Genomic DNA, 118,138 nt, shown 5'->3' with positions numbered 1-118,138 from the left:
ATGGTAAGGTGTGAATCCTAGGCTTTGTCTTCTTAGTCTTCTAGTGAGCATGTGTTTTTTTTTTTTTATTTTGCGTTCCTGGGGTTTGAACTTAGAGCCTACACCTTGAGCCACACCACCAGCCCTTTTTGTGTGATGGGGTTTTTTTTGAAATTACGGTCTCATGAACCATTTGCTTAGGCTGGCTTCGAACCATGATTCTCCTGATCTTTGCCTCCTGAGTAGCTAGGATTATAGGCATGAGCTACTTACTGCTGCCCCATGAGCTTGTGATCTTTGATAGTGACCTTCCTAAGTGCTTCTATATTTTCCCTCTTAGTTGGCAAAAGATAGCTATAGTCAGTTGGGGATTTCCCTTCCCCCAAGTCAGTTAGGCTCTGATTAACTAGTTGAATTCTGGTTAACTAGTTTCTTCTGAGAATGGGGCTTATTAAGAAGTAGAATGTTCTGACATATTTCAAAATTATTTATTTTCTCTTCCCCCTGCCAGGAGCATGAAGGGATTTTTCTGTAATATTCAGTATGAGACCCTGGTCAAGTTCACGAAGTTAACACTAAGAAAAATTTGAGTTCCTCTTGTATCCCAGTGTCTGGTGGCCCCAGGAATTTTTAATGTCTCAGACTTGTTCTGACTGTGCCTCCAGGAGTTCATCAATCACAGTTCAGGTTTTTTTGCCCTCACACTGGTTCCCTTGGAGGTGACTGCTCATAGGTTTTTGCTCATGGGTTTCTGCTCATTCCTTATGATTCTCTGTACTTGCCTGTCTTTTTCCTCAATTTTGAAGGCAGCAGTTTGCACTAAGACCTCACTTCTCTGATTGAGCTAAGAAGAGTTGCTGATTTTTTTTTTCAGATTGTTCAGCTTTTACTTGTTGGTAGGATGGAGTGGCAACTTCCAAGTTTCTTAAATGCCAGTCTGGAAACCAGATATTATGGTGTAATTTTTAAAAGAAAAAAGTTTAACCATTTCAGTACCTCTTGTAGCTTCCTACACACAAACAAGAAACATGTTTATTAAAAAAAATATTTATTAATTTTTACACCTGCTGGGTAGCACAAGACTATTAACACTATAACTCACTGAATGTACAATAAATGTTCACATTTAAATAACAGGATAGGGTCAACATTTTCAACCAATGGGTCAGCTTTAGCATCTCATCAAGTGCTTTTTAGCTCTAGATATCTTAAGAGTTTTTTGGAAGGATAATTCCAGGTCAAAAAATAATTCAAGAACATCAAAAAAAGTTTTTCCAGAAGAACAGGAATTTTACATGATGAACTGTTCATTTCTCTGGGCACAAATCAAACAATAAAAATGTAAAATCTGTATCCAACCTACTCCAAAATATTCACACTGCACTGAATGAATTCTCCAAAGTCAATGTGTCTTGGAAGAGGCCACAATATAAACATTGGCTACACATGTGTTTCCCAGTTGGGTTTTCAGAGGGATTACAATCTGCCATCTCTTCAAATACAAGTCCTTTAGAAGAACTATTCCCTTTGATGAGTGTGCACAATACCTATCTAAAAGTGATGGTGTTTGGCTGCATTGCCACCTGCATCTCTGGTTGATGATATAAGTTATTGTCTTTATTTATTCCACATAAGGACCAGGAAAAAAGAAGGAAAAAACTTGGAAGGGAAAGAGACAAAAAGGTCTTTCAACAATATTTTCCTATGTGTATTTTAAAACTTAAAATAACTGACATAACATGAACATTCTATTCATTGATAGTTTTTGATTTTAATCAATAAGGAATTCCTGAGAAGAGGAGAGATTTCTTGCTAGCCCAAATTAAAAAGAACCCAACAGAGTCAATTTAAGTTACAAAAACTAAAACTGGACCTTTGGAAGAGTTTTGTCTTTCTAATTAGACACTGGTTATTTACAGTCATTACACTGTGAAACTTTGGGATCCAGAATCTACATTTTATGACTCAGGATTAGTATTTTTGGTGGAAAATGCCAGTGTTACCTCTTTATCACCAGCAATAGAATTCATTTAATGTTTTCACACCTTTTTATTTTTATTTATTTATTTAATTTTTTTGATAGAGTCTTGCCGTGTAGCCCAGGCTGGCCTCCAAGTCACAATCCTCCTGCCTCAGCCTCTCAAGCATTGGGATTATAGACATGTGCCCCACATCCAGGTAGTTTTTTTGGAGACAACTTTCTCAAGTCACTTAGTGTCCCAAATTTCAGAGACAACTATATCAATGAGGTCTCACAAATAAAAATGCAAGATCTACATATTAATAAAATTATCTCAAAAGAACTATTTACTTTTCAGAAAGGTATCTTTATCATAAAGAAACCACTCCTTAATTCATAGAATCACTTTTTACTCAGAAAAGTAAATAAATTAGTTAACTTCATTCATTGTAATAATTATTCTATAAATGTAGGTCATAAAAAGCTATAAAATACACAGTGACTTTTGAAATGTTTTATGGGAATGTTTGGAATGCACAGTAAAAAGAAAGGAAATATTTTCCCTGCCAAATTCACAACAAACAAGATTCCCAAATAGGAACACATAGAAGACAAACTATCCTCATGGTGAATAATTTTTTCTCTCCCAAATACCAGCATAATATCCATAAGGATCAGATTCCTTCCAGATCCCTTATGTTACCCTAACATATCACAAGTGGCCCCACATACTTGCTTTTCCCCTACGTGGGAAGTTGGTCATCTTAGAAAAAGGTCCGGATAAGTTAAAATATATTGAAAGTTAAAAGTGTTTAGAAATAAGAAAGGGCACTTTTCCACCCAACTTTAAAGAATGTTCATTTTAGGACAGCATTGAAAGTACTAAAATACACTGAGTTCTGTGAGCAAGAGTTAAATGTAGGGGCTGGAGGTGGAACTCAGTAACAGAGCAGTTCCCTAGCATGCATGAAGCCCAGCTCAGCTCCATAAAAAATAACAAACAAACAAACAACAAAAGAGTTAAGAACAAGGAACTCAGTTTCTACCAGTGAATGGTAAATGGATCCTGTGAGGCAGCACAGGCTTTCAGTAATTTCTATCTGTCTGTCTGTCTCTTTCTCTCTTTAGTAATTTTTCTTGGTACCAGTACAACTACAACCAGAGACTGGGAAGCAAAGCTTCATGTAGGGGTTTAAATTCTGTGACATCAAGCAGCTTTTGTCTTTCAGGGAGTTCTACTCTTATGGAGTAACAAAGTAAGAGCTATCAGAACGTGAGGTTCTGCCTAATCTACCAATGGCCAGCATCTGTGGACAGTACTACCAACCAGCCGGCAACAATTTTCCAAAATAAAGTAAGGAAAAAGAAAAACGATGGTGGTACACGCCTATAGTCCCACTTAGGGAGACTGCAGCAGGAGGATCCCGTGATCCCAGGAGTCGGCAACCAGCCTGGGCAACACAGTGAATTCCACACTCCCTCCCCATCCCCCAAAAAAATAATAGAAAAGAAAAGATCAACAATATGAAAAATTTAGATGACAGTTTTCCTTTCAGAACACTGTCAAATTTTTGTCTCATCATTTTTATTTTTTCATCTAATAAATTCCCTTTGTTAAATTACTGAAAACTTGAACACACGACATAGAGCAGTTCTGACCTAATCCACACCCATGAAGTGCTCCTTCTGATGCCATGACTTGGATTCAGAAGCCCAGTGACCATGGACTTGGCACATCCTGTCTCCACCTTTGGTATGAACATAACGTGCCACTTAATATTTCCACAAAGGGAAAGTAAGGCTTATCAGTGTGTTTAAAAAAAAAAAACAAAAAAAAAACCTCAAGAGCAAGTCAAAGTTTCTCCATCTTGAAATGTACTTTCCCTGAAAGACCTCCATTCTGTAGCAGAACCCCAAGGGTTTGAAGAGTCAATTTGGTAAAGGCGACCTTGGCAAAATCACCCCGGCATATGTGTGTGTCAAACTGTAGTTTCCAAACTCTTGAGTGAATAATAAATCTTAAAAAAGAAGTCTGGGTGTCAGAAGCTTCGGATGTATGAATGAGAAAAGACGTGATGTGAGTGCTGGAGTAGCTCCCGGAGGACACCCTACGGCTTAGTGATATGCACTTCACTGCTTCCATTCCCGTTGGTGGTGGTTGTGATGATGTATTGTGTGGTCTGCTGTTGGCTGGTGGCCTGGGCATCCAGGGAGTCACTGTGTGTGGATGGCTGAACCTGGACTGCACCAGAAAGGCCAGCAGTTTGCTTTTCCTCCAATTCTGTCTGACTTTCTGATAACACGTAATGACCCTAGAGCAGTAAGAAAAGGATCTTTAAAATCTGGGGCCTAAAATGGAAAGCTACTGCAGCAGGGAATATGCAAAGAAATGTTATAAGGTAAGGTCTGGGGATGTAGCTCAGTGGTAGAGTGCTTGCTTAGCATGCACAGGGCTCTAGGTTCCATCCCCACCACTGCAAAAAAATAAAATAAAAATCTGTAACAAGGGCAATACAATAGCCCAGCAGTACAGGTGTGGGCAAGGTGACTTACCGGAGTAACTGCCTTCACTTGGCCAGAAGTGACAGGCGTTGCCACACCACTGTCTGTGATCACAAACTGACCTGGGGGAAGTGTCATCATTTGTATCTCAGATGCTGAAAACAGGAAATATACAAGGTTCAGTGGTCTGAGATTGTAATGTAAGTTCTAGAAACAAATGCTCCTCTATTTATATGATAGGGTTACAACCCAAAAACCCATCATAAGTTGAAAATGCAGTAAATGGAAAATGCATTTAGCTGAGCTGGCGATGTAACTCAGCAGGAGAGCGTTTGCCTGGAGGGTGTAAGGCCCTCGGGTCGATCCCAGCAGTACAAGAGAATGTGTTTAGAACACCTAACATGCCAAACGCCACAGCTCAGCCTCACACACCTTAAACATGCTCAGAACACTTAAATTAGCCTACAGTTGTGCAAAATCATAAACACAATAAAATCCTATTTTGTAATAAAGTATTGCATGGCTCATGGAAATTCGTGAATACTGTACTGAAAGTGAATACAGCTGGGCACCATGGCCTGCACATGCAGTCCCAGCTACTCAGGAGGCTGAGGCAGGAGACTCTCTTGAGCCAGAAGTTTGAGACCAGCCTGGGCAACACAGTGAGAGCCCATCTCAAAAGCAAAAAACAAAAAAATCAGACTGGATTTATGGATATGATTTTGTACCATCATAAAGTTAAAAATCCTAAATTGAACATCCTACATCAAGCTGGGCATGGTGGTGCACATCTGTAATCCCAGCACTCAGGAGGTGGAGGCAGGAGGATCACAAGTTCAAGGCCAGCCTGGGCTACATAGTGAGTTTGAGGCAAGGACCAGCTTAAAAAAAAAAAAAACCCACCTTGGATAACACCAGGACACCAGCTCACTATTTTGAAAACTATTAAATAAAGGTCAGGATTTAAAGCATTTATCCTTTTCCTGTATCTCAAGAAGTCTGGTAGTTATGGTAAAAAAATTCATAGAATTTTTCTAGTTAATTAATAAACACAAATAATAGACTAATCAAGTAATGGAGCTAAGGAATAAACATCACTAGTTCCTAAAATCACAAAAAAAGAGCCAATCAAACATATGCCTCCTGATGGAAGTATACACACCAGCGGTAAAGTAGCTTGTGGAAAAAGACTGAACCTGACCCTGATTCAATCCTCTAGATCAAATTGCCAGACTGCAGAAATTAAAAAAGACAGAAGAAAGTATGTTAAATGACATCATGAGGATACTACCAGCAAAATCTTGAATGAGAGAAGCTACAGGACAAATGACCTGGTTTCTTCAACACAGAAATAGAAACTTATGAGCCAGAGAGAGTGAACACATATTAAAAGAAATTAAAAAGAGATAGCAATGGGCTAGGCATGATGGGTTATGCCTGTAATCCCAGCTACTTGGAGGCTGAGATAGGAGGACTGAGGTTTGAACCAGCCTGGCAAAAACTTATTGAAATGTTGTCTCAACAAATAAGCCACCATGGTGGTACACACCTGTGGTTCCAGCTACTTGGGAGGTAGAAGTAGGAGGATCACTGTCTGAGAACAGCCTGGACAAAAACTGTGAGACCCCATCTGAAAAATAACTAAAGCAAAAAGGGCTGAGGGCATGGTTCAAGTGTAGAATGCTTGCCTAGCAAGTGTGAGGCCCTGAGTTCAAATTCCAGTACCAGCCAGGCACAGGTGCCTCACACCTATAACTCTAGCTACTTGGGAAGCTGAGATTCAGAGGATGGAGGCTGAAGGTCAGCCCAGGCAAACAGTTCACAAGACCCCATCTTCAATATAACCAGAGCAAAATGGGCTGGTTCAAGCATTAGAGCACCTGCTTTGCAAGCTTAAAGCCCTGAGTTCAAACCCCAGTCCTACTGGTGGGGGCAGGGGGAGGGGGCCACATTGCAATATATGGCCCTTATTTGAACCCAAGTGAACAAACCAACTATTTGAAAACATATCTTAGACAATCACAGAAATACGAATACTGACTGGATATTTGGAGTGTTATTTGAGAGTACTGGAGGATTACTGTCATTTAGTTTTACATATGATAATGTTGTGTTGTGATAATATTTTATTTTTTTGAAAATGGTCTTTGGGACTGGGTATATAGCTCCTTGGTGGAACACAAACTTAGCCTATGCATGGCCCTGGGTTTGATCCCTAACATCAAAAGGAAAAAAGTCTTTTTTTTAAAACAGATATATACGATAATATTTATGGTGAAATGTTATAATGGAGTATCATCCAGTTGGAGGATGGTAGAGAATGATGGGGTGGGGATGAGACAAGGTTGACTTCCAGCATCCAGCTGTTGAAGCTGGATGCTGGGTATGCGAGTTCTCTTTACTATTCTCTCTGCTGCTGCATAATTTTGGAATTTTTTTCCTAATAAAAAAATTTCAGTTCTAGAATCTCTTCTTCATATTAGAACACTAGCTCATACTATTATTATAATAGGTATCTTCATCATTCCCTTTTCTTTCACAGGAATTAAACTGAGTATTAATGTCAGTATATTTGCCAGTATTTTATATGTACTGGAATTTTATTAGTATTTACTAGGAGTAAGAAAGTCAGTCTTTCCTTGTCTAGAAAGTAGACTCAGCCCTTGTAACCACCAATATTGAAGTGAACAGATCAGAACAAATCTCCTAATGGAAGGAGAAAGATCAACACTCCTTCCCCCTTCTTGGCCCACAGTCCTCATACTTGCTACACCTGAGGTCTAATCCTTACCTCTATTCCAGGCCTTTCTCCATCTGCAAAGATGAATGCTCAGACTTCCCAGACTATATCCAAGGCTGTCAGCCCAACCAATATGCCTACCTACTCTGACAGTGACTGCTTCCATAGCACTAATCTCAAGGTTTTGAGATCACTCTTCATATATCTATCTCCTTCACAGATGATGGTCTTTCAGAGCTAAAGACTATCTTATCAGGAGAGGCAGCACAGTGGGGTGTTTTAGAGTGTAAGCTTTAGAGCCAGACTGCCTGGGTTCCAATCCTCTGTTGACTATCTGTGTCTCTTAGACCATTACTATGTCTAAACTACCTTATCTATAAAGTGCAAATTACAGTTATAATTATCTCATAGATTATTGTGAATACTGAATGTGATGTATGTAATTTAGAATCATTCCTGGTACATACTGAGAAATTATTATTATTATTATTGTGTGATATCACTGATAATAATGTGACTATTAATTCTTGCATACCCTGGGTCAAGTACAGTGATTGACACGTGGGCATTTAATAATAATCACGGATGGGAGGGATGAACCATTACCATCCACCTGTCCTCTATCCGTCTATTCTATGTAATCACCTCCTGTGTTTCCCCCAGCAATATACCTAATGTCTCTGAAATGTCATATTCAGATTGGCTCTCTGAGATCAAAACAGTGCTGTCAATTTTTGTCAGGAAACTCATTGAAATACATGCACCATAGAGTATCAAAAATGGCCAACTGGTACTTACTCCAAAAATCTGTTATAAAGCTGATGAAATTAAGACACATGGCTGAATATTCCCCACCCATAACCCATCCAGCACTGACCCCCTTTTTTTTTTTTTTTTTTACTCACAATAGCCCCGGAAAGAATTCCAGGCATTGGGGAGGTATGTGTGTTGCACAGAAGTGTTCTGCTGCTGCGGTGGCTGTGGCTGCTGTGGCTGCTGCAGAGCCTGCCCTTGGGTGGAAGAACCACCTTGGATGTGGGAGGGGCTGAGGCCCTGCTGTGCAGACTGGGCAGAGGGGCTCAGTGGCTGCCCAGCTACCTAGGGAGAAAGAGAATGCATGGCAAGGACATTATGAAATTCCAATAGATTTAAGACTCACAAATAACTGGAGAAAAATAAAGCAGAGTAATGCGAATTATGAGAGCAAAAATATCCCTGCTAAAGTAATAAGAATAGAGTTAATGAAAAGCAACAGGAACTCTGAAATTCTAATTTGTTTTTAAAGCATTATCTGCAAGAGTATCCAAACAATTTCAATAAAGTTGCTAGAAAGAAAAATGTATGAAAGTATAGTTGCTTACATTATGTAAGATTTAAAAAAATGAGGGATGAAATTACTTGCCTGTCACAAAGCTAACTTGGGACACAAGTGGAAACCGAACCCCAGAATCCAGTATAGAAGCTTCCTCCTGTAGTCAGCCATTCAAGCTCTCTATAATCCAGTTCTTCACTAACTTTCCAACCATCACTGTTTGTTCCTAAACAAAATAACTCACAGTTTCCTATAAATCACAATTTTCCATTTCTGTGTCTTTACTCACAATGTGAACTTATTTAGAGACTACTACCAGTCTCCAATGATCATGTCAAAACTGTACCTCTACTCAAAGACTGAATTCAAAGACCAAAATGACCTTGTTTCCCTGCTAAACATAATCTCTTTCTCCTCTGAACTCAAATACTTACCTATATATCCCAGTAACAGACCCAATCATACAAACACAGCAATACACAATACACAATAAAACCCACAAAGTCATTATTCCAAGTCCTAGAAGCACTTTAGCAATTGCATTTAGAGGCGGAAGAAAGACTGGTGTTGTTCCTAGAACATTGTATCACAAGGCTCCACAGAAGCTACTAGCTTAATGCAAGCATAGAGACAAAGGTAGGACTCATTAATTAAGGTCCAAAAATAACACCATTATCTCAATAGTTGAGGATAACGCTTTTGCTGCTATTAACTTTTATGGTCTCTGAGGCCCAGTTAACCTGGCATAGTCCACGGAGATGTGTACCTGGGATGATGACGGGGCTGTGGTGGTGGGCTCCGTGACCTGAATGTGCTGCACTTGGATGGCATGCTGTGTGTAGGTCTGAGGGTCATGCAGCTGGCCAACGTCCACAGTAGACTGCTGAGACTGGTGCGGGGAAGTGGCCTGGAGAGAGAAAAACACAGGCCCCAAACCAAATGTATATCGATTGAGGTTAAACGAAATACTTCCAAGAAAGAGTTCACTTAAAAGCAATGTCCCTTGGGATTGCAAGTTTGAGGCCAGGCTGAGCTACAAAGTAAGACTCTGTCTCTAAACAAAATAAAACAAACAAAAAAATGGGGAAATAAAGACAGAGTAAAGAATATTTAATGACAGCAATTTTTAATTTTTACAAGTTTAAAACTGTATTGATTATAATTTTTTGTGGTACTGGGATTTGAACTCAGTGCCTACATCTTGATCCACTCCACCAGTCTTTTTTTGTGATGGGTTTTCTGGAGATAGGGTCTTGTGAACTATTTGCCTGGGCTGGCTCTGAACCATGATCCACCTGATCTCTAACTCCTGAGTAGCTAGGATTACAGGCACGAGCTACCAGCACCCAGTTTGATTATAATTTTGATTTCTTTCTTTTTTTCTACTTTGGTATACTGGGATTTGAACTCAGGGGCCCACACTTGCTAGGCAAGCACTCTACCACTTGAGTCACTCTACCAGCTTGATTATACTTTTGAAACCAAATGATTTCAAAGCACTAAACTTGTTCATTCGTGTACTTCTTCACAACATAATTAAATGAAACCGTAGTTCTGGGAGGACTCCTCTTAGCTCTCTAATCAATTAGAATGAGCTACTCCTTATCTGGTAGGAGGAACATAGTTATATCTCCATACAAAAAAGGAACGGATATTCAGAGATTGAATCAACATTATCTTTACAACTTCTCACTAACAAAAGTCATTTGATGACCATGTAGGGATTTACCGGACTGGCTCATTATCAAGTAGTCAGCCAGGATGCTGAAGGACAAGGATTCAGAAGAGCCCCAAACAGAGGTGCTACTAGAACTGCCACAGCACAGGATGGCTGTGTAGGCTAGAGCCTAAAATCTCCTGACTATAACAGGCAGAAATTCACAGGCTGCCGAATCCAGAGCCCTCAGCAGCCTGGAGAGAGCGACCGGACTCTGTTTGACTAACGCCCAAGGCTCAGCACTTCCATGCAGAGGCACTTATGTGGAGCCCGGCGGCTCCAGCTCTGAGACCTGCGTGCTTTCGTTGACTCCAGTCACCATCTTGGCTGATGGGAGCACGACATTCATACAGGTAAAGAGAAATAAATGTCCCACTGTACCGGGGCCACTTGCACCACTTGAAGCTGTATATGCTGAGGCTGTTGGAGACCAGATGCAGACTGAGACACAGGTATATACTGAATCCTCTGGTAGTCCCCCTGTGGCGTCCGATAATCTGTTGTTAAGGTCTGGGACAGTTCTGTCATTGCTTGAGTTAGCAGGTCTGTTGTCTAGAAAAATCACACAAAACATTAGTTAGTGGCACCACTGTTTGGAGCTATTTCAGTGCTCTTAAATCTTATTAAAATTTACTTTGCCACACTGGCAGATTATGGAACTAAATTGGCTCTGAGTCTCTGCCCTGTAGGTTGTAGTAACATTGCAGTAAAGGAGCAGCACTGACGATCTCTGCTGTGACAGAGAGCTTTGGAAACCATCAACGAGGGGACTCAGTCCTAAGCAATGCCTTATGTAGCAAACTGAAGGAGAGGAGGTTCTATCTACAGTCAACCAAATAGCAAGCTAGTAGACATGACTTTGGTGTTTAAAGATGTGATGGACACTGAAGTGATGAGATGTTTTTCCTAGTCACACACTTACCACCACAGTCTCTCCAGTAGCACTATCCGTCGTTAAGACAGCTGAGGTGGCACTGATCACAGCTGTTGTCAGGGGCGTGTGGATGGTGTTGGGGAGCTGTGCATATTCAGGATGCTTCTTTCGAATGTGTTGGACCATCTTGGTCTGAAAAATCAAGGAAACACCAAGAACAATTACTATGGTTGAGGAGGAAGAGTGCAAGTTTAAGGTCAGTCTTCACTACATAGCAAAACCTTGTCTCAAAAGTAGTGGGTAAATATTTGGTTAAGAATAAAATATATACCTACCCTCAAGAAAAAAAATGAAAACAAAACAAAAGACAGAATAACTACTAGAATTAGTTACTCTCCATCTTTCTCACAGGCAAGTCTTCCAAAGGGTCAAGAAGGTTTTTTCGTGCCTTTAGAAAGTAAAATATCAACTGGCACAGTGTTGTGTACCCATAGTTCCAGCTACTCTGAGAGGCTGAGGCAGGAGGATCACTTGAGTTCAGGAGTGTACAGTTAGCCTGAGCAACATAGTGAAGCCCTGTCTCTTTAATTAATTAGTTAATTCATTAAAATAAAATTAAAAATCAGAGCAACACCAACTCTATGCCTGTACCTCCAAAAGCAACACAAGAGTATCAAAACAGCAAAAAAAAAAAAAAAAAAAAAACCCTCCAAAACAAAAAAAAAACCAGAAAACATCAGTAAAATAAAAACTCACATGACCCTAAACCACCAGGCAAGATTCATAAATCTCACAGTAACTCCCCTAGCCCACAAATGTCTTCAGCAATCAGTGACAATCAGTCCCCAGCAAAAATGACCTCTTTTCAAGAACTATGCAGTGTGGAGCTTATAAACTATGTGCATAGAATATTCAAGTGTGGCCGGCAGCAGTCTCAGGCTAGTAGATGGAGCTGATTCTGAGTCCTCAATATTCCCTTTCAATTCTTTGCTTGGTCCCTGCTTTTGAAGACTAGGATAAAGTCTCTTTCAGTTCCTTAATTCAGAAGCAGCCGCAGGCCATCTGGATGAGAAGCCCCCTCCTGTTAAAGCATTCCTCATGCAGAGGTTTTAATGTCAGATTTGGTCTAAAGCCAGTGACATACCTTGCTGCTGTACTGCTTGGAGCAGTGCGGGCAGCAGACAGGAGGGGTGGCGATGGTGCCAGTCAACTGGGTGTGGGTGCTTAGCATGGGGTCTGGCTCTCCAGGGCCAGCAGGACGAAGTTTCCGAATACTCGGTGGGAGCTCAGCTCCTGGGTGGTTCTTCAGAATATGGGCTTTACGCTTGCTGGCACTTTTATAAACCTGCAAGTTCAAACACTTGTCTGTGAAAGCCATATACAGTTCTGTTTTCTTGCTTACAGCAAACTAACATTTCATTCTAAGGAAATAAGAAAAAGTATTGCTATAAGCCCAAAATAAAATATATTAACTAGTAGGGTATGGTGGTGCATGCCTGTAATCCAAGCACTTAGGAGCCAGAGGCAGGAGGATCAAGAGTTTGAGGCCAGCCTGAGTTATAAAGTGAGTACAAGGCCAGCCTGGGCTATATAACAAGATCATATCTCAAAAAACTAAAGGCTGAAGATGTGGCTCAGTGGTAGAGCATGTGCCTAGCAGGTGAGAGGCCCTGGGTTCACTCCCCAGCACTGAAAAAAAAAAGATTATGTATATGCAAATATATGCACATGTATATGTTTTTAATAGACCTATTGAAGGATAATATGGATATAACAAATTAAAATAAAATAAGGACATAATGCAGATATATTCTAGGCAACTTCCTTGAATTTTCTGTGTATATCTAAGATAGTAACTATAAAAACACCCTTTACCCAAAAGTTTAAAAGGTAGCCATACAGACCCAGAAAGAAAATTGTTTTTAAGGCTAGTTTATCCTTTATTCTGTCTGTAAGAGCTTCCTTATAACATATGTAACTGACTACTAGAAGCCAAAGGATCATCCAGGTAACAAGTTCAATACCAACTAGCACCTTCACTGGGAACACTAGGTTTAAAATACATTTTTTACTTTTAAGCTGGCTTAATAGCTATATTATATACATAGACAATATTACAAAGAAACAACATACAAAATGGTATCTGTCTTTTTCACAGCTATACAAAAATGAACAATGGAATAGTACAAGTGGAGTACTCCACCACAAAATGTTTTCACATCCTACTCAATCTTCTAGAAACCCCAAATCTACCACATATTTTACAAGATGACGAATGATCTCATTTAAGAATTTAGGAATTTAAGATGAATTCATAGTCTAGGCTCCTGAAAATAAGCCTCTTCTTTTGTAATAAAAGTCACAGATGGAAGGATAATAAGAAAACAAAATCAACAGATTCTCTGGGAAAAAAATTGGTTTAAAATGAGACTGAATTTCTAGCCCTTTCTTATCTGAATGGAAAAGTACCGAGAGGCAAGGAACCATCTGCTGAGAGCAAGTGCAAGATCCTGGTACTAATCACCTGGCTCCAAGCAAGACTCCCACTGTGGCTCACCACAATGGATACTTCGCCTTTACCTTATCACAATACTGACAGAAGTAATCACGGTTGGGTTTTATGATGGGTAGGGTTAACTCCGGCACCTCTTCTATCTTCATGTCTGGATGCCTCTTTGATAAGTGATTTACCTAAAGTAAAAATAAATAAATAAATAAATAAATAAATGTGAAAAAGAGACCCCTATATAGACAGAAACAAAACAAATGCACACTAGAAGCAGAAATTCTCTGAAGCAAGGGCCAAAAACTGTAAGGCATGTTCCCAGAACTGAAATCATCACACATCGGACACCAAAGTGTCAATGGTCATTGTTAACAGGAATTAAATGATTCATTCCACAAATATCTGAAGGTGAGCTGGGTCACCTGGATCCCATTAAAGGTCTCTGGCTGACAGAAGCACTACTGGAAAAAGGAAAGTGACACTAACACAGATTTCTTTGGTGAATTCTCCTATGCAAACCTGGCTTTCATTATTTAGTGCCCTAGCTTTACTGAGAACATTGAATGAGACACAAAGAAAGGTTCTGAATTTTAAATATTGTTCTGTCTTTCTAACTCTTGGCAGAAATTTATTCTGCAACTCTGAAGAGGTCAAAATAAGTTGACAGGGCTGGAGGCATAGTTCAAGTGGTAGGGCGCCTGCGTAGGAATCTCAAAGCTCTGAGTTCAAACTCCAGTACAGGAAAAACAAAAAAAAATGTTGAGACCAGCAAACTGTAAACTGGCTGGCCATCCTGATGTTTCCACTAACCTTAATCTGGGACCACATACACTATGCTTTAATGGAAAGCTTCCTCCTACTGCTGTTTCCTAACTGGAAACAGAGAGGTATTCACAAGGAACAGTCAGGAAGGAGGCAAAGATTCTCCCCACAACCACCAAAAAAGAAGTATATTCAAAGTATATTCAGGAACATAAAAAGAGGGGAAATAAAATAGGACAAGATCAAAGACATTACTAACAAAACTAGTAATGAAAAGTAGTAGCAGTCTAGGGGTGTAGGTCAGTGGTAGAACATGTGCTTAGCACATGCAAGGCCCTGGATTTGATCCTGGCACTTCAAGTAAAAAAAGTAGTAGAAAGAGATCTGTCACAAGGTCACCCAAAAAGTGATACAGGAGAGAAAAGGACATGGAAAGGAGAGAACTCCAAATTGGGGACTGTTTGCCTATTTCTTCTAGCTATTGACTACACGTACTGACAAATACAATGTAGTGCAGAATGCAGTACCAAAGCCATCATCAGCAGAAAGGAGGCAGGTTGGAACCAGGAACCTAACACTGACCAGCATGCCTCGGCGCCGGAAGCCCATCATGCACAGGCGGCACTTGAACGTGAAGCTGTCGTAGTCTGTGGACGTGATGCGAGGTTTGAAGGTCTTGGAGCGGCTGATTCGGTCAGCCTTCTTGGCCTCCCTCTCAGGATTATGCATCCTTTGCATGTGTTCCCGTAGTTTGTCTTTTCGCTATTTGGAGAGAAGTTTTGAAAATAGGACAGGGGTGAAGGTAGGAAAATTTTAATTAAAGGGATAAATTTAAAAATCAATATAAATTAGCAGTCATCAGTACCCACTGTTCTGAGCTACTGGAGTGCTGGGACATACAGACAGGTCAAAAGAATGACACATATTGGTGACACATATTCATTTTTGAATATGGATTTTTGAGGAGAAAGACTTTGCATTTATAGAGAGGAAATCCAAAGGGTACATAAAATGTTTGGTATTAAGAACTATACTACAAAATGATAATAAATAAGTAATACTAGATTTACAAAGCTGTAAGTATACTCAGTTCTCATGCATGTTAACAAACAAGATATTTTTTTAAATATCAAATGATCTTAAGAATCTATCATCTTATGGATTTTGAATTCTCACCTTAAGGATTTAGAAGGTCAAGTAAGCAGTTGCACTGTCTACTGTAGATGGAACATGCAGCAGTGGGCGCAGGACCAATTTCCCTCCCTTCCAAGCTGGGGTCTTGCTATGTTGCCTAGGCTGACCCCCAAACTCCTGAGCTCCAGTGGTCCTCACACCTCAGCCTCCCAAGTTACTGGGCATATGCCACTGTGCCTCACTTCAGTCTTACTTTGATGATCTAGTGATCCATGCTGGCATGAGTCCATAGGCAGAAAATTAGGAACTCATCCTCAATAAAAACAAACTCAAAACCCCCACCAATTCCCTTGTCCAGTGGGGTTCTCTGCTCTTGGAAGTAGGATCAAACTATTATTAGTTTTATAAAGATATTTGTTTGTTTATTTATTTATTGGCAGTACTCAGGGGCTGAACTCAGGGCTTCATGTTTGCCAGGCAGATGCTCTACCACTTGAGCCACACCTCCTGTCCAGATATTGAATCTTCCTACAAGACTTCGTTTCCCATCTTTTAGTACAGGTACTTTGTTTAACCACTGCAGTGGTCAGCACATGCCCCTTGTTCTTTTTTATTTTATCATTTTTACATTTACTCACACGTCAGCACGTGCTCCTTGAGTGCCTACCAAGCATCAGGAACCAAGCCAAATTCCAGTGAGAAGCACCCCCACCCACTTGCCTGCTCTGTCTTCCTGTTGCACGATCCTCATTCCTGGAAGACTCAAGAGCACCTGTTGAATAAATGTGCTGACTGCTGCAGTGGTTAAACAGAATACCTGTACCAAAAAATGGGAAGAACCAGTCTTGTAGGAAGATTCAAAATCTTGGGCTGGAGGTGTGGCTCAAGTGGCAGAGAACCTGCCTGGCAAGCATTAAGTTCTGAGTTCACCCCCCAGTACTGTCAAGAAATAAATAATAAATAACATCTAGCCTCCCAAGCTATAGATCTCAACTCCTCACCCTCCACCCTTCACTCTTTCATCTGCACAATGGTCCTGTGAGCTCTCTCTCAGAGGTCAGTCCTTAATATGGACCCTCTTACTCTTGCCTATAACCTCTGCTTCAGTGTAGACCCAGCTCCAAAAGGCCCTGGGATCCCTTCACTGTAAATCTGATTACTCACACCTTCCACCTCTCACCATCTCATCTTCTGAACGTGGTATTGCATTAGGCCCTGATGCTCTCTCTCTTTGAATGTCCTCACCCTCCCTCATTCCTCATCCTTTCCCTTCCTTTCTCCAGCTGGCAACACTTCCCTATCCTTAAGTGAACTTGAAATTGTCACTTGAGCTGGTGGAGCTCAGTGGGAGAACACTTGCCTAGCATGTGAGCGACCCTGGGTTCAATTCTTAGCCAAAACAAAAAACAAAGTCATCTTATCTATGAAGTCTCCCCTGTATCCCAAATCAGAGTTGATTGCTCTTATAGCACTCCATCCTTCTCTCTTACTGATTAGTGTCAATAATTTTTTTTGAGACAGGGTGTCACTATGTAGTCCAGACTGGCCTTGAACTTTTCAATCCTCCTGCCTCAGCCTCCTGAGTGCTGGGATTACAAGCAAGTGCCACCACACCCAGGGCAATAGTATTTTCTTAGTGTCTATTTTCCAACTGAAGTGTGAGCTCCCTAAAGTCAAAAGGTCTTATCGGAACTCACAGGAGAAGCATCTAACTCAAACACCAAGAAATGCCTGATGAAGTGATTCCAGTCAGATGAAATGATAATGGTCTGAAACTTTCTTTCAGAAAAAGGAGAACAAGTAGAGAGACAATGCCCCACAATGAAGTATATCCAGGAAACTCTGTTACCCAGAGAACACAGTGGAAGAAGGAGCCTGAGAGATGCTGAGGAGTCAGATCCTGCAGTGTCTTTTGGGTGATAAGAACTGTGGGATCAGCCAGGCGCTGGTGGCTCACACCTGTAATCCTAGCTACTCAGGAGGCAGATATCAGGAGGATCATGGTTCAAAGGCAGCTGGGGGAAATAGTTCATGAGACCCTGTCTTAAAAATACCTAACACAAAAAAGGGCTGGTGGAGTGGCTCAAGGTGTAAGCCCTGAGTCCAAACCTCAGTACAACAACAACAAAAACCAAAACAAGACAAAAAAAAAAAAAAAAATCCCTGTGGCATCTATCTGCATAGAGAGCTAGTACAGGGTTTTCAGAAGGACCATGACATTGGATTTGTTCTCTAGAACTCTAGACCAGTTATAGTCTAGACACACACACACACACACACACACACACACACACACAAGGTATGTGGTCATCAACTTAATCAAGAAAACTACACTTAGTTTGTTTGGTTTTTTTTTGAGGGGGGCGGTTTGAATTCAGGCCTTTACCCTTGCGAACCAGGCACTCTACTACTTGAGCCATGCCTGCAGTCCATTTTGTTCTGATTATTTTGGAGATGGGGATCTCATGAACTATTTGCCTTGGCTGGCCTTGAACCACAATCCTCCCAATCTCAGCCTCCCAAGTAGCTACAGGCATGAGCTACTAGAGCCTGACATAAACTACATTTAAATGGAATTCCACTCATTGTTCCAAGTTAGAATCAGCCAAAAGAGAAACAGAAGATAGAAGCAAAGCAGCCACCATGTTGTTCTGCCATGCCGTGCCATGCCTGGAGAGAGCAGCAGGTTAGGAAAGTGCCAGTGGATCCTCACCAATCCTCCCTCCCTCCCATTCAACTACCAGCTCTCTTCCTTACTGCCAGTTTTGCTGGCCAACTCCAAGCCCTTCACCAGATGCAGACTCATGGACTTCCACAGACAACGCCAGCTCTCCTTTGTGGGCCCACCCTGCAGTTGGAGGAGTCTGGGTTCCCAGATTCCCAGGCAAGTTCCCATTTGTCTAACCAGACCAATGCTTCAGAGGGTATGGTATGACTTTTTTGATTCCCCAAATTCTCCTTTCAGATCCTTACTTCTTCAACTTCTCCTATGATTAAATTTTTACTCCTACTAGAAAATAGGATATTACTTATCCTATAATAGTAGTTTTGTTTCTCTGATTACATCCTGTTTACTATATTTGGTTAAATTAAAGGAGAAAATGGAAGCAGAAAGGTGTTTTGTTTTCTTTTTAAATATTCCTAGGTGTTAAAATGATATCAAGCATAAAATAGATAATCAATGAATGGAATGGATGGATAGTCACATTGTTACCATCACAAGACAGCAATTATTTTATATAAAAACTGAGGGTGGAGCTTAACGGTAGAGCCTGTGCTTAGCATGCACAAAGCACTGGGTTCAATCCTCAGCACCAAAATTCATTAGTTAACTAAATAATTAATTAAGAAATGGGGCCTGGGAGTGTGACTCAAGTGGTAGAGCATCTGCCTAGCAAGTATAAGATGCCATGTACAAACTGCAGTTCTACCAAAAGAGAGAGAGAGAGAGAGAGAGAGAGAGAGAGGGAGAGATGGGAAAAAGCCAGACCCACTTCTACTTTTCACACTGGAGGTCTCTACAGTTTTAAATCATAATCCTATATACTATATGCTCCTATATACTACAAGCCATCATGACTATAATCTATAACACATAAATCACAAAACTTAAGCTTTGAAAATTACTTTGTTTCTTAATGTCCACTTCTGATTCTCTTCCAGTTTCTATGACAGTGTGACCCTATAATCATATGCAGTTGTATCTCTTAATGACATTTTTGCATAATCACCTGATTTCCCAAGGATGCATGATTGTTTTCACCTTTATTTATGTAACTCTTATTTCTTGAGTTTCCTGCAGGCTTATCCTTGACTTCTTTTCAATTCCAGGCAGGTTATTGATATATATTTTTTTTTCTGTTTTTTTTTTGGTTTGATATGTAGCCCAGGCTGGCCTCAAACTTGTGATCTTCCTGCCTCAGCTTTCAGTGTGCTGGGATTACAGGTGTGCACCATCACACTCAGTTACTTCTTATTTTTTATTTTAATCCTTAAAGTCATCAACATCCTCCGCTAAGTGCTCTCATCATTCTTCACGTTTCCCATCCCTGTGAGATGAGCGTGCTGCTACCTACAGGGCTCACTCACAGGTCTTTACACTTAATAAGTGCTCAGAAAACATCTCTTGGTAGAATGGTAAGTAAATGCATTGGTCTGCTAGGAATTCCTCAACTGCAATTTAGTTGTACTCGTTATTATACATTTGGATTCTTTTTGGACATGCACTAATAATCTATTTGTTTGGAGATTTGAATTCATGCTTTCTGAAAAATGAAGCAAAATTCACCCATAACTTTAAGGGGAAGGCAAATATAAGGTCCACAGGGCCTCTCAATCCAGTCTGTCATAAGTGGGTGATAAATCGAGGAAAGGAACAGGCGTTTATCCTTAGCTTAACTTAACCCGGTGGCCCTGAGACCCAACTCAGGTTGCACATTGACTACATACCTTAAACTGCTTCCCACAGGTAGAACACAGGAAGTCTTTGCGGTCTGAATGCCGAAGCATGTGGAGTCGCAGCTTGTCAGGGCGACAGAAGGCCTTGTCACACTCTGTGCACTGGTAGATCTTTTCTGAGTGGAAACTACGCACGTGCTTCTTCACCTGGCAGTAAAGGGCAGTAAAGATCAGGAGAAACTCAGGCCCTCGGCAGCAAAGGAAAGGATCAAGGCAGCTATGAAGGCTAGAGGGAGCCAACGCACTACCACGGATTTTCATCATCCTGGCCATGTCATCCAATCAGAGGTGGTAACTGGCCACAGTAACACATAACGTCACAAAGAAACAAAACAAGTAGGAGAAAGCCCCACAAACCTGACCTCCCAGAGGGAATGGAGAAAAGAGTGTTTGCCTGCTCTAGGCCCTGGAGATTTGGTGCCCATTTTTCCTTTTCTGATTTTTTTTTTGAGACTAAAAGCAGTGTTGTTTGGGATTTAATGAATCTTGCTAAAAATTATCTGTAGGAAGACAAATTTCCCGACTTTTTTTTTCTGCCTTCAACATGTATAGAAGCAATTTTGCCCCTTGCCCCTTTTATATCTTCCTATAAAAGTCTGAGGCTGGGCATGTAGATCAAATGTAGCCTAGCAAGCATGAGCCCTGGGTTCAATCCCAGCACTAAGGGAAAACATCATGAGAAATTAAAGACATGAATTAAATGACATAGGAAATATTACCCATTTATGATCACAATACAACACTGGTGTCATTTTCCCTTAATTGAGATGTATTTCCTTTACATTTAGATAACTTGAATAAAAGAATATTGCTTCACCCTGTGTTCAATTCCTAGCACCAAACAAACAAAAATTTCTGAACTCTTTTAGCCATAAATATTAAATGAAAAAGAGCTGTGGAGGCTGGGAGCATAGCAGTGTGTGCCTAACATGTGTAAGGCTTGAGTTTGATCCCCAACACTGAAAAAAAAAAAAAAAAAGCTATGGATGGAGGCAAAGTAGTGAGTAACATCAAACTATTCCTTATAAGGCATTTTGCTTTATTATTTTTGCATTTTCTTCTACCACTAAATTCTGCCTTAGCAACCTTTCTAATTGTGCAAAGTGAGAAAATTCCCAAGACTCTCAACACTAGCAAAACTATTATTAAATCCTATTCTCCTTTTGCTTTGGTAATTGTTTTAAAGAGTATTTTTATAAGATATTGAGATTTAATTATTCACTGACCAGCATATAAAAATACTATCATTGAAGTCCAAATGATATCATGGATATTCTGGAATTTACCTTTACTCCTTTTGCTCCAACAAGAGAGGCAGTTGGTGCTTAATGCAAAAATATATTATATACCAACTTTCTCTTTGGGCAATACTGGGGTTTGAACTCAGGGCCTCACACTTGCTAGGAAGGTGCTTTACCACTTGAGCCACTCCACCAGCCCAGCTTTCTCATTTCCTCCCAAAATGTGTGACTTTAGCAAGCCAGGAAACCAGAACGATGTTTCCAGCCCAGGAAATGGAACTATGTCTTCTATAGACCCTATATATTTTATGAGTAATGGATATTGACAAGGATTAAAAAAGAATTTAAAAACTGTAACTCATCTTGGTGTTTATTACTTGAAATAGAACTTAAAAAGTTAAACGCCAATGTCCAATCTGGACAACTAAGGGTCTAATGATCTGCCAAAAGTTGACAGATTGAAAAACTTCTGTAAAGTTGTTCCAAAGAAGAGATGAAAATGCAGGTGGCAGTCAGTCTCAATTTTCCAAAAACTGAAGTTTCCTTTACCAAAAGAAGGAAAGAGACAGGAATCCGGGTAGCAGACACTCACCTGGATAAAATCTGGGAATCGTTTCTTACAAGTTGGGCAGGTGAAGTAGCCATCATTGATATGAATGGCCACATGATCTTTCAACAAATCAAGGCGGTCAAAGGATTCGGGGCAAAAAATGCAAGAGTAAGTCTTCTGGTCCGAGTGGAGCTTCATGTGACTCTCCAGGGAGGCGCTGCTGATGAAGCCCTTGTTACAGAGGTCACAGGTCAGAGGGCAGTTCCCCTCCCGCCCATGGAAGCGCAAGTGTTGGTCCAGTTTGTCCTTCTCACGGAAAGCCTTCCCACACTGCAAACATTTAAAGGGCCGGAAGGACTTCCGAATAAACAGATGCTGAAGAGCTGCATTCTGCAAGACATACACAAATACGATTGTGCTGTGAGGAAACAGAGAGCACAGTGGGTGACACGTCTGCAGGGAGCAAGAAGGTGATACCTGCCACAGGAGTCCCCACAGATGCCAAATGCGAAGACACACAGGGGAAAGAAGGTTTTTCTGATGAAAATGCTGAAAATGAAGTCACTCCCAAAGTTCATCTTGAAAAGACAATTTGTCTGTTTCGTTTTTTGTTTGTACATGTGTGTTTTCTTTTAAAAAAGGGTTAAGTAATATTCAAAAGTGTTCCCAATAGAAGACTTGTAGGCTAGTGAGGTGGCTCAAGTGATAGAGTACTGGTCTAGTATGTGCTGTAGTAAGGCCCTGGGTTCAATCCCCAGTACCGTAAAAAAAAAAGAAAAAAGAAAGACTTGCATAAGAAACAAATCCCAGAGTGGAACAGGATAAAACTTGGAGATTCAGAAGAAAAATTTGGAGTAAGTCACACATGTGTGAATGAGGTTGGATATGACAGCCAAATGCTACTTCTGGAAGTCTTTGATAAAAAGAATTTGAAGCTTGATTAAAACATTTAAAATAAGACAATAAAAGAACTGAAGGGCAGTAAGTCCTTGCCAGGAGGGGAGATAGAGAGGAAATACGTACAGGATTTCTTTGGAGGTAAGGAAAATGTTATGAAATAGTATAAGTTTTATGCTTTGTAAAATAGAGATCTCAATTTAAGAAAAAGAACTAAAAGGGAAATGAAGAAGAACTCAGATTTTTATGAATGTGTTTGGTCACGAGACATGACACACAAGTACACATCATAAGCAGGAGAGATGCACTTCATCACTTCCTACTGAGAAAACGTGTCGGACAGTTCCTTAGGTAGCCAGTTAGTTTTAATTAAAAAGCCATGCCAATGTTAAGTTTATTACTGGGCTTCCTGTCTACAAATGCCAATTTTGCTCTTTTTTTTTTTTTCCTGTCACAGATTGCACTTCTGTGCTGATGAGCTGCCTTTTACGTTCATGCAATTGTTACTGGAATTCAAATGAGAAAGGATGGGTGCTGGGGCAAAGCTGGAAATGCAACTTTGTGCTGCACTGAGTGCAGCTCCCAGAACAATCTTTGACACAGAATACAGAATTAGTATTTAGCTGTGCTATAATGAAGAGTCATCTATAAATTCCTCAAAACATGGAAGGGAAGCCCTAGATAGCTTTCAGGGGACAAAAATCTCTCAAAAAATGTTCCTGTGACTGGGTGTGCCTGTAACTGGAAGATTTATGGGATCCAAATGCATCATTTGTGGAATGAAGAAAATATGGTGAACAACACTTTAGCTCTAAATTACTTATCGGAAGCAACTTTGAAATTAAAGTTAATGTGAAACAATCATTTTGAGAGAAAGCAAAATATTTTTGATTTACTGAAATTTCTGAACATAGTTCATTTCGTATAACAGAAAATTGCCTTCTTGAAGCTTCTCTACTAGGGCTAAGGAGGGAGATTTTTAAGATGCTACGTATTCATTTATCTGCAATAGCAATTCTGTTGTCTTCCTAAGCTGACTGGACTGCTGGGTGGGGTGGAGGGGTGAGGGAGAATCATATTTTATTCTCTTTTGTGTTTAGATTCCTTAATAAATTGCTTATCTAATAGAAAGTGTCCAATAATAGTTTAAATTAATAAAATATATTTCAAATGAAACTCTAAAAATGAGTTAGAAGTTCTATAGTTTCTACAAAGATCTTTAAGAATAGATCATTTTCAAGTCACCAAACAGAGCTTGCTTTCACTTCCTCACACTACTTAGTGGCCATCTAATCTTTTCACTTTATCTGGACACATATTTATTTTACATAAAGGCTCTTACTATTTTTGTCCACTTTCAAAGCCTTACGGAAAGAAGCCAGATAAACAGATGCTATTCTAAGGTTCAGCAAAGATTCAAGATTTAGAGTATGTCTGCTATGTAAGAATCACTTCCTTTTTCCAACTTCTGTCAAGTTTCCAAGGACAGACTCAAGTACAACAGCTAATGATGGTCCCACTGAGGATTCCATTTCTCCTGGGTGCCAAATCCAGAACTCAGCTTTGTTTTGGCCCCTTACGCTAATGAGTCTTCTGTCATTTCTGATTAGCATGAGTACCTTTAGCCACTTGATTTGAATTGAGCAGTCACTTTAGGTCTGTTGACAACGCTTATCTTCTCTTTCTACGGAACCCTGAATATTGTCTGAGTGCTCAAGAACTAGCCTGAATTTACTTCTCTGAGCTAATGATACTCATATAACAAGGTGGTAAAAGTTCTGGGAATGTTCTGCCACTTCCAAGCCAGTTCTGCTCTAAGTCATTTCTATAGTGTAGAGTAATACCTAGTCCATATTCTAGAAGAAATCATGACAAATGGGGGGCACACATTGGCATCATGGGCCTTCTGATCCCTGAGCTCCAGTCAGTCAATTACTCCTTACTGTATGTTACATCAGCTTCTCTAAGGATGTGAAAATAGTATCATTTCTAAATTCTGAGACATAACATTGTAATGAATTGTGACAAGATTCTTTGTTTCTAAAGTTTGATATTAATAGCTAAAGGAATCTACATTATTGATCAATTTCCATATCATTTTGATCCTGAGACTAAAAGGAAATCAAATAATCATGCCTGTTTGTTGGTTTTGGGTTGTATTTTTTCAAACAGCTTTTCTTCAGTCTATTTTCAGCCTAGTTTTCAAAGTCTTTGGTGGGCTAGCCCTGTCCAAGATACTTCACTCTCCACTACCCTTTACCTGGCACTCTGACTAGTGTCAAACTAGTGTTTACGCTGTCCTATAACCACACCACCACATCTCTGTGTCTGGGCCTCTGATCCTATGGCTATACTCCTCTGGAATGGTCCACCTGCCTCCTCCATCTTTCTTTGGCCATTCACTCTTCCAAGTTCCTAGAGTAACTTTACATTTAACATATAACTGCAAATGACCTTAGTAGCATTGACTCTTTATTAGACTACAAGCTCCTAGAGACAGAGCTCAAGGGAAAGTTCTGTTGGGTACTCAGACAATGATAAATACATGGTTAGAACTCACTACCATTTCAAAGTCATTCAAATTGTTTTAGAGCTGGAAGTGACCTTGGAGATCACTTAGTCCTACCTTCCATTTAGTACGGGAGGAATGTGCAGCCCACAATTTACTCATTTATCTATTTGCAAATAAATTATCATTATTCATTCATTTGCATATACTGTAGCAACCAAATTGTAGTTTCCACAAGGATTTAGTAAATATAGGTTGCAGAGAAGAGCAGGTCAGGCAAACACTTAAATGACATTCTGTTATGTGAAACACAGGAAACAAACCTACCTGCAGCTCCAACTGAGCAGGCAGCATTAGAGGAGAGAAAAATAGTTACATTACCAATTGGATTGGAAGACTTCCCTTCAGACGGTCATTACCATTCTGGATAAAAAAGATGAAAGAAAAATACATAGCCCTACTTTTTAGAATGTATGTGAGGAAAACCAAGATAGCTCAAGCAAGACTAACCTCCAAAAGTCACATACATGTGGCTTTTCCTTTGACACAAGGAACCTTGTACTGAAATCAGTGTCTTCTTCAAGAATACAAATACATGAATAGCTAGTCTACGCTTCTACATCCACAGCTTCACTACATGTGTGAGCTTTAGTTTCTTCCTTCAAAAAAAATTAAATCTAGCAAGCATTTCTCTGGACTCATTAAAATATCAGAATAGACAAAGCTGAAAAGATAGTAGCTGGGCAAGAAGAAAAAGGGCAAATTGCAAAATAAAGTAGAATCATGGATGGAAAGATATTAATTCACAGCTTTTTGCTTTTCTGGCTTAGATTTAGGTATTTTTACATAACCTTGAAAGAATATAGATTGAGCGGAAAGTTATATGTGTTTCAATTGCAGGACCCTCATACAGGCTACTGAGATCTGTTACAGTCCCTGGAAGCTGCCAAGTAGCTATGAATGCTTAAATGTATTTTTACAAGAAGGCATGGACTACACTATCTTTCAAGGTCCCTTCTAGCCAATAGGCAAATAAGAAGACCAAAAGAAGTTGACCCAATCTCTCTTGCCCATAGCAAAACTCCTTTGCAGTAGCCCCTATGCAGCGAACCATCCTGAATACAGTCTGACTTATCATCTTTAAACAACAAAACAAAGAAGACCAAAAGAAACATAAACTAAAACAATTGTCCCTCTAGAAACTATAAAGCCTATGAAGTTATACGAAAAATCTCTTTCATCTATAAGTACCAATTAAAGTCTTTTTATGCCCAATTGCCACAAACATGGGCTTTATAACTAGTTTTTGTCAACACTGACATCATGAAAAAAAACCATCATTTTCCACATACAACCCCTACAATTCTTAACTCAGACTCCAATGCTGCCTGTGAAATAATAAGAGAAGTGCACATCTGAATAAGAAGGCATAGAAGCCCTGAAGTTGTGTGGTCCAAAGCCAAGACACAGGTCGCACAAGTGAGACATTGACCAGCTCCTGAACATACAGCTTGACCTGCCATATGAAGGTGGACACAGGTTCCTTTGCATTGATGAGGAGTAACACTTGCCAGTCCCCCCTTGGAGATTATAGATAACTAAGTTTAGTTAACAACTAACTGGAGAGCTATGATTAGACACAGATGAGCCTACCTTAATAAATAATTAGGGCTGGGGGTATGGCTCAATGGTACAGCACTTGCTTAGCATGCATGAGGCCTTGGGTTCAATTCTGACTACCTCAAGTATATGTACACACATATATAAATAAGTGTAGCTCAGTGGCAATGTGCTTGCATAGCATGTGCAAGGCCCTAGGTTGAATCCACAGCATCAAAATAAATAAATATATTTATTTCTCTATTGCTAATCTGTAAACTGAGGGACATGGAGAATGATCCTATTTCAACTGTACAAGTCCAGGACCTGCAAAAATCCAGGCTTCTGTGTGGTATTACTACACTAACTGAATGTATGACAGCCAGAGCAGTCTGTCATAGGACAGAGACATTGAGAAATTGTTAATACTTTTTTTGCATGTGATAAGGACAGATACAAGATTTCAAAGCAGATGGTAAACAGGCTGGAACACAAAGCACTGCAAAACCTGGTGGAGGGGTGGGGGCAGGTGAGCAGCTGGGCAGAGGAAAACACCGTTCCCACTTACTCTGATGCGTTTGGCTCTGCGCATGTCATCAGCTGTCAGAGTGCTCTGGGCGGGCACCACACTCTCTTCGTGCTGCGGCTGCAGGTGTAGGGTGTGAGCTTCTGGTTCGTGCTCCAGAGAAACTGGGGTTTCCTGTGGCAGCTGAGGGATTGGCATAGAGGTCTGTTCTGGCTGATGCAGCCCGTTCAGGGTAGCTGTTTCGGCCTCATCAAACTGCTCCTTTGTGAGAAAATGCAGCAAGTCCTGAGATTGTGATAACCAGGAATTACTTCCCCTACCTAGACAGAGATCAGCGGTAGAGGACTATCGGCTCAGGTTTAGAATTGTTGCTTATTTTATTTATCTATTGATTTTAAGAGAGAGGGTCTTGTTATGTTGCCCAGGCTGGCCCCAAACTCCTGGGCTCAAGCTATCCTCCTGCCTCAGCCTCCCAAGTAGCTAGGACTAAGGAATGTGCCACCATGCCCACCTACGGCTCGTCTTTAAATGACTAGCATTAGGATGCTGAGAAAAAATATTCTCCTCTGGGAAAGTTAATCAGATAAACATGAACAGGACAATCTGTAAGATATTCCTGACCACCAAACCAGGAGCAGATTCATACCTACGACCCTTATGAAATAGCAATAATTTTAATGGTTTAAATTATTTAAACAAAGTCCCCCTCTAATATCTTTGGTCAATTTCAAATCTTTAGGGCAGAAAGGCTAGGTTTTTGCTGTAAGTAACACTTGAAAATACATTCTTTTTGTCCTTCACCCTGTCACACTTTAATTAACAGCAAAACTTTGGGATGACAGGATGGCAAACATCTGACAGATATTTGTATTTCTTCCTAGTCAGTATTCTGGCAAGTCCTCTACATGAGTGTCCCATCCCCCAGTACCTGTGTCCCATCATCACTCTTTTCCCCATTTTCGCTGGTTATTTCCAAACGGATAAATTTTGGAGGACGCCCTGGCCGTCGACCTGGGCCAAATCGCCTCTTGCCTCGTCCCCTTCCTCTGCCTCTTGTTCTGGGGACAAGAGATTGGGTTACAAATGGTCAAAATTACATCATACTCCATAACAATATTTCCCTAAATGGCCCTTACTAACTCCAGATTTTGAGGTCCTCTCACCTTACTACTTTCCCAATTCTTTCCTCTAATGGAAACAGTTATTTTTGCTAATGTATACTTTCTAAATTTCTCACCTTTGCCTTCTCTACTGCCTAAAGAGGGATCTTAAAATTATTCTTAAAAAGAGCTATAAAAATACAAAGCACTGACAACACTTTGGTTTTACAAAGAGGTGAGAAATGCAGACTGGACAGAATTCACTAAGCCTGTGGTGTGTTCCTAGGGCTGATGTTAGACTAGATTCCATTCTTTCTCTTTTCCCCTGCCTTGGCTCATATTCCTTTCAAGAAATGTGGCTAAATTCAAAGATCCTTTTTGTTTTACCATAGCCTTTATTAAAAGAGACTCCAAAGGGCTGGGGTATAGCTCAGGGGTGGATCACGTGCTTCGCATGCTAGAGGGATTGATTCCTGGCACCAATGATGTGTGTATGTGTGTGTGTGTGTGTGTGTGTGTGTGTGTGTGTGTGTGAGAGAGAGAGAGAGAGAGAGAGAGAGAGAGAGAGAGAGAGAGACAGGAAGAGACTAATTCCAAAAGAACATCATTAAAACATCTTAAAATCTTTTAGAAGGTGTGATGGTTAATTTTGATTGGCAACTTGACTGACTGGGTGTGTCTGTGAGGGTGCTTCCAGAGAGTATTAACTTGGAGGAAGACCCATCCTGAGTGTAGGCAGCATGGTGCCGTAGGCAGCATGGTGCCATAGGCTGGGGGCCTGGATGGAAAAAAAAGGAAAAGTCTGTTAGTGCAGGAGTTTTCTCTCTGTTTCCTGACCCCAGGAAGCTGCTCTGCTCCACTACACCCTCCCTCCCATGATGGACTGAAACCAGGAATAAAATAAATCCTTCCTCTTTTAAAGTGTTTTCTTGAGTATTTTGTCACAGCAGTGAGAAAGCTGACTAATATAATGTGTGTGCTGAGAGTGTATAATATCAATCTGATTTTGTTTTGTTCTTCCACACAGCTAATTAATAATATTTTTTCCAGGAATATTTATTTTGTTGTTGTTTTTGTAACAGGATCTCACTATGTTGCCTAGGCTGGTCCAAATTCTGTAGCTCAAGGCACCCTCCTGACTCTGTCTCCCAAGTACCTGGGACTATTAAGTACCCTCCACCATATCTGGCTTCCAGGAACTTTTACAAGATTCTTTATTATGAAAATTTCTGAACAAAGGCAAATGCAGAGAACAGCATAATAAGCCCAATGCACCAGACCCAAATTTAAACCTTATCAATTCATGGCCAATCTTACCCCATCTATATCCTCATTACCTCCCCATTCATATACCATTAAATCCCAGACATTCTTTTATCTGTGAATATCTCAGTAGATATCTCAAGATGATAGGGACTCTATCTATGTATGTGTATAAATACCATAAGACCATTATTATACTTAAAGCCCTGACAGCTGCTCAGTGTTGTTATATGTACTCAAAATTCAAACTTTCTGTTACGGTTTGAATATGAAGTGTCCCCCTCAAAGAGCTCATATATTGAAAGGTTGGTCTCCAGCTGGTGTGTCCTTTGGGCTGTATTTTGTCCCAGGCCCCTCTCTGTTCCTCCCCTGCTTCCTGTCTACCATAAGGTAAGTACCCTCCACTACATGCTCCAACCACCATGATGTTCTGCCTTGCCATAGGCTCAGAAGGCAAAGCCAAGTTCTGTGCACTGAAATTTCCGAAACTGAGCTAAAATAAATCTTTCCTCCTTGTAAGCTGTCAGACATTCTGTCACAGCCATGAGAAAGTATTTAAAAACCAAAAGTTATAATATAAAAATATTATAATATAGCCATGAACAGAGTTTCAGGCATACCTAGGAGTGAACAAACTTAAATCTCATTGTGTGCACATTGAGACATTTAATACCATATCATTCTTTTTTTTTTTTTTGCAGAACTAGGACTTGAACTCAGGGCCTTAAACTTGCTAGACAGGTGCTTTATCACTTTAGCCACACTGCAAACCCCTGTATCATCCTTAATAAAACCCTACTATCCTGACTCCATACATTGCCACTGACACTTCGTTCCCTCTAGTACCCAGCCTCTTTCCTTCTTAAACCACCAATGAATAACTTCCACTGTCACTCATAGGAATCACCCTATTTGTTCTGATTCTCCACCCACCACCACATGCACACTACTGCTTCTTTACTTGCACTGTGTTCATTGCACTTGGTGAGAGCACAACACCATGTAATTCAATTCCTTGCCTACTCTGTACTGGTGTCTTTGCAGCTGGATTATGCAGGAGGACAACACACAGCCTTGCTGTAGTCTCACTTTCATTTCATGATCATGAAGCTCAAGTGGGCATTTGGTATTGAAGGCAATCGTATGGCATCTCTCCTTCTTTCCCAAATGTGGTTTCATACCATCTCCTATCTTTCTGAACCCTATCGAGGTGGCCAACTCTACGCCTGTCCCACTGTTACCACACTATTCCAAACAGTCCTCATTCTTCACTTGAACTGTTCCAATAGCTTCCACCTGAACTCTGTCTTTACTCTTACTCCAATATAAGCTAACCTGTTGTTTTCCTTTCTATCCAGAGTGATATTTAAAAAAATAACTGACATCACAATACCCTCATCAGAACCCTCTAAGGAGTTCCCATCACACTTAGAATAAAATATAAATTTCTTACCATCACTTGTAAGTCCCTACCTAATCTGGCCCCTGCCTACCACCCTATACAATACTCCCCTCAGCTGTCTTTTTTCTTATATAATGGAATTAACCATAAACTTTGGTCTAATAAAAGAATCATTCTGCTGGAAAAAGTTTAAGAATCAGAGATGTTATCTAGAGGGCTCCTATTTCAGAATCTATGGTGAAGGGAGATTTAAGGTGAAGGGATTTCCCACTGCTTAGAATGGGATAAATAAATAGTAAATAAAGGGGTGGAGACAGATAAAACATTTCCCTCAATAACCTGATTACTTGTCTGAAAACGCACATACACACACACACACACACACACACACACACACACAGAGGGAAAGAAACATTCATTAGTTTGTGGATGCATAGATCTGATTCCAAACCTTTAAGAACCAAATTCATGAGCACTTCCCTCTCCTACATACCTGCTAAACACATCCAGTTTCTCATCATGAGAATTGAGGTGCTGTTGCAACTGCTCTGAGCTTATGAACCGGCGGTTACATTCATAGCAAGGCCAATTCTTCTCTTGCTCTCGAAGAACTATAGTCACAGGAGAGAGACCAAAATGGCTAATGATCAACAGGCACCAAAAAAATATAGTTGCCCACTAATTATCTCACGGTAGTCGTATCTGCTATTTGCATTACTTTCTTGTTATAAAATCAAAGACTAAAATTTGGCAGAAAGGTGGTTTTTAGGATCTTATTTTCCAATTATTCATAGAAGACATCAAAGGAACAACACTCTCACATCACCCTCTCTCTCATCCCTCAATACACACATGCGCGCACACACGCACAGAGAGAAAAAGAGAGAGAGACCTCACCACACTGGAAAGACAGAAAGTGCTGCAAAGATCAGGATTCAGATAACTTGATTCAGATCCAAGTTTCATAATTAAGGGTATATTTTATCACAAACACAATGTCCAATATAATCACTTTAATTAAAATGTTCAGAAGTAACTCCTAAGGCTGAATATATGCATATCCTATGACCCAGCAAATCCTCCCCTAGATGTACACTCAGCCAAAATGAGTCCAGATGTTTAACTAAAAGACACTATAAGAATGGTCCCAGCTGTACTCTTCAAAATAGACCCAAACAGCAAACAATCCTGTTTGCATAAGATAAAGAAGCTGTCTGGCTTTTGTGCCTGGTACCTAAGAAGTAACCTCTCAATACCTGGAATTTCCTCAGTAACAGGCAGGGCTTTGTTGTTCATGGTGGGTCTATGCTCTGCTGAATTTATTGTGATGAGATGTTTGTGGGGCAGGTTGCTGGCGCTTGTGAACCAGGCAATACATCAGCCCCACTCATAGAGGGGAAATGGGAGCTAGAGGTTGAGCTGAATCACATGGCCAACAATTAACCAGTCATGGCTATGTAATGAAGTCTCCATTAAAAACTCCAGACAGCAAAGCCCATGTGAGCTTCTACGGTTGGTAAAGACACATCAGCCAGGAGGATAACAATGTTCTGAGAACACAGATGCTTCATTTAAGGACCTTCCCCAGACTTCATCCTATGCCTCTTCATTTGGTTAGTGCTGATGTGTATCCTTTATAATAAAACCTGTAAGCATTAAATAAAGCTTTTCCTGAGTTTTGTAAATTCTAGTGAATTATCAAACCTGAGGGGGTACTTGGAGCTCCTTAAATTGGTGCTAGTTGGTCACAAGTGTGAGTGACTTAACAACCACAGAGCTTACAGCTAGTGTCTGAAATGAGGGAAGTCTTGTGGAAACTCTTAACCTGTGAAATCTGACCTAATTTGGGGTAATTACATCATAATTACATTATACAACCAAACTACAGTAAAACAGATAAATAAATCCTATACATTCATACAATAGAATTACAAACAGCAGTAAGAATGAACAAATTACAATCATCTACAATGTGGATGAATCTCAAAAATACAATGTCGAGCAAAAGAAGCCAAGAACAAAAAGTGTACAAATCAAGTGTTCATTAACAAGCAACTCATGTGTGTTACTAGAAGTCAGGAGCATATTTACACATGGGAATTTACACAGGTGTGTTCATTGTGAAAATTCATTAAGCTGTATACTTAGTGATTTGTGCACCTTTTTGTATATACATTGTACTTCAACGACATTTACATTAAAAACAAAGTCAATGCCTGCCTTGCTCTGTCCTCAGGAACGATTAAGTCCAGATAGGATCATCCTCTGACACTAAGGTTCTAATTCGCTATTCAAAGGTTTTCATTATATTAAATACTATTTTCCTGCACCCATGAAAGAAATGTAAATATGTCACTCTAATTTGATGCTAAAATTAGATGGAGATTCATAGCTCTGAGAAACCTACTAGAGGAGCTTCTAAAATATATTAAGATGGAAAAATTAGAGGTTGCATAAAGATGTAATATACACAAGTTAGAATCCACGGAAAAAGGTACAATATAAAAAAGTGCGACCACCTTTCCTTTCTTCCTCAGAAATGTCATGAATTTTCTGGTTCACGAACTCAGCATAGGACGCAGCATACCACACCTACAAGAACCAAGGACATCATCAAGACCTAAGGACATCACCAGACGCGCTTCGCATGCTTAAATTATTTCTCCTGCTCACATGAAACAATTCATTTAAAAAGAAGATCACACTGGAGAAACCCCCCACATACACACACCAATTCCCATCTGGCAGATCATCCATCAGGAAGTTCAGTTGTCAATACACACTGCCTGTTTCTCTCTTCCTTTTTAAAAAAATTGTTTTTGTTATTGGAACAACTTCACAAGAATTGTATTTATAGTCTATGTAAATAAAACAGCCTCTGCTGATTTTTTATCTATATTTAAACACAGGTTTTGATACAGTGTAGGTTTTGATAGTGTAATCACTACAGAAGCTGCCACCAAATAACTCACTCTAGGATCTCCAATGGGACTGTGAAATACTCCCACACGCCCCTGGGGCTCCTCTTCCGTCCTCCCCCACTGGCTGCTTCTGCTCACTCTCCTGGGTCTCCTCATTCTCTACCTAATTTCTAAATATTGGTATTCCTCAAAGCTTGACCAAGTCCTGGGCCTTCTTATTTCTCTCTCCATTGTCATTTCCAACCAACTCTATGCTAATGACACCCGAACGAGTAGCTCAGCTCCATACCCTCCTCTGTTCCCTCTAAGTACATTCTACTACTTAGGTGATACTTGGGATGGCTCATCAATAGCTCAAACTTAACATGCCCAGGTAGAATACTCAGTGCTTCCCAACTTCTACCTGTCTTCTACATCTCAAATTTTAAATGTCCTACCTTCCATCCTGGTGCTCAGTCCTGAAACCTAAAAGATGTCTTTGATTTCTGTTTGCTTCTTTAATCCTAAACAAGGACTGTCCTCAGATGGGACACATTGTCTGTTCAGTGCTTCAGCCACCCAGATGCATGCCAACACCACCTCTTGCCTGGCCTTCCAACTCACTTCCCCACTTCCTTGCAATCCCCACAGGAATGGAGTAATCTTTTGTGTGTGTGTGGTTTGAACTCAGAGTTTCATGCTAGCAAAGCACATGCTCCACCCCTTGAAACATACCTCCAGTCCCTTTTCTCTGGTTATGTTGGAGATGGGGTCTCCTGAACTATTTGCACAGGCTGGCCTCAAACCATGATCCTCCTGCTCTCAGCCTCCCAGGTAGTTAGGATTACAGGAGTGAATCACTGGCACCTGGCTTCAGAGTGCTCTTCTTAAAACACGATCAGATTTTGTTGGGCTAGAAATGGCTCCTCAATTCATAATACATCTGAAATGCTCAGTGGTGATCCCCGAAGGGTTCTATGATCTCCCCTACCTCAATAAGAAACTTCAGCCCTTGTCACTTTATCCACTGTTGGTCCACGAGGGCCTGCTCTCAGCTCCAGGACTTTCCTACCCGAAGCGGTCACCTTGCTGTTTTACCCCCAGGAATGTGAGGTTCCTTTGCTCTTCCAGTCACCCTCTGCAGGGTTGGCTGCTTTTCATTCCACAGTCCTCAGCCTATCACTGCTCCAGCAAGGCCTTCCCTAGGCAGAACACTAACCTGGCCCCTTTCCTGTTACTTCCTCTTTTGGCGCCATGGCAAAGTCCTATTTGATATTATTTGCTTATTTACATCTATCTGTTCACTTCCCCTCTAGAATAAAAGCTCCCTAACACAGGGAAGCAGTCTGATATTTTCCCTAGTGTCTGAAACACAGTTGGAGTTCAATATGTTAATCTCTAAATGAACTAATCATATATAATTTTAGAATGTTAAATATATGAGAATATTTATATAGGGTGACTTCATTCTTAACTGTGGAATAATATTCTGTAGAGTTAAATAAATTCCATAATTTATTTAACTATGCCCAGTACAACTGTAGTTGTGTTATTTTAGATGGTTTATCATTTTGCTGTTACAAATTCTATCCTAATCCATCAATTCCGAGATGTATATTTTTTCTTTATCTTTTTGCGGTACTGGGATTTGAACTTGGGGCCTCACACTTGCTAACCAGGTACTCTTCCACTGAGCCATGTTCCCAGCCCCTTATTTTTTTGTATTTTAACATCTCAGAAATCTGAGCATAGCTGGCTGTGGTGGTGCATGCCTGTAATCCTGAGTGGCAGTGTTAGAGAAGCTGAGGCTGGAGGATCTGGAGTTCAAGGCCAGCTGGGCTCTACAGCAAAAACCCTGTCTCAAAAAAAAAAAAAAGATAAGTTAAATTTTATCTGAGAGAAAGAGAGAGCATGCAAAAGAGAGAAGGAGAGAAGAGAAGGAGGAGGAGAAAGAGAAAAAGGAAAGGTGTCCCCCCACTTGGGATACAGACCCTGTGACGAAGTGCTCACTACCTGCTCACCAACTTTAGTTAGGATGCCACTGACTTGTTGACACTTGCTCAGCAATGCCGATGAAGGCCAAAACCCCTGCCATTTCTCTCAGAATCAACAATAGATAATTCAAAGCAGTACAAGGGTAGTGAGCACCCTACAGGACCTGTCATCAAGGCATCAGAATTGTCACAGAAACTTCCTACAGATTTGATCAAGAAACACTTTACTTCCAAGGCCAGGTGATGCAATTCAGGAAAACTACCCAGATGAATTTCAGCACATGGAAAAGCACAGTGTCCACACTTGTAGAAAGACTCTCAGTGATGTGGGGAAACATCCAAGCACATCCCAGCCTAGAGGCAAGAGTAGAATGCTTATTTTTAAAATATTGCAGGAGCCCAGTGTGGTGGCACACACCTGTAATCCTAGCACCTGGGAGGCTGAGGCAGTAGTAAGTTCAAGGCCAGCCTGAGCTATGTAGAGAGACCCTATTTCAAATTAAAAAAAAAAAAAAAAAAAGCAGGGCTGGAATGTTGCTCTTGTGGCAGAGCATATGCTTAGCATTCTTAAGGCCCTGGGTTTAATCCCCAGCACCTTCCCTACCAAAAATATATGTACGGAGGCATCATCAATACTTGGGTTTTTTGTTTGTTTTTTGTTGTTGTTGTTGTTTATTTTATTTATTTATTTTTTTGAAAGAGAGGATCACACTAGATAACTCAGTCTGGTCTAGAACTCACAATTCTCCTGCCTCAACCTCCCAAGCGCTGGGATTACAGTTGTGCACCACCATGTCCAGCTTCATCAACACCGCTGATGGGACAAAAGACAACAGCAAACAGAAAAGCAGGCCTCTCTGATGGAGTAGAACAGTGATGCGGGAGGGGCTACACTGAACACAATACAGTTTACACCTTCGCCAACTGATTTTGTCTACGTATGCCATTTTATGCTTGCACAAGTGTGGCGTGATTTTTAAATTATTTCTAGTCAAATCTAAAACAGCTGCTTCAATAAGTATAAAATAACCCTTTTCATTTAAAAAAAACACTATAAGACAGATTACATGGTAATATTTTTTTCCTAATGGTGTATAAAATAATGGTGCATCTTAATGTTGTTGGTGTCTTGGGATCAGGAAAATGTGGCATTACCAAATTCCAACCTATGTACTTCCATCTTTGTTGATAATTATTTCCTCAGACTAACCTACAAGGATTTGGTTTACTTGGCCAAGAATAGTTTTGCTGCATGTATCCAGAGATAATTTTACAAATTAAGGCAATTCTGTAGTTGACATCCCTGATTTTTTTTAAACCTTCACATTTATTGTATCCATTTATTTTTGCTAATTTAAATTAACTAACATAGTAATGCTGTTTTAAGGGATTTTTTTGTTTGTTTCCAATGCTGGGATTCAACCCACAGCCTCACACGTACTAGAAACACTCAACTGCTGAGCTTATATCTCCAGGCCTTCAAGCATTCTAAAAATTATTAGCATAAAGAACTTACTTAAGCATTTCTTTACTATTTGTTTCCTCCAAATAAAGTCTATTCCTGGCATTTGTTAATTTGTCTGTCTGAGTGCAGTGAAGCTGGAGGTATAAAACTTTCTCAGTTTGTAGGCCTCTGGCCTGTGTTACAAATATTCCCCTCAATCTATTGCTTCCTTTTTATCTGTTGCTTTGGTTGGTTGTTATACTGAACTATTACATTCTTATGTAATTTTTCTGTCCATCTTTACCTCTACAGTACTATCTACTGGTTTAAAAGAGAGAAGTGGGCTGGAGGTAGAGCCCAGCAGTTCCATCCCACATGCCCAGCGCTATAAAAAGAAGAGAGAAAATCTCTGTACGGTTAAGAAGTATTCACTTCAGTTTTTTCTTATTAAAAAATGGACCTAGCTAGGTGTGGTGACACACACCTGTAAGCACAGCACTGAGGAGGCTAAGGCAGGAGGATTGAGAGTTTGAGGCCAGTCTGAGCTACACAGGGAGACCCTGTCTCTAGGAGTGTAAGTGGTAAGACCTTAGGGCCCCACACCCCCACAAAAGTATTCAGCTAGATGATGTAAAATATATTCTTTAATATACTTTCTTCAGTTTAATGAATTATCTAGCTGATCATTTCAAAGACATAGGATGTTTTTTGGGTTTTTTTTTTTTTTTTTTTGTAGTTTTTACACGAAACCCCAGACTTTGTTCTCCCCAGGAGAAGAGGGACCAGCTTCTAACTTCCATCACACAGACTGTACAGTCAGGGCTCATGTACTGATAGTGTCACTTCTCACCTGTTTTTCAATTGTTATCAGGAAGCTAAAAAGTAGTTTGATTTCCTCTCTTAACCATGTTCCTAATATAAGCTTTGGGGGAGGGGGGAAGAAAAGAAAAGGAAAAGGAAGCCGGGTATGGTGGCATAGGCCTGGAATCCAGATCTTGGCTGGAGGTGTAGCCTACTGGTAGATCATTTACCTCTCATGTACAAAGCCCTGGGTTTGATCCCCACCACTAGGAAAAAAAATTTAAAAAGGAATTTTCACTTAGAAGCATGATAGAATTTTTATTATGTTATTAAGAGTTAATATTTAGACAAATTCTAACAGTTATCCCCTGAAAATATATTACTGAAGTCAGAAGTCAGCACATAGAATTCCCTGAATAAAATGAAATATTTAGATAAAAGAAAGGGAATCTTGCCCATACATCTGAATTTCATTTTACAAAATCTCCCATTTCACAACTAATTCTTCTTTAGTACATATAAGTGATGTCAAGTGATACCATCATTAATCACCCCATCACAAATACAGTCTGTTCCCCAAAACCATTACTTCCAAATCCCTGGGCCTTCCTATAAGCCCTTGATGGCACAAAAGCACTTTGGGTGAGCACTTTTCATTCTTTGTATTCACTAGATTATTGAAAGTGTGCAATACGTAGTACAGTTAGCGGTCCATATCCATGGGTTCCACCAACCGCCAACTGAAAATATTCATGGAAAAAACCCCAGCATCTGTACTGGACACATAAGACTTTCTTCCTTGTCATTATTCTCTAAACAATTCAGTGTAACAACTATTTACAAAGCTTTCTATTGTGGCAAGTATTATAAATAATCTAGAGATGATATGCATAGATTCCGTGCAAATATCATACCGTTTTATATAAAGGATTTGAGCATCCATTTTGGTATCTGGTGTGTGTGTGTGTGTGTGTGTAACTCATCCCCTGAGGGAATATTCAGTAAATAAGTAAATTGTCAGGAAAAGACCATTTTGTAGTGGGGGGGGCGGGGGGAAACCTAAGAAAAGCCCTAAGCAATCACTTGTGAACAGATGGCACTGTGGATCCAGCACTGTACCTTTAGTTCCTGCTTGGGCTCCACGTTCTTTATGGTTGTATAATACACATGGTGGCCATATTGGTAAGCCACTAGGTTCTGTTCCAGGTGGTTCTGGGCTGGACGCACAAACATCATCCAATTACAAAGGGACTCATCAGACAATTCAAACCACAGGTCTTCATGCAAATCCCTGTCTTTTCTATCCCCTTTATCAAGAGAAACCTGCAACCAAAGAGAAGGTAGAATGCCTCAGCAAGATAAACAACAAACAAAAATTTCAGAGTGATACATATTAACCTATAAAATATGCAGCCTGAGCCTTCCCTTTGTGTCCAGAAATTGTGATTTGCCAAATGCAAAGGAAAAGAATATTTCCTAAAACCTCACCAACAGGAGAATCATCTAGAAAAATCTAAAAGTTCACAGTCTAACTGCACAGTTTTAATTAACACTACATAAAGCTAACACAACAACAACAACAAAAATGCTATAAATAATTAGGCAAGAAGAAGGAATAAAAGGAATACAAATAGGTAAAGAAACTGTCAAAATATCCCTATTTGCAGACGACATGATCCTATACCTTAAAGACCCAAAAAACTCTACTCAGAAGCTTCTAGACATCATCAATAGCTATAGCAAGGTAGCAGGATATAAAATCAACATAGAAAAATCATTAGCATTTCTATACACTAACAATGAGCAAACGGAAAAAGAATGTATGAAAACAATTCCATTTACAATAGCCTCAAACAAAATCAAATACCTAGGTGTAAACCTAACAAAAGATGTGAAAGACCTCTACAAGGAAAACTATACACTTCTGAAGAAAGAGATTGAGGAAGACTATAGAAAGTGGAGAGATCTCCCATGCTCATGGATTGGTAGAATCAACATAGCAAAAATGTCTATACTCCCAAAAGTAATCTACATGTTTAATGCAATTCCCATCAAAATTCCAATGACATTCATTAAAGAGATTGAAAAATCTACTGTTAAATTTATATGGAAACACAAGAGGCCACGAATAGCCAAGGCAATACTCAGTCAAAAGAACAATGCAGGAGGTATCACAATACCTGACTTCAAACTATATTACAAAGCAATAACAATAAAAACAGCATGGTACTGGCACAAAAACAGACAGGAAGACCAGTGGAACAGAATAGAGGACCCAGATATGAAGCCACACAACTATAAGCAACTTGTCTTTGACAAAGGAGCTAAAAATATACGATGGAGAAATAGCAGCCTCTTCAACAAAAACTGCTGGGAAAACTGGTTAGCAGTCTGCAAAAAACTGAAACTAGATCCATGTATATCACCCTATACCAAGATTAACTCAAAATGGATCAAGGATCTTAATATCAGACCCCAAACTCTTAAGTTGATACAAGAAAGAGTAGGAAATACTCTGGAGTTAGTAGGTATAGGTAAGAACTTTCTCAATGAAACCCCAGCAGCACAACAGCTAAGAGATAGCATAGATAAATGGGACCTCATAAAACTAAAAAGCTTCTGTTCATCAAAAGAAATGGTCTCTAAACTGAAGAGAACACCCACAGAGTGGGAGAAAATATTTGCCAATTATACATCAGACAAAGGACTGATAACCAGAATATACAGGGAACTTAAAAAACTAAATTCTCCCAAAACTAATGAACCAATAAAGAAATGGGCATGTGAACTAAACAGAACTTTCTCAAAAGAAGAAATTCAAATGGCCAGAAAACACATGAAAAAATGCTCACCATCTCTAGCAATAAAGGAAATACAAATTAAAACCACGCTAAGATTCCACCTCACCCCTGTTAGAATAGCCATCATCAGCAACACCACCAACAACAGGTGTTGGCGAGGATGCGGGGAAAAAGGAACCCTCTTACACTGTTGGTGGGGATGTAGACTAGTACAACCACTCTGGAAAAAAATTTGGAGGCTACTTAAAAAGCTGGACATCGATCTACCATTTGATCCAGCAATACCACTCTTGGGGATATACCCAAAAGACTGTTACTCCAGAGGCACCTGCACATCCATGTTTATTGCGGCACTATTCACAATAGCCAAGTTATGGAAACAGCCAAGATGTCCCACCACTGACGAATGGATTAAGAAAATGTGGTATCTATACACAATGGAATTTTATGCAGCCATGAAGAAGAACGAAATGTTATCATTCGCTGGTAAATGGATGGAATTGGAGAACATCATTCTGAGTGAGGTTAGCCTGGCTCAAAAAACCAAAAATCGTATGTTCTCCCTCATATGTGGACATTAGATCAAGGGCAAACACAACAAGGGGATTGGACTATGAGCACATGATAAAAGCGAGAGCACACAAGGGAGGGGTGAGGATAGGTAAGACACCTAAAAAACTAGCTAGCATTTGTTGCCCTTAACACAGAGAAACTAAAGCAGATACTTTAAAGCAACTGAGGCCAATAGGAAAAGGGGAACAGGTACTAGAGAAAAGGTTAGATCAAAAAGAATTAACCTAGAAGGTAACACCCACGCACAGGAAATCAATGTGAGTCAATGCCCTGTATAGCTATCCTTATCTCAACCAGCAAAAACCCTTGTTCCTTCCTATTATTGCTTATACTCTCTCTACAACAAAATTAGAAATAAGGGCAAAATAGTTTCTGCTGGGTATTGAGGGGGGGGAGAGGGAGGGGGCGGAGTGGGTGGTAAGGGAGGGGGTGGGGGCAGTTGGGAGAAATGAACCAATACTTGTATGCACATATGAATAATAAAAGAAAAATGAAAGAAAAAAAAATTTAAAAATAAATGTTATTAAAATAGAAAAAAAATGCTATAAATAAGCCAGAAAATGCAAGCATCAGAAAATGATAATCTCCAGTTATCATAAATTGCCTCCTTTGGAAATTCAACCATATTCACTCATAAAAGGCAGCCCAGAGATAGGTATTCATTTCTCCTCATAAAGTAAAATTCTTGCTTGGAGCTCTTGAGCACTCATCAAAGAAAACCTTCCCATGAGAGCAGGTAATTTCTCAAAAAACTACATCCAAGACATTCAAACCCTCCCACTGTCCCTTCTCAGCCCTCCAGAGTAGCTATTCAAAAAGGAGACAGCAATGGGGCTGGCTAGAAGCAAAAGCATCACATGGGAAGAATGAAGGTCACAATAAATATACTTCAACATAAAGGGAAATACTCTTGAACCAGAAAAGTTCAAGAGGACAGGTATGTTTCAAAATTGAAAAATGGTTTCTTGCAAACATTACTGCACACAGCAGATTACATATATCTACATGATTCTCTTTGTATCCCAACGTTGTATTAAAAATAAAAAGAAAATGACTGTTACGGGTTGGATCTTGGGTCCTCTCCCCCGCTCCAAATTCATGTGGAAGCCCTACAACATCCCAGTACCTCAGAATACAACTGCATTTGGAGATAGGCCTTTAAATGGCTGATTGAGTTAATATGACATCATTAGGGAGGGCTCTAATCCATTATGACTGGTCCATATAAGATGAGACAAGAACACAGACGCACACAAACACCAAGGGAAGACCCTGTGAGGACACAGTGAGGAGGTGGCTATCTGCTAGCCGAGCAGAGAGACCTCAGAAGAAACCCACCCTGCCAAAACCTTGATCTTGGACTTCCAGCCTCTAGAGTTGTGAGAAAATAAATTTCCATTGTTTAAGCCTCCCAGTCTGTGGCATTTTATTATGGCAGCTCTAGCAAAGTACCACAGCCCCCAAGAGCTACACGTCTCAGAACTACTCGTATATTGCCTTAAGTGGCTGGAATTACCATCTCTATTTTATTAAGGGTAGAGAACAAGTTTCCAATTAAAACAAATTAAGCATAAGAAGAAAAATACAAACACACCTACTACCATGCATGGAAACAAAAGGCTCAGTAGAAAAACGAGTGCCCTGAAAAGCTTTAACAGAAGGAAATGAGGAGCAAGCATAGATTACCTTGAGATGAATGTAACAGTCTTTCAGCTCAGACCCCCTGACCAGGGGTCCCTCCACAGGGCCAAACTGAGTGCGTTTGGGAATGCGCCTTTTGGAGAACACTCCTCCAAGGAACCTGTCTATGTAGAGGACCAGGGGGAGACTTGCTCTCGCCCGAGTGAGCACAGGCCGGTTGGGGATGGGATGCAAGGGGCCATGCTTTGGGCACACTGAAGAATGTGCGTTATTACACTCTTCACACCCTACAAGAGAAAGAAAGTCTTGAAGAAGTCAAATTCTTTCACATGACTTGATCTCAGAGAAAAGGGTCTGATCTGAAATTTTTCCCATGTCTAAGCTCTCAGGCCAAAAGTCAATTAACTCCTACAAAGGTGTTACCCGTTCCACAGTAAGACGTTAGTTTTCATAAACTAGTAAAACGCTGCAATTTTTCTCTAAAATCAGGCAGAATTTGCTTCTCCCTGCCAAAAATAATACACAGGCTATGACTTGTATTTCTCTAGTAGATAGTAATTTGAATAGCGGGCACTAAATTTACAAATCAATTATAAGAGAAAGTTTATTAGACTAAGTGTTGCAAAATCTGATGAGGCAAAATTATTGAAATAAAGCTGCTAGGAAAAAAATAATCCTGACAATGTTGTTGAATCAATTTCCTCAAAGGGAGATAGAGAAGTCTCACTATGAGGGCATGTCTAACTCAGACAAAGGGCTGTACGATTTGAGATTACGAGGCTGTCTGATAAGCAAAAATGATTGTGAATTCAGCATCCCCTCCTACATTCCCCTGGACAGCCTGGTTAGCCCAGCCCTGACAGGACATGCTTTTCAGCTCACTGTAGAACTCAGTTTGCCCTAAGCCAGGTACTTTTCCTCTCCCCTTTCCCAGTAGCACCCATCTGTAAGTTAACTGCCCAGATGAGAAACTCGTGGTACAAAAAGGGAAAGCAACATGGTCACAAAACAGGGAAAGTGACAGGGTCACAGAGTTCCTTCTCATCATGCTTTACCTCCGCCGGCCATGTGGTGACCTGGTTTAGATATTTTCAATCTCTACAGTTCTCAAATAATGGAGAGTGACTTTGTATTAATACTTACAAGATAAAGTCGCCCTCTGTGCATTTGATGTGGGAGTTGCCTTGAAAACTTATGAATTCAAGGAAAAATGAAACAAGGAAGTTCTCTGTTGGATGGGGATTAGGAACAGGGCTGAATGCTGGCCCCATGCAGACAGGTTTATAGGCACCACACAGAAGGCCTGGGAGAAAAAGCACAAGGCCACATGGCTCTGACCAGCAAGGTCACTCAAGTGAATGAGGTCACACTTTGGCACATGAGCATGAAAATCCAAAGAAAGAAACCATGATTCAGAAGGTGGGAGCTGAAGCCACACAGGGAGGAGACAGGGACAGTAAGTGTCATGCTGACGCCACAGTAGAGGGGCCAGGCCTGATCTGGACTCCAGATGCTCAATGCACTAGCTGAACCTGCTAAGACTGTAGCATGCACCAAATGTATTAGTCAGCGTGAAACATCAGTGCCTGGCCATGGTAAGCATTTTTAAAGGATCTATCAAAAGATAAAGCAGCAAAGAAAACTCATTAGAGCTGAAAGGGCTAAATAGTGCAGGACCGGACCAATGTGCTATGGTGGTTAGGTATCAAAGAGACCCAGGCATGAATGTCTGAACCCCCAATTTTCTTCATCAGTAAAATTGAAAAGCAAACACAAGTGTCAGGGAAGACTGAGCAGGATGAAACACATGGGCACACTGCACAGTGTATACAGTCTTGGATGGTCTCCGTGTGTGAACTATGTTCACACTCACACACACTCACAACAAAGCTTCCTCCCAGTCCAGTGCCTGTACTTACACAAATCATGAGGGTCAAAGGGCCGGGGTGGGTCTGGCTCCCAGTCATCCAGATCTGTATCTTCACCATCTTCCTCTTCCTCTTCTTCAGTATCCTCATCCTCTTCCTCATCCTCTTCCTCTTTTGCCTCCAGTCTGGCAATTGGGTTCTGCAGAGTTGCCAAGGGGTCAGAACCATCCACACTCTCAATGGAGGGCAGCACCTGGTTAGGCACAGTTAATGAGGCCTGGACCGAAGTTTAAGGCACAAAGTGAGCAGATCACTGTTTTTAGTCAGCTGGGACTCACACACACACACACAGGGGACACAGTTGTGGTGACATACATTCTTCACATCAGCTCCCTGAAAAGATGGCTTCTACCTGTTAGGCAGAGTCTGACTTCATTTTGGATGTCTGATGCTCTTAGATTTTTAAGCTCAGCCCTCCCTCCTCCTCTCTGACCATATCTGGCAGGCTGAAAAGAAAGCTTGGGTCACTTTCCTTGGAACCAGCAGCAAGTTCAAACTCAACAAGGCCTTACACTGTGAACACCTGACTGCACACCTGACCCCAGTGCAGCCTAGGCTCCTCTTCTTGCTTCCACAAGCCACTTCACATCTGCTGGGAGAGGCCTCCCTGCCTCCCTAGGAACTTCCAGTACCCAGGCACATAGAGGCAACACCACCCCCTGGGGTGGGGGGCCTCAGTCTTCACAACTGAACTAAACCTGAGTTGAGGTCCTTCCTGCCCTTTCAGAGTAGATTTGGCCTCTCTTCAAAATCACTTTGCTTGTCTTTTTTTAAGAGACAGGGTCTCACTCTGTTGTCCAGGATGACCTCAAAATCCTTGGCTCAAGTGATCCTCCTACCTCAGCCTCTGGAGTAGCTGAGACTATAGGCACCCACTCCCCATTCCCCCTACCCGCCCCCAAACACTTCTTTTTTCTTTTATTGCTATGGCAGGCCTCAGCATATGCTAGGCAGGCAAGTACCATTCTGCTGAGCTGCATCCCCAACCCCTACCTCACTTTTAAAACCAAAGCATGCTACATGTGGTTGGTAAATTTTATGGCTAATAGCTCTCATTTCAAAAGCTTCAGAGAGCCTGAGGTTTTTGGGAAAGAAAGAGGTACCTGTTGGTTTCCTCATGGTGAAGTCAGTCTGGCAAATAAACTGAGGTCTGGGTGACATATAATGTTACCTTACCAAATACACAGACCAAAAGTAAATGGCACCTTACAAAATTCTCCTGCCTCCACAGTGACTGTTATGGAGTTCTACTACCCAAGATTCTTTTTATCCCATCTCTTCTCTCCTGTCCCAAAGCCCATAGGACGTACTCAAGCCACGTACCCTTCCCAGTCAATAAATCAAGCAAGTGTTTAAATGTGTCTACTCCCCTTTTCATTACCTTCCCTCTGTTTTCCTCTGCTAGAATGTTCCTCTCCCACCAGAGTTCACATAGCTGAACTTCTGGCTCCCTGTCTTCATTTATTCCACAGTGATTCCATGTTCATATGAGTACAGTGTCGGAATGCATTCACATCTGTGACAGCCACTGTCCTACTGGGAACTCAACTTGAACTTGCAGATAACTAAAATCACTGAGTCCTTTCTCCCCGCATAGGGAGGGCATTGTTAAACCATCTTCCCCCTCCTCAGGACTTAAATAGCCAATTTTTACTTAAATGAGGAATTTTGCATGTATCTCCAGCAAATTTATTTTATTACTTTTATCTGTTCTTTCAGACTGCCAAGATCTTTTTGAGTCTTGATTCTTTCATCTCACACATGAGCCGCCCCTCCTAGCTTTGTATCCATCTATTTTGTTCACAGCACGCATTTTCCCAAGAGTCTATCTTATGCCTCTCCAAATGCACCTCAGAGAATAGACCATAGCTTTGGAGTCAGATCAATTTACACTAAAATCCTGGCCCCACAACTTAGCGAGTTACTAAACTTCTCCGACCCTAAGGTTCTTCATCTGTGAAATGGACACATGAATACATACCATGCAGCACTCAGTGTTTGATATTAATAACATATTATTTCCATGGTAAGTTCTCTCTCTCTCTTTGCACAGAAACTTGTACAGATTAGGCAAGGGCTGTATCACTAAGCTGTATCCTCAGGCTGGCCTTGAATTCACTAGGTGGACCAAGCTGGCCTCAAACTTGTGATCCTTCTGCCTTTGCCTCCTATGTGCTGGGATTACAAGTGTACACCACCATACCTGGTGCTTAGTATTATTAGCTCTTTAAGAAGCAAGGTGACATCACATACTTTTACAATTTTGAAAGGCATGTTAAGCATGTAGTAGATGTCCCACAAAGATGAGTTTGTTGAAATATACTTGGCCCTTCTGGAAATGACGTCATTCTCTTCAGATATCTAGAAGGACTCTGCTGCTATTCCCAGAAACATCCTTTCTCTGTTATGCATCTAAATGCAAAAATGTTTTTTTCTTTTGAGACAGGGTCTCGCTATGTAGCCCAGGCTGTCCTTGAACTTGAGATCCTTCTGGCTCAGCCTCCCCAATGGGGGGAGCACAGGAGTATACCTGTGTACCACCATGCCCAGCTTCTTTAATTCTATAAAGAAAATGTTGAGTGCATTTATGCGGTCTGAAATGTTGCAATAGTTGAAGACCACAGCCAACATTTGAAACATTCAGACTACAAAAAGCACATCAAATCAGCTACCTCGAGTAGCATGCACAGGTCTTGTTTTCCTTCCCTTCCCTTCTTTCCCAGTGTTAAGGATTGAACTCAGGGCCTTATGCATGTTAGTCAAGCACTCTATACCTGAGGTATAAAATCCTTGGTTTTTTGAGACAAGAGTCTCACTGCATAGCACAGGCTGTATTGAACTTGAGATCCTCCTGTCTCCACCTCCTGATTGCTGGGATTACAGGCACTCACTACCATTCTTGGTATCTATATTTGTTGATTTGAATTTAAAACATTTTTTATTAAGAGATAGGGTCTCACTATGTTGCCTAGGCAGGCCTGGAACTTCTGAACTACACAAACAGCTTGTGTGCACATGGTTTTTATTATATGTATGTATGTGTATGTATGTTTGTTTCTCTGGTACTGGGAAAGCACTTAGGCAAGTGCTCTACCACTAAGCTACACCCCCAGTCTTTTTAAAAAAATTAGTTTGAGAGCTTGTTTGGAGGTTCCAGCAGGGAAATGAGGCTACTCATATACTGTTCACCAAAGAACAGTCTTCCTCTATCAGGGATTGGTCGTCCTCTTTGACCAAGCATGCACCTTCAGGAGGGACACACATGAAGCAGTAAGGGAGGAGGGCAACACCAGCTTAGCCAGTCAGATCAGTCAAACCAAACCTGGCAATCAATGGGTGAAAAATTCACAGCCAGATCACCCTCACATCCAAAAAATTTTATTTTGAGAAAAGGCCTCCCTAAGTTGCCCAGCCTGGTCTTGAACTTGCAATCCTCCTGCTTCCACCTCCTGAGTAGGAATAGTTGAAACTGCAGCTATGAACCACCACACTCAGCATACACATGTTTTAACATACATCATTCAACCCAGACTTTTGTATGACATTCTATCTTTGTAACTCAGGACCTTTCAGGAAGTTTTCTGTGGGAGGATAGAATTCTAGCAGGTGCTCTGCCTCAGCACCTACTGAGGACAAGAGTGGAACAGGGAGCTCCAAGGCAGTGCAGCCTTTTGGCCTCCTCACCACATCCTGCAGGAAAGCAACTTCATTCCCACTCACCATCTCAGAGCAGTTGAGTATAGTGCCCTGAATTCTAAGCCACTGAAATCAGATGCCTGCATCAGTGATGAATGCTATCACATGGTGAACAACCAAAACACACATGCACCTCTGAGCCTCAGAAATTCTTTGTCTCTGTGCAGAGCCAACCTGAAAGAATGAGTTCAGCCATTCAGAGTTATCCTAGGAAAGCTGTGATGATGCTTTTTTTTTTTTTCCCCTCAACAAATGCTGTTAGAAGGACTCTGTTTCAGCAAGGTTGTGGCTGGCTTCTCGCCACTGCTGGGAAAGCAGACATCAAAACAGTACCAACCTTCACCTCCCCCATGCTGGAAGGCTGGAAGGCTCCCAAAAGACTAGCAAAGGACAGACTTGAACACTTCTGCCTTATCATTAAGGACTGATGCTAAAACAAAGATAAGCATCTAGCAGAATTACAAACACTACTATTGGAAAGGACTTGAAAGGGTGGATGTTGATCATTTCTAGGTAAGACAACACAGACCTGAACACAGAGTAGGACCCATTGCAACTCAGTTTGTTCAAACTCATCTGACATTTACTGGGCATTAGGCATACATTCAGATTTCTCTGAGGCCAGGTGTTACCACGCAGCTCTAAGTGGCAGAGATGAAATCCAAATTCTGCCTCTGCCCAGCTTTTCCACTGTGTCACAAAGGCCCCTGTGGAATTCAGTCTGTTCTAGGAAGGGCCACAGAAAGGTAAACAGCTCCCCTACCTCCCACTCCCCGCACCTGAATACCAGGGCAACAAGGTGACACACACGATCCTAAGGTAACAGGCCGGCAGTGGGTGGGAACGCAATGTAAGCATACTGAACTCAGAGGAAAAGAAGAAAGAAACGAGACTATTTTAGTCCTGTTCACTCTGTCATGTACAATCAAACAGTAAAGGAAAAATGAATTTGTTCAGCTTATGGTATACTTTCTCCTTCCCACTTACTGCTACTCTCGTTATTTCTGGAACTACACAATGCACTTCAGGATACAATTTATTTGAGAGGTGAAATACAAAACGCCACTGGAAAACAGCACACATGACAGATGCCTCTTGGTTCCTACTGAGACCAATTATCAGTGGCGTATTTTCTTCTCAGTGTGTGGGGAGGCACACATGTTCATTTCAGAAACAAACAGGAGACAGGCTTCTGAGCCCACGGGTGCCTTTCTTCAAGACAAGGAAATGTACACAGAAACAGGCTTCAAACACACCCTGCCAGTACTAAAGACAACTGAAAAAAAAAAAAAAAACCCTTTAGCTAAGGCAAAAAGGGAGAGAAAAGAAAGAAGATTGAGAGAAAGAAAGAAAAGATAGAAAAAACAGAAGGGGGAGGGAGAGAGAACGAAAAAGGGAGGGAGGAAATAAAAGAAATAAATAGAAAAAGGGAAAATGCAACCATTATGTGTGTTAAAGCCTTGCCCCAACTTTCTATCCAGAATTTATCTAGGTCATAGAATAAACCACTGAGGTGTCATAGTCAAAAATAAAAGCTATGCAGCTGAAAGGAAGATGCAATAAAGGAATATGCTGGGGCACCGGTGTAGCTCAGTGGTAGAGCATGCATTTAGTGTGCTGGAGGCCATGAGTTCAGTCCCTAAGAGCAAAAAAAAGAAAAAGGAAGGAAGGAGACAGAAGAAAGATGTGAAGCCTACAATCTTATAATGCCAGGATTTGTGAACCTATCTGAGTACAACTTTCCTTTTATACAAGACATGAAAGAAGCAGATCGCTGGTGGAGACTGAAGATGAAGGGCTCTTTGAGGTGCAAATGGCAACAAAACCATTAATTAAAAATATAGCTTAATATTAAACAACACAATACCATTTCTCCTATCAGATTGGCAAAATTTGAAAAGAACACAAACCCACTGTGGCAAGGGTGTGGAAATGGGCATTCTCATATATTATTGGGAGGGATATAAATTTTTTCAGTATCCAAAAAGCAATTTAGAAAGCATTATCAAAATAGTTTTCCTAAGCAGGGTGTGGTGGTGTCAGCACTCAGAAGGCTGAGCAGCAGGATCTAGAGTTCCAGGCCAGCCTAGCTTTACTAGCAAGACCCTGTCTCCAAAGAAATGTTTTCCCATTCACAGGAACAAATGTCAAACATATATCAAATAGAACAATGTAACAAACCCCATGTACTTACCATTAAGCCTAGACAATTATCAAACGGCCAATCTTAATTCAACCAATCTCTCACCTTCTTTCTCTCACACTGGATTATTTTGAACCAAAATCTATGCGGTATACATTTTCCTCTGTAAATATTTAAGTATATATCTCTAAACAAAAACGATTTTTATACTTTATTGTCATTCCTAAAACTTAGCTATTCCTTAATATTATCAAATATCCAGTTAGTGTTACAACCTTCCCAATTGTCTCATTGGATTTGTTCAAATCAGGATCAAAACAAGGTCCAAATACTGCATTGGACCTATATGTCCCTAATATCTCCTCTAATCTGTTAGCCCCCCACACACCTCTTCTTTTCCTTTATTATTTATTTGAGAGAAAAAAAAATCAGGGACTAGGGATGTAGCTAATGGTACTTCGCATGTAAGAGGCCCTGAGTTTGATACCAGCACCAAAAAATAATAAGAACAACAACAAAATCATAAGCCACTTATTGTAGAGTTTCCCACAGGCTAGATCTTGCAGTTGCATTCCTGTGTATCTTTTACCTCGTTCCATTTGTCCACCATGCTTCCTACAAGCTGGCAACTGAATCTACAGACTTGGTCAGATTCATGATTACCTGAGACGTGGTGCAATGCACCGGAAGTAAACACCACCAGAAAACACATGCTCAGGATAGTCACGAGGTTAAGTTGCTACCATTCCACTCTAGCCACTACAAAGTCCTTCATCAGCTTTTTCCTGGGGTTTTAGATCCATATTTTATTACAGGATGCAAATGGTACTATAGTTATTAGCTGGAATGCTTATATAAAGAAATTTTCCTCATCGAATAATTGATGAGGTACTCCCTGGGTACCTCCAGGAGGAAAAGCTGGATTCTTTCCCTTCATTAACCAGTTTTCAGAACAATATGGGGTCCTTAGCATCCTGAAAAAGTGACCACTGAGTTATTTTTTTCAATACCAGCATGAACGTGTGGATCTTAAATATACTTAAGTACTATAATCCATTTTCTTTGTTTGGCAATACTGAACTTTGAACTCAGGGCCTTGTGCTTGCTTGGCAGGCGCTCTGTCACTTGGGCCACATCCTCAGCCCTTTTTGCTTTAGTTATTTTTTGAACAGAGTCTTGTGTTTTTGCCCAGGCTGGCCTTGAATTGTGATCCTTCCAATCTCCACTTCCCAAGTAGCTGGGATTATAGATATGAGCCACTGTGCCTGGCTAAATATTACCCTTTTGATGGGTCAAACTGTCCCACATTGGCCCCTTTAAGTTACATCTTGAGTTCCTTCCACAGGGCCCCAGCACTTTTTAACTGCTTTCCTGCATGTTGAGCAGACAAGCTCTAAGTTCATCTTATCCATCCCCTGCTCCAATGCTATAATTAATCAGCCACTTCTCCAAGGAGCCCTGACTCCTTTTACTGTACGACTACATTTGCAGACCACATGGTGGAGAGAGGGAACTCTCAGTGCTACTGCACCACTCATTGTGCCTAAACCTCAGCCAAGGCCAGAACTAGAAAACCGTTTTGTTGTTTCTTTGTGGTACTAGGGTTCAAACCCTCACATATGCTGGTCAAACATTCAATCCCAGACTGAAAACATGTTTTAAGAGAAAATATACTGTGAATTCATACTGCTTTCCCAATTCCAATTTAGAATTCTGGATTTTTATTTAATGTTTGATTCACCTATATATTTTTTCACTTTCACACAAAAACTTGGTCTTAAATAACTTAAAATGCAAATACCTTTTGGTTCTATCTTTTCTTAGGGAATTTATCCTAAGGAAATAGTCTGATATAATATCCATGACAGTGTACTTTACAGTAGTAAAAAACCAACAAAATCCCAGAGAGAGAAATAACCTACATATAAAACAGTAGATGGAAACATAAATAATAACACATCCTCTAATAGCTATACATATCTAACAATAATCATTGCTTACTTGATGGAATCAATAAATGTTCACAAAAAAACCAAAGATTATTAAAATATAATAATAATTTTCATTCAAGTTCACAGACTCCACCATGCTATTGTTCACCAATGGCCAGGGATAAACTGACCACAAATACAACAAAGGCTCCTCCTCAGAACCCTCTTTACCTGTCACAGATGGCATTAACACATTGCTGTTCAGTTCCCAAATTGCAAAATGAAAGAATATAAGTCATCCACTAAAAAATAAAAAAGCATAAAGTGCTTCCCAATGCAAATTTAATGGGACTCAGTTGTATGCATCAGTAACAGTCCGAGTGACTAGCTGACATGAGTTCACATGCCCTTTCAGAAAGACAAACAAGATCAAGTTCTGTACCCTCTTTATCACTTCATCACACTTTCACAGAACTTTGAAGAAGTCCTGCAAAGTCTCACAAGATATATTAGAAATGAGGGTAAAGGGAAAGTAAGGTTTCCAAGGAAACCAAGAACCATCTCGGATTTTCAGAAGCCCATCAAATTTATATATAACTTAACCAGGATTTTTTTTCAATATTTAAAAAAAGAATAAGTATGAAAATATTTCCAAATTTAAGGACAAAAAAACTTTTAAAACTCACTAACTCATGATTATTCTTTGAAACTTAGACCAATATCCTGCTTGTATGCTTTTTGGGGTTTTTGGTGTGTTTTGAGACAAGGTCTCACTCTGTTGCCCAGGCTGCTCTCAGCCAGATGGCTCAAAGGAGCCTTAGGAGTCTATGCTTATTTGTAAATTTCTCTGACAAACCACTTTCTTTTATCAGCATATTTCAACATGTACTGATTGTAGAGTGTTAGTATTTCGTTATGTTTTGCTCCATTTCCATTAGAGTTGCTGAAGAATGTTCTTGGTACATAAGAAGCAAACATTCAGAGATGGGATAGGCAGAGGGCAGAGGGACACTCCAGGGCACCATGACCGTCACAGTACTCTCCCTGGAGACAAAGGGAAAAAGGCTGTTGGTTACCTGCTGAGCTGTAGCATCCTGTTGGACATAGGCTACCTGGCCTGGGTCTGTGAACAGAGTCTAGACAAAAAAAAGGAAAAAGAAAAAAATATTGACATCACTAGATCTTTAGACAGCTTGCCTACACAGAAAAAGATTATCCTACTGCTAAGCACCAGTTCTTGGGAGATTATCTCACATTATAGCTAGCAATCCTTCATTAATAAAGAAGATACAGATAGTAATCTTACACTTGGCTAAAGCCTATCATTAAGATGGCTCCAAAGAGATTGTCTAAGCTCGCCATCGCAAATGGCTAACATATGTCAGTATTTTACTCTTAAGCAAAACCTCCCAAGGCTGAATGTGACAGCTAGTTAAAAAGGCATGTCATGAAAACATAAAAGCCATGCCATGAACAAGAGCACATATGCTCACACCGAATGTCATGCACAAGGAGAGTGTTGTACATACACATAAGGGTTACAACTCTTTCAAATGTAAACATGTGCTTACTTACAGAAGAGAAGTAGAAGGAAAATGAATTGAACTTAATGTCTCCTGGGTTCTTTTTCAGATAAAGCCAACAGTCATAATTTTTAAGAAACCTATCATTGCAAACACAGTAAGTGGGGTCAAAACACAGCAAAGATAACTAAAGAAGGAAACTCTCAAAACTATTACAGCCAAGGCACCATAGGTAACATCTCCAGGCCAGAAAAACAGTCTCTTTTCCAAAGTTTTAAGACTTCAATAAACCAATGGGAATAAGAACTTTGGTTAAGCTTTGATTCCAGGAGAATGTAAAGTACAATTTTAGGCAGTACCAGAATTCTTAGATTTGACATTAAAAATGAACAAATGTCAGAAATTCAGGAACATCATAAAAAAAAAATGTCATATGGACTAGGGTGTGACTCAAGTGGTAGAACCCCTGCTGCCTGCCTAGCAAGTGCAAGTCTCCAAGTTCAAACCCTACTACCACCAAAAAGAAAAGAGAGAATGTCATAATAAATTGAAAAGTTGGACACACACATTCTTTACATAAACTGTCTGATCATATTTCAATACAGGCAGTGCCTAAAATTAGGCCCAAGCATTTGAAAAGTATCATCAGGGTATTTGGAAAGTCATCTTTCTATAGATGAAGAAAGTACTGATTAGGTAAACTTCATTTCTTCTTAGAAGTGCTTTGAGCCTCTTGATTAAATATTGCAAGAGGACAAATTTTTATGACAATGACTCTACCACAAAAATAAGTAATTTGTGTTTTAAAAACATATGTTTGGCTGCTGAGGGAGTAGGTCAGTGGCAGAGCATGTGCCTACCATGCACAAGGCCCCAGGTTCAATTTCCAACACTCAAAACTAAATAAATAACATGTTTGAAAGCTCTTTGTGCACTGTACAGTGCTAACAATAAGAAAATAATATTTGTGTATTGCAGAATATTTGCATTGCACAGTTGAACACTCCAAGTCACTGACAAAAAACAAGTAGATAAATAAATAAAAGTAGCTGCAATTGTACAGCTATTACCAGTAGACACCCTGACTTCTGTTATAGTCCTACAAATTAGTTATTAATAGAAATAGGTAATGAGCTAGCAGGATCCTTTGCTTACACATTTAATTAAAATAATCTGTATGTTTTCCCTGACATCCTTTGATGAAGCTCTGCAGAACTAAGTGCCTAACTTTGGCTATTTAGGAAAAGGAACAAATTCATAATCTCATCAGTGGTCACCACAGAAAAGCTAATATGAGACTCATGCTCTAACTCTTTATTACACTTCGTTTAAATAAATGAACCATCTCTTCCTTTACCAAGTTGGTTATAAGCTTCTTGAGTGCACAAATCTTATCTGAATATTTTCTGTGCCACCAGCACCTACCATAACAACTAGCAGAGAATAAACATAAGTAATTGGTGAATTAGTTAATTATCACACAAATTAAAAGCAAATAATCCTTCACGTGCCTGTGCAGCTTCCACAGGGTGGATGTACACCAGTGTGTGCTCTGGCCCATCCACTGATGTGTAGGAGGCGCCATCTGCTGTGTACACCACCTGCTGGGGTGGACGGACCTGGTCATCGGTGTAGACAATCTGAGCCACAGTTCCGGGGTCCGGCACAAAGTGCACCTGGGGCAAAAAAGCAGGGAAGTGTGTAGCAACTATACTTATAAAACAAAATCAATCTTCCAAAGGAACCTGGCAAGCCAAGCACACCTGAGCTTCTAAAACACCAGTGAGAGAAGAGTGAGGATGAGCCTTAATTCACACTGAGCTAGAGACTAGGAGGCAGGACGCAGGGCCTTGGCACTGCATACTGCTTAATTAAGCACCTGGTCTGAATTCCCTCGCCTCAAATGTCCAATGCAGATAACTCTCTGAGGGGGTGGTTAATTGATCCTGGAAAAGTGACTCCAGATTCCAAGTGACACCACCACCAAAATACAAACTACAAGCTATTCTGTGATGTGAAAAAATATGTCAAGACTCAAAAGCCAATTGTTCTCAATAAATCATAAAAATTCCAATTTATAACCAATAGTGCTTTTCGGCAGACACATTAAAATAAGGTCACTTTCTTTCCTACAAGTTCTTTCATACTCAAAGGACATGCTAGAAGTATCTCTGGACATGTCTGCTGAATCGATCAGTGGAACAGAACTCTTCCTTGCTAGCTAAAGAAACAAACAAAAAATGACAATAAAACTAATTTAAAAGCCTAATAAAGTACTTTTAAGAAGATTCGGACAACTATTTCAGCTGTCTCCCCAGACCTAAAGAACTGAAAGCAGATACTGAGTTTTATAAAACACTTTCTGAGCAGTCAGCTCTGGAGAACTGAATTGTGAAGGCTACAGTTTGGCACATGGCCTAATGCCTGCGACTGAGGCCCGGAAGCAAATGGCCAAAGTGCACATTTAGGAGAGAAGTAATTCATGTGCTGATGTTGAAGTCAGGCACTCTCAGCTTGGAATCTTTACGCTTCCATGGACTTGGCACAAGACCTAACTATTTTATGCCAGTTTTCTTTGGTGGGAAATAATAGTTTCTGATATAAACTAACTTAGTTCCCAGAAAGAAACCTAGAGGCCAGGTACAATCAGAAATATCACCAACTTCAATTCTATACTAAATTTAAATCATTAGTCTTGCCTTCTACATACAGTTGATTTTTCTATGAAGATAAAGCTTGTAGATTGGGAAAATTAGGATCATAACATATTTGCATAGTTTTCACTGCTTTAAGATAATTTTGTGCCTTTGGATTTATAATCCTATGACTTTAGTTTTATTCAATGTTATCAAAACCCTGAACTAGTTTCAATTCTTGAGAAAGGACGGGGTAGGGGCGTGGCTCAAGTGACAGAGCGCTTGCCTAGCATGAGAGAAGTTCAATCCTCAGTACTGCAAAATAAATAAATAAATAAGAAAAAAGGAAAAGCATTTCCTAAAAGGATAGAAGGACAGACATCCAAGCTTTCCACTTGGCCACCCTCACTCTGCAAGTAAGAGTTTGTAGAACCAGGATTCACAGCTATGAGCAGAAATGACTAGAAAGAAAGAGTGCAGTGGGGGCTCTAGACTTGGCTCTGTGCTGTTTGATTACCCATAGACGGGGGCCCTGGTCACACACAGTATCACAACCAGATTGTTTTTTGTTTTTCTTTTTGTTAAACATAATATGTAACTTCATGAAAGTAGCCTTCAAAATGGTTTCGTTGAGAACCAAAGCAGTGTTCTCAATTATTCTGGTGAAAACATCACTGGTAATGCTTTTGTTACTGTTAGTTGTTTGAAGAGGTTTCGTTGTTATATTTCTGGTCCTACTTTTTAAAGTTTTCAGACTGACAGTTTTAAATCATTTCAGATGATCAATTTTACCTATTATAATATTTGCTACATTGCTTAAATTAAATACAATATGCATATTTAAATGGTTCAAGGTTAACTGCCTGATTTTGATAAAGGTACTATTGTTATATCATGTAGTGAAAAATTGGGTAATGTGTAAAAATCAGTTTTATACTTTGGTCACATGGAGGTCATGGCTCCAAAGATTGGCCTTTACTAAGAAGAGTCAAAGAACATGGTTCTGATAACAATTTGAAAGGCAGAGACCATCATCTTAAGTGAAGTTAGCCAGGTTCAGAAAGCCAAAAGCTGCACATTTTCTCTCATAAGTGGAATATAGGCCTAATACAAATAGAAGCAATATTATGAAAAACAGGTTATACTAACAGTCACATATCAGAGAAGAAGGGTAAAAGAAGAAAGTTAAGAAGGTGAATACAGTTGATGTACTTCCTATACAAGAACGAACAGAGCTAGGCACCAGAGACTCACGCCTATAATCCAACTACTCAGTAGGCAGAGATCAGGAGGATTATGGTTTGAAGCCAGCCTAGGCAAATAGTTCATGAGACTTTATCTCAAAAAAACCCTTCACAAAAATGGGCTGGTGGAGTGGTTCAGGGTGCAGGCCCTGAGTTCAAACCCCAGTATCACAAAAAAGAGTGAATATAGAATTTTTAAACCTGCTGAAATCACCATAAGGGGACTAAGGTAGAAAGGAGAAAAATGGAGGGGATGAACCAATTTGGGATATAATACATATATGCATGGAAATGTCATAATGAAACTTTCTGTATAGGAGAGAATTCTTAAACAAAAATGTCTTTTTTTCTCAAAAACAGAGAAGAGGAAGGTAAAACAGGTCCTTTCCGGGAGTAAGGGAAGAGGATACAAGGAAAGGGTGTAGAAGGTTAATATGGTGGAGATATTATGTACTCATGTATGAAAAAGGACAAATGATACCTGTTGAAACTATTCCAGGAATGGGGGAGTAGGGGGTAAGGAGAATGATGGAAGGGGTGAACAACTATGACATCTTGTAAGGACTTTTGTAAATGTCACAATGTACCCTTAGTACAACAATAATAAAAAAATTTTTTTAATTCTTATATAAAATAAATATTAGCTCAAAAAAAAAAAAAAAAGCAGAGACCACATGTGACAGCAGCATTTGAATAAGTGTCTGACTGGTGACAGGTAGTTTACACATTGTAAATTTTAAAAAGAAAAAAGGCCACTTATAAACACACCTTGTCCTTCAATACTCACAAACAATCAAAGCCCTATACTGAATAACAAAAGAAACCAATGATGGTTTGAGTTTTCAGGACCAGTGACATAAAATAGCAGAGGAGTGAAGTGGACTCTGACAGTCAGCTGGAGGTGATGTCTACAGGTGTAATAAGTTCTTCTAACTCAGGGGCCCACGGTGATGGAGCGTTCACAGCTCCAGACACTCCCTCTCCAACGTGCAAGTTCACATCAGCTCCCTCCCCACCACATGCTACCACACAGGAGCTGTTATTTCTTTAGCTGACACACTGCTCTCAATCACCAGCTGGAGAAGACCACCCTTCACCTGTGTAGCACTCTGTTCGTGCTCCGTGGATGTCGGCCACACGTGTGAGCTTTCATCCTTAGAATCCATCTTCTCCCTGCTGGACAGCTCCACGTCTGTGCCTCCTACAGCAGCAGCACAGGATGGAGGACAGTCATCTGTCCAGTGTGTGTGTGCTCCTGAAGGACAGAATAGTCTTTCTGCAGTGTGCCTGCAAAGAGACAGAAAGGAACTGAGATTTTAAGTAGATGAATACATTTTAATAAATTATAGCTCCAACCACAAAGAGACGAAAAAAAGAGCTTTGTTAAAAGGCATCACATCTGGGCAAAAAGGTAAAAATGAAGAAATTATTTGTGATACAAACAATGTGTTGCATACTTGCCGTGTTCTAGGCTCTCATTGGGGTCTATGTGTGTATATATGTATATATACTGTAACCTCATTAAAAACACTGAAGATGGGTTCTGGCTGTGCTCAAATGGTAGAGCACTTGCCCAGCGTGTGCAGGGCCCTGGGTTCAATTCCCAGTGTGGGAGATGGGGGAGGGGGGAGGATCACCGAAGGTAATCATAGGTAGTTCTGTCTTCTTTTTTCTTCAGCACTGGGGTTTGAACTCAGGGCCTACACCTTGAGCCACTCCACTAGCTCTTTTTTGTGATGGGTTTTTTTGAGATAGGGTCTCCCAAACTATTTTCCCAACTGGCCTCAAACTGAGATCCTCCTGATCTCTACCTCCTGAGTAGCTAGGATTACTGTACTGGCAGGAGCCACCAGCACCCAACTCGGTAGCTTTTTAATAAAAAAAGAAAAAAGTATTTTTATTTTCAAATAATTTCAGACACAAAAGCTTCAAAAATAGTACCAAGAATTCCTGCATTTCTTTATTATGGTTCTTCAAATCCTAACATTTTACCATGTTTACTTTATTAATCTCCCCCTTTTTTTACCTGAACCGTCGGGAGAATAAGTTGTAGACACCATGCTCCTTCACCCACCAAAAAAAAATTTGTTTTGGTGGTATTGGAGTTTGAGCTCAGGGCCTTATACTTGCTAGCAGATGCTCTACCACTTGAGGCATTCCTCCAGACTTTTTATGCTTTTGCTACTTTTCAGGTTGGATTTCCCATTTTTTCATGGCCCTGTTTCTAACCATGATCTTCCTACCTACAGTTCCTGGCAGCTGTGATTACAGGCATGCCCCACCACATATTAGTTGAGATGGGGGTCTCACTAACTTTCTGCTCAGGCTGGTCTTGAAGCACAATTCTCCCAATCTCCAGCTCCCAAGTAGGTAGAATTACAAGCATAAATCACCATGCCCAGCCCCATAAAAATTGTTTTGAGACAAGGCTTCATTATGTTGCCCAAGCTAGTATAAAATTTTTGGACTCAAGTGATCCTTCTGTCTCAACCTCCTAAGTAGCTGAAACTACAAGCATGTACCATGATCTAAGAACATTTTAATTTTCTCTTTTTTTTTTTTTGATGGGACAGGGGTTTGAATTCTGGGCTTTGCACTTGCAAAGCAGGTTCTCTACTACTTGAGCCATACCTCTGGCCCATTTTCTTCTGGTTATTTGGAGATGGGGGTCTCAAGCCATTCTCCCTCCTCCCTGGCTAGCCTCAAACTATGATTCTCTTGATCTCAGCCTCTCAAGTAGCTAGGACTATAGGCATGATCCACCAGCACCTAGCTTATGAACATTTTCTTAAATAGGTTTTTTCTGGGGGTGAGTACCAGTGCGAGGCAAGTGGGCACAAAGAAAGGGGGAATGAGGTAAATAGGCTGAACATACGTTGTATCCTTCTGAAAACAGAAGGATGAAACCTGTTGAAATTGTTCTTAAAAGGGGGATGAGGGAGAACTATGGAGAGGTAAATCTGATTAAGATATTTTGTGAGCACACATCTAAGTGTCACAATATATTCCCGTGTAAAACTATTATATGCTAATAAAAAAATTTTAGAACATTTTCTTATAACCATAATAGTATTATCAAAATCAGGAAGATAACACTAAAACAGCAATATCACCTATCTACAGTCCTTACTCAAAGCTTGTTACTAGTCTAATTAATGTCCTTGACAGTCAAAGAAATAGCATTTTTCCTTCTGGCCCTGATCCAGTCTGACATCACATACAATCACATCACATTCAACCATCATGCCCCCCAGTCCTCTTCAGTCTACCAGGCTCCTGCTCCTCCTTTCTCTCCTGTGACCTTGATATTTTTCAAATGCACAGGCCATCTGTCTTTCATAACATTCCCCAGTTTTGACTTGAAGTTTCTTCAAGATTAGATTCAAGATAAGACATATTACCCCTTCCTATAAAGGAATTTGAGGGGGTTTTTCCAACTTGGTTTTATGATGAAGCACACTCAAGTGTACACTATGCTAGGCCCTGAAGGCTGCGTGGATCAGGCAGGCACAGCCCAGAGCCCCTTACTCTCTGTTTTCACTTCTAGGAAAGTGCTTTATTTATTTACCACTGGGGAGGGTGGGAGGGATCGAAACCAGTGATAGGCAAGCACTCTACCACTGAGGTAGACTCCAGCCCTTTTTCTTTTATTCATACTTTTTTTAAATGGGTAGCAAATACAACTCAAAATTGAAAGGGCATCAAAAAAATACAGTGGACAATCACCTTATCTGGAATTCCCTAGCCACACTCATCCCATCAATTTCTTATCTTTCCTTCCAAAGACATTTTATGCACAAATAAGCAAATATAGTCTATCCCTCTCCGAGCACAAACAGAAACAACTATGGATTCCTTACAAGGTAACATCTCTTCTGCACCGTGTGTGTTCCATTAATGTCAGATCTGTGCACTGTTCCATAGCCATATCTTTATTTCTTTATTTCAGCTGCACAGTCTTGAATGGATGTATCACGATTTAGTTCATCAATCTTGCACTGATAAATCTTGTGGTTCTTTCTAATCTTTTGCTGTCACCTTCACACTGTAATGACTAGCTTTAGTATCCCATATGCTTTTGGAGTTTCCAAGGGAAGATACAAAGCAAAGTGGCTACATGCAAATGAGGCCATTATTAGTTTCTGAGTTCCCACCTTGCTGCTCACCTGCCCTGGGCCTCGTGTTTGAACCACCTGAGACACGGGACGGAGCACGGACAAGTACGTGGAGAGGCAGCAGCAGCTAGAAGAGGTCGAGTGGGGAAGGCGCCCGCTTTGCACCTGGGCGTCAGTGGCAGCTCTGAGGCTTGGCTGACCTTGAGCAAATCCCAAAAGGCCTTTAAACTTCCCTTCCTTCCATAAAATGAGAGAATGGCATGGAATGATCCATGTAAAGCACCTGGCACGACACTTGCTCCACAATAAGCAATCACTTTTCAGAGAGTTTTATAATCATGTTGCAGTTTTCTGCCCACTTGTGGCCTCTCCTAAGTTCCTTAAGGCTGGGGAATGTCCTGACGTGGCAGGACCTCTATGACTTCTGTGAGTAATATAAAGATGCCATAATGTGCACAGGGGACAGAGGAGAGGACACCTAATCCAAATGGGGCGTTGGGGGCAACCACTTGGACAAGAAGAAATTTATTAGATGAACAAGAGCAAGAAAGCAAGCCAAGGAGAGACAGGACAAGGGTTTCATATGCATTCCCTCCTTTATCAACTGCAAAAACAGGAAATAGAACCTAGGGAAAACACCACATGAGGCGAGGGGAGAACTACTTAACAAATGGGAAGAGGAAAAAAAAAAGGAATAGTTAATCCGTTACCAGGAAAGTATACCAGTAAAATTTAGCAATAAGGATATGGATTATTGCCCACAATGGCAGGTCCCAATAAATTTAGAGTACTGTTAGCAAATATGGTGTCATGAAATGCATACTTGGTCTTTGTTCCCTTTACCTGGCATGGAGATCCTAACTCCCTGGAATCTCTAAAGGGCACCTGTGTGTTAATACCATGACCTATGGCTGGCAGCCCTGGGATCTTCAGGATGGGGGCTGGTTGCCAAAGAGACCCAGGCAGGATTAGAGGGTTAGAGTTACAGCCCCAGTCCCAACCTCTGGGGGACAGAGGGAGAGAACCTGAAGATTAAGCTTATCACCAGAGGTCAATGATTAACTCAGTCATACCTACTTCATGGCAGGCCTCCCTAAAAGCCCTAATGGACAGAGCACAGGGAGAGCCCAGATAGCTGAGTCCCACGCCCCCAAACTATCCCTCTGTGTGTCTTCATCTGGTGATTTTGGTGTCCTCTGTAATATCCTTTACAATAAACCAATAAAATAAGTTTTTCCCTGGTCAGGCATGGTGGTTCACACCTGTGATCCCAGATACTTGGGAGGTAGAAAGAGGAGATCACTGTTCAAGGCCACCAAAAGCAAAAAAAAGTTAGGGGACCCTCCCTCAAAGAACAAGCTGGGAGACTGGCAGAGTGGCTCAAGTGGAAGATTGCCTGCCTAGCAAGCATGAGGCCCTGAGTTCAAACTCCAGTACTACCAAGAACAAACAAACAAAAAAGGTACTAGAACAAGCTGGGCATTAGGGTACACCCTGTAATACCAACTACACAGGCGGTGGAGGGAGGAGGGACATGGGCCAAAGTAGGCCTGGACAAAAGCATGAGATCCTATTTGAAAATAACTAAACCTAAGAGCTGGAGGTGTGGCTCAAGTGGTAGAGCACTTGCCTAGCAAGCGCAAGGCCCTAAGTTCAAATCCCAATACCCCAAAAAGTTAAAAAAAAAAAAAATCCAGAAATTTTTTTCTGAGTTCTGTGAGCCACTCTAGTATATGAATGGACCCCAGGGAGGGGGTGTGGGAAAGTCAGGGTCAGTCAGAAGCACAGACTTGCAGTTGGCACCTGAAGTGGGTGGCAGTCTTGGGGACTGAGCCCTCATCCTGTGGTACCTGAGCTAGTCCAGGTCCACTGTTTCACAGCTGAACTGGGTAAGAGGACCCCCAGCTGGTGTCAACTGTGGCAGGACTGAGGGCTGGCTTGCTGGAGGGGGGTTCCCACAGGGTTGGTGTCAGAAGTCTTCTGTGTGACTGCTGAGTGAGAGTAGAGGAGAAAGTGAATTTGTTGATCACTGTTTCTACTCACCAAAGATGGTAAAACACTAACTCAAAAATATCTGAGCCGGGGGTGCCGCTGAGTGGTAGAGCTAGATGACCTGGGTCTAATTCCCAGCACTTAAAAAAAAAAAAAGAAGTATCTGGAATCAAAGCAGTGATTTGGGATAAGCAGTTAGTAGTTCTTCTTTTTGGGGTGTAGCTCAGTGGTAGAATGTCTGCGAATATGTACAAAGGCCTGGGTTCAATCCCTAGCACTGCAAAATTTTAAAAAAAATTTTAATTAAGTCTATTCTAGCCTTAGGCTACATGGAAAGTAGCAGACTATAATAGAAAAACTATAGGAACTGAATAGAACATTCTGGCTTCCAGACAAGCTCAACCACTGACTGGTTTACCATGTTGGCCAAATCACTCTTGAGACTCAGTATCATCCTATGTAAAATGGAGATAATAATCACCTCCCAAAGTTACTGTGAGGGCTAAATGACATATGTGACGATTCCAGGCACAAGGCCTCGCATACAGTAGGTACTCAAATAGACCAACTTTCAAACCAGGTGCAGTGCCTCATATCTGTAATCCCAGTTACTGGGGAGGCTGAGGTGGGAGGATCATGAGTTCAAGGCCAATAGCCTGAGAAACACAGAGAGACCCCAAATTTGAAAGACAAGCTTACAGTACTTCAGCATTTTCAAAACGTCTCCTAGTCCTTAAAATCCAACCATTTGTTAGTATATCCTTCTACAGAAACCTTCTTTATGAACCTCTTTTATTATCTGATCCTTTCCAACAAAACTTATCATGTTTGAGCTGGGCATGGTGATGCCCTCTTGTAATCAGAGCTACTCAGGAGACAAAGGAGGATCACATTCCAAGGCCAGCCCCAGGCAAAAACTCCAGACCCTATTTGAAAAAAAAACCAAATACTAAAAACAAAAGGCCTGGGGTGTAGCACAAGGCTCTGAATTCAAGCCCCAGCTTGAAAATAAAACTTGTCATACTCATTTTCCTTTTTAATTTGCTTATTTATTTTTTTATTTTTGTGGTATTAGGGCTAGAACCCAGGGCCTCAGGCATGCTAGGCAAGCGCTCTATTGCTGAGCTCCACTTCCAGATAGAAATCAAAGTCATTTTCTTTTTAGCTGCATAATTTGTAGGGCCCTGCTGGTTCTGGTTTATAGGAGGCAGAGGAAGGAACCACCTTACTGCAGTCCAGCAGGCAGGTGCTGCAGGGCTCTGGTGTTGGGGGGTGGACATCCTCCCACCCCTCAGCTTTCTGCCTCTCTTACAGACCTGAGAGAACAGGAGAGCCACACCTCCACCTTGCCTACTAAGTGACACCCATCTACCCTCCTTTTCCCCTGGTCCAAAAAGACCTCGGAAACTTCATTTCCAGGAGGAGAAGCACAAGCTTGCATTTCTATGACCTAACGACTGACTTTATCTAATAAGTATTTATCGAATCCTTCCCATGTGCCAGGCACTGTTCTTGGTCCATAAGAAATACCAGTGTAAGAGCTGGGATGCAGCTCTGTGGTAGAGCGCTTGCCTAGCATGTGCAAGGCACTAGGTTCCATCCCCAGAACCACAAAAAAAAAAAAGAAAAGAAAAAAGGCACAGTGGTTCATACCTATAGTCCCAGCTATCAGGAGGCTGAAGCAAGCAGAAGGATTATCTGTGCCTAGGAGTTCAAGGATAGACTGGGTAACATAGTAAGACCTTGGTCTCAAAAAAAAAGTCCCTGCCTTCTTGAAGCTTCTAGTCCGTCATTTTTTTTCTTTTATAATAAAATTTTTATTAGGATATATTCATTATGGGGGGAGGGGAGGATTCATACTGACAATTCCAATTAGACTTATATTGTCTATTATTTACATTGCCCCCATCCTCTCTCCCCCTCCCCACCTCACTTAAAGCAATTACAAGAGATTTCTTAGTTCTGTTTCATATAGGCATATGAAGTCCATCTGCCATATCCCATCACCTTAGTCTCCTTCCTACAACCTCCTCCCTCCCACTAGTACTCCCACACACTGTACCTATTTTACAGTCCTGGTTTTCATTATTAATATTTAAGTTGATGTTCACTGTATGCCCACTATGGGTATACTTTACTTTGATCCACTCAATCCCTTCCATACAGTCTGTCATTTTCTTGAATAGTGTTGTATGGAAGAAAATGTGGCCTCTAGAACCATAGAAATCTCAGTACTTACTGCACCCCCCAAATCTACCATGTACTTAGTTGTGAGGTTAGTCACACACTCTGATCTTCAGTATCCTTGCTGGAAAATTCAAATAATTTTCCCTGTATGTTTGTGGTAAAAATCAATGATCTGTCTGTACATCATCAAGTCGGTGATCACTTTCACCCCACACACGGGTGAAATAGGGGCCTATCTCACAATGGTAGTTATGGTCACTACCATGTAGGTAGAGCTGGGATGCAGGGTCATTACCTACCCATGATCCTGTCTGTTGCTACTCATTAGTAGGTCTGGTCCTACTTCAACTGAGTCAGGTGCACTGTCAGCACTGGACACACTGAGTCTGCCATTTTAAGTGTCCTGAAAAGCATGGACATTATAGTGTGGCATAAATTTGACTAGAGAAACAAGTATCCATCTAGAATAACAGCCTTGCCAACCACAGCCTTTAGGGGACCTGGGTATAAAAGACATCCCAGCCCCCATGGGCGAGGCTGAAGGATATGTTGCTATGACTGAGATTTGTGGAAAAAAATGGCCTACCGCAGACCAGCTAAGGAAACCCCAGGATCAAAATTTGCAGGACAGCTGGCACCAGTGGATTAGGTCTGTAATCCTAGCTACCCAGGAGGCAGAGATCAGCAGGGTCGTGGTTTGAAGCCAGCCCAAAAACAGCCCAGGCAAATAGCTCACAAGACCCTATCTTGAAAAACCCATCACAAAAAAGGGCTGGTGGAGTGGCTCAGGATGTCCCAGTACCACAAAAAACCATGCAGAACAGGTATCAGATGCTTAGAGCATACTACTGGAGGCCGTGATATGCCCTCTTTTAAGAAATGCTACAGAACCCACTCTCTTGATGGCTCAGGGAATAAACTCTTAGAGTGAAGAACTATTAGGAATTCCTTAATCTGTTATCTGTTTATTTCATTTACTATTTCCTTTTTTTTTTTTTTTTGTGATACCCGGGCTACATCTTGAGCCACTCCACCAGCCCTTTTTGTGTTAGGCATTTTCGAGATAGGGTCTCACAAACTATTTGCCCAGCTGGCTTCAAACCATGCTCTTCCTAATCACTGCCTCCTGAGTGGCTAGCATTATAGGTATAAGCCACCAGTGCCCAGCTATTTCCCTTTTGTGTATGCCTGAGAGTGATATGATTAAAAAAAATCTGTCTAAATAAATCTCAAAGAGCTTTTTCAATAAGTACACAGTAATGAGACTGGCAATGTCACTCAGTGGCAGAGCATTTGTCTAGAATGCATGGGACATAGTCTCATATCAGCACCACCATCACAACAACAGAAAGTACACATCAAAAATTCTGAGTGATCCCAGCTTCTGTGAGATTGGGAGGATAGCAGTTGGAGGCCAACCCAGGCAAAATGTTAGCAAGACCCCATCTCAACAAACAAGCAAGCATGATGGTACATGCCTATTGTCCCAACTATTTGGGAGGTAGAAGTAAGAGGATCACTGTCTGAGGTGTGCCCAGACAAAAAGCACCAGACCCTATCTGAAAAATAAGTAGAGCAAAAAACCATGCTCAAGTGATAGAGCCCTTAACCTGCCAAGTGTGAGGCTCTGAGTTCAAACCCCACTACTACACACACACACACACACACACACACACACACACACACACACACGCACACACACAAATTGTAAGTGACAAAAAACACTAATGTCTGAGTATAATTGGCAAGGTTTTTTTTTTCTTTCTGGTACATAATTTTGCATCTCATATCAGCATCTTTGACTCAATAAACAGGGAAACATTTGTAATCACACAGCATGATAACATTCAAGAAGTGCTAGTGATTTTTTCATGCCTGGTGGTACCAAACTCATTTCTTCATACATGGTGAGCAAAACCCTGCTCCATGGACGTCAGCATCTTGTGGGACAGATGGCACCTGACATTTAGCTCACTCCAGGAGACACCTATGAGGTGAGGCTGATGGTGATGGAGAGAGAGTACAGGTAACAAGAAAGAAAGATAAATTCCCACTTCACCAGCAAGTTTGATCTCAGGGCCTGGCAGGCTGTGTGACTTGGTGTGCCAGTCTTCCAAATGCCTCCCTTCCAGAGTCCCTGAGTTCCCATACTGTCGTCCACCCACAGCCCTACCCTTTGCCACTGCCACCCTGACCCCTCCATCACCAGCCCTTTCCAGCTGAAGGCAGGACCCCCAGGACCCCCAGGACATGGAGTCCAAATGCTCCCACCTCAGTGACTGCAAGCATTAGAGGAAGAAGGCCCAGTTTTGCCCTCAAAGGTAGCAGTACAGTGGGACTTCAAGTTGACCCACAGTGCTTACATCCTCCAGGACTCTTGGGACATTACCGGCCTCAGGAAAATTACCAGTCACCAGTGGTTTCTGTACTGGCCTGGCACTTTGTGTGCCAGACATCATTACTGCTAGCAAAAGCAAATGCCACTCTCCACACAGTACTCTCACCAACAATATTGCCTAGCTCATCACAAACCAACTAACCAGCATAGACCGCTGGCCCCTCCCTGAAAATGATGCCACACCCACCAGGGAAGGAAATGATAGGAGGATAGATGGGCCTGCCAGATGATCAGAAAAGCTGAGAAAGAAAATGGAGGAGGCTGAGAACCGGGCTGGAGAGGAGCTGAGGACAGGCCCAGGAGGCAGCCCAGGCCCCACAGAACAGGGGAGGTAGAGGCAAAAGTCTTCTGTTATTCTCTCCCTGGTGTGACCCTGAGCTCCTGCCACATACACCTGTGCTCATCAACACTGCAGTAGGGAAGTTAAGCTAAGAGACTGGCTGGCTGCAAAGCCTCCTCTCCTGCTATACACTGCTACCCCTAGGCTGGCAGGAAGGCTCTTGTAGGGCACATGGGAAATGGCTAGGTCTAGACTCTCTGATGTCCAAGCAATTTCTACTTTGTTTAATCTCTCACCTTTCCTTCAATGAATAGGTATCAGCTATATACTGACTTGCTGACCCAAGCATAAAAGGAACATTCTTCTAGAATACTCTATAGAAATTAGCGTCCATTTACTGGAGTGATGTTTGAGCTTGCTTTAAATGAGTTACCATACATACTACAGCCACTGGACTAGACATTTGGATTTGTACATACCAATATTGGAGCAGGCTTTGAGTCACACAGCCTGGCTTAAAATCTTGGGTCTGGAGCTGAGGACATGGCTCAAGTGGCAGAGTGCCTACAGGACTTTGCACTCGCTAGGCAGGCCACTTGAACCATTCTGCCAGCCTTTTTTGTGTTGCATATTTTCAAGATAGGGTCTCCAGAGAACTATTTGCCCAGGCTGGCTTCAAACCACGATCCTCCTGATCTCTGCCTCCTGAGGAGCTAGGATTACAGGCATGAGCCACCTGTGCCTGGCTGAACTTGTTTCTTCATCTATGGAAATGAAGAACCTAAGGATCTTAGGTATTTAATAAATAGATAACAATTGTAACTAATGTACATAACACAAAAACCCCTGCAGACTGAAAAATAGAAAGGAAGTCCTTGTGAATTCATATTTAATATGAGATTCCACTTGATAACTGAAAAAGTGATTTTCTATCTTTCACATCTATGGGAGTCTAATTAATTTGGTAGTGTGAAATAACAACTGGCTTTAGTACTTGAGAAATTCCAGACCCAGGGTTCTCCACTGTGTTCTGGTGACAGGACCCTAAAGTCAGAGCACCGTACCTTGTTTCTATCACAAAACAAGAACAGCTAACATATGTACAGCACTTACCATGTGCCCAGTGTAAGAATCCCACATGCATGGATTCACTTAATCCTCCCAATAATCCACAAAGCAGGTTTGCTATGTCTCCTATTTACCTTGGCAGGCAGCCTGATTTAGGTCTTTGTGTGACTTTTTTTTGACGTGACTTACCCAGGGTCACAGACTGGAAAGTGGTAGGGCTCCCTGGGGCAAGCCTGGGCTTCAGGTGCAAGGTCATGTATTCAGCAGTGTCCACACTACTCCTCATCCCACAAACTAAGAACTCTTCACCTGCACAGTAATGAGCTATATAAAAGTCACATCCAGCCTTCCTGTCGCTTTAAATAAGATTACGTATTACCAAGTTCCCTCCAACTTCCTTTTTTTTTTTTTTTTTTTTTTTTTGCGGTTCTAGGGTTTGAACTCAGGGCTCAGGACTTCAGGCTTGCTAGGCAGGTGCTCTACCACTTGAGCTGCTTCACCAGCCTTTCCCCCAACCCTTTTGTCACATCCTAGTGCCGCCTAAGAAGACTGACAGCAATAGCAGCAGAAGGTAAGCAAATGTAAACCAATTCTTTATTTTTATTTAAATGAAAGAGCCTCTGGATCCTGCTTTAGAACACTAGTGTTTTCTGGGGGATAGTTTGAGAACTAATTGTCTAGAGTAATTCACAGATCATCTAGAGTATCTCACAGATGACAAGCCCAAGAACCAGACAGACTGCATATGTGAAACACTTCAAAACACACAGCAAAGAAATCAGAAGCTGAGATTTCCAGCACCTAACTCCTCCTCACACTGAGGCCACTGGATAGACTGTGAAGGGCTAAGGAGAAGCTTTAGCAACAGATTCCTGTTCATCTTAGCTTTGATTTTATTTCCATAAACTGACTGTCCTTAACTCTAGGTGGAAAAATCACTGTAGTCCAACACAAGGAAAACAGCTGTACCAGCCATCACAATAGTCCAGAAAAGCAGAGGCAGGCAGAGCAAGTAAGTGAGTAACCTCCACATATGAGCTAATGAGATATGACAGATTTCCAGTGAGCTGGACACAAAACTTGTGCAAGGCCTTTGAAGAGCAGTCACTCAGGAAGAGACCAGCCCTCTCTGTTAAGAAAGTAGTTTTCACTTTTTTTTAGGGTCCCTCCCCTCTCCCTGCCCCCCCCTTCCTTTCTTTCTTTTGTCTAAGACAAAAGTTCTAGATAGAAACTAGCTAATTACAAAATACCTATTTTGACAATTTTAGAGCTAATCTTAAAAAAGTCTAAGACCTCAGAATAAAAACTACCCATTAAAGAAAAGTTTGACACAGAGTGATAACGGAGAAAATCAGTGTCAAAACCAAAAGACCAAATTAGGCAGCCTGCCCAAGTAAAAAGTGGCCAACATCAAGCAATGTATGTCACCAGCTCTCAGCAAATGCCCCGGGTCTGTGAGCCAAAAGTATGAGTGAAGTTAAGCTAGTCCACAGTGAATGAGGGTACCAGGTTAGGTCCTTCCCAGCAAGGATGGCATAAGACAAAAGACAACTTAGATGTGGATTAAATGCCAAGTGTTAATTTTAAGTGTTCTGACTAACAACATTTTTTTTTGGAGAGTGGGAGTTGGTACTGGGATTTGAACTCAGGGTTTACTACTTCCTAGGTAGACTCTGTACCACTTGGTCCACACCCCAGCCTCTCTGATGATATTTTGTATGTATATTTCCTTTCAAATTACATCACATGCTATATTCTGGTTCTCAGAATAATCTTAAAAAGCATACTCTCTTATAATTTAATTGAAAAAAATAAATTAAGCAGAAATAAAATAAAAATTTAGCTGGGTGCCAGTGGCTCACACCTGTAATCCTAGCTACTCAGAAGACAGAGGACAGGATGATTGTGGTTCAAAGCCAGCCCGGGAAAATAGTTCATGAGACCCTATCTCAAAAAAACCCTGCACACACACAGAAAAAAGATCTGGTAGAGTGGCTCAAAGTGTAGGCCCTGAGTTCAAGCCTAGTACCACAATAAATAAACAAATAAATAAATATTTAAGCAACCATCTGTTAAAATGTCAGTGCTTAAACAAAGCTAGGAAAAAAAAACTTAAATGTAGTTAGGCAAATCAGTTACCTCTTTATAAAACTTATGAAAGTACTCTTCAGCTGTTTAAGTAAGATGACATCAAATGATGTTTTTAAATCATGGCACTTGGAGAAATAGGTATAAATAGTGTAAAATAACAGATGAAGACCTGTGAAGATACAAAGGTGAGGTTTCTGGATACAGTACTTGTAGAGTCTTTGCAGCTTGGTGGGACAAGTACTTATTATATTTAATTTGACCTTGAATGCCAGCATCCCTCTGCCCTTGAGCTGGGGTCCTGCATTCCTACATTCCTGCATTCCCAGGGCTCAGCAAAGCAGATGGAGGGGTCCGACCACATTGGAGACTCCCCTCCTGGGTTCCAATCCTGACTCCACTTCACCAATGATTGGCCTTGGATGAATTACTTATTATCTCTGGGACTTAGTTTTATCACCTGTATCATGGAGGCAAGAACAGGCTCTACTTCATAGTTGTAGTCAGAATTAAATGAGTAGTTACTGGTAAAGCGCTTAGGACAGAGTCTAGATATGGTAAGCACTGTTGTTGGTGTTTCTTGTGGTGCTACTCAGAGCCTCACACATAATCCACACACTCTAGCAATGAGCTACATTCCCAGCCCAGCACTGGATATGTTAAAAGGAAGAAATAATGACCAGGGCCATTTTTCGACATCAATTTTAAATGGCAGCACAAGAAGAAACTAGGGGAAAGAGGAAAGGCAAGAGGAAAGAGAAAAGGAAGGAGAAAAAAAGAGGAAAGCAATGGAGAAACAGTAGGTCCCTGAGTTCAATCTCCACTGGCACCAAAAACCCAAAGTCTCTGTTTCACTTCCTCTTCACCTCAATAGGGCTGTAGGGCTCTGGTCAGTCTCTGCATTTTACAGAGGAAATTACTTTGGACTCAGGTGAAGGAACTTCTGCTTATCTGGTTGGCCTGAGGTCCTTCCATCTGTCACAGCATGGTGTCCCTCTACTGTACCACTCTGACTCCAGCTAATGAGCTCCTGGAAACCTAGAAGTTAGAGCTGAGGAATAAGACTAAAATAGGTTCTAAATCCCACTAGGAAGTAGAATAGAGACCATTTTAGCCAAGGGAGATATGCTCAAAGAACTGAAGGTTTTTGAGAAAATATGGTGGGAAATCAGGCTTTCAACAAATTAAAATAAATAAATAAAAAGACTGGGGGGGGAGGGGTGGAGCCCAATGGTAGAGCACTTACCTAGCACATGCAAGGCCCTGGGTTCAATCCAGCAATAAAAAATAAACCAATAAGCCTTATCTAATAAATGTGTTTATTTGCTTCTTTTTTTTATTTAGACCATTATGGAACTGGAATGTTTCTATATAAACAGAGAAATTTAAAGATAAAAAATGAGAATGACAATAAAGGAATACTGCAGGTATTTCTACTGAGACAACTCACACTTAACAATGGTTACAAATGTTAATAACGCAGCAAACAATGAAAGGTTCAAGATGGGGGTGGGGAGGGGGAGACTTCTCTAGATAATAAAGTTTCATGCCACTGGGTGAGCAGACAATGGCAGATCAATTTTGAGTAAGTAGTACTTTAGATTTTATGAGATTGAGCTGTTTCAATATATCCTAAAGAAACATTCCTGATTTGTTTCTAGTCATCATCAAGAAAGATACTGTGTAACCAAAGAGGGTTGAACTAAGGTTTATAAACAACCAGACTGGAAAACAGATGACAGTAGGAAAGCCAGGGGTGCAGCCTGGCAGTCAAGTTCTTAGGGGTGACCTTGGCCTGCTTCTCTCTCTGCACTCTGAGTCCTTTTGCTCCTCAAATCAAGCAACAATTCCTAGTACTTTTCTCGAGTACAAAGGACCTTGACCACTAGCAACCAAGGGTTTTCTACCATGAAAGAAGGTTCTTTCTTTTAGTCAGTTTTGGGCACTCCTTTCTTCATGCCTTAAAAGGGGATGCAAGCAAATCTTTCTTCATATTAACCCAGGGAATGTGGACTTTTTTTTCCTTGTTCAAATAAGAAGTTTTCATGTAACAAAAAACAAAGACGGACCCTCCCATCCCATTTGATAGTCTGTTCGTGATGCCTTGGGGCCCCCATCAGGTCCTTCAAAAGAGCCTCTACCATTCACTCAAAGAAAAGAAAAACCCAGGCTAAGACACAGGTTGGGAGTCTGGGCCTGAAAATCCTTGAGTGTTGAAAAGGGCTCAGTATGAGTTCTGAGGAATAACAAACCTTGATGTTTGCCTTTGCTTCTACATAAAGAAAAGCTGGTTGGCTGGTCAAATGGGAAGGTGCCTTCAAAGAGGATGTCCCAGGGGTCCTCTATTCTACCCTCACAGGATTCTAGGTGGAAACCTCAAAGTAGCAGAGTAAAGCCCAGGCCAGCATGTACAAAAAGTGCACAAACCGTAGCTTACGACTGGGGACCTGCCCACAAAGTAAATGCAGCTGGCTCCCAGAACAGAACACTACCGCACCAGAAAGAAGCCTCTTGGTGTTTTCCAAGGTGCCCACCATCTTTCCCCCAGATCTGGCTGCAGAGGGTGGACACCTGGAGATAGTGAGCAGTAATCTCTTAAGACAGTAAGGCTGGGTCTGCCCTTCAGACCTGAGAGAGGATTTCACAGTGTCCCTGTCCATGGTGGCCTCGGACTCCAAACACTTTTCTATTTCCGTGTTGCACTGACTCCTCAGCCTTTTGACCAGCACCACTTACTCAGTAATTACCTCAAAAAGAAACTGGTTCTGGACTTCAGGCACACATCCTGGTACCTTCCCTACTTCAGCAGGTCGTGGCCCATGTTCTGACTTAGCATCCTTTGGTGTGAATTTTTTTTTTTACCTCCCCAGCCCTGTGAGATTGCTTAAAGCCCTGCAGGCTTCTCTGCCTCCCTGTACCCCACTGACCAGCCTCTGTCCCACTCCAAATCAGAAAAGGCCCCACAGTGAACAATCATGTGCAGGAGGCAGGAGGCAGGAGGCAGGATGTGTTTTCCTCAGCATCCTCTCTCCAGGATCTGACCAAGACCACCTGCCTTGGCAGGACACTGAAGGCAATCCCGAAGTTGTGAAGTTGTGAAGTCATGAAAAAAAAAATCTCTTTTTACTTTATAACTGGTGCTCATCAAAAATTTGAAGGTTCAGCTGGGCACAGTGGCTCGTGCCTAGAATTCCAGTTACTAGGGAGGCAGAGATCAGGAGGACCATGGTTCTAGGCCAGCCCACACAAAAAATTATTGAGACCCCATCTCAAGCAACAAGCTAGGTGTGGTGAGGCAATGCCTATGGGAGGCAGAGGTAGAAGGATCACAGTCCAGTTTTTTATTTTATTAGCAAGACATTGAACATGTTAAGGCACTCACTGCCTTCATAAAAAGATCTACCTTGGGTTAGAGGCATAGCTCAGTAGTAGAGAACCTGGTTAGCATACATGAGGCCCTGGGTTTGATTCCAGCACAGCTAAACAAAACAAAGCAGAACCTCTGTCATAGGCTGGGGATGCAGTTCAGGGATACAGTGTATGCTCTGCAAAGATCAGAAAGATCATGGTTCAAAGCCAGCCAGGGAAAATAGTTAACAACACCCTATCTCAAAATTTCACACATTTAACTTCCTCATCTATAAGGTTACCCCTAAATGACACTATGAAATAATAATGTGAAACTATCAAATAAACAAAATAAGGGACAGGGTAACTATGCAGTTAGAGCAGACACAAGGATTCAATCCCCAGCAAATAACTAAATAAATAACCAGGTACCAGTGATTCACACCTATAATCCTAGCTACTTGGGAGACAGAGGTCAGGAGGATAGCAGTTCTCGAGAGCCTATCTCAAAAAAACCCAACAAAAAACAGGGCTGGCAGAGTGGCTCAAGTGGTAGAGTGCCTGCCTAGCAAGTGTCAGGCCCTGAGTTCAAATCCCAGTACTGCTAAATAAATAAATGAGAAAACTATGGAAAGGGTTCAACTCTGCGCCTGACACACAGAAAACACTCAAAAATGTTTGTTGTTGTGACTGTTGCAGTCATTAATGTAATTAATGTTCAAACAACTTATGTTCATTCGTAGGATTAAAAGGAATGAAGACAGCCTTAAGAAAATAAGCACCTCCGATTCTTGTCAGCTCTTGTGTTGACAGAATATACTAGAAATTCAAATCAGACAAGTTACATATTATAAACTCTTCACTAATAATAAAGGCTTATCCAGTGAAGAAAATTACAGTGTATTGTAGCTTCAGAAAAATAGTTTAACATAGGGCTAGGACCCTGAATTCAATCTCTAGCACAAGTAAAAGGAAACAGATGAACACAGGTTTTGTGGCCTCAATTTCAGCAAAACATTATTCTCCAAGATTTACCATTTGGGGAACTCCACACATAACCAGGCAACATCTTCCATGCCATGTCAACACACTACACTACACAAAATTGTCTTTGCAATGACACTCTGGTCTCTTGTTTGGCTTTTCTGCAGTGTAAGGATGGAACCCAGGTCCTCATACATGTTAGGCAAGTGGTGTACAGCCTAAACCTATTAAAAAAAAAAAAAAGATAAAAAGATAGACATTTAAATCAATGCAAACTTTCTAGGAAGCACTCTGGTAATGAACGAACATCGTAGAAAGACAAAACAAGAGTAAATATGAGGACCTTTCTCTTCTTTTGGTAGTTGTGGGGATTGAACACAGGGCCCACCATTTGAAGGCATTTCTGGTTAGTTTCTTTCTTTCTTTTTTTTTTTGCAGCACTTCGGTTCAAACTCAGGGCCTCACATTTGCTAAGCAGACACTCTTAATACTTGAGCCACTCTGCCAGCCTGGTTAGTTTCTTGAGAAAGTTCCAGGGAAAAAGAAATTGAGGGCGTGCTTAGGGACTAGTAACCATGAAAGAGAAAAGCCTCAAAGAGCAGTTAGAATGGGCCTGTAAAAGGCCACAAGTGAAAGTGAAGAATCTAAACTTCATCCAGTTGGTTGTCTACCCTTTCAAAGCTTATGAACTAGTTTTACCAGAATCCAGTGGGGGGAGGTGGTGAAAGACAGATTCCAGGGTCTCACCCCTGCAGGTCAACCATAATCAACTGCAGGGGTGAGAGGAAGCTCAGAAATCTTTGTTGGCAAACCTCCCAGGTGACCCCGCTGCCAGTCAGACCTGGCTGACTCTGCATGAAGGGCAAGAAAACACCTTAGCACTCTAGAAGTAGTATGACGGACTGATCACAATGAGGCCATGACCTGCACTGGGTAAGCCAGGGGCAAATTCTTACATAACTTGATACTTACATAACTTAATGACATTAATATTTTCCATGGCCAAAGCTGTCACTTAAAAAAAAAAAAACACTATTTATTGTTAAACAAAAACTTAACAAGTATCCATATACATTCCTTCAAAATATGGAACTCACCAGCTTCCCATACATTTGTGTGGCCTTTATGTGTGAGAACTCTGAAAAGGCTGGACAAGGGTGAATTTAGTGGTCTTGCCAACAACATTGCCTGTGGGGAATTTATGGAGAGCATTTGAAGGCTGAAAGATGACTGCAAATGACTCATCAAATAACACTGAGCATTCATGTTTTTCATATAGATACTGGATTTTCAAAGCTCCAACCATATTCCTTCCCGTCTCCTCTGTATAAGATCTTTCTTTTTTCTTCGTAATGGTACTGGGGTTTGAACTCAGGGCCTTCCACTTGCTAGGCAGGTGCTCCCCCACTTTAGCCACACCTCCAGCCTTCCACAAAGGCAGCAATCATTTGCAAGACAACTGGCAGAAGGACAGATACCACCTGTGCCCTGGTACACTTGTGCATAGATAGCTATCTGGTCCACATATCTCCAGCTCTTTTGTTGAGGTAGCAGGGCAGTAACAAAGCAGGAGGCTTTCAGGTGGGTCTCCTGCAGCCTAAAAGCCTTCCATACAGGTGGTTCTGGGTGGTATCTATGACTCAACAAACCACAAATCCAAGTCCTTAGGATAAAATCCTGGATAATGCATAAAGACACACAATTTTTCATAAGCTTTTTCCTTGTTAAATTCAAATGTTTTGACTAAGGGGAAAAAATAATTTAACTATTAGAATTGCCTTAGAGGGGCTGGCAGAGTGGCTCAAGCGGTAGAGTGCCTGCCTAGCAAGCGTGAAGTCTTGAGTTCAAACCCCAGTACTGCCAAAAAAAAAAAGCTTGGAGAAGCTGGGCACCTGCAGCTCATGCCTGTAATCCAAGATACTCAGGAGACAGAGATCAGGAGGATGGTTGTTCAAAGCCAGCTCCAGGCAAAGAGTTTACAAGACCCTATCTTGAAAAAAACCCATCACAGAGTGATGGGTTTTTACTGCTTGGCAGAGTGGCTCAAGCAGTAAAAGTGCCTGCCTAGCAAAGTGAGACCCTGAGTTCAAATGCCAGTGCCACCAAAAAAAAAAAAAAAAAAAGGCTTAGCGGAAAATTATTCTACAGCACAGTTTTCATAATTTAACACTACATAATACAAGAAGAAAAAAAAAAAACAGTGTAACTACTTGCTCACTCTATCTTAACTCCTGAAAAATACAGTCTTTTGTTCAAAGAAACTGAACCATAACTGACTCAGGACTATGAAATGAATTGATCTCTGTCTGAATTCCCTTTTATAGCCAATTCAGAGCCTCTGTAAACAGGCTAATTAGGCCTCATCTGTTTTTCATTTTCAAATTCTTATTCCTCAACCACAGTTAGATGTGAAACACAGAATGGTTTTTTATTTTATTAGCAAGACACTGAACATATTAAGGATCTCACTGCCTTCATAAAAAGATCTACCTTGGGTTAGAGATGTAGCTCAGTAGTAGAGAACCTGGTTAGCATACATGAGGCCCTGGGTTTGATCCCAGCACAGCTAAACAAAACAAAGCAGAACCTCTGTCATAGGCTGGGGATGCAGTTCAGGGATACAGTATATGCTGTGCAAGCATGAGGCCACATGTTCAATCCCCAGCATTGCAACAAAAAAAAAAAAAAAATGAAATGAAAACGCCTCCATCTTACTACATGTAATTAAGAGCTATAATCTACCAAATTTCAACCTCCTCCATCTTAACAAGACAACAGAGTATACCAAAAATCTCTGCCTAGTATTCAGACTTGTCTTATGTAAGTCAAGATATTTTTTAAAGTGCTTTCTCACAGAGCGTCGGTGGCCTAGCTACTCAGGAGGCAGAGATCATGAAGATCACGGTTCAAAGCCAGCCTGGACAAATAGTTAATGACACCCTATCTCAAAAAATACAAACTAAAAAAAAAAAAATTACAAAAAAGGGCTGGTGGAATGACTCAAGGTGTAGTCCCTGAGTTTGAGCCCTAGTACTGCAAAAATAAGTAAATAAATAAAGTACTTCTCAGTATGGAAAGGTAATATGTTTGAAAACACGTAAGATTTTATTTTTGTTTTGTTTTGTTTTTTTCCAGTACTAGAGATTGAACCCAAGGCCTGACATACGAGGCAAGTGCTCTTCTCTTGGGCCACACTGCAGTCCCTTTATTTGTATTTGTATTTGGTCTTTTTGTTTTGTACTTTTAAAAAAAAGCAAAAAAAAAAAAACAGGTAAATTAGACATTTATTCCACTGCATTATAACTGCATTGGACAGCAGTAATAGAATCAACAGGCAAGTTTGGAGTTAAGAAACTGATTCTCCCAGGGCAGGTGAGGGGAGACTTCCTTCCCAGAGATATGAGGTCACAGTGGCCCCTTCCTGCAGGGCAGCTTTTCACCATGCCACGGCTGTAGGAGGAGGCAAGCCATGTCGTGGGGACTGCAGCAGATGGCCTGAGCTACTTTCCAATTCAAAATGCTACAAAGGTTCCACGTCCTGGGGTTTTGCCATGTTGCCTTGTCTCCATCCAACCTTCAACTATAAAGGTGGACACACAGAGGCTTGCTGTGCTCTCCTCCAGAACATTACCCGTGTTGACCTTGAGGTTCTCCCACAAGAAATGGCCCCTGGAGAGATGCTGGAGGCCATAGTTCTGGGCAATCCTCTGGCACACAGTGCCCTTGCCCGAACGCACACAGGAGTTTGGAAGCCTTAGCCTTGGCAAGGAGGGGCAGGGTCCAATGGGCAGCCCAGACACAGCCCCGGCCTGTTTTGTACTTTTTAATTAGCATATATTAATAAAATGAGGGCATTTCACTGTGATTGTAATTTGTTTTTGAGATAGGGTCTGACTAACTTTGCCCTGGCTGGTCTCCAATTTGCAATCCTCCTGTCACCACCTCTGAATTCCTGGGATTACAAAAGTGAACAACCATGCTGGGCAAGATTTCATTGTCTTGACAATTGGAATAATACCATTTATCTTACCTAACACAGAAGTTCATTGTTAACATGTTTGTTACAGTATATAGTATAATAGTATAGCATGTATTAAAAATGTTAATTATATGTTAAATTTAAAGTATAACTGCCACAGGCTAAGTATTAGATCATAAAGTTATCCAAAAGTCTCTTTTATTGACATTTATTAAACAATTGGCTTGGGAATAAGCATCTCTTGACTATAGGCATGGGTTTTCCCTTAACCTGATGTATTTCACCAGAAAATACATTTCAACTCCAAATTGATAGAGTCTTCAAAACCATGTGAGTAGCATTTTTCCACCCAGAAAGACAGAATACAGACACTAGGGTTTAGAAATCTCAGACATGGTGGTTCCTTGCAAACACCTAAGTGGCCATTTTGTTGAGGGGTAGCCCACATGTTGGGTTTATTTGCAAATGTACTGAGCAGTCAAATGAGACCACAAAATCAGAATGCTTTGACAGATGCAGACTTGATTTTACAAATCAGCATCCTCACAGTCCATCAAAATGCATTCTGATTCAAAATGCATACTGTGGAAACTCAGTTACTGAGGTAAACAACTAGTGGAATTGTAATAATTATAGCTTGTGCTATTGACTGAGTATCTATCAGGGGCTGGGCACTTTGAGATGCCCTTTAAATACTGGCTTTCAAAAAACTCACCACAACCAAGTATGGTTACTTGTCCAAGACCATAGCACTAAGTGGGACTTTGCCCCAGACTCCTGTTACCACAGAGCTTGGACCTCTTTCCCTTCTGCCACCACAGCTTTCACCCCTGGCAAAGCTGCCAGGACCGCACCAGGATCTGGACCTGCTGCAATCTCCTGCTCCTAATGGATGATGCAATCCAAGGCTAGACTTCATCTCATGGGAACTAGAGGAGGTTGTAATTTACAACCCACAAACAGCTTTAATTGAGCAAATTGCTCAACAGCCAGAGACTGGGGGGGACTACAAAGCCATACTGAAGGGCTTCCATTGTACAAATTCAAGTAACATTTTTTAAAAACACAGTATTTATCAAATGCTGATTCCACATTTAGTATTGTTTTAGGAACTGAAGAACTCATTGGATGGAAGTTTATTAAAATATTCAGCAGGAAAAAAAATACTCAGCAGAGTGGGAAAATATAAATAGCATTTATTCACTGTTTGAAAAAGAGGTGTGTACAGAATCCGTGTGTATAGAACACACAGCCCTCAAACATTAACTGAATCAATTCATATCATGAAAATAAATTACTCCCAACTATTTTTTTCTTGTTCTCTCATATGTATGGCATTTCTCCAAGAGCAGAATTGTGGGCATTAGGATAGGTTTTGTTTTTAATTGGGGCTGGAGGTTTGAACTCAGGATTTCTTGCTTGCAAAACAGGTGCTCTACCACTTGAGCCATACCTCCAGTCCATTTGCTCTGATTATTTTGAAGATTGGTGGGGGTAGGGTGGGGGAGGCAGGGTGTCTCACAACCTATTTCCCCAGGCTGGCCTCAAACCTCAATCCTCCCAATCCCAACCTCTGAAGTAGGTATGAATCACATGTGTGAGCCACCAGCACCCAGCTTCATCATCTTCTTTTTTTTTTTTTTTTGGCAATACTGGGGTTTGAACTTAGGGCCTCAGGCTTGCCTGGCAAGCATTCTACCACTTGAGCCACACTGCCAGCCCTTACGTTTGTACTTTCTTGGTAATGCTGAACCATTCTCCAAAGTAGTTATACTAATACTTCTCCTACTAACCATGTATGAAAGTCTGTTTTTCAGCATCCTCAGGCTTTAGTATGCCAACTTTAATTTAGAGGTACAGGGTTCCAGCATTGTGGTTGTAATTTGTTTCCTTGGATTCATACATTTATTAGACATGCGATCCTCCCTTTCTGAAGTACACATTCAAGACTTAGCATATGCAGCATCTGGCTTCAGAGTCCCTTCTCTATACGTCTGAATACACTCTCCTACAAGAACTCCCAAAAGCCCTTATTGTTTTGCTGTTCATCTGCCATACCTCCTGGGTCATAAATCAAGTGTCTGAACATATAGGAGCTATTTCTGGGCTCCTTCTGGTGTTCTACTGACCTGCCATTATTAATCTATCCAGTGCAGTATCACACTGTCTTAATCATTACATCTCTTGGTTTCCAGCAGAGAAATTTCTCAACCTTTCTTTCTTTTTCAAGAGTGCTTTGTCTTTTCTTGGGCCATGGCAAAATTTTTAGAGTTAGCTTTCTAGTTTTTACAATTTTTCTGGGCGCACACTAAATCTGTAAATCAGCTTCCAAAGGATCAAAACCCTTACAATATTGAATCTCCAATCCTTGAACCGCCCCCCCGCCCCCGCCCCGTGCTATCCATTTGCTTAGGTTTTAATTTAAAGTCACTCAATAAAGTTTTACAGATTTTTTTTTATAAAATCTTATACATACATTATTAGACTTAAAATATGTCTGCAGGGTTGGGGTGTAACTCAGGGAGAGAGAGCTTGCCTCTCATGCCTGGTGCCTTCCATTTGAACCCAGTACCCCAAATATGCATGTATATCTGCTACAATCTATAACTGTTGCAAACCACGGATCTGGAAACATTTTAAATGACATATGAAGAACATAATATTTTAGTAGTTGCCTCGTGCTATGGTTTGGCTAAGTGTCTCCCAGGGGCCATTTTTAAGGGCTTGATGCCCAGCTTAGTGCTACTGAGAGATGGTGAAAACTTTGAGAGCTAGTTCCTGATGGAAGGACTTGAGGTGACTGGGGCTGTGCCCTCAATGGGGATCATGGGACCCCAGTCTTTTCCCCTTTTTTTTTTTTTTTTTTTTGGTGGTACTGGGGTTTGAACTCAGAGCCTACACCTTGAGCCATTCCACCAACCCTTTTCTGTGATGGGTTTTTCAAGACAGGGTCTTTTGAACTATTTGCCCAGGCTGGATTCAAACCTCGATCCTCCTGATCTCTGCCTCCTGAGTAGCTAAGATTACAGGTGTGAGTCTTAGCGCCCAGTCTTTTATTCATTTTCTGACCATGAGGTAAGCAGCTGTGACCCAACATGCTTCCACCATGATTTGCTGCCTTACCATAGGTCCCAAAGCAAAAGGGCAAATTGGTCACAACCAAAAGAAAACTTTCCTCTTTACAAGTTGATCATCTGAGTTATTTGCTATAGTGATGTAAAACACACATACCTACAACCTGGGATAAGTATCTATCAATATGAACATGAACTTTCTTAAAACATTTTTGCTTTTGGCAGTGCTGGGGATTGAACCCAGGACCTTGTGCATGCTAGGCGAGCACTCTACCACTGAGCTACAACTCAATCCCTCTTAAAACTTTAAATGAAAAATATTCATCAAAGTGCGGGAAACTGTCACTTTCATTCTAGAGTTATTGTTTTGTAATTATGCAGTATCTCACTCCACAGGTTTAAGGTCTTTGAAAGAGCTCGCATGTTATATCAATAAGTGTCCTACACATTACTGTTCACAAGTGCTTAACATTTATCACAGGATGAAGTACTTACAGTCCAGAGCTGGAGGGCTGGGGATGTAGCTCAATGGCTAGCACATGGGAGGCCCTTGGCTCCATCCCCAGCACCACAGAAACAACAAAAAATCCAGGATAATTTTCAACTTATCAGCTTTAAGAGAATAAAGGAAGATGTGAATAAATGACAAGGAGGGTGAAGCCTCCTTAGTGCACACACAGACCTCTTACTCCTACTGCCTGTCTCCCCATTCTTGTCTAATCCACTAAACCTCTTCTTTTTTTCATTTGTAAAATTGAACTCTGTTCTGTCAGTGTCACACGTTAAGAACTAAATGTAAATAGGTACCTTGGAAAGGACATTTAAAAAGTAGTCAATTACAAAGCAATACCTAGTCAAAGAAATTATAGTTATTCACATATCAGAAGGAAATCATATATATACATATAGGCCTATACCTTGAGCCACTCCACCAGCCCTTTTTGTTTTAGGTATTTTCGAGATAGGATCTCACAAACTATTTGCCCAGGCTGGCTTTGAACCACAATCCTCCTGATCTCTGCCTCCTGAGTAGCTAGGATTACAGGCGTGAGCCACTGGCACCCAGCAGAAGGACATTCTATTAAGGTTGCCCATAATAATTGTTTGTGGCAAGTGAAAATATCCCCCATAAATTGCCTTCAGAATCTTCAAGGAATGCTAAAACTGTGGTAGGATCTGCTTCTAAATATAAGAATTTTGGTTTTGCCATGTGGGGCCTTCCCCCATGTTAGGATACACCGAGGAGGCTCTTGCCAGGTGCCAGCACCAGGATCTCAGACTCCCAGCTTCCAGCACCATGAGCAAATAAAGTTCTTTCTTGGTGGTGCTGGGGATGAGACTAAGGGCCTTGCACATGCTAGGCCAGTGCTCTTCCACAGGACCACATCCCTAGTCAACTTCTATTCTTTATAAAGAACAGAAGAATATTCCATTTTAAAGAATATTCTTTTTAAAATAATAAGAATTTTGGAGAGAGAAAACTTCAGAAGCCATTATGAATGTCATAAGTTAATTATATTTACTCCTTTATTCATCAAAACATTTTAGAATCCAGTGAGTAAAAGGCACTCTTTTTGTACTACAGTTTTATGAAGGACTAAAAAACATCTGTAGTTTCTAAGAACTTATAATCTATTTTGAAAGAAAACAGCATAAATTATTGCATGCAATACAAAGTAAAGCACTAAGTAATGTTACTATTAGTACAAAGCAGTACAAAAATCCCGTAGGACCTTGAGACAAAATGGACCACTCTCAAATAAGATGGTCCCAGGGCTTCAGTAAGGGACCGGTGCTTTCACCTTGCTGTAGCACAGGACTTCGTAAATACAGTCTGTGGGCAGCCTGACATCTGATTTTTTTTTTTTTTTGCACAGCCTGTGAACAAAGAATGACTTTTACATTTTAAAATGGTTAGAAAGGTTCAAAAGAAAAATATTTCATGACACATGAAAGGTATATGAATTCAAATTTCAGGATTCAAAATAAAATTTTATTGAAATACAGCCATGCTTTCCAGGGCAAGGAAGAGTATTATTTTTACAAGGACTGTATCACTGACAGGAAATATAGAAATATTTATTCTGTGGTGCTTTACAAAAAAGGTTAGCAAGCTGAGCACTGTGGTTATTACCTGTAATCCCAGCTACTCAGCAGACTGAGGCAAGAGGATCACCTGAGCCCAGGAGTCAAAAGCCAGCCTGGGCAACATAGTGAGAACTGTCTCCAAAAAAAAGTTTCACAACAACTGCTCTAGAAGGATGGATGGGAGTTTGTTGGGCAAAACAAGTGAAAGAGGATGAGGCAGAGGATGGAAGCCCCTGGGAGGGAAGGAGAGAAAGTATGAATGAGAATATCAAGGGGTTACGGTCAGGGGGAAGACCACTTTGGGTAAGCAGAAGGGAGGTTCAAAATAAGGAAACTCTTATTGGGCCACTCAGTACTGTGTGCTTCAGCACTGAGCCTTTTATACTAAGTATTGTCGTGAGTGATTAACAAGCATCCTCACAGGAAATCGGTAAGATTGTACCATCATTGCCCCTATTAATAATTAAGGAACTAGTTAAATGATTTCATAAGAAAATTAATGCTTAGAGAAGTTAAGTAATTTGCCCAAGATCACAGACGGTAAATTGAGCAGAGCAATAAATCCAGGTTCCTTTACCCCCAGGCCCATGCTATTAAATACTGCACCACATCAAACTTCTACACAGAGTAGGAAAAGGAAATACATGTACAAATATAGATTAGGGCTGAATTTTCAACACAAATCTAGGAGTAAAAAATGTTTGTTTGTAGGTGATGATTCACTGTGTTTAAAAGAACACCTGGCCCAGGAGCTGGTCCAAAGTGTTCTATAAATGACTGTGGCCTTTTTCAAAATCATAGGAGAGGGCTGAGGGCATGGCTCAAGTGGTAGAGTACCTGCCTAGCAAGTACAAGATCCTGAGTTCAAACCCCAGTAGCACAAAAAGAATTAATCACCTAAACCAAAGGAGAAAAATGGTAACTTGATTTTTCTCAATTTCAAGTTTCTCCAAGGACTATTTCTTAGCCTTCTGAGAAATGGTCAGTTATAAAAATCAGTGAGGGCTGGAATACAGCTCAGGGGTGGAGTACATGCTTAGCATTCTCAAGGCCCTGGGTTCGATCTCCCAGCACGGAAGAAACAAAAAGTAACAGCAATTTGGAGAAATTCATCTGATTGTGCTCAGCTCAGCATTTTTAATAGGTGATGTGTTCGCAGATATCACCTTATTATTTTAAGTTCAACTGATTAATTGAAAATATTAATTCAGTAAGTCAACACAATTATCTGGAAGTGGTTCCAAGTTTAAGACATTTTTCAAATGAATAGTTGTGGGTTTGTGAGGGCTATCATAGCACTAGAAAAATCAAATACAGCTACAAATTAGCAGTATTTGTTAGTTGAAATTATAGACACTGAAAGATAGTAAGTACATTGTGTCTTACTGCTAACTGGGAACACCCTACCGCTATCAGGCTTAGACTGAGCAATTAGATAAAAATATGGGAGCAACATAATTTTAAATGTTAGAGTAGCCACACTGTTTAAAATAGAAACAGGTGAACTTAATTGCAATAATATATTTATATCTATCCAACATATTATCATTTCAACATATAATCAATTTTTTGTTGTTTTCTGTTTGTTTCTTTCTTTCCTTCTTTTTTGTGGTACTGGGGCTTGAACTCAGGACCTTGTGCTCGCTAGGCAGACACTATATCACTTGAGCCACTCTACCAGCCCATAATCAATTGTTTAGATACTGAGATATTTTATATTTTTCCATACTAATTCTCAAAATCTTATGTATAAATTCCACACATAACAGCCATGTGTCTCCGACTATGTACAGTACTAGACAGTACAGAACTATGGATCACAGCAGGCTGTGTGGACTGCAACATCACTCAGATCACAAAATTGAAGGATATAGACCAAAACAGGGAACATTTAGCTCTATATTCTCATGTTTGAAGTAAAATGACAGTTCAACTAAAAAGTGATCATCAACCAGTAATAGCCTATTTTAGCAAAAAATAACCACTTGGCAATCCTTAAAGTCCTGTGCAACACTGGTCTTATAACAAGTGTGTTCAGTTCAGTTTTACTAGTCTTGCTGCAATTCTAATTTGGAATTATCTAGAACCTCCCTCTTCCCTCTCCATATCCATACACACACACTTCACTCCCCTAAAATGTTTCAAAGTTATCCATAAAGAACCTACTTCCAGGGCTGGTAGAGTGGCTCAAGTGGTAGGTCACCTGCCCTGAGTTCAAACCCCAGTACCACCAAAAACAAACAAATAAAAAAAAAAAAAGAACCTACTTGCAGGTGCTTTTCACAAACTGAACAAATTTAAAATCTACCCATATGTGAGCGATGCTGAACACACTGAAGGATTTTGGAAAGGGAGTGAATGGAAATAAGATTTAGAACTAACAGTGTGATACAATGTTACAGGAGTCGTAAATTGAGAATGTTCCACACAAGTCTTAAACCAATGTTATAACTGCCAATTTTAAAAGCACAGAGGCCAAATACCCTTCAATCACTTAAGCAGTGATTCAACTAAACCATGTAAACAGTTTAATGCTAAGGTAGGGAAAGGAAAGCATCTTCACTGTGGACCAAAATAATAAAATCAAGAAAAGCTCCCTATGCAGAGGAGGCAGAGTGGCTCAAGTGCCAGAGGGTCTCTCAGGCCCTGAGTTGAAAACCCATACCACCAAAATGAAAAAATAACTTCCCTATGTGCCCTCTTGTCTTTATCCTCCGTTTTGCCAGAAGAACCACTGCAAACCATTCTGCAAATACTTAATTGGGGCAAACTTTTCCTTGTTCTTTCTAATTTGTGTGGAAGTATGCAAGTGTGTGTGTGCCGGGATTGAGCCCAGAGCCTTGCACATGCTAGTCACACACTCTAGCACTGAGCAACACCCCCAGCCTCAGTATTTCCTTTTTCTTAACTAACCAAATTTTCCTTTGTTAGCTGCACATCGGTGGTTCACGCCTGTAATCCTAGCTACTCAGGAGGCAGAGATCAGGAGAATCAAAGCTTGAAGATAACCCAGGCAAATAGTTCTGGAGACCCTATCTTGAAAATCCATCACAAAAAAAGGGCTGAGAGCACCTGCCTCCCAAGTGGAAGGGCCTGAACACAAACCCCAGTAATGCCAAAAAAAAAAAAAAAAAAAGAAGGCCCCCCCCCCGCACTTTGTTAGTCTATTAACAGTACCTATGATAAATTTAAAATGGCAAGTTCTGCTTGTGAAAGACAAATTGCTGGACTGGGTGCATCTATACTCTGTAGGGTGGAGTTGGAGCGACTATTCTAGTTCAATAGGACAAAGTACATCAGCATTCAAGTTTAAAACTCTGGCTAAACAAACTCTGCACTAACAGGATGTTTAATAGTTTATTTTACCAAATGAAATTATGCAGCTACCATGTATTTACCAGGGCTTAAAATGTAAACTTATTGAGGAAACCAAAATTACAGGTCAGTAGTTCTCAGCCCTTTTATGCTTTTTAAAAAGTAAAATGAAACTGGGAGTTGTAATCCACGATTGCAATCCCAGCACTCAGGAGGCTGAAGCAGGACAACTGTGAACTCATCACTTCCAAACTTAAAAAGTGAAATGAATTAAAATATTGTAATTCTTGCAGTTCAAATGACGTCTTGAGGCCTCCTTCAAATAATGGAAGAAACTACTGAAAAAGTGGCAAACCATTTGTTAAGTCTTTAGGCACACATCTCCAAGAAAATAGACACAAAACCACATGAATGCCAGGTACATACTAGTATTTTACGTGCACACAAACACACAAAAAGATGTGAAACACACCAAGATAACAAGGATGATCTCTGGTAGTTATACTTTAAGCGTTTTTTGTTTTGTTTTTAACCTTCCATGCTATTTTTAGGTTTTCTGTGTTTTATACAATGACCATGCAGTCTTCAAACTCGGAGGAAAAAAAAGCCCCCCCCCCCCAAAGCCCACAGGCAAGTGGTTTAAAGTGGAGCCAATCAATCTGGGATTATATTGGATTGGCATGCCATAATCCCTAAGCATTCAGGGTCAGGTGCAGTTCGAAGCCGAGGCAAATAGTTTGCAAGACCCTGAAAATACCCAATACAAAAAAGGGCTGGTGGAGTGGCTCAGAGTGGTAGAGTACCTGCCTAACAAGTGTGAGACCCTGAGTTCAAACCCCAGTATCACCAATAAAACGAAAAAAGAAAAAAAGCATCAGGGCCCTTGAAGACAGGGTCTTGTCTTATCTAGAACACGCTCAACTACAACGCTGTACTCAGATGTACAGTCCATATTGCACACATTACTAGGTGGAGCATGCTACAAAACATGACTTCTTCAGAAAAACAGGGATTTCGAACCCTTACAAAACAACAGTATAGCAAAAAAAAAAAAAAAGAAAGATGCGCACAGAATAATAGTCACAAGGTGGAAAAAATGTAAGTATGTCTTGATCCAAAATACAAAATGTAAACCTTCTACTAAATGTCGCTGAATTATTTCACTTCTTTAAAATGGCTCACTTTGTGTCAACTCAATTTGTAAAAAGTAAACCTGGTGAAGTTAATTTCTAAACACACCAGGTTGAATAAATATTGTTTATATACTGCTTTGCCCCCAAGCAATCCTAATTTTCTTTTTGTTTCCTTAATTCTAGCGCAACAAGTAAGTATCCATAGGCAGTGGCGGGTGGATACAATGTAACAGTGTATCAAGGAGTCCTGCCTTCAAAGCGATTACTGCAGGAGCCCATGCCCAACTCTGCGGAGAGGGGGCCGCGAAACAGCAGCAAGAAGGGACCTGGGACGGGAGGGGGCGGGGGGGGGCCCAAGCAGGTGAGAAGTAGGATCGGATCGGGATCTACCCGGCTCGGTCTCATCACACCTTTAATCCCCGATGACAGCACAAAGCCAGCCCTCCCTTCTCTTGCTTAAGTGTACACAGATTGAAAATGGACAGAAATCCAACTATTTACACTGCAAGGCTAACACAGGCAAACCAAATGCAACAGTTGGTGTGCTTGGAGGGCAGACGGCGGTTCACCCATTTTACTTAGTACAGACTTCTCAAAATGCTTAATAAAATGCTTTTTAAATGCCAGCTGGAGACCTGGCCCCCATCAAGTCGCTCTCAGATATGGACTGGCCTTGCCAGGTTGGCACTGCAGCACCGGCGCAGGTGACCCGACCAGGCCGCGACAAGACCTGGGCCTGCGCCCTGCCCACCCGAAACTGTTTACACACTGACCACCCGGGCCACCTCCACACCCCGGCAGGCGGGGCCTCTTGGTCCAGGCGACGCCAGCTAGTAAACACAAGCCGGGGGACCAGCGGTCAATGGCAGGTGGGCGGCGCGGCCTCACCAGACAAAGCTGGGCGCCCCATCCCAGAGCCCTGGGCCTTGAGCGCCCGCCCCGAGGCCCGGGCCGCGCCGCCACCCCCCTCGCGGGTCCTCGGCGCCCGACCGAGGGACACCGGCCGGCCGCACCCCGCGCGCCCGCCTGTCCAACCGCCACTGCCGCCTGAGCGCGCAGGCTGCCCAACTGCCGTCCCGGCCCAACCAACACAGGCAGGGGAGGAGAGGTGCGCGCGGCCGGCGGAGCGTGCGAGCCAGCCGGGGGTCGCCCCGGGGAGGCCGTGCGCAGGCAAGGCCAGGGCGAGGAGGCGCCGAAGCCATCCCTGAACGCAGCAGCGCCCGGAGGGCCTCCTGGAAGGGGATTTACCCCTTTCCCCTTGGAAGGTGCAGATGGTTTGACCCCCCACCCCGAGCGAGGTGCCTTGTCCCAGCCCCGGCTGGACTGTACCATCGGGCGGTGCCGCCGGGATTTCTCCCCCCCACCACTACCATCATTTCCCCCCCACACCCGGGTCCGCGGTCGGTTGGCCCCGGCCGGGCTCTGAGACGCGGAAAAAGCTGGGCGCCATTTTGGGTGGGACTAAGCAAAGACGAAACACCCTCCCAGTCGATGGGGTACTCTGAACCCTGGTTTATCCGGTTCCCTTAATCCTTTAGGTACTTACACGACGTTGGGTGAGGGGAGCTGGAAGATCAGCGGGTCCCCGATCCTCTCTCCCTAGGGGTGATGGAAATCAAACCCCCCCCGCCGCCTCCAGGTGGTTCTTCCCGCCGCAGAGTGGGAGCAGCATAAAAGGCGGGGTCTTATTAGCATAATCTGCCTGGCAACCTGATCTCGACGTTACATGATTGGTTAAACTCTGTAAACCCCATGCCGTGCCTAGAAACAAGACTTGCTGGGCCGAACTGACAGGCCCAGATTTAAGAGTCATGACGAAGATCCTGAGACGCTAATTCACTCGGCAGAGAAGCCAAAAGGAGATTCACACAATGGCCCAATGACGGAAGGCCTCTTTATTTCGTGCTCGGCTGTTCGTGTAAAATCCAATCGAAGAGCCGGTCTCCGGCGGCGCTGGCCTGCGTTCGTACTCTAAGCCAATCAGAAAGCCCGACTCTTCGCATTCAGGGTCAAGCCCCCGCTGAGAGCTGGCGCTGCAGAAGAGGGAAAGCGTCCAGCGCTGCCCGGGTGTCCGCCGCCGAGGGCCTCCCCAGCACCGGGGTGACCACGGGGCACGCGTCCCCCGCGAGCTTCCCGCTCCGGCGCGGGTTGCCTCCGAACCCTCCTGCCTGCCGGGCGCGGTGGAGCGCGCCCCGCGTCCCGACACGCCTTCCCCGACCGCGGTCTCCAGGCCTCCCGGGTGCGACCTCCGCGGCCCATCCGTGTGTCTGACCCGTGGGACTCTGATCTGTCCCTGCCAAGCCCTGGAGCGCCTTCACCACATCTGCCCTTTTTGCCCCTCTCGGTTCTGCAGGAGGAAATTACTGAGAAGCATTGGTCAACGCTGGTTAGCCAAGTGACGAGCTCACTCTCTTAACCTGGGGCTTCCGCGTCCCTCCCTGCCCTAAGATCGCCTTCTCCAAGAGCGACCAAGTGCGAGGAATGAGCTCAGTCTCTGGAATGGTCAACCAACTCCAACTCCCCACTGGCAACAAATGTCCGAGACCTGGGACCTTCCTTGTACCTTCAGAGACTAGTTTTCCCGTCCGTCACGTCTACCTTGCTATGCCTATTCGAAGATTAAAGGAGATCAGACTTTACGACTGAGTAAAGTTCTGTCTGGAACTGAAGTGTTAATGATATAAAAAAATTTTTTTTAAACTACAAAATGGCTAAATTATTGGGTAACCACGAAAAAAAAATATTGCTAAGCAAAAACTTGGGAATAGGGCTGGAGACATGGCTCAGGTGGTAGAGCACAAAGCCCTGAGTTCAAACTCCAGTACCACCAAAAAAAACCTTTCACATAAAAGATTTGGGAATAAAAAAACATCCACAGGGAAAAACGAAAATTCATTCAGTTACATTTTTTGCTGTTTTGTTTATTTAAATAACTAAACACAGTGGAGAGAAAGGGGAGCATTCTGTTCATAAACATTTGAAAACATGACTACCTTGTGAGTACCATGACTCATACACAGCCGGTGTTGTGGTCTTCCATAGAGCCTTGTGCAGGCAGCGTTAAACTTGGAATAAAGACTAGCAGTAATGAGCCTTGCTGAATTTATTTTATTTGCTTATTTATTTGGCAGTGCTGGGGTTTAAACTGAGGGCCTCATGCTTGCTGGGCAAGCAGTCTACCACTTGACCCACTCTGCCAGCCCTGTTTTTTGTCATGGGTTTTTTGATATAGGGTCTCAAGATCTATTTGCCCGGGGTGGCTTTGAACCACCAGTGCCCACCAAGCCTTGTTGAATTTAACTGAAAAGAAAATATAAAAGGGGGGGGGGTGCTGAGGAGGCAGAAATGTCATTTGCTCTTCTCTGAGTATATGGACATGGAAGCCATTTGTTCTGTGATTATATTGGTTAAGAAAGACACTAAAATGAGCCCGGTGCCAGTGGCTCATGCCTGTAATCCTAGCTACTCAGGAGGCAGAGATCAGGAGGATCATGGTTCCAAGCCTGCCCGGGGAAATAGTTCATGAGACCCTATCTTGAAAAAGCCTTTACAAAAACAGGGCTGGTGGAGTGGCTCAAAGTGAATGCCCTGCATTCAAACCCTAGTATCGAAGAAAAAAAAACAAAGACACTAAAATGGGTCATAAATAAAGAACACCAAAGGTTGGATAGTTCCTTCTGTGGCCTGCCAAGCCCTGCACCCTGGTCTGCTAGTGAGAATTAATCTTTTGAGATTTAACCTTATTACATCTGCTCTGATGGATTGGAGCCTCTGAGGTCAGCGATCATGGGGTGGGGCAGTCTGGAATAGAGAGCCCAGTTACCCTCATGGACTTAGAGAAAGGTTCTCAAACTTTGAAGTGCACAAATATTACAAGGAGACACCACTCCACTGATTTTTATTTTTTATGTATGAAGATGGTTGGAGTGAATCTCAGACATCTGCTTTTTTTGTGCCTTTAAATATTTTTTTAATTTATGCGCAATAAAATTGACTTAACAGGGAGTATTTGTGGAACATGTACAGGTACCATCACTATTCTAAACAATGAGGAAAGAAGAGGAAACAGTGAAAAAGCCCCTGCCCTAATGGAGCTTCCATTCTAGTGGAGGCAAGAGAAAGAAACCAGTGGCTGGAGGCATGGCTTGGCTGGTGGAGTGCTTGTCTTAGTAAGCACAAGGCCCAGAGTTCAAACCCCAGCACTGCCCAAAGCAAGCAAGCAAGAAAGAAAGAAAGAAAGAAAGCCAGGAGATAAGTGCTATAAAGAGAGTAAGGCAGGGAAATGCAAAGCAGCGGTAATGCTGACGGTTTAAATATGGTGTCAAGAATGCTAATGTGAGTTGTGACATAGATGATTATAAAAAGAAGAAAAGACCAGCCATGCAAAAATAGCAAATGAGGCTAAAAAGTTTGACATGCACATATTCACTCATTCTTTCACTGAAAGAATATTAACTAGTGTTATATATACCAGGCACTGTACTCCAGTGCTTTGGGATTCATCAATTAACCCTCTGGACAAAAGGGAAAAAAATCCACAAAAATCTATGGCATTATGGAAGTTGACTGTAACACATTGAGAGTGACAAGGGCCAGAGCTGCTACAGCAAAGGGCAAAGGGTACAGTGATGAGGACAGCTTAGGGGAGTAGGAAGGGTGCAGCTGGTATTGAAGTTAAGTTTAAGTGCTTTTTAAGCAAGGAAATAAAACATTTTTTTTTAAAGATAACTCTGTCTGCTCTAGGGACTTATAGAGGGAGGGAAAGAAGTGAGAGACAAGGAGTATGTCCCAATATGCTTTAAGAAGGAAATGACAGTGTCCTGGACAGACACAAGAACATAAATGGGAGAGTGTATGCACACCAAGTGTGTTCTGGAGGTGAAGTCACAGAACCTGCAAATGGATAGGATAAGGAACAGGGTGGTGGCTGCTGGTAATGACAAGAGAAAGGTCAAGAGTGATTCAAAATTGAGAATGCGAGTGCCCAAGTAAAGCTGGTGCCTCAACTGAGACTGGGCAGAGAGGTACAAAAACTAACAGTTCTGTTAGACTTATGTTAGGTTTGAAATATCTTTTCAGTATCAAAGAAACATACTGAAAAGGCATCTGAGAGTCAAGAGAGAGATGGGACTAGAAATTTTAGGATTCACTGGATTTTAAATTATATTTAAATATATAGGGCTGAGGATGCAGTTCCTAATAGATAACTCACGTAAATATACAGGGTTAGAGAAGTTGGGCATGGTGGCTCGTGCCTATAATCCCAGCTACTTGGGAGGTGAGATAGGGAAGATTGAGTCAAGGCCACCACAGATTAAAAAGCTAGTGAGACTTCATCTCAAAGAACAAGCCTATAATAAAGGGAGTGAGCTTGCTCACTTCATATATGTATACTGTATACATTTTGAAATTCTGACATGCACCCCCCCATACTATTTATGAATCCTAAATAAATAAAAGAACAAGCCAAGTGTGATATGTGCCTGTAATTCCACCTAAATGGAGGCATAGATAAGAGGATAAAGGTTTTATGCCAGTCCCCAGCAAAAATGCCAGACCTTACCTGAAAAATAAAGCAAAATGGGCAGAGGATGTACTTGAAGTAGTGGAGTACCTGCCTAGCAAGCATGAGACCCCAATAATATTGGGGTGCAAACCCCAATATTATCAAAACAATAATAATAAAATTAACAGAGGTCTAACTAGGTGCAACCATCTATTGAAGATTCAGAGAGAGAGAGAGTGTGTGTATATGAGGAAGATAAGAGTATCTTGGAATGAACTCTCAGGAGCTGCTGAATTTAGAGGTCAGTGACAGAGGGCAGTCATCAAAAGAAGTCAAAAAGAGCTGGCATGGTGGGGTATAATCTCAGCTGTTCAGAGGAGACTGAGGCAGGAAGACTGATTGAGCCCAATTGTTTGAGATCAGCCTGGACAACATAGTGAAACCATGTCTCAAAAAAATTTTTTTAAAAAGAAAAAAAAAAGGCAGAGCAGGTCAACCAGGAAATGGTGGTGCCTGAGAAGTGAAGGGACAAAAATGTGAGGGAGTTGTCAACTGCACCAATGGTTGCCAAGAGGCTAAGAGGAAGACAGAGCACCTGTGGACCTGGAGGTGTGCAAGCTGATAACAGCAGCCTGGAGGGAGGATGAGGAAACAGTAGGAACTGCCTGCAGAAAGGGAGAATCACCTATAGCAGATAATACACAAAAACAACAATCAACTAAAGTAGCCAGGTAGGGTGGTGCATGCCTGTAATCCAGGGAGGTAGAGATAGGAGGATGGCTAGTTTGAGCTACTGTAGCATGACCCTGTCTCCAAAAACAAAACAAAAAATAACTAATGTGCAATACATTGCTATTTATTTGTCTATCTGTTTATTTATCAATCTACTTATTTTGCAGTACTGGAGTTTGAACTCAGGGCCTACACCTTGAGCCACTCCACCAGCCCTTTTTTTTTGATGGGTTTTTTCAAGATAGGGTCTCTCGAACTATTTGCCCAGGCTGGCTTCAAACCGTAATCCTCCTGATCTCTGTCTCCTGAGTAGCTAGGATTACAGGTGTGAGCCACCGGCACCCTGCTGTACATGCTATTTAACCACTAGGCTAGTACAAGGGTGCCTGCCTAGTATGTGAGATCCCCCTGGGGATCCCCAGCAGCAAAAAACCCCAAACTAATCCCCTCCAAGTCACTGGGGAAGAAAGGAAAGTACACAGTTCCAGGAAAAGCAGAAGAATGCTGGAGATGAAGAGCATTTGGCAGCAGTCGTAGTAATTATCCATCTTCTCAAGGAAGAATTATCAATGAACACTAAAAGTAATAGGTGAAACTCTGATGCTTCAATATTAACTTGGTAGTTCTCAAGGAGTCTCCACAAAAGATACTGTTTTTTATTTTTCCTTGTGCAGCTGGGGACAGAACCAAGGGCCTCCTACATGCTAGACAAGTTATATACCACTAAGCAACACCACCCTCCAAAAAGATACTTATCAGTTACCAAGAGAAACATAGTAACTTCCCAGTGGAGAAATTTAGCAGATACCATCCTGACCAAGAGATCACACATAATATGCTCACTGCCTGCCTTGTGGTCCCAGCTCCTCAGGAGGCTGAGGCAGGAGGGTTCCTTGAGCCAGCAGTTCAGGGCCAGCCTGGGCAACATAGGAAGATGCCTAAGTTACCATGCTCAGACACAGCTAATGGATCCCATGTGCTTCGCATATGGTCCTCTGAGAGTAACACAGCTTCATTTCTGTGACATGACTACCAAAAAGTAATAACTTGAATCTAATTGTAAGGAAGCAATAGGCAAGTCCCAAATCAACAGACATTCTATTCACTCCAAATCGACTCTTTAAGAACATTAGTGGAGGGCTGGACTTGGTAGCTCACGCCTGTAATCACAAATACTTAAGACGAGGAGACAGGAAGATAGAACTGGGCAAAGATAGCACAAGAACCTATCTGAAAGTAGAAACAAAAGGACTGAGTACGTGGCTCAAGTGCTAGAGTGCTTGCCTAGCAGGTACAAGGGTCTGAGTTCAATTCCCAGTACTGCAAGAAAAATATATTAGTGGGTGCTGGGTGCTGGTGGCTCACGCCTGTAATCCCAGCTACTCAGGAGGCAGAGATCAGGAGGATCATGGTTCAAAGCCAGCCTGGGCAAATAGTTTGCGAGACCCTATCTTGAAAAAACTCATCATGAAAAAGGGCTGGTGAGCGGCTCAAGGTGTAGGCCCTGAGTTCAAACTTCAGTACTGTAAAAGGAAAGAAAAAGTGGATCCTTTTGTGGCTTAATGACTGGGTTTTCATGCCATTGTTTTGATGTGGGCATATTACCAATCTGACATGAAAAAAATTAAATATTAATGTTGTAAAAGACAAAGCCCAAGGAACAGTTCCAGATTAATGGAGACTAAAAGACGAGTACATTTGACACATTTCTGAGTTGGATCCGATGAAAAAATCATTTTTTACCTATATGAAGGACGTTGGTGGAACAACAGGTCACACTGGAATAAACTGTATAGATTACACAATAATACTTAATTATACTTAATATAAACCTTAATTTCCCGATTTGGACCATTGTATTGTAGATATATGAAAAAGCATGTCCTTGCTTTTAGGAAATATATTTTGAGTAATTTGCTCTCAAATAATTCAGAAAGAGAAAATATGTATGTACATATGCACAGAGGGAGAAGGAAAAGCAAACATGGCTAAAAGGTTGACATAGAGCTGGCAGCTTGGCTCAAGAGGTAGAATGCCTGCATAGCAAGTGCAAGGCCCTTAGTTTGAAACCCAGTGCAGCCAAGAAGAACAAGAATAAGAAAAAAACTAACTTTTTTTTGTGGAACCTGCATGACAAGTTTATGGGAATTCTTTTGGGGGAGGGTGGGAGATTGAACCCAGGTCCTCACACATGCTAACAACATACTGAACTGCTGAGCTCCACACCCAGCCATATATGGGAATTCTTGTGCTATTTTTGCAACTTTTCTGTAAGTTCAAAATAAAATGAGATACTAGGACAAAAAAGAAAACATAAAAAGCCAGTCATTCAGCTTCAGGGCTGCACTGTGAGGACAAGAGATGACAGCAGAGGACTTCTAATGGGGGAACTGGGTAGGCTGCAGAGTAAAAACCAAGAACGTGTTTCACACCCAGAGTTGTTCAGAACTCCAAGGTTAGGAGCAAGTGGCTCAGGAAGAAGCCAAACAGGTCCAGGTGTGGGTTCCATGAACATGTCTGGATAGTTGACGTTTGTGGTGGATTTAATAGCATCCCTCCACAAATCTTCATCAGGAACCTGTTAATGGGGCCTTATTTGGAAACAGGGCCTTTGCAGATGTAATTGGTTAAGATGAAGTCATTCTGGGTAGGGTGAGCCCTGCCTGTACTTATAGGAAAACAAAGACACAGACATAGGAGGACTGAGGCAGAGATGGAGCAAGATGCGCCCATAAGCCAAGGACTGCCTGCGACCACCAGAGCTGAGCGGGAGAGGAAGGTCCTCCCTAGAGACCTCAGAGGAAGCCTGGCCTGCCCATACCTTTATTTCACCCCCAGAACTGAGAGAATAAATTTCTGTCGTGTTAGGTCACCTGGTCACACCTGGTACCTTTTAATGTCTGCCATAGGTAACTAATTCAACATTACAAAGTGAGTAAAAACTATGGTATTGAGACAACTGGGACCACCCAAAAGGGGAACAAAATGCTCAGACACTGGAAATGGGCAGGAGTCATACCATCACGGCAAAGCCAAGAAAATACATAAATGGGGACCCAGGGTTCACAGGAAACCTTGGAATTAAAACTACAACAGCTAAGGCTGGGCACTGTGTATCAAGTCTGTAATCATAGTTACCTGGGAGGTGAGGATCAGGAGGATTAAGTTCAAGACTGGGCAAAAAGTTTTCAAGACCCCATCTCAATCAATGTCTGGGCTCAGTGATATGCACCTGTCATTCCAGCTATGCAGGAGACTTGAGGTCCAGGCTGGCTCTGGGGCAAAAAGCAAGACCCTATTTCAAAAATGACCCACACCAAAAGGGGCTGGTGGAGTGGCTTAAGAGGTAGAATACCTGTCTAGCAAGCACAAGGCTCTGAGTTTGACCCCTAATACAGTCACCCTCCTCCCAAAAATCCAAGCTACAAACTCATCCTGCCAACACAGATGCAAACAAGTGTCAGCCTCCACTGACCAGTGAGCTGCCTGCAACTGAGCTCAGACCTTGAGTGACAGGGCTGGACACTCTGGGCAAGCCTTAACCCATATTTGCATGATGGACCTGGATGAGGACTTTTGACGGGAAATCTAGCTGCAGTAGGCCCCTCTTTCCTTTGTTCTGGGAGCCGCCAGCCTGGCTTTCTCTTGTCAGAATTCCATCTCCTATCTGGCTCTCACAGATGTCCTAATAAAATCTTGCCTGAATTCCTCTGTGTCCAGTCTCTGTTTCTACGGTTTCTGGACCCAAGAACCTGGCTCCAGTAACAGAAAAGATTGTGGGAAAGGGGAGGGAGAAATTATCTGGACATGGATGGCTGGGATAGAGTATTTACAAGTTAGCAGTGGTTTTCTTCCTCCCTTCCTTTCTTAAAATTTGAAAGGTTGAAGAACTGAATACATAAGTATTTTTTAAATGTAATTTTATATATAATCAGACATTTATTATGGAGTGGAAAATAAAAATCACCATTTTTTAATAGAAAAGATGACTGCCAAAGAATTGCTATTATGGAGTGTCTACTTTTGTTTGTGGCCCAGACTATCAGATTTTTAAGGTCATTATAAACTGCCAGGAATACCAGGGGACTGAGCATGGTGGTTCATGCCTACACTCCCAGCTACTTGGGATGAGAATTTTGTGAGGATTGTGCTTAGATGTCAACAAGGACAAAAAATTAGCAAGACCCTATCTCAACAGACAAACTGGGTGTGGTGGTACATAACTATAATCCCAGCTAATGGGAGGTATAGGTAGGAGGATCATAGAGACCAAGTCAAGGCAAAAAATAAGACTTTATCCAGAAAATAACTAACACAAAAAAGGACTGGGGGGTGTCTAGCATCCTAACTAGAATGAGGCACTGAGTTCAAACCCTAGTACTATGAAAGGGGGGAGGGGCAGACAGAGAGAGAGAGAAATAAGAATAACCAAACTGTTTTTTCCCTCACACTCAATACAGTACAGAAGGCTTCTGTGATCTGATTTTGGGGTTAGAGGGAGTTCTCCTGCACACCAAGCCATTCTCAACAGGCACCAGCTTGACATCCTCTTATTCAATGCGATTCTGACTCAGTCTACCTGGAGATAGGGTCAGACCCTACAGGTTAAGGACAGCCTAAGTTCCCAAGACTGCCACCCACTTTGAACACCAATTGTAAGTGGCAAGTGGGAAATATTTTTTGACCAACCTGCTCTAAATCAGTCTTCCCACAAACGCCTCCTTGGGTTTGATTGACTTGCTAGGATGGCTCACAGAAGTCAGAGCCTCACAATTCCTATTTATGATAAAGAATAGTATAGATGACACTGATAAATAGCCCGTGGAAGAGATGCCTAAGGCAAGTTATGTACAACACGATGTGGATCTTCCACCCCCGCTTGGGAAGCGCAGCCCTCCAGGAGCTCCGTGTGTTCCGCCATCCAGAAGTTCTCTGAACCCAGTCCTTTGGGGGATTTATGGAGGTGTCCTCATGCAGGCAGGATTGATTATGTCATCGGTCACTGGTGATCAATTTACCCTTTATCTCCTCATGCACCCTAGATGCTGAAAAGTGGAGCTGAAAGCCTCAATCTCCTCACCAAGTCTCCCTCTTGCTGAGATCAGCCTCCACTATGGGCAATCTAGGAGCCCCCTGGTTATCCTCGCTCCCCAGAATCCAAGAGCTTAGGAGTTATGTGGCAGAGATCAAATATACATTTCTTATTATATGACAATATCACAGTCATGAAGTTGGATATTGTCAATTCAAACAGCTAGAGTCATAGATGTTGGGGAAAGCCTTGTAAAGAGGTTTGTCCAGAAGAAGTCTGAAAAGTCAGAAAGCAGAGAGAGAAGCTGCATAAAAGACTTCCAGTCAGCCGGGTGCTGGGGTACATGTCTGTAATCCCAGCTCCTTGGGAAGCATATATAGGAGGATTGTGGTCCAAGCCCACCCAGGCATAACTTGAGACCCTATCTCAAAAATAACCAATGACTCTAGAGGTAGTGCACCTGCCTAGCAAGTGTGAGGCTCAGAGTTCAAACCCCAGTACTGCAAAAAAAATTCTTCCTGAAACACAGTCGAGTTAGAAAGCAGAAAATGCATGAAGTGGAAAAGTGCTTCCCTTGGAAGTGTTCCTCTGTGGGGAACACTTATTCTCTTTCATGGAGTGAAGTGCTGCCTGATTCTGGAATGAGAAGTCAAGCTAATTCCAAAAGACCTCTTCAGATGTGAGTCACACGGAAAGACTGGACCTTAATTTAGATTGCAAAATGAAGGAAGCCGTCTTGTGTGCTGATGAGTGGACTGGTGGCTTGCAGCCCCTAGGTAGCTTCAGGTTGGGGGGCTGGTTACCAAAACACCAAGGCAGGATTAGAAAGTTGGGGCATTCAGCACCCCACCCCCCACCAAAGGGCGATTTAATCAATCATGCCTGTGTCATGAGTCCTTCATAAAAACCCGAAGAACAGCGTTCGGAGGGTTTCAGGATGGCTGAGGTGTGGAGATTCCTGGAGGGAACCACAAGACCCCGAAGCTCTATGTCCCTCCCCACCCTGCCTTCCGCTTGTCGTCTTCCTCTGGGGTTCACTGGATCTTTTGTAATCCTCTTAGAACAATTCAGTAGTCTCCCAGAGTTCTGTGACTCGCTCTAGCATATGAATGGACCCCAGGGAGGGGGCATGGGAAAGTCAGGGTCAGCCAGAAGCACAGGCTTGCGGTTGGCACCTGAAGTGGGCGGCAGTCCTGGGGACTATGCCCTCACCCTATGGGACCTGAGCTACTCTAGATCCACCGGGTCACAGCTGAACTGGGTAAGAAAACCCCCAGCTGGTGTCAACTACGGCAGGACTGAGGGCTGGGGGCAGATGGAGATTCTCACGGGGATGGTGGCAGAAGTTTTCTGGTTGGCTGTCATGTGACAATATAGTTGGAGAAGCTGAGCTTGGAGTTTTCCTCACCATGTCCTCCAAGCTATGCTCGTTCTGTTTGTAGTAAAGGGGACCATCAGGAGAAAGGCTTTCTCTAGAAATACGTCGACAGGTTCCTGAGAAGTGACACAAAAGGGAAGCCGCAGTGCGTATGAAATGCTGCAAATCCCTCAGCACAAAGCGATCTTCTTCCGCACAGAGCGACCACGCTGAAAACCCGCTTGGCTGGGTGGCTCAGCGGTAAAGTGCGGGCCTAGTGTGCTGGGGTGCTGGGCTGGATCCTCAGCGCTGGAGGGGTGGGAAGAGGGGAGGGGGAGAAAGATGGGGAGAAAGATGGGGAGGAGGCAGTAGTAGCAGTCAGGCCTCATTAGGTACCAGAGAAGCCAAACTGCAGATAAGCCCTGTGGATGTAAGGAAGGCGAGAAAGCCCTCAATAGCAAGTCAAATCTCAGTGGGCCTGAGAAGATTCGTATTTGCGGGATGCCCTATAAAGATAATGCACGTGCCCTTCCCTTCCGGGCAGAAGCTAGACCTCAGGAAATACAGCCGTCAAAAAGAGATGCACCAGAATGCAGGAAGAGTGGAAAAGGCCTCTCTGCGGGGATCACACGCTCTGGGTACATGCGAGACCCCGTCCAGGCCACGCGCTGAATGTGAAGTGAGATTAGCCTTCTCTCACTTTCTAGCCTATGCACTCCGCAGGAGCACCGAGAGCAATGAAAATGTGATGACAGGGGACATGAAAAGCTCTCAAACACAAGGCACACCGCATCAGACACCAGCAAATTCATCTCATTAACACCTATGAGCATCTCAGTTTTAGTGAAGGCTTCAGCAGGAGTTCATATTTCAGAGCATGTCAGATAATCCACTTAGAGCAAAATTCAATTAGTAGAAGAAAGCCTTATGCAGCAACTCAATTTTATAAGATACTAGATATTTTTAATAAGAAGTTTCATCAGAACATAGAAATTCGGTTCAAGAAGCTATTACAACAAACATCACTGATGCTGAGTTCTTAAAATCATTCTCTTCGAATGCCAGTAACAAGTGATGGATGCTTCTACCCTTCTTGTTAACCGACAGGGTCCCGGGAGACTAGGTTGGAAAAGAAAAACCAAAGCTGTAGACTTTCAGTGACTCAATCTGGTATATATGATATAAAGTGATGATCTTTAAAAAAAGTTAAGACCAAAGTGGCAATCCTGGGTGGTAAGTGTGCATCAAAGTGAGCTCCGCTAAGGGATTCTGTAGAACAGTGAGACCTGAGTTCCTGTTTTAAAGAGATATAGAGTAACGGTAGGGCTTGGTGGTACATGGCTGTAATCCCAGATATTTGGGAGGCAGAGATCTGGAGGATGGTGGTTCAAGGCCAGCCCAAGCAAAAACTTAGCGAGACCTCATTTCAACAAACAAGCTGGGCATGGTACTGAGTATTTTAATTGAGTAGAGGTAGGAGGATCACAGTTCAAGGCAGGCCCCAGGCAAAAAATGTGAGACCATCTCCTAAAAATAACTAAAAACAAAAAGAGCTAGGGGCAAGGCTCACTGGTAGAGGCCTGCTTAGTAGAAAGATGTACAGAGTTCGAGGAAGAGACAGATGATAAACTCTTGTGCACAGCCAAAAATGGAAAACCAAACAGAAGACACTTTCAGGGCTGATGGAGTGGCTCAAGTAGTACAGTGCCTGCTTAGCAAGTCTAAGGCCCTGAGTTCAAGTCCCAGTGCCACCAAAAAAAGAGAAAAAAGGAGAGAGACAAAGAGAGAGAGAGTGGGACAAGAGACACTTTCACAAAATTAAATTACATAAAAATAATTGTGAGTTCTAGACCAGCCAGGGCTACATAGCAAGACCCTGTTTCCAAAAAAAGAAAAGAAAAAAATATCAACTCCAAACAGGTAAGCCAGGATCAGAAAAAAAATAGAGCAAATAAATAACATATAATAGTAGAAATAAATCCAAATCACAATAAGTGCAAAAGAACAAGTAAAACAACTGAAAGAAGAAAGATTTTCACACCAAATTTCTATACAAATTCTGTCTCTCTTTTTACACACACAGCCACACATACCAGGCAAATACTAACTCAAGGAAAATTGGAGTTAATATCAAACAAAATAGGTCTTAAGTCATCAGATACTGCCAGAAGCAAATTGAGTCACTGAAACATCTTAATACATAAGAAAACACACACACTGTACTACTATTTTTATAAAAATTCAGAAGTCCTTTGGTATAAAATTTCTACTTTCAACCAAAATGGAATAACAGGGACTATCTTTAGGCCCTTACCAAAAAAAGGCAAAATACATAAACCAATTTTTAAGAAACTGACCATAGGAGAACAAAGGCCAGTGACCCCTGAGCACGGAGCTCTGCACTACAAACCCTCTAGACCCTGGAAAGAGTGACAGACTGCCAGGCAGGGTGAAAAGATGAAAACCCCAGGCCACGTCCCTGAGTTTGGGAATCCAGGGAAGCTCAGGATGTTTGGCTTTGCGGGACAAATTCCAGAAATCAGGAACTACAGAAAGAAAGGAGATGTAATGGGGAGTCCTCTCGGGTCACATTATATACAGGCAAACACAGCAAAGAAAAATAGGCTTCTTAATGTAAGCGATGCAAGTGAGACAGATGGCACCAAAGAAGATATGTGCACAGTAATACTCAGGGGAAAAGACGCCCTTTGTCATTAGTCACTAGGGAAGGCAAATGAAAAGAACATGGGTATTCATGCACTCCTATGAGAATGTCCAAAAATAAAGACTGATCATACCAAACATTGACAACGATGTGGGGGTAGATGGAGCCACACACACTACTAGTGAAATGGTATAAATGACATAAGTTTGGCATCTTCGTAAAACACGACACATGCACCTTTCTTTTGTATTTACTAAAATGGAAATACAAGAATGTGTCCACGTAAAGACTTGAATGTGAATGTCATAGTGTCATTTGTGATCACCCCAAACTGGAGTGTCTATTCACAGTCACAGGGTAGACTGGTGTGGCCACACAATGCAGGGCTATTTAGCAGTAAGAACAAATGAACCAGTCATGCATGCAACAGCATAGATTCATCTCCAAATGATTATTCTAAGTAAAATAAACCAGACCCCACAAAAGTGCTTACTGAACAATTCTATTTATACAATACCCTAAAAAATGCAAACTAATCTGTAGTGACAAGAAGCAGATCAGGGATTGCCTAGGTAGTGGGGGCGGGGGGAGTTTGCAAAAATTTTAAAAGAAAACTTGAAGATGATATGTTCACTTTTTTGATTGCCGTGATAGATTCATGCATGTGTGCATATTTCAAACTCTATTAACTTGCAATTTCAACAGGTACAATTTAATGCATGTCGATTGTAACCCAAGAGCACAATAGTGTTGTCTTGGAATTTGTGAAAATTACAATAGGCGAAAAAACATTTTAAAATTACTTAAGAATTTGAAAAAGAGTTGAATCTCCATTTGTTTACAATATGATTAAGATTTTATTAAGATCTTCTAGATTGCACCTCAATTTTATAATGTACTAGTTCTTTCTCTGCCTTCCTTCCTTTCTTCTCTCTCTCTCTCTCTCTCTCTCTCTCTCTCCCTCTCTCTCTCTCTCTCCCTCTCTCCCTCTCTCTCTCTCTCTCTCTCTCTCTCTCTCTCTCTCACTCTCTCGCTTTCTCTAAATGTTAGAGATCAAACCCAGGGCCTTGTGCATGCTAGGCAAGTGCTCTACCATTGAGCAACAGCCCCAGCCCAAGACTCTAAATATTTTTATTAAGGAGAAGTTCCACCAGAAAGCAGAAATATATTTCAAAAAGCTATGACAACAAACATCACACTAAACTTTTTTTTATTAGTTTACAATGGGAGCTCATTGTGATAATTCTACAGATGCATACAGTGTACTTTGAACAAATTCACTGCTAAACTTTTTTTTGTGGTACTGAGTTTTGAACTCCTAGACAGGTGCCCTACCACTTGAGCCATGCCCCAGTCCTTAAACTTTCACAAGCACTCTATTTGAATGTCACTAACATCTGACAACAAGGATTTTGTTACTCTACTTTGAATTAACATGATCAGGAGAGACTGAACAATGCAATTACTCATATATATATGTTTATAAACATATAAATAAGCAAACAACCAGATTTTTCTGTTTGCTTATTTATTGCTTGTTACTGGGGTTTGAACTCCAGGCAGCACTTTGCCACTTGAACAATTCCGCCAACCCTGTTTTGGGGGTTGGATATTTTCGAGATTAGGAGCTTGCAAACTATTAGCCTAGCTGGGTTTCAACTGCAATCCTCCTGATCTCTGCCTCCTGAGTAGCTAGGATTAAAGGCATGAGCTTCTGGTGACCTGCAAAAAAATCAAATTAAAGACTGAAATATAATCAAGTAATAAAAACTGTGCAAGACAATCTAGGATACACTATCTCTTCTAAAGATATCAATGACCTTTTTCACCAAGATTTGAAACCAAAAAGCAATAATGGAAAAGGAAAAAAATTTAAAAGCTACAATAGAAACAATAGGCATATTTCAATTAAATGTAATAAACACTTTGGCTCTATAAAGCATAAACAAAGTTAATAAATAACACATTAAAATTTTTGCTATATGGGGATCAAAAGAGTAATTTCTTTCTCTTTTCTATTTTTTGTGGTGCTAGGGATCAAATCCAGGGCCCCCTTCACGCTGAGCATATGCCCTACCATTGAGTTGCATCTCTAGCACTCTAATTTTTTTACAAATGTGTAAAAATAGGCGAACATCCTAATGGTGAAACAGACAGTGTTAAGAAGATTGCAGGGGGTGGGAGTGTAGCTCAGCAGTAGAGCACTTGCTTAGTGTATCTAGGGCCCTGGGATGGATCCCCAGCACTGCAAAAATATATAAAAAGGAAAACAATGAAGTAATGAAAAGATTTTTAAAAAGAGAGAACATTTCAAGGAAAGGCAAGTCCCAATATCCAAAGCCATATTAAAAGATGCTCAAACTTTAAGCATCATGGAAGTGGAAGTGTATGCAATTATTAGATGCCCCTTTATAGTTATCAGGGAGAAAAAGTTCAAAAAGAAGAGCAGTGTTTATTATCAGAGTATTTATATATAATGTTTGTTCCAGTTTGTTTGCAATTAAAGTTAAAATTAAATATACTGGGCGGGGGACTTGGCTCAAGGTGACTGGACTCAAGTGCACTGCCTTGCAAGTGCGAGGCCCTGAGTTTAAACCTCAGTACCACCAAAAATTTGAATATATTTATCAGCATATAGATATTATAGAAGATATCTATGTTGGGGGACAGAAAACAATCCCCCTCAAGTATGGCACCACAGTGTATTGCGGCCCTTGGAGAGCCACAGATGCTAGAAGAGGCTTTATTCTGACATTCCCTTATCTGCCTAAAACCAAACCCTCTGAAGAATAAACAACAACCTTTGGTCCCTTCCCCGAGTTTTCATTAACTAACCCCATATCTTCAGGAAGGGAGACTGAAGAATGGAACCACACTGGGCAGGTTTTATCACAAACCATTGTTCATCTACTAGGCCCATTCTATCCCCAAAGAGAATTATTTACTAACTATTGTCTGATCATTGGGTCCAGTTGTTCACCTAAAATTATTTACTACCGCTCAGAATTGTCACCTTCTCCGTCTCCCTCTCCTCTCAGATGATGGACACATAAGCATCTCAACCTCACTGGAGTAGTAGGTTATCACACATTAATAAATGTGTATCCCTTTTTCTCCTATCAGTCTGTCCATTGTCACTTCATTCCAGCCATCTTTATGGGAGTACAGGTGGGGGGTTGCAGAGAAAGCTTTCCCTTTCCCTTTACATCTATATAATTGTTCAACTCAGCAGATCCCATTCTGGGGTTCAGTCTGGAAGAAAGTATTTAATATGGCCTTTTCCATAATGGCATGAAATTATAAGTGATGGGACAATATAGGACATACATGCCATAAAACGGTATGTCATGGTTAAAGACACTGAGCTATAGTGTATCAGTGGGCTTGGAGTGACTCTAAGAGATACTGTTGAATGAAACAGTGTACTGCATTGGGGCTCAACTAGAAAAACCAGAACTAGTAGGAGGCATCTGAAGTGATATTGCAGGGAGTTGGCTCACAGCATGGGGGCAATTCTGAAACCCTCAGACTAGGCCATCAGGGAGATACCTGGAGCTCTCTAAGCAACCTGACCCTGCTACATGAGCAGGTGCAATTTCTTCCTCTTCCCACAAGTCTCAGGTCTCGTCTTAAGGCTTTCCCCGCCACACACACCCCGTGCTGGGATTAAACTCAGGACATCGTACATGCTAAGCACGTGTTCTGCCCTGAGCCACACCCTCAGCCCCCCTTACGTCCTTTCAACTGACTGAGGCGCACCCAGATCATCACATACACAAATACCTTCATAGCAACACCTAGTTTAGCAGTCACTGGAATCACCAAGTTGACACATGAGGCTGACAGGATGTGTAATGTTTCTTTTCTGTTAACACTTGATTTTAGCCATAAGTTCAAGAAGTTTTTGGTTCATTTTGTAAAACAAATAATGAGAAAAACCCTGCATCATACATTCCCTTATCCATGGTTTCACTGTCTTCATTCATTTTCAGTTAGCCCAGAGATTTGTTTTTCCTGTACTTTTGTTGTTGTTGTTTTGACATATTGGGGTTTCAACTCAGAGCCTGGAACTTACTATGCAGGTGCTCTACCACTTGAGTCATGGCCCCAGCCTTTTTTGCTTTTTTTAGTAATTTTCTCAGGTAGAGTCTCATGTTTTTGTCTGCGGCCAACCTCACTCAGAGATCCTCCTACCTATGCCTCCCAGTAGCAAGTATGACAAGTGTGTGTTATCATGCTCACTTATTTTGTTGAGATAGGTTCTCACTAAGTTTTTGCCCAGACTGTCCTCAAACTTCAATCCTCCCAATCTCTGCCTCCTGAGTAGCTGAGATGCTGAGATTACAACTGTGAGATGCCTGGCTTTTTTTTTTGAGACAGGGTTTTACTATGCAGCCCAGGCTATTCTCAAACTCTTGATCTTCCTGCGTTAACCTTCAAAGTGCTGGGATTACAGGTATGTACTACAAAGCCTAGCCTCTTACTGTAGACCTGAGCAACCTCAACATATGATTACTTTTCTTTCTTTATTAAGTTGAGAACATTCACTTTTGGTCTGAAATGGAGAACTTTATGGATTCTCTTTGGCATATGTGAGTAGCCAGCATCATTTTACTTGTGCTTTAGGGTCAATATTAAGTCAAAGTAAGGGTCATTTGCACACAGCACTTCAGCCCCTGAGAAGTATATCTGATACTGAGACAGCTGCTAAGATATTTTGAGAGACAGAGATCTCATTCACAGAACTTTTATCATAGTTTATTGCTGTAATTACTCTACTTTATTATTATTGTTAATCTCTTACTATGCCCAATTTACACGTTGAATTTGTTGTAGGTGTGTATGTACAGAGGAAAAATGTACTGCAATTTATAGTTACCAGGATCCACTAGTGGTCTTGGATGTTCCCCCTGTGGAAAAGGGGTGGTTGCTGTATGTGTATGAATGTATATGCAAATATCTGTACATTGTGATTATACATATGATGTATATATTGTTGAGCGTGGAGGAAAAACATTGTACAGGTACCTGGGTGTGTGGGATAGAGATGTAGGCAGAGAGTAGAGACAGTACTAACAAAATAAGAAAAAATCTGCAATGTGGAAAACGTAAAATCCAGGATATGTAATATGATCACATTTATGGATTTATATAAAATAATCTATGTACACATGAACATGTAAAGACAAAACCTTTTTTTTTTTGGTGGTACTGGGGCTTGAACTCAGGGCTTTGTGCTTTCTATGCATGTGCTCTACTACTTGAGACACACCCCCAGCCTATTTTGCTCTGGTTATTTTGGAGATAGGGTCTGGCTTTTTTCGCAGGCTGATCTGGAACATGGTCCTCCTGTTTTAGGCTTCCCACCATCACTGGGATGAGAGGCACGTGCCAACACAGCCAGCTACTGGTTGAGATGGGGTCTCCTGAACTTTTTGCCTGGGTCGGTCATGAACTGCAATCCTCCTGATCTCAGACTCCCAACTACTGGCACTACAGGCACGAGCCACTGGTGTCTGGCTAAAAATAAATAAATAAGTACATTTTAACAAGTATTTCATAGGTGCTAAAAGTCATTTGATTAGAGTCCACATTTGTACTTTAAAAAATATAATCAAAGAGAAATGAAGCCGGGTGCCAGTGGCTCATGCCTGTAATCCTAGCTACTCAGGAGGCAGAGATCAGGAGGATCACGGTTCAAAGCCAGCCCAGGCAAAAAGTTTGTGTGACCCTATATCAAAAAACCCTTCACAAAAATAGGGCTGGGTAGAGTGGCTTGAGGTGAAGGCCCTGAGTTCAAGCTCTAGTACCACAAAAAAAAAAAAAAAAAAAAGAGAGAGAGAAGTGAAAACAATTTTCTTAAATTTTTTTTTAAAACATAAGCAACATCTATATTAGTTTTGCAGGAACAGATTACCATAAACTGGAGGGCTTAACACAATAGGTGTTTGTTCTTTCCCAGTTCTGGAAAGTAGATGTCTGAAGTCAATTGGCAAGGCTGCTTTGCTCTGAAGTCACTGGAGAGGAGTCTTTCCTTGCCTCTTCCTGGCTTCTTGTGGTTGGTTGCCAGCAATCCTTGGCTTGGAGTGTCACCATTCCCACTTCTGCCTCTATCTTCACTTGGCCCTCCTCTCTATATCTCGAAACCTCCCCCATCTTACAAGGACAGCAATCATTGGATTTAGGGTCCACCCTTATCAAGTATGACTTCATATTAACTTGAATGCATCGGCAAAGACTCTATTCCCAAATAAAGCCACATGCACAGGTGTGGGGCAGTGAGGACTAGAGTATATCTTGGGGGATACAATCAGTCCACTACAATATCCTACATGATAATCAACTGAAGCATTGATTTTTAAAGGAGATGGTGGGCTGGGTTGTGATTCAGTGGCAGAGCACATATTTAGCATGATCAAAGCCCTGGGTTCCACGCCAGCACCAAGAAAGAGGGGAAAGACAGTAAAGATGTTGCATTTGTCACAATTATTTAACACTGCCCTGGAAGTTTAAAACAATGTGATAAATGATAAAACAAAAACAAGAGATAATATTGGAAAAGAGAAAATGAAATCACCATTATATGAAGAAACCCAAAGGAATTGTGTTGGTATACATTTGTGTCTATAAGAGAGTTTCCGTGGTGACCAGACACAAAAGACTTACATGAATTCTTTGTTTTCCCTAAGTGGTAACAAAAATCACAGGAAACACCATAAAAAAATATGCATTATGGTGAGTCTACTATGCACTGAACTTTGTCCTTTAAGAAATGAGATGTGAGAGATGACTTGGTTATGAAGAGAGCCAGAGGTTGGCATTTCTACCCCAGGCATGATCAACTTACTTTTCCATTTTGCCTGTGGTCTGTTCATTTGTCAAGGTTATGTGTGATTGATTCTCTACGCATCCCTCACTAAGGGATGAACACACAGGTGTGTGATCCGTCACTCTTTTTTCTCTGAACTTATCCACTGATCCCAAAGTGGTTCCACGGGAGGAGCCCAGGGACCCCTCCTTATGTTTTTTTTCTTTAGGCAGTACCAGGGTTTGAATTCAGGGCTTCATACTTGGTAGGCAGGCACTGTACCATTTGGGCCGCTCTGTCAGCCCTTTTTGGTACTGGCTATTTTTTGAGATAGGTTCTTGAGAACTATTTGCCCAGGCTGGCTTCAAACCTCAATCCTCTTGATCTCTACCTCCTGAGTAGCTAGGATTACAGGCATGAGTCACTGGTACCTGGCTCCTCCTTATGCTTTTACCTGTGGCTAAACAAGAATTTCTAGGTTGCTAGTGGTTTATTGGAGGTCACTTTCCAGGCAGAAGTCAAGCACCAAACTAGACATAGACTGAAACAAACTGTGGCCCTTTCCAATTTTCTGCCATTTCCAATTTGGCTTTACCTTAAGCTGAACGGCGATGGGGAAAAGGCAGGCAGAAACAAGAGGGGTGGAAGAGAAAGACAACTGTAGATTCTGAGCCTTTGAATTACTTGTTTTCCTTACAAACAAGGGCAGAAAGGTAGTACTGGGGAGGAAAATGGAAATCAAAACCTTCAGTAGAGTAGGCTAAGAAGACTTGAATAACATTCTCAATGCCAGAGAACATGAAAACACTTTCTAAGAATTTTCACCAATGAAGTGTGCAGACATCTTTTTTTTTGTTTACTTCAATTTTAATTTTAAGAACTCACTATAGAACAAGGTTTTTAAGCAAACCCCACACTCTTGGATAATGCTCTGACTACAGCTTGCCCAGACTTCCCTTTGTAGTTGATCCAAGTGAGATTGCAAACACAGTGGTGACCACATATTACACTAGTGTCAAACACACGTATGCAGCATGAGAGAAAAGCAATGGAAAACTCTAAACCAAATATAGCAAAGATTAAGATCCACGGGAGCATGGCTCTGAATATTTATGGGTAATCCATGAATAATCCTTAGAAATAGACATTGCTGATGCAAATCAGATGAAAAAATTTGGGTGGATTTTTCCATCCCATATGGCAAAAAACAAAAAAGGCAGTGATATTGTTTCCAGAGACTGAGAGGAAACAAAGTGTCATCAGTCACAAAAGAATGCTTCCTGCTAGGAGGGTCCATGTTTCTCTGATTATTAAAAGTAGGGGACAGGTCTAGAGTGAGGAGACTCCAAATTTGATCCTCAGCACCATCAAAGGAAAAGGGGAGGGCATTAAGAAATGAGGGGGAAACCCACTGCATTTTAAGCCCCCAACATACTGTAGGTTTTGATACTATGTTGCTCAAGTTTTTTGTCCTTCTCAGCAAACAAGAAAGAGATTCTGCACAGATTTAAATGTAAACAAAACCTTCTCTAACAACAGCATTTCATGGAGTGTAAGTATTCTTTAAACTGTCATTCCTTTTTTTTTTTTTGTGGGACTAGATTTTGAACTTAGATCTTCATGCTTGCAAAGCAGTGCTCTACCACTTGATCTACATCCCCAGTTCATTTTGCTCCGGTTATTTTGGAGATGGAGTCTTGCAAACTATTTCCCAGGGCTGGCTTCAAACTGTGGTCCTGATCTCTGCCTCCTGAGTAACTAGGATTACAGGTGTGAGCCACTGACACCTGGCTTCAACTGCCTTTCTTTATCAGATCAAAATAACCCTCACAACAAAGTATTATTCAGCCATAAAGAAGAATGGGGATAGAGGAGTACTGAAGTACATTACATGTGTATATGCAAGTATAGCATAATGAAACCCACCAAACACTTTGAAAAGAGGAGGGAGGAGAGGGAATACAACACAGGCATGACTTTGTTCAAAGTTCAGTGTATGCATCCATAGCATTATCACAATGAAACCCTCTTGTACTATTAATGTATGCTAATAAAAAAATAGCAAAAAAGAGCCAGGCGCCAGTGGCTCATGCCTGTAATCCTAGCTACTCACGAGGCAGAGATCAGGCGGATCACGGTTCAAAGACTCTTTGGGCAAATAGTTCATGAGACACTATCTTGATAAAACAAATCACCAAAAAAGGGCTGGCGGAGTGGCTCAAGGTGTAGGCCCTGAGTTCAAACCCCAGTACCACAAAGAAAAAGGAAAAAAAAAATGTGTTTTTTCTAATGAGCTTCTGAATTTGTAGTGATAGCCACTTTTTCATCTCTAACTTTATTAATTTGTGTCTTCTTTCTCCTTTTGGTTCGTTTAGCTTGGGGTTTATCAATCTTGTTTATATTTTCAAAGAATCAACTTTTTGTCTCATTCATTCTTTGTATCTTTTTTTAGTTTCCATTATATTAATTAATGCCCTAATCTTTATTATTTTTTCCTACCTATCATTTTGGGGTTTGGTTTGTTCTTTTTTTCCCCTAAGAGCTCAAGTTGCATTATTAGGTTATTTATTTGAGATTGCTCTGATTTTTTTGCGGGTGAGGTGGGGCAGTACTGGGGTTTGAACTCAAGACCTTGAGGTCGTCGGGCAGATGCTTTACCATTTGAGCCACACTTCCAACCCTTTCTGCTTTAGGTATTTTTCCAGTAGAGTGCGGCATTTATGCCCAGGCTAGTGTGGGCCATGATCGCATGGTGCTCCTGAGTGGCGGTGAGGACAGAGGCACACCATCATACCCACCTTTAACTGATTGAAATGAGGGTTTTCACACACTTTTGCCTGGGCTGGCCTCAGACCGTGATCCTCCTAACCTCCACTTCCTTAGAAGCTAGGATTACAGGAATGAGCCACTTTGCCTAGCCTGATCTGATTTTTTCTTTTTTATGGGACACTTCATAAATTTGCATGTCATTCTTATGCAGGGGTCATGCTAATCTTCTCGGTATCATTCAGATTTAGTATCTGTGCTGCTGAAGGGAGCACGATCTGATTTTTTAATGTAGATGCTCATAGCTATAAACTTTCTTCTTAGCACTGTCTGCAGTTTTGGTAACATGTGTTTTCATTTTCATTTGATTCTAAATTTTAAAAACATTTTCTGCTTTATTTCTTCAATGAATAGTAGTCAGCAGTTTATTGTGTTTGAAGGTTTTCTGAAGGTTTTTTTTTTACTTTTGATTTCTAGGGCTTTTTTTTTCTTTCTTTTTTTGGAGGTATTGGGGCTTGAACTCAGGGCTTTACGTTTGCTAGACAAACACTACCACTCGAGCCACACCTCCAGCCCTTCTAGTTTTCCATTTATTTGTTTTGTTTTGGTGGTGGTACTGGGGTTTGAACTCAGGGCCTTGCACTTCTAGTCAGGTGCTCTACTACTTGAGCCACACCCCCCAGCCCTTTTTTTGCTATACTTATTTTTCAGATAAGTTCATGAATTTTTGCCCAGGGCCAACTTCAGGCCATAATCCTCCTACCTATAGTCTCCTATATATAGCTGGGATCACAAGCATAAACCACAATAGGCTTATTGACTGAGATGGGGTATTCACTTTTACCTGGACTAGTCTTGAACCACAATCCTCCCAATCTCTGCCACCCAAGTAGCTTGGATTACAGTCATGTGTGACCACACGGCCAGGTGTGATTTCTTAGTTTTATTCTGTTATGATCTGATAAAATACAGGAGGGTCATTTCAATTATTTTGTATTTATTAAGACTTTGTTTATGTCCTAAAATTTTATCTATTCTGAAGAAAGTTCCATAGACTGCTGAGATGTGTTGTGTAGCTGTTTGATGAAATATTCTGTAGATATCTGTTAAATCCATTTGCTCTATAGTGTTTAATTCTAAAGTTTCTGTGTTAATTTTCTGTCTGAATGACCTATATAATGTTAGAGTGGGATAGTAAAGTCACCCGCTATTATTGTGTTGTGGTCTATCTGTGCTTTTATGTTCTGTAGTGTTTGTTTTATGATATTGGATGTTTGGTGCTTATATGTTTTTAATTGTTATCTCCTGATGGATTGTTCTCCTTATCAATAGGAAGTAAACTTGTCTCTTCTAACTAATTTTGGTTTGAAGTCTGTTTTGTCAGATGTGAGAATAACTATTCCTACTTGCTTTGGGACTCCATTTGTCTAGAAAGTCTTTTTCTGTCCTTTCATTCTAAGGAGGTGTGAGGTGCATTTCTTGTAGGCAACAAATGGTTGGGTCTTGCTTTTTAATCCAATCCATCAGTCTACATTTTTTTTACTGAAGAATTTAGACCGGTAATATTCAGTGTTATTTTTGAAAGGTAGGTAGTATTTCCCTTCATTTTGTTGTTTTTGTGATCTTTGATTCTTTCTTAATCCTTACTTCATTTATCTACTTGTATAGTGGGATTTATTCTTTCCATATTTTCCTGATTGCATTTATCCTTCTCTTCTGTGGGTAGAATTCCTTTAAGTAACTTCTGCAGTGCTGGTTTAGTGGTCATGAATTGTTTTAGTTTTTGTTTATTAGAGAATGTTTCTTATTTCTCCTTCAATTATAATGGATAGCTTGGCTGGGTATAGTAGTCTGGGTTGACAGTTATTTTCTTCCAAAACTTGAATATATCATTCCATGTCCTCCTTGCTTTTGAGTTTCTATAATAAGTTTGCTGTTATTCTGATGGTTTTGTCTTTACAAGTGACTCTTGCAGTTTTCAATATGCCTTTGGAGAATTTCTTTTTTGATCTTGTTTGGCTGGTATCCTAAAATCTTACTATGCCTGGATAATCCTCTCTTTCTTAAAATTGGGGGAACCACTTGGCACCAGTGGTTCCGGCATATAATCCTAGCTCCTTGGGAGGCTGAGATCAGGAGGATTGCAGTTTGAGGTCAGACTGGGCAAATAGCTTACAAGATCCCATCTCTAAAAAATAACCAGAGCAAAATGGACTGAGTATTCCAATTCTTCTACTTTATCTTCAAACCCTGGTAATTTTATTTTTACCTTATTCTACTCTATTAGCAAGACTTTCAACTGAGTTTTTTATTTATATTGTTGAGATTTTCATTTCCACACTTTCAATTTGATTTTTTCCCCAGATTTCTGTATCCTTATTAAATTCCTCTTCCATATCCTGCATTGTCTTCCTTATTTCATTCAGCTGTTTATTTGAATTCTCTTTGAATTAATTCAGATATTGTATTATCTTTCAATTAATTCAAGTGTTGATACATGTCCTCTTTAATTTTGTTAATCATTCTTATCTTCATCCCTTTGAGCTCATTGTTTGGGATTTCATCTACTTCACTATTGTTCAAGTCCTTTATTGTAGAATTGTTGACTTTTGGAGGAGACATGTTGCCTTGTTTTTTTCATATTATTTTTGTTTCTAGATTGAGATTAATGCATCTGAGTTTTTGGTTAGTGGTTTAATCTGTTGTGCCCTTTCAGTTGATATATTCACAGTGTTTAGGCAGGATGGGTTGTGGCCAGGTTATGGTGCATTTTCTTGCCACCAGAATGAGGGGGATACATGGCTCAGTGGTCAAGCATTCAGCCACAATGCTTCTGGATACTGGGTCTGGTCCCCTATTCCACTCAGGGAGAAGAAGATTAGCTGCAGAAGCAATACCAGTTGATAGACACATTCACTATGAGGATACAGTAACCCC

At 41.4% G+C, this 118,138-nt stretch overlaps 1 protein-coding gene and 1 non-coding gene across 9 annotated transcripts; both read right to left on the bottom strand.

Moving 5' to 3' along the window:
* Positions 1-1,010: 1,010 nt before the first annotated feature.
* On the bottom strand, positions 1,011-92,821 carry Prdm10 (PR/SET domain 10). 8 transcript variants are annotated; one of them, XM_074066334.1, is made up of 22 exons: positions 91,882-92,816; positions 59,384-59,573; positions 55,918-56,082; positions 53,960-54,019; positions 45,105-45,252; positions 43,231-43,472; positions 39,290-39,493; positions 33,551-33,623; positions 31,525-31,642; positions 28,195-28,324; positions 27,309-27,527; positions 21,778-22,125; positions 19,936-20,091; positions 14,935-15,114; positions 13,665-13,775; positions 12,229-12,429; positions 11,133-11,276; positions 10,592-10,762; positions 9,260-9,400; positions 8,087-8,279; positions 4,493-4,596; positions 1,011-4,251 (listed from the first exon to the last, which is right to left on the bottom strand). In XM_074066334.1, the coding sequence occupies exons 2-22, from the start codon at positions 59,450-59,452 to the stop codon at positions 4,048-4,050; spliced, it is 3,381 nt and encodes a 1,126-aa protein (XP_073922435.1). In that variant the 5' UTR covers positions 59,453-59,573; positions 91,882-92,816; the 3' UTR covers positions 1,011-4,047. The 8 variants fall into 8 exon arrangements, 7 of the variants coding, with proteins under 7 accessions (XP_073922435.1, XP_020022560.1, XP_073922439.1 ...); XM_020166971.2 differs by having other exon boundaries at positions 45,105-45,306; positions 91,882-92,814; XR_012445540.1 differs by lacking the exons at positions 1,011-4,251; positions 4,493-4,596 and adding an exon at positions 8,580-8,719 and having other exon boundaries at positions 8,165-8,275; positions 45,105-45,306.
* A 22,549-nt stretch (positions 92,822-115,370) lies between these two features.
* Positions 115,371-115,476, bottom strand: LOC141421028 (U6 spliceosomal RNA). Its single transcript, XR_012445734.1, has one exon. It is a non-coding gene; the product is annotated as a U6 spliceosomal RNA (small nuclear RNA).
* Positions 115,477-118,138: the final 2,662 nt, after the last annotated feature.

The sequence above is a fragment of the Castor canadensis genome, chromosome 2 (genome assembly GCF_047511655.1).
Source record: "Castor canadensis chromosome 2, mCasCan1.hap1v2, whole genome shotgun sequence".
Lineage (NCBI taxonomy): Eukaryota > Metazoa > Chordata > Mammalia > Rodentia > Castoridae > Castor > Castor canadensis.
Note: the sequence above shows the minus strand (reverse complement) of the source record. Positions and strands in the feature narration are given on the sequence as shown.

Excerpts from the sequence above, each read along its gene's own strand:
- Prdm10 (XM_020166971.2), bottom strand. The coding sequence starts at position 59,452 with ATGGATTCTAAGGATGAAAGCTCACACGTGTGGCCGACATCCACGGAG. Across the intron at positions 56,083-59,383 it reads ACGAACAGAGTGCTACACAG|GTGCACTTTGTGCCGGACCC; the intron begins GTGAAGGGTGGT and ends TTTTTGCCCCAG. Across the intron at positions 4,597-8,086 it reads GAATTCTTTCCGGGGCTATT|CATCTGAGATACAAATGATG; the intron begins GTGAGTAAAAAA and ends TCCTGTTTTCAG.